Source organism: Dromiciops gliroides, chromosome 1 (assembly GCF_019393635.1).
Source record: "Dromiciops gliroides isolate mDroGli1 chromosome 1, mDroGli1.pri, whole genome shotgun sequence".
Classification (NCBI taxonomy): domain Eukaryota; kingdom Metazoa; phylum Chordata; class Mammalia; order Microbiotheria; family Microbiotheriidae; genus Dromiciops; species Dromiciops gliroides.
Genome location: NC_057861.1, coordinates 18,227,195 through 18,369,118, shown reverse-complemented (window position 1 = coordinate 18,369,118; position 141,924 = coordinate 18,227,195). Strand labels below are relative to the sequence as shown.

The following is a 141,924-nucleotide window of genomic DNA, read 5'->3' as shown; positions in this document are numbered from 1 at the left end:
TAAGGTTAGCTTTTGCTATGTAAATATTAACTCCATTTACTCTTTTTTTTTTTTTTTTATGAGGCAATTGGGGTCAAGTGACTTGCCCAGGGTCACACAGCTAGTAAGTGTTAAGTGTCTGAGGCCGGATCCGAACCCAGGTACTCCTGACTCCAGGGCCGGCGCTCTATCCACTGCGCCACCTAGCTGCCCCATTTACTCTTTAAACATCTTGTGTGCTGCTGCTGCTGCTACTACTAGTGGTAGTGTTGTTGGTGGTGGTAGTGGTGGTGGTGGTGGCAGCAGTGGCAGCAACAGCATTGGCAACAGCAAAAGTAGTTGTAGGAGTAGTAGTAGTAGTAGTAGTGGTGGTAGTAAGCATTTGCATAGTGTTAAAAGTTTGCTTTTTGCTTTACAGATATCTCATTTGATCCTCACAGCAACCCTGGGAGGTAGATGCTATTATTTTGCCCATTTTTTACAGTGATCCTGGGTGACACTAGTTGTTTTTACACATTGTTTCCCCCATTAAACTTTGAGCTCCCTGAGGGCAGAAACTGTCTTTTGCCTTTCTTTGTATCCCCATTGCCTGCAACGTAGTGTGTTAATTTACAAATCCTTTGTATCATTCTTACAGCATCCTAGGATTTCTCCTGGACAGTGTAGACTTAATAAATAAATAACCTGGCTGACTTATTTTTAGGAGAAGTGAATTCAAATCGTCCCTCTGACTCTGGTAGCTCTGTGACAATGGGCAACTGTGTTTTGAGACTGGTGCCTGGCCCCAGGCAAGTGTTAATATCTTTCCTATTTATAGGATTATAAACTTTTCTAAATTTTTTTTCATTAATTGTTCCTCCCCCCCTTTAATTCATTTATTCAACAAGTATTTATTATATCAGCATTGACCTTATGATCTAACTGGGGCGGGGGGAGCTAGGTGTGGCAGTGAATAGAGCACCGGACCTGGAGTCAGGAGGACCTGAGTTCAAATCCGGCCTCAGACACTTAACACTTACTAGCTGTGTGACCCTGGGCAAGTCACTTAACCCCAATTGCCTCACAAAACAAAACAAAAACAAAATGATCTAACTGGGGGTTTTATTGCTAGCTAATAAAAGCTTGTAAGTATGTAAAGTATATAAGTTAATCGTAAAAGGTTAACATTGATAGAAAAGGAGAAGGAGAAAGAGGAAAGTGGGAGGAGGAGGAGGAAGAGAAGGAGGGGGGGTATTTACATTTAGAACTGGAAGGGACATGGGACCTTAGACATCAATTTGTCCCATCCTCTTATTTTGCATTTTGAGGGGAAAAAAGGTTCAGAAAAGGCTTCTCCTTCTTTTCCTTTATCCCTTTTATGGGTTTTCCTTGCCACCCCCCTCTCCTCCCGGTGGAGTGCTTGAGCTTTGGTTCCGGAATCAGAAGACCTGGATTCAGATTTTGACTTTGCCCTTGATTGCTTGTGAAACGAGTTTCTTTCATACTCTGGAGCCCAGAGTCTTCTTCCGTCCTCATCTTCTTGGAGGAGGGGTTTGGAGTAGGTGAACTCCAAAGTCCTCTTCTGCTTGAAATCCTTCGATCCAGGAATATGCTGTTGACTGGATCGGACTCCTGGCAGATCGATTCCGCCTCCCTTGTTCTCGCCAGCAGGGGGCCTCGGCGGCCCACTAAGCGAACAGACTCAGACACTTTCCCCTCTGCAGATACGGTCCAGGCCAAAACTCGAAAGGGTCAGAGGCAACGATGCTTGCGGGGAAGTGTCGGCTTCTGAAGAGGAAGGAGGCTGCGGAATGAGGCCCTAGCCCCAGCTTTGACTACTTATCCTTCGGCAGGGGACCAGGGAGCTAAAAGCTCGCTGGGGAAAGGAGGAAGACTGATGACTTAATGAATTTGGAACAGGTAGAACCTGAGTTCGAATTCCGATTCTGCCATGACCTGTGTGACCGACCTTGGGCAAATCACTCTCTGGGGCTCAGTTTCCACATCTGTAAAAATGAGAGGTTGACCTTGATTATTCGCATGGTTCCTACTAGCTTTGCATCCCGGTGCTTGGCACATAGTAGGCCCTTAATAAATTCACTAACTAGCACCACTCATCCGGCTCTAGGAGCCTGAAAGCTTTACGCGGACAGATGCCAGAGGCTGAGATGACCTCGACTACTCCAGCCCACGATTCTCCCTGCCTGCCTCCTGGCCAGGGTTGAGGGGGCAAGGCGACCCGGGTGGGAGGATGCTCCGGGGTGGGAGGGTGCTTCAGGGCGTGCCGCCGGCGGCGGCGCAGCCTGCTCCCAGTGGTAATTAGCGGGCTCAGTCTCCCGGCTCAGCCAGCCGCTAATTACACGTCTCCTAATGAGGCCAGGCGGCTGTTTGCAATCACCCGGGCCCCCGCCGCGCGGAGCAGGAGGCCTCGGGGGAATGAGGCGTGGGGGTGGGGATCCGGCTCCAGCAGGGAAGGGGAAAGGAAGGGCAGCTCAGGCTGGGCAGCTCCAGCCCCTGACCCTCAGCTTCGGGCAGAGGGGAGAAGCCAGTATAACTCACGTCGTGGGGGAGGAGGGCACTGGCTAGAGGCGGAGCGGTCACACAGGGACCAAGGACTGGGGGGAGTGGAGTGTCACACTCTCCTAGACTGCAACCCCCTTTATAGGATGAAGTACACTTCCCTGGCTTCTCAAGTCCCTACTAAAATCTCACCTTCAACGGGAAGCCTTCCCGAACCCCTCTTCATTCCGGTGCCTTCCCTCCGCGTTGTTTCCTATTTATCCTCCATATAGCTTGCTTTGTATTTGCTGCAACGTTCTCTCCCATTGGATTGTAAACTCCTTGAGGGCAGGATCTCTCTCTCTCCTCTCTCTCTCTCTCTCTCTCTCTCTCTCTCTCTCTCTCTCTCTCTCTCTCTCTCTCCCTCTCTGTCTCTCCCTCTCTGTCTCTCCCTATCTCTCATCCCTGGCACATAGCAAACGCTTAATAAATGTCTACTGATTGATTATTTTATTTTTAAAAACCAAATTGTATAGGTATCTTTTATTTCACAATCATTTTCGGAGCAAAGATAAAGCTAAGTAAAACCTCGACTCTTCCCCCACTTCTTTTCCCAGCCAAGTCTCACTATTTGTTTTCCCAACCCAAGACTGATTGTTGGGGTTCCCTAGATAGAGGACAACTCCCTTTCCACGTTTTCTTTTCATTCACATGACTATAGGTGCCCCTACACCCTTATTTTTACCGAGGAGGAAATTGAAGCTCTGAGAGAGCAAGGTTTTTGTCCAGGGTCACCAAGTCTTCTGATTGTAAATCCAGGGCTCTGGACAATAAGCTCTTCTTGTCCTGCTTGTTCCTTCCTTTCCACAGGGTCCTCAGTGGACAATGTTATGGGCCTGGAATCAGGAAGACTCATTTTCATGGTTCAAATCCAGCCTCAGATACTTACTAGCTGTATGACCCCGGGCAAGTCACTTCACCCTGTTTGCCTCAGTTTCCTCATCTGTACAATGAGCTGGAGAAGGAAACAGCAAATCACTCCAGTATTTTTGCCATGAAAAGCCCAAAAGGATTGGATATGCAGAATAACAACAACCACTCCCCAGCTGGGGCCTGGTCCAAGGGTTCCTGGAGTCTGATATTCCCTAAGATCTCTTCTTGCATAAAAGGGGGGCGGAGAGTGTAGACTGCTCTCCAGTCCAGGTTTAACCACCTAGAGAAGGGGTGGGGATTTCAGAGCATCCAGTAAGTGGGGGAGAGTTGGGGCAGGGAAGAGGAAGAGAAGACTGGTCATCCCTCAGCTGGGCTGCCACTGCATGGGAACCTGGGGCCAGAGCCCAGAGGGGAAGACCAAGGGAGGAGTCCACCCTGCTGCCTGTCACAGAGTCCAGTTTTCACCAAATCGGGCCTTCAAGGTGTTTATCTGGGAGAACAGACAATCAGCCCTGTCAGGCATAACAGAAAACTAGCAACTAAAGAAAGGATGCTCACCTTGGAGGGCAACCAGGATGACCAAGGACCCTGAGACCCTGCAATAGGAAGATGGGTCGAAGGAACTTCAAAGGTTTAATCTGGAGAAGAGAAGACTGGTGGGGAGAGAGGGAGGTGTCATTACTAATTGTCTTTTCTTTCTTTTTGGTGAGGCAATTGGGGTTAAGTGACTTGCCCAGGGTCACACAGCCAGTAAATATCAAGTGTCTGAGGCCTGATTTGAACTCAGGTCCTCCTGACTCCAGGGCTGGTGCTCTATCCACTGCCACACCTAGCTGACCCCTAATGGTCTTTTCAATTGACAGCTAGAGGCTAGAGCTTGACTTGGACTCAGGAAGTCCTGAGTTCAAATCCTGCCTTAGACATTTTTTACTTGTGTGACCTTGCATTTAAGATCACTTAACCTTTATCTGTCTCAGTTTCCTCAATTGTAAAATGAGCAATAGTGCCTGCCTCATATGGTTGTAAAGCCAAGTATCAAAGGCAGAATTTGAACTCAGGTATTCCTGATTTTAGGCCTAGAACATGGCCAATGTGAGAATTTATTTTGCTTGACTACATATTTGTTATAAGGGTTCTTTCTTTGTTCGTATAGTTGGATTTTTATTTAATTTAAAAAATATTTTATTTTTACCAATTACGTGTAAAGACAATTTTTAACATTAACTTTTTAAAATTTTGAGTTCCCAAATTTTCTCCCTCCCTCATAACCCCTCTCCTTGAGATGGTAAGCAATTTGATATGGGTTATATATGTACAATCATGCAAAACATATTTCCATATTAGTCATACCGTGAAAGAAGACACAGACCAAAATTTAAAAAAAAACACAAAAAAAGTGAAAAATAGTATGCTTCAATCTGCATTCAAATTCCATCATTTTTCTCTCTCTGGAGGTGGATAGCATTTTCCATCATGAGTCCTTTGGGATTGCTGAAAACAGCTAAGTCATTCATAGTTGATCATTGCACAATGTTACTGTGTACAATGTTCTCCTGGTTCTGTTCACCTCATTTTGCATCAGTTCAGGTTTTTCTGAGAACCCCCTGTTTGTCATTTCTTATAGCGCAATAGTATTCCATGACAATCATATATCACAACTTGTTAAGCCATTCCCCAAATTGACAGGCATTCCCTGAATTTCCAATTTTTTGACACCACAAAAAGGGCTGCTATAAATATTTTTGTACATCTAGATTGTTCTCCCTCCCCTCACTCTTTAAAAAATATCTTTGGGTTACAGACCTAGTAATGGTATTGCTGGACCACAGTTTTAGGGCCCTTTGAGCAGAGTTCCAAATTGCCCCCCAGAATGGCTGGATCAGTTCACAACTCCAACAGCAGTGCACTAGTGTCCCAATTTTCCCATATACCCTCCAACATCTATATGTTTCTATAAGGCTTTTTTTCTTTAAAAAATAACTTCTGTACTTTGTACAAAACAACAGCAACAATAATAACGATAATTAATAATTAATACTAATTATAATAATAAGATGGACAGCTGTGAATGACTTATCTATTCTCAGCAATGCAGTGATCCAAGACAACTCTGAAAGACTTATAATGAAAAATGCTATCCATCCTCAGAGAAAGAACTGATTGTGTCTGAATACAGATTGAAGCATACTTTTTTAAACTTTATTTTTCTTGAGTTTATTTATCTATGTTTTCTTTCACAACATGATTAAAATGGAAATGTTTTGCGTGACTACACATGTATAACCTATATGGAATTGCTTGCCTTCTCAAGGGGTAGGGGATGGGGAGGGAGGAAGGAAAATAATTTGAAACTCAAAGTTTTAAAGACAAATGTTAAAAATTATTTTTACATGTAATTGGGGAAAATAAAATACTAAATAGATTCATATTGAAAAAAATAATTTCTAACATTTTTTGTTGTTGAATCATTTCAGTTGTGTCTGATTCTTTGTGACCCCATTGGGGTTTTCTTGACAAAAAGACTAGAGTGGTTGCCATTTCCTTCTACAGCTCATTTTACAAATGAGGAAACTGAGGCAAACAAGGTTAAGTGAATCACCCAGGATCACACAGCTAGTAAGTATCTGAGGCCAGATCTGAACCCAGGAAGATGAGTCTTCAGACTTCAGGCTGGGCACAGGCTGGTGCACTATGGCGCCACCTAGTCACCCAAACATTTACATAGCACTTACTTTGTTCCAGGCGCTGTCTTAAGTACTTTAGAATCATTATCTTATTTGATCCTCCCAAGAATCTTGAGAGGTAGGTGATATTATTATCCCCATTTTACTGATGAAACAGAGGCAAATATAGAAATAAATGCTATTTTTAAAAACCAATTCACTTTATTTTAATTTTTTTGGCAGGGCAATGAGGGTTAAGTGCCCAGGGTCACACAGCTAGTAAGTGTCAAGTGTCTGAGGCTGGATTTGAACTCAGGTCCTCCTGAATCCAGGGCCAGTGCTTTACACTGTGCCACCTAGCTGCCCCCTCATGTGTGTTTTTTAAACATCTGTACATTTCTTGTATACATCCCCTTCTCTCTTGAGCTATCGCCTTAGATACCTACTACAGGTCTTTATCACCTCTTGCCTAGCTATTGAAATAGCTTTCTAATTGGTCTCCCTGCATCCTCTCTCCCCATTGTCATTCTCCATTCAACTGCCAAGAGGGATTTTCCTATAGTACCTGGGGTCAGTTCACCTTCCCTACTCAAGAAACTCCAGTGGCTCCCTATTATCTCCAGGATCAAAAATAAAGTCCTCAGGGGGCGGCTAGGTGGCACAGTGGATAAAGCACCGGCCTTGGATTCAGGAGGACGTGAGTTCAGATCCGGCCTCAGACGCTTAACACTTAACTAGCTCTGTGACCCTGGGCAAGTCACTTAACCCTCATTGCCCTGCAAAAACAAAAAAACAAAAACAAAAAAATAAAGTCCTCCTTTTGGCATTTAAAGCCCTTCATAGCCTAGCTCCTTCCTACCTTTTCTGGCTCCAAACACTTTAGTCCCATCCACAAAATCTATCATCCAGCCTGCTTGTCGATCTCCACAGAGAATACACCACCTCCTGCCTCCTTGAGTTTGCTCTGGCTGTGTCTCATGTCAAAAACTCTCTTCCAGTTCACCTCTGACCTCTAGATTTCCTGGTATCCTTTAAGACTTGACTCACATTTCCCCTTCTGTCACAAAAGGTGGACAGGCAGCCCTCACACCACAGGGACTAGTCCTAGAACACCTCATACACCCCTAAATGAAAGATAATCTTAAAGAGGGAGAGAACGAGAAAATGTTTCTGCAGAAGGTTGGATTGAACTAAGCACCCTCAATTGCTTAGCTCAGTAGAGCTGAGTTGTGAAGGAATCCAGGGAAGTTAGCAGGCAGGGGGAGGAGGGAGAACATTCTAGACATTGGAGATAGTCAGTGCAAACACAGGGAAATAGAGAATGAGTGGTCTCTACGAGGAACAGCAAAAAGACCAGGGAAGCTGAATGAGGGGGGCAAACTGGAAGAAGATTGGAAAGGTAAGAAGGGACCAGGCTGTTTGTTTTTCAATTGTGTCTGATTCTTTGTGATCCCAAAGATACTGGAGAGGTTTGTGAAGCCAAACCAAGGAGGGATTTTACATTTTGTTCCTGTCTATTTCAGGGTGCCACTGGTATTCATTAAATAGGTGGGACAGTGACATGAGCTTTAGGGAAATCACTTTGTCTGCTGAATGGAGGATGGATTGAAGACAGCAGACAAGGAGACCCATTGGAAGACTGGTCCAATAGTCCAGGTCAGAGGAGATGAAAGCCTACACCCAGGGTGCTGGCTGTGTGAGTCTGGGAGATAGGATTTAAATACAGGTCCCCTATCAATAGAGAGCAGGATCTTTGGGAAAAGACCCACAGTGCCTCAGTTCTCTCACATGGAAAATGAGGAGCCCATTGCATCAGATCTCCTGTAATCCAGCAAACATTTTTAAGGGCTCACCTATGTTTGAGACATTGTTTAATCAATCACTGGGGATTCAAAGGCAAAAGAAAAAACTGTCTCTGGCCTCAAAAGAGCTTATATTGTACTGAGGGGGAAATCCTTCTAGCTCTAGGTGGGTAAGATGAGGATTTAAAAAATTTTGGGGGGGGGCAGGGCAATGAGGGTTAAATGACTTGCCCAGACAGCTAGTAAGTGTCAATTGTCAGAGGCCAAATTTGAACTCAGGTCCTCCTGAATCCAGAGCCAGTGCTTTATCCACTGCAGCGCCACCTAGCTTCCCCCAAGATGAGCATTGAATCAAAGAGTTGTGTGAAATATGGATCTAATCTAGTTCATGGGCTCCTTTTTCTAGAGCTAGGAGGGACTACAGAGGTTCTCTTGTCCAAGGAAACTGAGTTTTAGGGAGGTGAAATATCTAATGGAGGTAGTAAATGAAAGAGGGCCTGCATGAAAAAAGAATTCACTATATAAGGTAATGGCTGATTTGTGTGCTCAGTGATGAGTTTGTGGTTGTTCAGTCATTTCAGTCATGTCTGACTATGACCCCATTTAGGATTTTTTAAAAAATTTTTTTCTTTTTCTTTCATTTAGGATTTTCTTGGCAAAGATCTGGGAGTGGTTTGCCATTTCCTTCTCCAGCTTATTGTTTTGTTTTGTTTTGTTTTGTTTTGTTTTTGTGGGGTAATGACTTGCCCAAGATCATACAACTAGTGTCAAGTGTCTGAGTCTGGATTTGAACTCAGATCCTCCTGAATGCAGGGCCAGTGCTAGTTCACTTACTGGCTATCTGCTGTGTCTCCTAGCTGCCCCAGTGATGGGTACAGATCAGTAGAGAAAGCACTGTGTAGAGAGTCAGGGACTTAGAACCAGGAAGACATGGGTTCAAATTATGCCTCAGACTTTTATTACCTATATGAACCTAGGCAAATAATTTTATCTTCTGGGCCTCAGTTTCCTCCTTTGTAAAATGTAAACCATTAAAGTTGGGGATCAATGTAAGGTCTTTCTCACTTCCAAATCTGTGATTCTAGGATAGTGAGAGTCAAAGGCACTTAGAAGTAGAGAAGCCACCCAGAGCCAAGGAGGTCAGGGAATGTTTTTTAGACAGTTCAAAACATGTCTTGCGTCTTTCATTCTTTTTCTCCATTGCCATATTGTCAGGAGTCCAGGGATTGCAGCACCTCTAATCCTATAAACAAATTCCATGTAAAGCCCCAACAGAACATGCAAAAAAAAATCTGGTTAAAATTAAACCCTCCATCTGCCATTGCTAGGGGCTCTGAGAGTTTCCCCTTGGCCTCCAGCTCACTGAAGTGGAAACTGGCATCTCTGGATCTATGTGCCGGGGCCTCAGCAGAGGACAGTTGTCCTCTCAGCCCTCCCAGAATGCCACAGTCCACCCCTGCTGCCCCAATCCTGACCTTTTCCTCCACTGTTTTCTGCCTGGATCTCTGCTCCATTTGCTCCTAGCTCTTGGCTCCGTCTGTCACGTCTTTTCCAGATACAGAGATTACACAAACACACTTGCACAGCTTTCTTATACTGTTTTCTCCAGACTCCCTTACTATCCAAGTACAATCAGGCTGGGGGGTGGGGAGTGGAGGAGGGCCAGGCATACCCACCCTCGGGGCCTCTTCCTGTCCAGGCCACCCCAGTTTCCAGCTTGGGCTGTGCTTGCCTGTCTCTCCTCCTTCCCACTGCTCCCCCACTTGGGAGAAGGGACTGAAAAACTGAAAATAGCTGTCACTTTCCCATTGTGGCTCGAGGCCAGAAGCAGGAATAGAGTATGGGTGGGCTCAGCCAGAACACACTCAGGACACTGGGACATCCTCCCCCTCCCCTCCCCCATTCCCACTCCTGTGGGGGAGGGGCGAAAGGGAAACCAGAGCCATCTGCCTTCTTTGACCCAGCTCTCTCAAGGCAGGCCTGGACGTATGGAAATTGATGCCCCAGGCCTCCATCAAGTCACCAGGCTTCTTGGCTCAGGTTTTCCCCCTGGGCTGGGTCTAATTTCATTTCCAGTTGAACTTCATGGTATACTTGCGGGAGGGAGAGGAAACCCTCCACTACCTCCTTTCAAAAAAATCCATATTATTTTTCCTCCCCTCCCCCTTCATCCCCATCACTTCCACCTCCTCCTTCTCCCTCCCCTCCCCTCCCCCGTTTCTTCCATTCATTCTTCCAGCTGGAAGGCAAAGGTAAACAGCCTCTTAGGGGATCTCAGGAGCTGGACAGGATCTTAGAGGTCACGTGGTCCAAGCTGTCTCATTTTACAGACGATGAAACTGAGGCTCAAGGGAGCTTAAGAACAACCTGACTCAGCAGAGTTCCTGCTCTATCGGCTTTTGTGCCTGCAGAGAGGGACCCCTGGTTTTGAAGGAGTCTCACAGATGGAAGAGCCCTTTCACCAGAGGCTATGAGAGTTAGAGATGCCCCTAGACAAAGCAGCCACCCAGAAAGAACACAGGACCTGGGGTGGGGGGGGAGGTCAAGAGATCTGGTTTCTAGTCTTGGATCTGCTGCTACATGACCTTGGGCAAGTCTTTTCCTCTCTGAACCTCCGTCGCCCCATCCATAAAATGAGGGGTTCATACCACAAGACGGCTAGCTCTGAGGGGCAGCTAGGTGGCGCAGTGGATAAAGCACCGGCCCTGGATTCAGGAGTACCTGAGTTCAAATCCGGCCTCAGACACTTGACACATACTAGCTGTGTGACCCTGGGCAAGTCACTTAACCCCCATTGCCCAGCCCAAAAAAAAAAAAAGACGGCTAACTCTGACAGAATGTCCAAAGGTACCTTCCATTTCTGTCATCCTTTGTTCTAAGATTCCAGATCTGAAAACAAGTCCCTGTTCTAAGGTCTCTCCCGGCTCTGATATTCTGTGGATGTCCTGACGTTATTCTGTGTTCAGGTCTTTTCTATTTCTTCCTCTGGTTCATGATTTTTATTTTTTTGGCGGCAATCAGGGTTAAGTGACTTGCCCAACGACAAACAGCTAGTGTCTGAGGCTGAATCTGAACTCAGGTCCTTCTGACTCCTGGGATGGTGCTCTATTCACTAGCTGCCCTGCTTCTTGATCTTTTAAGATCCCAGCTCTAACATTCTATGATCAATGACTTCTTGCTGCCGTCTCTCGGACCCAGTTAATCTAGGGCCAGGGTGGATACCCCCTCCCCACTCTTCAGGAGCACCCTCAATTGATAAGCCTCAGGCCTTGTGCTAGGGTGCTGGGAATACAAAGTGAAACAATCTTAACTCTCAAGGAGCCCGAGTAAGTATTCTCCAATAGCCACAGAGAGCTGGGGAGGAGGTCGAGGGAGTCTGGGGGAGAGTCACCATAAGGTGGAAAGGGATTTACACCGAAATTCCAACCTGGGGCCCCACCTAGCCTGTCCCCTGGGGAAATGGTGCAGAGACAAGCTGCCAGGGCAGGCAGGGTAAGGGCTTCGTAGGGGTCCTTATATAAGAGAGAAGCAAAACGCTACTTTTAAATATCTGGCACAATGAGGACTGGGGTGGGGGTGCGTGGGGGACTTGGAAGGGTTGGAGGGAGATAGGAATTATGCAGAGCTGCTCCGTAGCAGTGCCCGAGCTGGCAGGTTACTGGAGCTAAGCTGACTGGGATAAACAGCTGGGACTGACTCAGACCGAGCCACTGAACAGCAATCGGGAGAGAGATCGCCGCTGGGGGAAGCTCTGAACCGCGCTTCCTAATCGGGCTGATTGGCCAAGGGGAGGGGGCGACACGCCTGTCACAAGCGCTTTGGCTGCGGCGCCCTCAAAAGCTGTCAGCTCCCCCCTCCCACCTCGCCTCTTCTCACATGCACAGACACATGCCTAGGACAGGAGGCACCTTCAGTGAACCATCTTCCATATCCTCAGAGCTTGAACGGTGTGGGTCTAGGTTCGAATCTCGACTCTCACGCTTACTACTTGCGTGACTTTGCGCAAGCTTCTTAATCTCTCTGGGCCTCGATTTCCTCAGTTGTAAAAGTTGTAAAAGGTGCTTTCTAAATTTATGATCCCATGCCCTCTCCCAGTGACTGTCAAGCCATACAATACTCCCCCTCCAAGCTATTCAGTCCAGCCGGAGAGTGTCATCCCCCACTCCCAATAACTCATAGTGAGACTGATCTGAACACGACTAAAGGAAAGGGTATTGGGTGGGGGTGGGGAAAGGGCTCCCAGTTTCCTTTCACAGGAGTCCAAAGAGGGCTTCACTGCAGATCTGCCCTCTATAGTAAGGGGAAACTGCCAAAGTCAAAGTAGGGCCCTACCTGCTGCCTCAATCAGGGTCCCTAGTGTTCGACACCTGCCAAATTTTAAGAGGAATGATTTAGGGCAGCAATCTCTTCTCTGATGGATCTCTCTCTCTCTCCCTCTCTCTCTCTCTCTCTCTCTCTCTCCCTCTCTTTTCTTCTTTCCTCTCTGTCCCTCTCTTTCTCTCCCCTTTCTCTTCTCTGTCTCATTCTCCCCCCTCTTTTCTTCTCTCTCCTTTTCTTTCTGTCTGTCTCTCTCCTCTCTGTCCCTCTATCTCCCCCTCTTTTCTCTGATCTGTCTGTCTCCCTCCCACTTTTCTTCTCTCTTCTCTGTCTCTTGTTCTCCCTCCTTTTTTCTTCTATCTCCCTCTTTCTTCTCTGATCTGTCTCTTTTCTCTGTCCCCTCCCTCTTTTCTTTTCTCCTCCATGTCTATCTCCCCCTCTCTCTTCTCTGTCTTTGTTTCCCTCTCTCCCTCTCTCCCACCCCTTCACTCTGACTCTCTCTCCCCACCCCAGCAAACACACTTTTTAGGAGCTCTCCTTTGACCCCTTTATCACATCTTTCTGTCCCTTTCTGTGGGGTGTCTTCAATTCTCTTTTCCTCTTTCCGTCACTGATTTCCCGTCTTTCTTGTCCCTCTTTGTCTCCCACTTTCTTTCTCTTATCTGTATGTCCCTGTCTTTCTCTGGATCTCTTCCCATCTCACTGTCTCTATGTGTCTCCTCTTTTTCTTTTTTCCGGCTCTGTCTCTTTTTATGTCCTCTCTCTCTCTTCCCTTTCTTCTACCTGTCTCGGTCACCTGTTCTCTTGTCCCTGTCTTTCTCCTGTATAGACGATTCCCTCTGTCCTTTTTCCTTCTTCTGCCCGTGTCTCTCGCAGTGTTTTCCTTTCCCTATGCTGAGTGTCTGTCTCTCTGCCACCGTGATCAGTCACTCCATCACTTTCCTGACGCCTCTTTGTCCCCCGCCAGAAGATGCAACCGCCCCCTCCTCTCCCTCGAATTTCCGGATGGTTCCCTCCCTCCTTCCCTTCCTCCCTCCTGAGTTGGCGTCTTTCCTGGGCAGCTCGGGAGCCAGCTCGTTCTCCTGGGCGGGCCCCTGCTGTTTCCCCGAGGCTGCCTCGGACCTCTCCGTGGGGAGCGTGCTCCGTTAATTTTCTGTTCCTTAACTCCCCAGTCTCCCACGGACCTTGCCTCCTACACCAGCCCCCACACTTGCTCCTGTCCTTCCCTCCTTCCTCTTCCCCAGGAAAAATCTGCCCCTGACCCCAACCCAGTAAGTGGCCTTTGCCCCCGGGCTTGCTTTAGGGGCAGAGTAGTCCGGCTTTGCGCCAGCCCGGAAGACTACTAGGGACAGTTCGCACTCTGAAGTTTTCAAAGGTTTGAGGGCAGGCGCCGGGTCCCCAGATACCAGAGGCCCCGCAGCGAAAGAGTTAAAGATCCCGGAGGGCTCCGCTGTCTTCTCCAGTCCTTCTGTTGCGTCACAATGCGTGGGGCTGACGTCACAGAGGCGGGGTGGGTATTTCCTCCCGCGTTCTATTTCCACTTTTGGCGTCTGGTTCTTTGGAGGTTGCCAGTGACGCCTTCAGACCTTGGCAGTTGTCAAAAATAACCAGGGAGTCGGGACACACTGAGCCAGGCTAGGGGCTGACTCCTAGGCGTCCTAGACTGCCTGCCCACTGAGGGGAGGCTGTGCGGTGGTGCAAAAGGCGGCAGTCAGGGCGACTGACTTTCAATCAAGACTCTGCGCCTCATTAGCTGTGTGACCTCGGGCAAGTCATCTAACATTTCGGGGCCTGTTTCATAGGATAATGGATCTGTAGTTGAAGAGTGGATCCCCATGATAGGCAATGAATCTGTGTTTGTTGATTGATCAAAGGGACCTTAGTAGTCCTTTATTTCACACGATGAAACAGACCCAGAGTCAAGTCAAGCCAACAAGCATTTGTTAAGCATTTTGGATGTGCCAGGCCTCACTGGGAAGGAAGGAAAGAAGAAAAGGCAAGGGAGGTAGGAAGGGAAAGAAGGGAAGGAGAGAAGTGACAAAAGGAGGGAAGAAGAAAGGAAAAGAAAGGAAGGGAGGAAGGAAGAGAGAAGAAGAGAAGAAAGGAGGGAGAGAAAAAAGGGAGGAAGGGAGAGGGGAGGGAGAAAGGGAAGAAGAAAGGAAAGAAGGATATAAGGGAAAGAGGGAGGAAGGAAGGGAGGGAGGAAAAATAGAAGGAAGAAGGAAAGCATTGTTTAATTACCTACTGTGTGCCAGGCACTGTGCTAAGCACTTTTATAAATATCTTCTTATTTGATGATACAAATTTTGGGATATAAAAATGGAAAAACAGTATCCAGAGCTTAAGGGGAGACAACATATAAACCACTGTGTACAAACAAGAAATATACAGGTTCCCCTGGGGGTCATTTCAGAGAGAAGACACTAGCATTAAAGGGGTGAGTGAAATGCTTCTTGTAGGTGAGATTTTAGCTGAGACTTGAAGAAAGCCAGTGAGTCATGAACTGGATACAGGGAGAACATTCCAAGTATGAGGGACACTCAGTGAAAACACTCAGAATTCTGAGAGGAAGTGTCCTTTGGGCAGAACAGCAAGGAGACCAGTTTATACTCTAGTATGTGGGAGTTAAGTGACTTACCCAAAGTCACACAGGGAGAAAGCAGCAGACACTGTATTTCCAAGGCTTTCATCTGTCAAACCAGGGGATCAGACTTTAGGGCTTCCAAGTTCTCCTTTCTATCTTGAAATCTATGATCCTTCTAACTTACCTTCTTGGGTCTAAAAATACTTAGGAATGAAGAAGGTTGTTGGGTTTTGTTTTTTTATCTGTATAATCTTCAGCAAGCCATTTCATTTTCCAGGGCCTCAGAATCCTTCATCAATGATGCAGATGGACTTGATAAACCTTTTAGCTATTCTTTTTTGTTTGTTTATTTGGTGGGGTAATGAGGGTTAAGTGACTTGCCCAAGGTCACACAGCTAATAAGTGTCAAGTATCTGAGGTCATATTTGAACTCAGGTCCTCCTGAATCCAGGGCTGGTGCTTTATCCACTGTAGCACCACCTAGTGGCCCCTTAGCTCTTCTTAAGATAGGGTCCCTCTTAGGGTCATTTAGGGAGAATACACTCCAAAATGGGTTGAGCTGGATGCCCTTTGAGGTCCTTTCCAGCTCTAACACTATGATCTCTGGAAATCTTCAAGAAGGAAATGATGTGCCCATCTGTCATGGGCCTTGGAGTATACTGGGTTTGGAGTGAGTGAAAAAAGCAATTTACTATGTGTTATCTCAATTGAGATGTGTGTAAAACCCTTTTAACTGCAGAGCAATATATGAATGCGAGCTATTAGCTTTCAGTTTACCAGGAACTGCTATCACTTGGAATACAGAGACAATCAAGGAAGACAGTCTGTGCCCTCAACCAGCTTACCTCTTTATTTGGGGGAGGTAAACAGGGTTGAATGACTTGTCCAGGGTCACACAGCTTGTGAGACCAGATTTGAACTCAAGTCTTCCTGACTCTAGGTCTGGTACTCTATCCACTGAGCCACCTAGCTGCCCCCATCTTACTTTTTTTTTTTTTTGGTGAGGCAATTGGGGTTAAGTGACTTGCCCAGGGTCACACAGCTAGTAAGTAGTAAGTGTCTGAGGCTGGATTTGAACTCAGGTACTCCTGAATCCAGGACCGGTGCTTTATCCACTGTGCCATCTAGCTGCCCCCCTTCCCCATCTTACTTTTAACAGGAGAAAACAACACATATGCAAGAATGGTGACCAAGGAGGGGTATTTTGGATTGGGGGATTCCAGGGATGCTGTGGACCCGCAGAATAATTGATAGACATGTTCTTTTCAGAAATAGCAGTGTAAATGTGATTACTGTTCTCAGAACATGGAAGTGGGTTCAAATCCCAGCTGTGTAAGTTTGCCCAGGTCACTTCCCTTCTCTGGGGTTCAATTTCTCCATCTGCAAAATGAAGAGGTTGTAAAGATCTCTATGGTGTCTAGAGTGACAGGTTCTTCTATAACCAGGTGTTGAAGTGCTTTGTAGGCAAGGCCACAAGATGGGTGGCCTCTGCAGCTTCCCATTCAGTCCTGATTCTCCCAATGGGCTGTTGACTAGTGGCAAGAATGCTGGCCTTAGAATGGGAAGATCTGAATTCTATAAATAAAAGTGGGAGCAAGAAGGCGGGAAGACCTGCTTCTGAGGACATGGAGATGAGATGGATAATAATAGCTTACATTTATATAATTCTTTACACACATTATCTCATTCAGTTGTTGTAGCGATCCCAAGAACTAAGCGAAGAAAGTCATGATATGCCCATTTTATAGAATGGGAAACTGAGGCCCAAGGGTGTGAAGTGACTTACCCAAAGTCTCACTCTGTTAGTGACAGAGCCAGGGCTAGAACCTGTCTATCTTCCAGGCTAGCGCTCTTTTTCTGTGACATTCTGCTGAGCCTGGAAGGGGGTTGGTTTTTTCTCCCTTCTCCTGACTGCCAATGGGGCCCATTCAGAGCACCCTTCCCTCCACCAGCATCGCCCCTCTCTCTCCCTTCTCTCCTCCCCCAGCTGCTCCTGGCTCCCTGGGCTCTGCTGGGAAAGGAGCAGGATTCCGGCTAAATATAAACCAGGCTGTTCCCGTTTCCAAATAGAACAAAGGAGCAGGGTGTTAAGTTGATTTTTATAAATAAAGAGAGAGGGAGTGAGAGAGAATATTTTTTCGAGATGTTTAATAAAATCGCCATGTGAGAGGCAGGAAAATCACTGGGCTGCAGTGGGAGGGGGTGGAGGAGTGAAGGAAGATAAGGGAGGAAGGAGGAGGAAGGAAGAGTTCTTCCCTGGGGCAGAAAACTTGAGGAATTCTGATATTGGGGGGGTGGGACAAGGCAGGAGGACCACCGACCTGGAGGAACTGGGAAGGGCCTGCGGTGGCATCTCTCTGGGAGCCAAGAGCTGAGAGGATGTTAGGCAGTGACCTCAGAGTACCTGGATCATCCTTATTTTCCAAACACCCCAAAACTCTTTATAAAAAGTGAAATAGGTGCGGATAATTCCTTCAGGGATTGCCCGCTTTCTTTTGCTTCTTGCTGTACCATTTGCCCCACGTGCCCCCTCCCCCCCATGACAATTTCCAAACTCTTTAGCTTGGTATTAAAAAACCTTCAGGCTCCAATCTCCCTTTCCACCTTTAAATAAATAAATGGAAGAGATTACTATGTGCTGAGTATTGTGCTGAGCTCTGAGAGTACAAATATAAGTAAGCAAGGCAGAGCTTGCCCTCAGGGAGGAAGCTTACAGTCTAATGGGGAGAGACGTGCGTGCTAACTATGTGCTAGGCACTGTGCTAAATTATGGGGTTGCAAAAAAGAGAAAAAAAAAGACTCAAACCAACTAAATCCACATAAAAATTCCCCCAAAACACAGGCCCTGCGGGTCTCAGTGAGCTTCCATCAGAGTGGAGAAGATAACACGTAAATAAGTACATATAAAATTTATACAGACTACAGGAAGGTAATCTGATCAGAGAAGGTATTAATAGTTATGTAACTAATTCCAGCCAAACACAGAAAGAGGATCTAGAAAGGGGCTTGGGGCTAGTGCTGGGCGTGAGGGGCACGGTTGGGAAATGCCTTGAAATGGAAGATGAAGCAAAAACTCCCCTAGGAGAACCCAGTGTTCCAAGGGCAGAGTCCAAGGTTAGAGAGGGCTGATTCCACCTGATTTTCCACAAACTCCAGCTTCATTATTATAAACTCACCCTTGGGCTTTTGTGCTTCTTTCTAGTTGTCTCCTGGAACTCATTCCCTTCCCATCTGTCTTACTGAAATCCTTTCTGACCTCAGGACCCACTTCCTGGGAGAAAGCTTTCCTGACTGTAAACTCCTAGACTTGGTATCTCCTCCAATGCCCAGCACACAGTAGGTGCCTAATAAATGCCCGTTGATTGTCAATTGATTAGTCCCTTAGCTAACTGTGACTTCATTGGTACAGCTTCCACTGACCTAGATTGCAACCTCTCCCTGTCTTATCGGATGATCTTGGAGGACTGCTTTGGCTGAAAAATTAATCCCCCTGTGGCCAGCCTGGTGGTGAGCCTCTCCAAATTTAGCTAAGCTGGTCCACGGATGAGTGACATATAGCCTTAAAAATAGGAGCCGATTCTTAACGCACGTCCGTTGAATTTTTCGGTGTTGAATGAGACTAAGAGGCAGTGTCGAGGGCCCTTGGGCAGGCTTGAGGGTCTGGGAGCGAGGGAGGCAGTGGCTGGGGCTATGGAAGTTGGAGGGCCCGTGGCTCTCCTGCTGACGACTCGACTCGTAGGGACACGGGGACAGAGCGCTTGGCTTCCAAGCAGCAGGGAGAGGTTGCTATTTATAACCATCCCCTCAGGTTCCCAGCAATTTTCCCAGCACCACCTGCTTGCTTGCTTCAGCTACCTGGGGCTAACTGGTGCCCCTCCCCAGGGCTTCATCATGGATCTTGGTGAAAGCTCCAGTCTGTCTTGGTTCTCTCTTCCTTTTTGCTGCCCTTTGCCCAAAACAAACAGTCTCCCTTTTTTCTGGTGTCTAAACCTGGGAGTGTCTGGTGCTGCCTCAGAATTTGGTAGGAATCTCATAGTCCCATCACTCTATGGGGACCTGCCTTGGACAAACTGCACTCTCCACCCATTCCTTTCCTCTCAGGGGTCCCTCATCTTGGGTCTGGCTCTTGGGCTGACAAGATTTCTGCTTCTATTAGGGTTCTGGCTGATCTTTTCCCAAGTGCCCAATATATTGTTATTTCCTTTTGATCTCCAAGAGGACTATTTCACTGGGGTGATGTCATGACTTGCACTGAATTGGATTTAAGTGAGGGAGGGCTGTACAAGGTCACCAACCTCACTCTCTCCTCCAGAGCCATCTGGGTTCAGTGGCAAGATATACTCTATCAGGATGACTGGAAATGGCCTCAGATGTTTAAGGCAATTGGGGTTAAGTGACTTGCCCAGGGTCACACAGCTAGTGTCTGAGGTGAGATTTGAACTCATGTCCTCCCACCTTCAGAGCCAGAGCTCTATCCACCCAATATGTAAAAATGTGACTGATGTGTGTGTATGTGTAAGTCTGTAGGTCTGTGTACTTTCTGTGTACCTCTCTAATACATCAGAGGTAAAGTGTGGTGGTTGAGAGACGGCTGACCTTGCATGAGGAAGACTGGAGTTCAAATCTTGCTTCTGACTCATGTAAACTGTGTGACCTCAGACAAATCCCTTAACATTCCAGGTTAATTCTCTAAGACTGTAAGATACAAGTAGAGGGAGTTTTCCACCTTTGGAATTCTAGTCAAGAAGTGATGGTGGGCCTGTACTGGGGCCTTATGAATAGATGGAAAGGGATGGATTCGAGAGATTCTGATTCCCCTCTCCCCCGCCCCAAGTGAAAGTGTTTTATCCTATCAAATAAAAAATCCTAAACTTTTAGCTGTGTGACCATGGGCAAGTCACTTAACCCTCATTGCCCTTTCCCCCCCCCAAAAAAATCCTAAACTTCATCCCCTGCACCCCCACATCTACTCAAAACCCAGTTTAGTTCAAATCAATTAAATTCAACAAATATTTATTAAGGAACTATTATATACCAGGAATATATTATGTATAGGGTTTGGGGAAATATAAAATATAAAAGCAAAAAAAATGAAACCCTCCTGGAGTTTACAGTCTACCAAGAGGTAAATAATATGTATACGGGTAAAGAAATGCAAAACAAGAAGAACAATGCACTTATTTTGGGGAGGGGAGCAATCACAACTAGGAGAATTAGGAAAGGGCTAGAGTTAGGGTGGAGTAAAGACTGCACTTGGGCTGAACCTTGAAGGGAGTCCAAAAGATGGAGGCAAGGAGAGAGACCATTCCAAGCCATTGGGGACAAAGACATGCAAGAGAGAGAGTAGAATGTCACATGTAACAACCAGCAAGAAGAACATTTTTTTTTTCCTGGAGCATAGTTATGGTGGAATCAACCTGAAGAGACAGCTTGGTGAGGAGCTTCCAGTGCCAAATGGGGATTTTTGTTTTATCCTAGACTCAATGGGGAGCCATTGAGACTTCATAGGTAGGGGAGTGCAGTGCTCAGATCTGTGCTTTGAGAATAATATCAGTTTGGCAATTGGAGGTTGTATTGAAGAGGAAGAGTCCGGAGGTAGGGAAAGTAGGAGGTAAGTAGAATTTGGATTATGGTGGTAGCCTAAGGATATAAAACTGGATAGTGAGGTAGATTAGAGTGCTGGGACCTGGAGTCAGGAAGATTCATCTTCCTTTTAAAAATTTTTTTATTTTTTGGTGGGCAATGAGGGTTAAGTGACTTGCCCAGGGTCACACAGCTAGTAAGTGTCAAGTGTCTGAGGTTGGATTTGAACTCAGGTACTCCTGAATCCAGGGCCGGTGCTCTATCCACTGTGCCACCTAGCTGCCCCCTCACATTCAAATTCTTCTCGAGCACTGCCTCTATCTCTTCTTTTTTTTTAATTTTAATTTTTTTTTTTGGTGAGGCAATTGGGGTTAAGTGACTTGCCCAAGGTCACACAGCTAGTACATGTTAAGTGTCTGAGGCCGGATTTGAACTCAGATACTCCTGAATCCAGGGCTGGTGCTTTATCCACTGCGCCACCTAACTGCCCCTCTATCTCTTCTTTATCCCATCATATTTTGCCTTGCATTATATTGAACTCGAGTAGTTACACAATGAAAGGACTGAGAACCGGAAGAGTGAGCATGTCAGACACTGCTGGCCCCCTCCCTTCAGAAGAATGGAAGCTTCATGAAGATCCAGATTATTAGAAACTCAACTCTAATACCAGCTCTTAGATCATGCTCAAAACTGATAGGAGGGGCAGCTAGGTGGCGCAGTGGATAGAGTACCGGCCCTGGAGTCAGGAGGACCTGAGTTCAAATCCGGCCTCAGACACTTAACACTTACTAGCTGTGTGACCCTGGGCAAGTCACTTAACCCCAACTGCCTCACTAAAAAAAAAAAAAATAAAAAAAAAACTGATAGGAAATGAGGTACTCAGAAGTCATTTAACTCCAACACAAGGAGACAGACTTTGCACTAACACAGCAAGGATATGCAAGAAGGATGTAGTCCCACCCATCTTTTCTAGATTCAGCCTTCTTCATTTCCGTATGGAAGCTCTTCTGGTCAGTGGGACAGGGTGATGTTACGGGGTGGGCTTCAGAAATCAAACGAGTCCAGAGTCCAACGAGCCGAGATTTCTCGTGGCTGGGAATTTTTACACCCGTAGATGACTAGAAAGCTGCTTCGGGGAAACCAAGGCCAGTCAGGTCCCAGGGGACAGCGTTGTCTTCTTTTTGGTAAAGTCTTGACATATTGTGGGTGGGAGGAAAGAAGATGTATCAGGGAAATTCTGGTCCTATCACAATATGTCAAGAAAAAACTCTTTGTATCCCTAGAATAGGAAATGAAGCCTAATTGCTTAAGAATGACATAGTAGTTTCCTAGGATCTGGGTTGGTATATCTTAGTGTTCATTCATTCATTCATTCATTCCTTCAATCATTCATTCATTCATTCACTTATTCACTCACTCCCTTACTCACTTCCTCATTCATTCAAACAAATACTATTGAGTGTCTACTAAATAATAATAAAAACGTCTATCTGTTGCTTTAAGGTTTTCAAAGCAATTCTCCTAAATCATATATTATTTGATCTTCACAACAACCCTCTGAGGTAGGTACTACAGGAACTTTAATCCCAGTTTTTATAGATAAAGAAACTGAGGGTTAAATGACTTCCTCGAGGGGGCAGAGCTATCAAGTATCTGGGTCAGGATTTCAAGAACAGTTTTATTGATGCCTTTTGTTCTCACATCACAAGTATTCATTTTTTTTTTCTATCTATATTCCTTCACTGAAGTGAACCTTCCCTTTAAGAAAAGGAAGCAGTTAAGCAAATCAATTAGCATCACTCTCCTGTGGCAGGATCTACAATTTTCTCCTCCACATTAATTTTCCTAATTTCCCTGTTGGGGCCAAGCTGGTTCATTATAATTCTACACCATTCAGTTCATTTCACTAGCCTGTGCATTTATATTATTGTAGTTCTGGTGTCAGTTGTTTTCAGGGTTCAGCTTCCTTCATTCTTTTTCAGTTAATATAAATCTTTCTATGTTTTTCTGTATTCCTTAGTCATCTTTTCAGTTTACTTAGTAATTTCTCAGTTGATGAGCAGCTAGGTGGTACAGTGGATAGAGTGCCAGACCTGGAGTCAGGAAAATCGGGGTTCAAATCTGGCCACAGACATTTACTACCTGTGTGACTCTGTGAAAGTCCCTTAACTCTGCTACAGTTTCCACATCTGTAAAATGAGCTAGAGAAAGAAATGGCAAACCACTCTAGTATCTCTGCCAAGAAACCATCCCCCCCAAAGGTCACTAAGAGTTATACATGACAAATGACTAAGCAACAACAAATTTTGTTTCTAGTTTTTTGTTGGAGTTTAACCCAGGACTTTCTAGCTCCATCATGGGAAGACCTTAGGCAAAATTCCCATCAGTGCTACCTAACCCACACTCAGAAATTTGATTGGGGGAGGGGGTGGGGAGGAACAGCAGATTTAAGGTACTCTATGGGTCCAAACTCCAAGATCTTTTATTTATGAGCCCCCACTACTGGGAGAAGAATGAGTTCTTATTTCTCTGTGCTGCTTTTCCTAATGATTAGGGACCAGGAAGGGGGGGTGGTGGCGCACAATCTTAGTTACCTGGTTGATTGGGCCATAGGAATGGCTCTGCTTCACCCTACTCAAGGACATCCATCTTCTACCCTGAATGCTGGTCAAACATAAAAGGATCTCATCTTCCAGGACCTTTGCCCTGCTGAGCCTCTTTGCTAGAGGCTCAGATTTCAGAAACATTTTCTATATTCCATTTCTATGAATCTTCAGAACTAAAGCCCAATATACTAGAGGCTTAGTTGAGCAGTTGATAAATCATCACTTGTGATACTGAGCTCTGAGAAGAAACTTACTGCATAATAGCCTGCCTTCAAAAGGAGAAGCCTAATGGGAGTTACAGGCTTACTGCTTGCTATCAATGCCTGGGAGGATTTTTTTTTTCACTGGAGTCAATCCCTGTCTGGAGATGGGTTTGTCATGGGACCCCATTCTTATTTGTAGATTCATAAAGTCCTAGAACTCAGAGGGACCTTAGAGATTACCCAGTCCAATTCTTTCATTTAACAGGTGAGGCAACATCTTACTATGCCATTTAATTAAATGTCTTTTGCTTTAAACTAATGTATCCTCTGATTGGTTTAGTAAAAGTACATAGTGGTGGGGGCTCATGAGCTATGGAAAATTACTTACCTTGAATGGCGGAACCAAGAATCCTGGTATAGGTATCTTTCCAAGATACTTCCTGGACTTTCTACCTCTTACCAGTTTCTGAGACATTGTGGCAGAGCGGTAAAAGCTCTAAGCTTAGAGTCAGGGGAGGCCTGGGTTCAAATCATGGCTCTGCTATTTGTTAACTTTGTGGGCTTGGAGAAGTTACTTAACTTTTTGGGTCTTAGTTTTCTTATCTGTAAAATGAAAGTCCCTTTTGATTATTCATACTATGATAAAAGGGAAGATTTTTATAGATGAGCAAACTGAGACCCAGAGAGGAGAAGACACTCTCTCAAGGTTACATAAAGGGTAAGTAATAGGGAGAGGGTGATCTGAGGAGCAATTTCGTGAGTAGCCGGAAAGCAAGCCTGGAAAGGAAGAAGGAATGGGACCTAGGGGATGTTTATTCGTGTTTCAGATATTCTGATTGCATGTAAACGAGGGTGTGGGGCCTTCTAAAATCCAGCTGGCAGGAATTCATTATGACACTAGCTGTGTGAAGAGAGGCAAGTCACGAAACACCTCTGAGCCTCAGTTTCTCTCATCTATAAAATGGGTATAATATTAGCAGCAAGAAGGTTGTTAGGAGGCCCAAATGAGAGCCTTTATGTCAAGCGCTTTATAAATGTCAGTTATTATTATTGCTCTGGATGTTTCAAAGTCAGTTTCCATCCTTTGTTAAGGAGTTCAGTCCCTGGCTCATGGTAATTAGCTTTTCCTTTCTGCTCATACCTGGGGCCTTCAGTATGCACATCAATGTCCCTGCAAATACCCTGGCCTCTAAATTCATCTGCCTTCTCTATTCCTGGGACAAGGGTGGCCACACTTTAGATCCAGCTGTCACATACAACTGGGCCACCCCTCTGACCTTAAACTCTGAATCTTTCCTCTCAGGTAATCATTTCCCGCCCTTCCATATCTCCTTCTGCCTCACTCCTAAACCTCTTCTTTGTCCCTGACATAACCTTCTAGTCCCTTTCTTCCTCTGTGTTATTCTGGTCTACAACCCTTACTTTGACCTCACTTCCCTCTCTTAAATTCTTCTTCTTCTTCTTCTTCTTCTTCTTCTTCTTCTTCTTCTTCTTCTTCTTCTCTTCCTCCTCCTCCTCCTTCTTCTCCTTCTCCTCCTCCTCCTCCTCCTCCTTCTTTTTTTCTGGGGCAATGAGTGCTAAATGACTTGCCTAGGGTCACACAAGTAGTAAGTGTCAAGTGTCTGAGGTCAGATTTGAAATCAGGTCCTTCTGAATCCAGGGCCGATGCTTTATCCACCTACCTCTCTTCTTATTCTCTAATTCATATCCTGATAATTCTCAGTCTCTTGTCATCCCCACTGTCTTCTTTCTTTGCTCCTACTCCTGAGCTGTTAAAAGCTGCTGTAAATTAGTTGGCTTCAGCTGATTGGATCTACTACAGATTTATTTTTTCTAATCTCAACTGGGCCCTCATAGCTGTAGGGCAATCCTTTTATTTTTTCCTGATTTACATTTTTTTTGGGGGGGGCAATGAGGGTTGAGTGACTTGCCTAGGCCCAGGATCACACAGCTAGTAGTGTCTGAGGTCAAATTTGAACTCAGGTCCTCCTGAATCCAGGGCTGGTGCTTTATCCACTACGCCACCTAGCTGCCCCCGTCCCTAGTTGCCCCCATCCCTGATTTACTTTCTCTGACTTTTTCAAACCTTCTCTCCCCATTTTCTGCCTAACTCATACGACCTTGCCTTCTGCTTTATTGAGAAATTTTAAGTCATCAATCATGACTTCCCCTCATCTCCTCTACTCAACACTTTAAAATCTCTCTCCACTTCTTATTCCCTCTTCCTTTTAATAGACTCTGAGGAAGAGGTAGCCCTCTGTTTGCCATGGTTAATCCCTCTCTCTCCCTGTGCCCTCGATTCTATCATCTCTTGTTTCTTCTCTGAAATTATAACTTGTTATTCCCTTTCTCTCATTTTTTGTTTGTTTGTTTGTTTTCGGGGCTTGGGGGTTTTTTTTGGGCGGGGCAATGAGGGTTAAGTGACTTGTCCAGGGTCACACAGCTAGTAAGTGTCAAGTGTCTAAGGTTGAATTTGAACTTAGGTCTTCTTGAGTCCAAAGACCAGTGCTTTATCCACTGTGCCACCTAGCTGCCCTCCTTGCTTTCATTTTTTTAAATCTTTCTCTATTTACTGACTCCTTCTTAGCCAGCTACCAGGTCAGCTATCCCCCAGTCTCAAAAACCATTCATTTGGTCCCTCTATTGTCTTAGGCTGCAATCCTATATCTCCCTTCTTTTTCATGGCCAAACTCCTAAAAAAGTCCCATACATTAATCACTTCCATTTCCTTATTACTTGTTAACTTCTCAACCCCCTACAATCTGGCTTCCCAACTAAAACAATTCTCTCAGAAGGGTCCCATGATCTCCTACCTATTCATCCCAATGCCCTTTTCTCAGACTTTAACCTTCTTTCTGCAGATTTTGATGATGTTGAACATCCTCCCCCCTCCCACTGTCTCTTGTTGTCCCTTGACTTCCATGATCCTTCTCTCTCTTGGTTCTACCTCTTTAATCACAATTCCTCAGTCTTCTCCTTTGCTGGTTCATTATACATTCTGCCTCATCAATGTGTGTATCCCCCAAGGCTCTAACCTTTACCTGCTTCTTTCTCTAAATTCTATTCCTCAGAGATCTCATCAGCTTTCTAATACATCCTTCACCTGACTGCCAAAATAACATTCTGATATGACTCTTAGAAATCTTTACCCATGGAGCAGCTAGGCAGTACTATGGAGAAAGCACCAGCCCTGGATTCAGAAGGACCTGAGTTTAAATCCGACCTCAGACACTTGACACTTACTAGCTGTGTGACCCTGGGCAAGTCACTTAACCCTCATTGCCCTGCAAAAAAAAAGAAAGAAAGAAAGAAGGAAGGAAGGAAGGAAGGAAGGAAGGAAGGAAGGAAGGAAGGAAGGAAGGAAGGGAAAAAAGAAATCTTTACCCAAAAGAAGCATTGCATATTTCCAACTTTAATTTTTTCTCTTCTGGGAGGCAGGCTATGATGGGACAAGAGAGCCACAGAGATCTTATTGTATGGCAACATTGGGGGAACTGGTTCTCTCCTCTTCTCTTCTTGCTTTTTCCCAGGATCCAAAATATATTGACAAGGTAGGATGAAGGATGGATTGAATTATAAGTAAATGTATTTTTGTCCTTGTTATGGTTTCTACTGAGTAATAAAAAACAACCAGGAGATCTTATTGAATAATAAACTCATGAAAACTCACTGTCAGCAGCTGTAATCCAAGTGGCTGGAGGGCAAGGCTGTTTCCCTTTTCTCTTTGCATCACAAGCACTGGGCACAATGTCTTGCACATAGTAGGTGAATTCTATTGAATAAGATGAAATGGAAAAGAGGTAAATGTAAAGTTTTTACATTGGGCTTCAAAAAATCCCCATCACCAGTACAAATATGAGGAAAGGCGTGACTAAAGAGTACTTTGTCTTGGGGGTTTTAATGGATTATACCCTCAATATAAGTCAGCGAGGTAGCTTGGTAAATAAAACAACTGATGCCATCCATCTTAGGCTGCATTAGGAGAGAGGCATGGCATGCAGAAATAGGGCATTGCTAGTCCTACTCTCTCTGTCCCACTCAGAACACATCTGGAATATTTGCTCAGTTCCTTTTCGGAAATACATAGATAAGCCCAAGACTGTCCAGATGGGGGGCAACCAGCATGGTAAAAGGTTTCATGCCCCATGAGGAATGGTTAGAGGTCCTGAGGGTATTTCGCCTAGAGAAGAGAAGACTCATGGGAGTCTTTGGGAGTGGGACATCATAGGTGCCTTCAAGTCTTTGATGGGCTGACATGAGGGAAAGGGATTAGCTTTTTTCTGCTTGAACCCATCGGACAGAACCAGGAGCAGTAAATGGGTGGGAGTCCTAAGGAGGCAAATCTGGGCTTGATGTCGTGAAGAACTTCCTAAATAGAGCTTGTTGAATAAAATACAAACACTTCTGCTTGGTATTCAAAGCCTTTTACAATCTGGTTCCAGCCTACCTTTCCAGGCTTCCATTACTGTCCTAGTCCTCTTCATTCCAATCCAGTGGTCCTACCTTCTATTTCTCTTGCATGATCTTCACTTTCCACCTCCCTCTTTGGACTGGCTGATCCCCTTTCCTTGCATGCTCTCCCTCTTCACCTGTACCTCTTAGAATACCTAGTGTCTGTCACAGCTCTGGAGTAAGGAAGCAAGTGTTTGTATGGTGTCTACTGTATGCCAGACACTGCTAAGTGCTTTATGAATATTATCTCATAGGTGTGATTATTATCTCCATTTTAAAGCTGAGGAAACTGGAACAGGACAGCCCTAAGTAACTTGCCCAAGGTCACAGAGCTAGTAAGTATCTGAATCAGGATTTGAACTCAGGTCTTCCTGACTCCAGGCCTGAGTTCTATCAGCTATGCTGCCTAGCTCATTCCAAAGGTCAGAGTGTGAGCTCCCAGAAGACTGTGACTATCTGCTCTAAGGCTCCTCCCAGCTTTAAGGCCCTTCCCAGCTCTGACAGCCTGTGCTCCAAGGCCCCTCCCAATTTTGACCTTCCCTGTTCTAATGCCCCTCCAGCTCTGACATCCCTTGTTCTAAGGCTCCTCCCAGCTCTGACATTCTTAGTTCTAGGGTCCCACCTTGTGATCTGGTTAGATCTCTACTCTGCCCAGTCCCCTTTCCCTTCCCCTGCCCATCAAAATCCTCTCCACATAAGACCCTGGAATTGGAGACAGGATGTCTGTGTCTTAAATCCCCAGACATGAACTTGCCCTCCAGTCCCACCCAGCCCATTTGTTAGGAGCCACACTAGTCCCCTCTCCTCTGGGCTCCCACCCCATCTATTGTCTGACCCCATTTGTGAAGCTCTTTCTCTTTCAGCGGCTGTGAGCCAGCTGGGCTCGCCCATCTGGGGTGAAACGCCAGGAAGTCTGACCAATCCCAACATAAGGTTTACAGAATCACAGGCCTTTTCAGAGTTGAGAGGGACCTCAAAGACAACCTAGTCCCTGACCAAGAATCCCCTCTCTGACATCCCTGACAAGTGGTCATCTGGTCTCTGCCTCAAGACCTCCAGGGAGGGAGAATCCACTAGCCACGATTCCATTTTTGGACAATTCTCCCTGCAAGAAATCACAATTGCAGCTGGAAGTACATTTTCCATGGAAACCAATGGGTTAAGAATCACTGCTATCATCATAACGAAAGCTAATAGGACAACTAATACTAATGGAATTTTAATTAAGTAACACAAAGTTAAAAATGAATGCTGTTTTCCTCTGAGCGTCCTTACAAGTTTGCTTGCTTTTGTGTAGAGTATCATTATCTCCTGTAATTATAAAAGCTTAGACAAAAAGTTCCAAACTTTTAAAAAATGAACTCACTGCAACAATAAAAATATATAATAATAAGAGTTAACATTTACATAGCACCTACTATGTGCCAAGAACTGTGCTAAGTGCTTTACAAATATCTCATTTGATCCTCACAAAAACACTGGGAAGTAGGTGCTGTTATTATCCCCATTTTATATATGAGGAAATCGAGGCAAGCAGAGTTTAAGTGACTTGCCCAGGGTCATGCAGTTAGTAAATGTCTAAGCTCAAATTTGAACTCTGGTCTTTCTGACTCCAGGGCCAGTTAGCAGCAGGATTGCAGGATTCAGAACTGGAAGGAATATTAGATATGATTTGCTTCAACACCTGCATTTTTAGAGAGGAAATTGAGTCCCAAAGTGCTTATGTGAATGGCTCCAGGTCACATACCTTGGGACTGATAAAAGCTGGGATTTGCTCTGATTCCAAATCTTAAGAGCTTCCCAGAGGGAAGATGTTTCCTGAAGATGAGGCTAGTAGATAGAGTGTGAGTTTCTTCCTTCCTTCCTTCCTTCCTTCCTTCCTTCCTTCCTTCCTTCCTTCCTTCCTTCCTTCCTTCCTTCCTTCCTTCCTTCCTTCCTTCCTTCCTTCCTTCCTCCCTCCCTTCTCTCTCTTTCTCTCTCTCTCTCTCTCTCTCTCTTTCTTTTTTTTGCAGGGCAATGAGGGTTAGGTGACTTGCCCAAGATCACACAGCTAGTAAGTGTCATGTGTCTGAGGCCAGATTTGAACTCAGGTCCTCCTGGATCCAGGGCTGGTGCTTTATCCTCTGTGCCACCTAGCTGCCCTGTGATTCCAAATCTACCCTTTATACTCTAACAAATTGACCCTCCCACCAGCGGGTTTTGGTCTTTGCTCATTTTCTAGACCAAGTGACCAAAAATCCCATGAATTAATTTTGGTTCCCTTGACTCAGGTCTCTTCCCAGGCCAGTCCCTCCTCTCTCTGTTCAGCTACAAAGGTGATCTTTCTAAAATGCAAGTTTGACTGTATCATTTCTCTACATGATAAATTCCAGTGGCTCCCTATTCCCTCCGGAATCAAATATAAAATCGCAATCTAAATTCACAACCTGATCCCCTCTTGTCTTTCTAGTTTTCTTACATTTTACTCCCCTCTGAGCTACATTGTGTGATTCAGCTACACCAGCGTCTTTATTATTCCTCAAAAATGAGGAACATTGAATTGTTTCCCACTTTAGGCCCCCTGAGGGCAGAGGCCATGTTTTGTATGTCCAGTGCTCAGCACAGAGTCCAGAACATTGTAAGCGCTTAATAATAAATGCTTGCTGCTTGCCTGATCTCAAGTTTACATCCTCCTGGAGATATAAAACATGGGTCAAGAAAGAAGCTTCAGTGCACAGTGTGTTAGGAAGAAAGTGTCCATTTTTTTTTTCCTTTTTTTTTTTTTTTTTAGTGAGGCAATTGGGGTTAAGTGACTTGCCCAGGGTCACACAGCTAGTAAGTGTCAAGTGTCTGAGATCAGACTTGAACTCAGGTACTCCTGACTCCAAGGCTGGTGCTCTATCCACTGCGCCACCTAGCTGCCCCGAAAGTGTCCATTTTGTAATCAGAAAGTCTGGGTTCAAATCCCAGCTCTGAAACATGCTAGTTATGCAATTCTAGACAAGTCTCTTGATCTCACCCAGTTTCAATTTCTTTCTCTGTAAAATAAAAATAGATGTTCTCTGAGGTCTCTTTCAGTTCTGAGTCTAATTGTGGCTAACAATTCACTTGTACTGTCTACACACACACACACACACACACACACACACACAGTCTTTTTTTTTTTTTGATGAGGCAGTTGGGGTTAAGTGACTTACTCAGGGTCACACAGCTAGTAAGTGACAAATGTCTGAGGCTGGATTTGAAATGTTTGAACTCAGGTCCTCCTGAATCCAGGGCTGGTGCTCTATCCACTGCGCTGTCTAGCTGCCCCAACACACATAGTCCTTTGAATGCAAGTAAGGGGAAAGCATTTTCTTTAATCTACAGATATGATTTTCCTGTCCTTGTCTACACTGCCTTCATTGTCCCCTCCATCATCCCTCTTCTACTGCCTGACCGTACTTGAGGTAGTTCTGGGCTGTAGAAGACAGAAACTTACTTTTTCAAGTATAAGATTTTCAGATGGAGGGAAGCTTAGACACTAGTCTTTGGGTCAAAAATTCCAAGTTCAGGGGGCAGCTAGGTGGTGCAGTGGATAGAGCACCGGCCCTGGACTCAGGAGGACCTGAGTTCAAAGCTGGCCTTAGACATTTACTAGCCATGTGACCCTGTGCAAGTCTCAACTCTGCCTCAGTTTCCTTATCTGTCAAATGAGCTGGAGAAGGAAATGGCAAACCACTCCAATACCTTTGCCAAGAAAAACCCAAATGGGGTCACAGAGAGTCAGACAGAAATGAACAACGACAAGAAGACAGAGATAATAAAATTCAGGCTATCCATCTCACAAAATCATTGTGAGGGAAAGAGCCTTGTAAACCTTGAAATTAACATGTTATAGAAATTGATTTTGTTGTCTTTTTCTTTTAATCCAGAGATACCCCAGCTTCAGGACTATAATTAAAAAAAAACAACATGAAAATAAAATAGGGCACCTTCCCAAATTAGTAAATACTTTGCTTTTTTTTTTTTAAATTCAGCAAATGCTTTCCTATGCAGATGTACTAGTTCCCAGGGGAAATCTAGTTTTCTGGCAATGCCACTTTTGATTTTAAGCACAGTTGATTTGGAGCATGGTGAGACAATTCAGTCATAATATAATCCAACCAACGTCAAGTGCTTACTGTGTGCAGTGCCCTACTTGTTGTCCTGGGTGGTAGATAGATCAAGAATTTACATAGTGCTTACCATATGCCATGCACTGTTCTAGGCACTTGGGGACACAAAGAAAATCATGCAAGATACTTCCTGTCCTCCGAGGTATGATGGTGGATAACAACAAAATTATAAGGGGGATCTGGAAAGGGGGAGGAGAGGAATACCCAGTACATGATGTGGAAATGGCTCAGAACTGGTGTGGAAGCAAGAGTTAGGGCCAGATAAGGCCAGAATTCATCTCTTAGAGCTGGAGGACCCAGTCAAGTCCAGGATGGCAGTGGAAGTATAGGGACATGGTGAAGAAGATGGCTGAGAAGAGCAAAGTTTAGCTATGCTATACTCTCTGTCCTCATGGAAATAATAGTCTAATAGCTGAACATATTTCTCATGTCATCATTGTGGACAAGATGGGGGAGGTGTGGGCAAAAGGGCAGCAAAGATTAGTGCATTTGTAACTGAGAGCTGATTGAATGATTGGAATAGGCCATGACAACTAGGAGAACCCTCAGGGATCTGTCCATAGTCTTGTTTTTGTTTTTGTTTTTGCAGGGCAATGAGGGTTAAGTGACTTGCCCAGGGTCATGCAGCTAGTTAAGTGTCAAGTGTCTGAGGCTGGATTTGAACTCAGATCCTCCTGAATTCAAGGTCAGTGCTTTATCCACTGCACCACCTAGCTGCCCCCTGTCCATAGTCTTGTAACATTGGCCGTTTGTCCTTTGTTTTCTTCTTCTTCTTCTTCTTCTTCTTTGGTAGGGCAAGGAGGGTTAAGTGACTTGCCCAGGGTCACACAGCTGCTAGTAAGTGTCAAGCATCTGAGGTCAGATTTGAACTCAGGTCCTCCTGAATCCAGGGCCAGTGCTTTATCCACTGCTCCACCTAGCTGCCCCCTGTCCTTTGTTTTCAATGAGGACCAGTGGCATCATGGAGTGACATCTTGACTTGTGTGTGGATTGGATTTAAGTGAGGCAGAGCTGCACAATGTCACCATCTTCACTCTCTCTTCCAGAGACATTGAAGTCCAGTGGCAGGACAGAAATCAAGATCACTGGTGATGGACAGGGATGCAGTAGATGAGCTTGGAATCTTCCATGTCTGACGAAGCTCTAAGTGCCCCACACCTCCTGCTTCAGCCACCTTCGTGGCTGTGGGATCAAATTGCTCTTTCTAGTCCATTCTCCTGTGGAGGTCTTCGCATGCTTGGGGTAGACATTCCCTTACCTCACCAATGGGTTTGAGGCCCTTCCATTATTCTCAGCCTGGTTTAGCCCTTCTGCCAAGATGGTTTTATCAGGGTGTGGCCCCTGCACATGCCATAGCTTCCTGGAGCCACAGGGGAGAGTTGGGTGACAGGTGGACAAGAAACGTGGATGAGCAACTCTTTTAGGGGGCTTGACAAATCCTTACACCAGAGGTGTTTTTCCTCCATGAACACCCCATTCACTCTGTAATGTTTAACACTTACCAGTCATATGCCTGGCAGAACCAATATCCTAAGACACACGAAAACTAGGCTTGTTCTTCCTTAAAAGGTATTAAAAATCATCTTTAAGACTTAATTGGGGGGTGCAGCTAGGTGGCGCAGTGGATAGAGTACTGGCCCTGGAGTCAGGAGTACCTGAGTTCAAATCCGGCCTCAGACACTTAACACTTACTAGCTGTGTGACCCTGGGCAAGTCACTTAACCCTAATTGCCTCACAAAAAAAAAGACTTAATTGGGGGGCAGCTAAGTGGTGCAGTGGATAAAGCATCGGCCTTGGATTCAGGAGGACCCAAGTTCAAATCCGACCTCGGACATTTGACATTTACTAGCTGTGTGACCCTGGGCATGTCACTTAACCCTCATTGCCCTGAAAAAAACCCCAAAAAACAAAAAACAAACAAGAACAACTGAACAACTAAGTCATTTTGATTGCTATAAGTACACAAACTAAAAATAAAGAACATATGAAGAAAGACTGATAAAGAAATATGTATAGAAAAAATTTACATATATGTGTATATATGTATATACAGACACATATATACCTATACCTATAATAGTAGCCATCTCTAGGGGAGGGGGGAAGAAAAAAAGGGAAAAAAGAAATTAACATGATAATTTTGTTGTATATTTGGAGGGAATAGCAAGTTGTACGTGATCTATTTGCAGTTGTATGTGCAATCATCTTTTTTATAGTACTGTGTCATGGAAATACTCCTTTTGTTCTGCAATTGAAAATAAAATAAATTTGTAACATCAAAGAAAAAAATCTTTGTCTCTCTTTGTGGAGTCTTTGAATGAAGGACTCCCCTGCAAGGATCTTTTCTACATATTCTGTGAAAATATATCAATACAAATGGGGATAAAGAATTTCGTTGCTATTCTGGGAACTCCTGAATAAGGAAATCCTCTTTAACAATGGAGGTCAGAGTTTAGGGGCAGTAGGTAGTGTAGTGGATAAAGCACCAGCCCTGGATTCAGGAGGACCTGAGTTCAAATCCAGCCTCAGACACTTGACACTTACTAGCTATGTGACCTTGGGCAAGTCACTTAACCCTCATTGCCCCACAAAAAAACAAAACAAAACAGTGGAGGTCAGTACCTTCTTGGCAACTTAGAGAGTTGCCTAAGGCATCGATAAGTTTATTGAATTGGTCAAGGTCACAGACCAGTTGTGTAAAAGGCATGACTTGAACCCAGGTCTCTCTGGCTTCAGGCTCAGCTTTCTATGCTTTATTGTAGGTTATTTCTTTATCAATAGAAATAAAATTTTTGAAAAAAGAACAGGTAACAAAAACAAAGCAAATTAGAGATTTGGCTCTTTTGCCTCCCCTCCACCTCCAATTCTTTCTTTCTTTTTTTTTTTTTGGTTTTGTTTTTGTTTTTAAGTGAGGCAATTGGGGTTAAGTGACTTGCCCAGGGTCACACAACTAGTAAGTGTTAAGTGTCTGAGGCCGGATTTGAACTCAGGTACTCCTGACTCCAGGGCCAGTACTCTATCCACTGTGGCACCTAGCCGCCCCCAACCTCCAATTCTTTCTAATGGGGAGATGCTAGTGATGGGGACAACTAGAAAGAAGAATGAAAATGTTTCTTATTTTGGAACTAACCATCTTAAAAGAGAGTGATAGCACATACTGATGGACTTTAGTGGAACATGGTCATTCAGTTGGAATACATCTAGGCCCCAATTAGAGTAAATAGTGAATCCCAAGAAGTAGTCTCAGAACCTGAAAGGTATAATTATATCAAATATGGTAATTGGTTCCAGGCCAGTGGAGATACTGTATATGGTGTGAATTTGAATAATGCAATCACTTCATGCTATTCATTCTTCCCACTAATTAGGAATAGTGGGAATAATTGGGAATTACAATTCCCACTATAGATGTTTTGTAAAGAGAGCTCCTTTGGAACACATAAACAACACAGACCTCTTGAGAAGAGTGAAAATATTCCAATTTTTCAGAGCAAAACATGTTGTTCTTTTCATCCTCACAGCTTAACCTATTTACAGTGAGTTGTTTAATTTTTATCAGCATCTCATAGATAGTGCATTATTACAGACAGACATGTTCATCTCAACTAAGTATTAAAAGCTTGCTTCTACCCTCAAGGCAGGAGCTACTGGTGAGGGTAGCTAGGGGGTATAGTAGATAAGAGTACCCCGGTCTGAAGTCAGGAAGACTCATTTTTCTGAGTCCAAATCCGACCTCAGACACTTAAAAGCTGTGTGAAGTCACTTCACCCTGTTTGCCTCAATTTCCTCATTTGTAAAAATGAGCTGGAGAAGGAAATGGCAAACTATTCCAGTATCTTTGTCAAGAAAACTCCAAATGGGGTCATGAAGAGTCTAAAATGACTCAACAACAAGAACAAAGATTTTACAGTATCTTGTATCATTTATGTCTGTACTGGGCTTTTAGTCAAAAGCAATATGTTGTCATAAGCCTAGACCCAAATATTCAATATAAGGGATGGAATTAACTGTTCCAAACTTTCTATACACATCTAATGGTAGAAAAATTTTCTAATTTAAGAAATCATTTCTAATTTTACTTCTACACCTGTACCTCAGGCTACTTTTAAAAAGGAGATTTCGGTAATGTGTGGGCCCCAGCAACAATATTTTCAATTCACAAGGAAGTTAGGACATTCCTAATTTATTGTATTTTCACAAATGATAATGAAAATAGCAGAGCCCTACATTCTAACAAGGATGCGAACATTAGTTTTCCAATAGACACTGTTCCCTGAGGGGATGCTTATGCAGAGCCTTAGCAACCAGAATTAGGCCTTTCCCATCATCTAGGGGCCCCTCCTCTCAGCTTTGTAATGTACCCAGGAAGATTCAGGTCATTAGATAAATACTTTGGGCTGGGGGATATAACATTTTCAGAAATGGAAAATAAATGAAATAAAGGAAAATTTTTTAAAAATAGAGTTCTTATTTCTTCTCGGTTCTGTGTCAGAGTTTCATTCTAGCCTCATTGCAGTAGAGATATAATTCTCTTACCTAAATATTAAGAAACATAGGTGAATCTGGTTTAAAGCAAATCCATCACATGAAAAGCTGGATTAAAAACAAGATAAATTAAATAATACTTTTTCTACTTTAGAGGGTCATTTATCTTTTTTAATAGTGTTCACCAAATAATTCTTTATATACCAGTGCTCTGGTTTTAATCTTCCAAAGCAATGATGACTACATTTTCCCATCAGGCTTTTAGGGGCATCCCTGAGGGATTAATAGTGTTTGATGTTATTGGCTCAAGCCCCCATAACAGCACAGTGTGTTCACACACACACACACACACACACACACACACACACTTAATTAATTACCAGTGACTAGTGCCCCGATTCCATGTAACCAATTAACACAAAATTGCTTTTACAAAGGGTAAAGATATAGCAAAGATACTGCAAAGATACAGTAATAAGGGAGATTACCAATATTTTACCCTAACACCTGGGGCACATCTCTACTATACCAGTTCAGTCCCTGGAGAGAGTAGACTCAGATTTAACAGAATTTCTACATGGCTTTTGCCCCACCAAATTCACTTCCAAATATGGTATAGCCATTGGACAGTTGAGTCTATATCATGGCTACTGCTTTTAGGTACCAAAGATTGTTCTTTGGGGTATCAATGCTGGACTGGCTGACCAATAAACCCAGCATGGGCTCAGCTACTATATCTGGTGGTTTGATCTCCTGATTATTTAAAGTTCACAAAGTCACTACCATTTTCAATTTCCTTCCCTTAAAATGGGGTGGGGGGGAATGCAGCAGCAAAGAATAGAGGCCCATCATATATAGGCTTTGGAATTAGTATGGGGGTACCTGAGACCTCTCCCCTTATAGCATTGTCTCTTCTCTAACTAGAAAGCATCTCAATAGCAAGGATGTCAGAGTAAAAGAATTGGTCCTGGGTGATTTTGAATGAACCCCAGTTCAGCTCCTTAATCAATCAATTCTACTCTCATAATTCTTGTTTCTCTTTTAAACCACTTGGGGACAGCCTGTTATGGTTCCATCTTTTCCTCATATTCCCCAGAGTCCTCTGTCTCATTATGTGTTGGATTGTTTCCCTTTGTTTCGTAGTATTTATTCATAGATACCTGAACTCATTTACTAGAACTAGATACCATGTTTCCTTCTGATGTTAATGTTTTCCCTGTTAATTTATCTGCTTATATTCAAGTTCTTTGAGTTTTTTTCTTCCTTGAGATCTTTGGTGATTTCTGGCTTATTTCCCCATTTTGCTCACTTTCTGACTCCTTCCCTTATGATGCTGGTTTCCCTGGAGGTAAGATCTGAAAGCATCCCAATCTCTTTTCATGCTGGGCAATTCATGGTTCACCAGCCCAAGTCTCTGCCCCAAGTGACTTTTGAGGAGGACAGAACTGGCCCCAGCTGGATTCTAGGCTGTTCCCCTCAGGCTTAATGGGGTACCTCCCCCCATAGTGTCTTGTCCTGTTCCCTCTATTCCTCAGTTCTCTAGTCTGACAGTTCAGAGCACTGCCACACTGGTGTCATTACAGCATAGTGTGATTTCTGTCATTTGAAGTTTGGCTCTCCAAAAATTAGGGAGGTACACCTCAATACCTACGGGTATTGAGCTCTATTTCAAAACCAGACACATGTCTTACTTCTCCCTATTCTTCTACTCTCCTGAAGAGATCTGCCCTGGAGAATTCTGCCTCAGCACTGACTGTCTTGGTCCCAGTAAACCTCTGTATCCTGGAGTCTAGATCTCCACAGCTCTGGAAAAAGGAAGGGGTGAGGGAACTGGAATGTGAGGTGGGGTTTTGTTGCAAACCCAAGGGTCAGGTCCTTAGGTCTTCTAGTGCAGTCTTGCTGCTAGTAGCACTGGAAGTGATGGGGGTGGGAGTGCTGAGTGAATCAAGTTCATATTGTTGTTGGTTTTTTTGTTTGTTTTTGGTGAGGCAATTGGGGTTAAGTGACTTGCCCAGAGTCACACAGCTAGTAAGTGTCAAGTGTCTCAGGCAGGATTTGAACTCAGGTCCTCCTGACTCCAGGGTCGGTGCTCTATCCACTGCATCATCTAGCTGCCCCCCATATTGTTGTTGTTTTTAACCTTCTTTTGAGTTCTGGGTGTCCTAGACCATGAGATAGCTGAAGTTGCTTTATTTCTGGTGCATAATTTCCATTTTGGAGAGGTTTGAGAGGTTGTCAGGGTCAGGCACAATATCAATGACCACATGACCCAGAGGTCTCCTTAGCCAATCTTTTCTTTACATGATTATTGGACTGGAACTACTTACCAAATATCTGTGCATGTTCCAAGGTTCACAAGAAGATTTCCTTGACTGAGCACATTGCATGTGTTATACTTAAAACACTGAACTCCCCTAGTGCATTTAGAATTTTGTTAAATTTGCCCCCCCCAAATTATTGACAGGGGGCGGCTAGGTGGCACAGTGGATAAAGCACCAACCCTGGATTCAGGAGGACCTGAGTTCAAATCCGGCCTCAGACACTTGACACTTACTAGATGTGTGACCCTGGGCAAGTCACTTAACCCCCATTGCCCCGCAAAAAACAAAACAAAACAAAAAAATGACTGACAGTCATCTTTTCATGAATATCTATTGCATTAAATGTAGTATACTTACATATTGTGGAAATCGGTCAATAAGCACTTATTAAGCAACTACTATATACCATGTACCATAAGTGATGGGGATATAAAGAGAAGCAAAAGACAGACTTCCCTCTCAAGGAGCTCACGGTCTGATTGATGGGGAGAGACAATATGCAAACAATTATGTACATACAAGGTAGATGTAAGATACCTTAGAGATAATCAACAGAGGGAAAGGACTAGATTCATGGGAATTAGGAAAGGCTTTTTGGGGAATATGGGATTTTAGCTGGAACTTAAAGGAAGCCAGGGAATCTAGGGGGTAGAAATGAGGAGGAAGATAGTTCCAGGCCTGGGGACAGCAAATAAAAATTCCCAGACTTGGGAGAGGGAGCATCTTGTCAGAGGAACAGAAAGGAGGTCAGTGTGACTGGATCACGGAGTATATGGGGTGCTAGAGGGCTGGAGGTGGAGAAGGAGTAATGTGTAAGGAGAATAAAAAAGTAGGAGGAGGGCAGCTAGGTGGTACAGTGGATAGAGCACCGGCCCTGGCGTCAGGAGGACCTGAGTTCAAATCTGGCCTCAGACACCTGACACTTACTAGCTGCGTGACCCTGGGCAAGTCACTTAACCCCAATTGCTTCACCAAAAAACAAAACAAAACAGAAAAAAGAGGTAGGAGGGGGCCAGGATGTAAAAGGCTTTGAATGCCAAGTAGATTTTATACTTGATCCTGGAGGTAACTTATTGAATGGGGGCAATATGGTCAGATCTAAGGAAATGGAAGGAAGGATGGACTGGAGTGGGGAGAAACTTCTGACAGGGAGACCCAGCAGCAAGTTTTGTCATTAGTCCAGAAGTGAGGAGATGAGAGTCTGTACCCATGTCAAGAGGAGAGAAGGAGGCATGTTAGACATTATAAAGGCTTAGCAACAGAGTACACATGGTGGTGGTGGGGGGGTAAGAGATAGTGAAGAGTCAAAGAAGACAAGTAGGATACAAACCTAGGGATCAGGGCGGGGCGGGGCGGTGCCTTTTGACAGTAATAGAAAAGTTTGGACGGAGGGAGAGTTTCAAGATGAGTTCAGTTTTGGACACATTGAGGTTGGGTATCTATAGGACATCCAGAGATGAGTTATCCAATAGGCAGTTGGAAATGGAGATTAGGAAAGAGGTTAAGGCTGGGTGAATCGATCTAAGAGTTATCAACACAGAGGTGATAGGTGAATCCATGGGAGCTGATGACATCACCTCCCAAAGTCATGGTCCTCTTTGAGAACAAAGGACAAACAACAACAACAACAAACAGCAACAGCAGCAGCAGGGGCATCCCTGGTTTGGAGTATAGTCTATGACCTTTGTGATCTTACAGGAATGAAATCATAGATCTATAGCTGTAAGGGATATTAGAGGTCCTAAAATCCAACTTCTTTATTTTACAGATGAGGAAACTGAGGCTGAGAGAGATGACATAACTTACCCAGGGTCACACAGCTAGTAAGTGGCTGAAGCAAGATTTGAACTCAGACCTTCCTAATGGGGAATTCAGTGCTCTGTCCACAGCTGTCTCATAATGATCATGAATTATTTGTAGTATCATTAATATTACCCCAATATCAATAATATATCAATAGAATTATTAATAGAATTAGTGATTATTAGGAGGTAGCTATGGTTTAGTAGTTAGAGCACTGAATTCCCTTCTCTAAACCTCAATTTCCTCATTTGTAATAAAATGACAGAGTTGGATTAAATGACCTTCTTCAGACCTAGAGTTCTCCTAAAGTGGACTGGACTGCCTCCAGAGGGAGTGAGCTCCCTCTTACTGATTGTCTTCAAGCAAAGATTGGATGTCTACTTGTCGGGTACACCAATTCTTTTTCAGTTATGGATTAGACTGCTTGGGGCTCTTGAGGTCCCTACTAACTTTAAAAATCAATGTAGGCGCAGGTAGGTGGTGCAGTGGATAGAGCACCGGCCCTGGATTCAGGAGTACCTGAGTTCAAATTCAGCCTCAGACACTTGACACTTACTAGCTGTGTGACCCTGGGCAAGTCACTTAACCCCCAATTGCCTCACACACACACACACACACACACACACACACACACACAAATCAATGCATCAGTGCATCTTATCTCCTGGATTAGATTGTAAGCCCCCTAGGTCAGCCCTTGTTCATTTTATTCATCTAAACATGAAAGAAATCCCCCATCTCCCTGGGCACAGTGCCTTGCCTAGGAAGAATATGTATTCTATACATGTTTGTGGAATCAAACTGTCAGTCAATCAGTCAACAAGCATTTTATTAAAGTGAGAAGTGGTAGCTACAGTGGAGAAAAAGACATAGGACGATGATGATGATGGTGGTGGCTGACACTGATATAGCTTTGCCAAGTACTTTACACATATTATCTCTACCTAACCGATGAGGAAACTGAGACACAGGAGGTTAACACTACAAGGACCAGGTATACCAACTGATGCATATGTGTGTGTATAAAATTTTACTTTGAAATAAATATTTTTATCCTATTATCTCTATTTTCTTTGCCTTATGGATAAAAAAAAGGGAAATGAGTCAAAAGACCACACAGCTCTGTCCTTTAAGGTATTCTTAAATTCTGGTTCTTCTTTAAGTGACTTGTCCATGTCACATTATAAATAATATTACAGCTTGATTTCATGTACCTTTAGGTAGGGCCGGATGTGCTGTGATTTTTTTTTCACGAATCACTAGCAAAGATACTGAATTAGAAATAGCACCAGCGTCAGTTGCCCAGGAGTGGCATTGCCATGAGGAATTGAATGGAATGTTGTGTGCAGCTCTTCTATTCCCTCGGTTAATGGGGTCCTCCTGGAGCAGACAGGGACAGGTCTCTGTTTGTGACTTGTCTCTGACACTGAACTGAGCAGATCAATTTGTTCCATTTGTTTCTTTCCTCTTTGAAAACAACCCTTTTGGATGTTACATAATCGCATCATCTTCGTGCCTCGCTGGTTTGTTCTGTCCTCCTGAGGAATCGGCAGATGGTGACAATGCAGAGACCTGGGCACACTCCTAACCTCGTGGTAACGGGAGACTCGCGGTGCTTGGATCTCTCTGGAGTGGGGTCGCCGGCTGCCATTTGGCTCTTGGGGATCGGTTTGCTCTTTAGTATTCTTCAGGCGCCACTCAGCTTCTGATCCTAAGATTAATCAGAGGCACAGGAGGCAGAGAAGCGAGGGGCTGACAGCGGAGTTGGGAGAACGTGGCTTTCCACGTTACTCCTTGCCATTTGAGCCTGAGTAACTCCCTAGGTCTTAGCCCGCATCTACTTCCTTGTTGCTGGGTTACACGCAGCCTTTTCAGGGCTGACTATATCGGAGATGTGTCAGTAGAACCATTTCTCTGACCAGTTCCCTTAATACCTCGTTCTCCACAAAGTGAGTCAGACACCTGCAGAATGACTGTCCCCTAGACAGCGCTGTAAATTTAACTGGGCTCCACCTTTGGGGCCGTGATGTCACTCTTGCGGGAGGACAGAAGCCGATTCCAAGAACTTGCTAATGATGAGTGAGCCTCCTAGCAGCAGAGCTTTGTCAAACAGAAATGCAGCCGAGACACACATTAAGCGTCCTACCTCGGATCTGAGGAATGGAAGCTCATAAATAAACAGTGCTCTGCTAATAATTATAGCTGGAGTTTATATAGAGTGCTTAATAATGCATTTGATCCTCCTAACAACCCTATGAGGCAGGTGCTATTATTATCCTCATTTACAGCTAGAAACAATACTAATGGCTAACATTTCTAGAGTGCTTACTATATGCCAGGCACTCTGCTAAGTGCTTTACCATAATTATCTCATTTGAGCCTTAGAACAACCCTGGCACTTACCTAAGGGCTGGGTTTATCCCCATTTTAAAGATGAGGAAAACTGAGGCAAACAGAGGTTAAATGGTTTGCCCAGCTAGGGAGTGTTTGAGGTAGGATCGGAACACAGATCTTCATCTCTGAGTCCTAGACTACAACCACCATGCCACCCAGCTGCCTCTAGGATGGAGTGCTAAGATTTGCCAGGAGTTCGGTAGTTGTAGAGCTTTGGACTAAGGGCTGTTGCAAATGCCCTATTACAAGTTCTCACTAATATTCCTACCTCCATTACTCAAGCAGGGAGAGCTTCATCTGCAGTACCCACTCAGCTTTTGACAGCACCGTACTCAGTAGGTCTGCTCAGTATAGGGCCGGGCATAGCTCCAACTGCCACAGATGTAACCGCCCTGCTCACAGACTGCATTGTTGGCTGACTCTAATTTTGGATGAAGTCTACAGTCAATTACACACAGAACCCTTTTGCCTATGGAAATCAGATGGCAGGGCTAGAGGGGTGAAGTACAGGCTTGGACGCTTGGTGCTCATTTGCGAATCCATAGGACAGTGCAGATCTGGCAGCATCAGAAATAATCTAAGGAAAAACACATCTCGCCTTTCAGCTCTGTTTATTATCATTTTACCAAATCAAAATAAAGGACAGGGATTCAGAACTTGGGGGTCTGTGAACTTGTCTTTTTTTTCTTTCCTATTTTGATTACTCTATTTTGATATAGTTGCTTTCCTGTGTAATGCTCTCTATTTTATGTGTTTAAAAGCATTATTCTAAGGAGTTCATAGACTTCATCAGATTGCCAAAGGGGTACATGGCAAAAAAAGTGTTAAGAACTCCTGAAAGAGGATATTCATCTATGAAAGTTAAGATTTTTGCTATTTTTAGTTCATCTGAACATTGTTGTTGGTTGTCCTTTGTTCTCAAAGAGGACTGTGACTTTGGGAAGGTGATGTCTTGACTTGTAACTGAATTGGATTTAAGTGAGGCAGGGCTGTGCAATGTCACCAGCCTCACTCCTCCGGAGCCATCTGGATCTAGTGGCAAGATATATATCAGGATGACTGGAGATGACCCCATGTACAGTGGAAGACCTTGGCCTTTTTAAGCTAAGGTCTTTCCCTATCCAAACATTAGGGGAGAGGAGGGAAGGCAAAGAACCTGGGTTAGAAGCCTGAGAGGCACAGCTTCTTCCCTTTTCTATGCTCCTTACCACCTTGCTGTGTGACCTTGGAAAGCTCACAAGCTCTCTGAACTGCCTCCGACCCATCTCTATAAAGAGAAAGTCAAGATGAAGATGACTTTCAATTCTAACAGTCTGTAAAATTTCAGTTGTCTTTCATCGAATGGAAATTGTTTATGAATGTGTGTATGGTGGTGGGTTTTGTTTTTTTTTGTTTCGTTGTATACCGCCCGTCTGAATGTGGGCATGTGTGGAGTTGGGAACATTAAAGAGGTGGGAGTTAGGTGGGTGCAAATGAAAGCAGAATTCTAGAAATTTTAGAATCTGTCAAGTTTTTGCTAAGGAAATCTAAATTTGTCCCTTTGGATACCATCCTGCCCAGCTGCTTGCACAAAGCCTGGAAGATGACCATTTTCCCCCTTTAATCACGACCTCAGGAAGCAGGAAAGACTTGATCCAGATTAAGAAAAGAGAGGAAGACTTTGAGGGAAGATAGTTGTGAGATAAGGAGAAAGAATCTCTAAATATCCAAGTATTCTGTCCTTGTAGGAAGAGGAAGCTACTGAGTTATACCTGATAGGACCCAAATGCTAGGAGACTGTGAACTTGGGCTGCTCTTTAAAGGTGGGGATTGTGCTGTTTTTTTTTTTCCTTCATATCCCCAACACTGAGCATAGCGTCTTTTAAATAACAGGAATCAGGAAGACCTGAGTTCAAATCCGGCCGGACTCAGATACTTACTAGTTGTATGACCCCAGGCAAGTCATTTCATCCTGTTTGCCTCGGTTTCCTCATCTGTAAAATGAGCTGGAGAAGGAAACTACTCCAATATCTTTTTTTTTTTTTTTAGTAAGGCATTTGGGGTTAAGTGACTTGCCCAGGGTCACACAGCTAGTAAGTATTAAGTGTCTGAGGTCGGATTTGAACCCAGGTGCTCCGGACTCCAGGGCCAGTGCTCTATCCACTTCGCCACCTAGCTGCCCCACTACTCCAATATCTTAACTGAGAAAACCCCAAATGGGGTCACAAAGAGTTGAATGTGACTGAAAAATACCTGAACAACAACAAATAATAAATGGTTGTTGAATCTGATTTGAGTTTCTTTTCTAGTAGTGGTGAGTGGTTAAGGGAATTCTCCTTAGAGTTAGGGAAGCTGGGGTTATGGGTTTGGAGACCAAGTATCTGAGTTCGAATCAGAGCTCTACTACTTACATCCTGTGTGACCTTCGACAGGTCACAATGCCTGTGGGCCTCTATTTCCTTAAAATAAGGGAGTTGCACTACATTTTTCCAGCTTTAAATCGGGGTTTTCACTAACCCATTCACATTCTTTGCTTTTTACTAAAAAGACTTTGTAAGCTTGCCAGCTATGGTCAGGGGATGAGACTCATATCTATGGAACTCAGCAAAACTAATGGGCCACATTGGGAATCAATCTATAATCTTAAACTCAATAGTACCCAATGTCAGATGAACCACTACTCTGAGATAATTATGTCCTTAATGGAATCCCAGTCATTGCATCTTTACTTGTCAGTATCAAGGCCCCATGTTTTGGAAATCATCTTTTCTCTATTTGCCCAGCACATTGTATTATTATTATTATTATTTTTGGTGGGACAATAAGGGTTAAGTGACTTGCCCAGGGTCACACAGCTAGTAAGTGTCAAGTGTCTGAGGCCAGATTTTGGCTGGTGTTTTATCCACTTTTCATCTAGCTGCACCCTCCCCCCCCCACCTCTTCTGCCCCAGCACATTGTATTTTAAAAGCTACAAAAGCCTCCTCAGGAAGGTCTTTGCAAAGGAGTCCCTCTCCAGTTCACCACCCACAGAAACATTCTCATCCTAACCTTTTGTGGGGCCCCAACACAGTTTCACTTTTTTTTTTTTTTAGTGAGGCAATTGGGGTTAAGTGACTTGCCCAGGGTCACACAGCTAGTAAGTGTTAAGTGTCTGAGGCCGCATTTGAACTCAGGTCCTCCTGACTCCAGGGTCAGTGCTCTATCCACTGCACCACCTAGCTGCCCCGCACAGTTTCACTTTTAGGAACACTAGGTGATAGATTTTCTTAAACCAGTCTGTCCTCTTAGAACAAAGTGAGGGGAGGAGAAATTAAGGTTAAAATCTGACCTGGGGAAAGGAGAACATGGCAAAGAGAAATAAACCAAACAAGAAAGACCAGAGAATGAATCCATAGATTTCATCAAAGAAATGATCAGCTCATTTTACATCCTGGGCTTTTCCAGGGATCTATGCTGATTAGGGAACAAGGCAAATGTTTGACCAGCAGCAAAGGGAAATTAGTGTTCAAATGAACTTAACAAGCTAGGTGGTGTTAGATAAAAGTAAGCATTTGAAAATTTTTGCCTTTAATTCTCTATCCCTCCTTCAAAAAAAAATCAGTTCTTTTGAAAATGAGAGAGAATGAAAGCCAAATACAATTTTACTCTTGGTAAACCTGGTAGTCTCAAAACAACACATGCCCCTTCATATGCCCATATGTGCCAGGCACACTTTCTAGGCTGCTAGTCTAGCTTGGCCCTCTGCTACTTCGTTGGAACTATTGTAATTGATGTGTCACATTGATAATGGCAGGACACTTTGCAATGACCTCATTTTCCTTAGTTATCCTTCTCTCTGTGCAGTTACTCCCCCATTTTGCAGATCAGGTTCCAGGAGTGGGGAGGTGTAGGCCAAGCAGCTAGACTCTCATTCATTAGTCCCAATGGGGCCAAATTGGTATTCTGATGTTCCCAAATGAAGTGACAAAATTCTTGCCTCTTTGCAGAAACTAAAGCAGCCCATTGTCCCTAGGGACGATGTCCAAGGTCATTTAGGGAGTTGGAGGAAGTAGGGATTAAAACACCCGATTGGGGCAGCTAGGTGTCACAGTGGATAGAGCACCAGCCCTGGAGTCAGGAGGACCTGAGTTCAAATCCGGCCTCAGACACTTAACACTTACTAGCTGTGTGACCCTGAGCAAGTCACTTAACCCCAAATGCCTCACTAAAAACAAAACAAAACAAAACAAAGCAAAAAAACACCCGATTAACCCATCCCAAACTCCCGAGGGACTTGACCAAGCTATTTTGTGTAGAATATACATTTGCTGCTAATCCTGACAGACTCCAATTATAATGGGAGCTGCTGCATCCAGGACACATGGATTAACTCCATCCCTCCCTTGGGGTGAATGGACTCTGTCCACCCTGCCTATTGGAACAAACATAACAACCAATGACCAGGGCAGCTGATCTACAGTCTGCTTCCCTCCTTTCTCTTGAGAGGGATTGAATTGCTATGACATGCAATTCAATCCCTTACAACAGAAGGGGATCGTGAGTTGTGGAACAATTTCCCACACCTCCCTGCTCATTTGGCCCTATAGGTAGCACGTTTCCTAGGTCAGTGTGCATTCAACTGAGCTGAATTCTTAGAATAAACTAGAATGTTACCTCTGGAAGGTTCCTTGTTGTTTGTCCTTCATTCTAGTAGAGCACCGAAACATAGGGAGGGAGGGTGATGTCATGACTTGCAGTGAATTGGATTTAAGTGAGGGAGGGTTGTGCAAAGTCACCAGCCTCACTCTCACCTCCAGAGCCATCTGGGTCCAGTGGCAAAATATATATCAAGAAGATTCCTTAGACAAAAAAATAAAAACAAAAACAAAAACCAACCAAACAAAAAAAGGTTCCTTAGACTTTTCCGATCAGCCCCCTTTATTTTGAATCGGAGGATATATGTGACCTTGGGCAAGTCATTTACCCTTTTGGGGCCTCGGTTTCCTTACTTGTGAAAGCTTATAGAAGTGAACCGATTTGCCCAAGGTCACACAGCAGAGGTAGAGCCGAGGGCCACCCACAAGGCTCCTGACTTTCCACTGACACCCTGCTAAGTCCCCGCACACAGGATCATATGATTGAGAGTTTGGAAATCATCTAATTAGTCCTATCCTTGCTTGAATTTTACAAGTGAAGATACAGACCCAGAGATGTCAAGGCACTGGCCGGAGGTCACAGAGGTGAAATTCAAATAATAGGTAGTAGAAGTGGAATTAGAATCCAGGTCTTCTGACTCCCAAATCTCAATACCTGCTAAGCTTGGGTCTAAAAGTTGGTGCGGACCCGTGACTCTTATAGACGGCTGCGTTTTCAGGCGGCTCTGAGGGTTCAGGTGCAGAGCGGAGACAAGGCAGGGAAGTGTGTGTGTGGGGGGGAGTGCCACAGATGTCCGCTGCCGGGGATGCGGCAGAGGAAGCCCTACCAGGGCCTTTCTCTGGCCCGAGTCAGGGTCCCTGACCCCCGCAGACTATCCCTCTTGGGCTGGCCTCGCGGGCAGTCGAAGAGCCCGCCCCACCTGCAGGGACAGCCCCAAGGCAGGTGCCCACCCCTCGGTGGGTGGGGCGGGGCCACCTGGGCGGGCGGGGGTGAGGGGCGGGGGCGGGGGGCCGAGGGGGAGCCGCCTCCGACCCCAGGCCCCTCCCTCCACCCCCTCCCCGGCCCCCCAGCCTCAGGCTGGGCTCGGCTAGCTGGGAGCCCGGGGCTCGGGGCGCAGAGGCTGCGCTGTCACATGGGCGGCGGCGGCGGTGGCGGCGGCGGCGGGGCCGCATTTAAGCGGCTGGGGGACTGCGCCCGCCTCCAGCGCGTCCTCTGGCTTGGCTCCCGCCGGGCGCCCCGGGCTCCGCCTGCGGGGGGTCCGCGCCGCGCCGCCCCCGCCCCCGCCGGGCCATGCGAGCGCCGGGACCGCCGCGATGAGCTCGTCCATTGCCAAGAGCGAGTCCAAAACGTCGCTGCTGAAGGCGGCGGCGGCGGGCGGGGGCAGCCGGGCTCCCCAGCGCTCGGTGGCGGCGGCGGGTGCGGAGCCCCGCCAGGGCCCGGTCCGGGAGCTGGGGCCGCACGGCCGCCGCCCCCTGCGCTCGCAGCCCGGCTGCCCCGGGACGCCGCCGCCGCCGCCGCCCGGGGACCCCAGCTCGCGGAGGCCCCTGTGCCGGCCGGGGCCGCGGGAGGACGGGGCTCGGGGGAGCTGGCGGCGCCCCCCGGCCCCGGGCTGCCGCGAGTCACCGCCGCTGCCGCCGCTGCAGCCCCTCGGGCGGGATGGGGAGGAACGGGGACTGTCCCCGGCGCTTGGCCTCCGGCAGCGCTCCCGGGAGTCCCTGCGGGCGTCCGGAGCCCGAGCCGGAGCCGCGGTGCCTGAGGCAGACCCGTTCCTCCACCAGCTGCGCCCCATGCTCAGTTCCGCCTTCGGCCAGGTAAGGGCCGCGCCCGGCACTCCGCCCTCAGCCCCGGGGGCAGCTTCTTCCCCCGCCCCCACCTCCTGCCCAGGGTCACCTGGCCGGCCGTCGCCAGCAACTCGCCGAGCGGGGGTCGGGGGGTCGGGCAGGCTGGGCATCTTGCGGGGCAGAGACGATGGCAACCGGCTAGCTCTGTCTCTGCGACTTCTGGGGAGAGTCGGGCGACCGGGAAACGCCAAAGAGCCTCTCTCTGGCCCCTTGACCACCCTCATCTCCCTTCCTGACCTGGGCTCGACGTCTGCCACTCTTTGGCCAGCTGTCCCCTCTCTTACTCATCGCGTTCGCTCGCCGTGCTTACTTCCCGCCCCTGACCCGCAGTTCCTCTCGTCCCTTTCTCTACCCTCGGCTACGTCCCTTCCCAGACAGATTCAGCACCATCTGCGCTGTCCACTGCTAGGCTGTGAGCTGGCACAAAGAACTCGACTCTCAGTGGAGTTGCCGCTCCTGTCCACTTCGTTTAAGGGCACCGATGCCCCTCAATTGGTACTGGGAGCCTTCAGTATGAGTGCCAGCCCTGGAAGCGGGACTCTGGGGCTCGGAGTATGCCCGGAAAAGCCGAGAGACGGGGGGCCCCCGCGGGAAAGGGGTCTGCGGTTGGAGCCTTTGTTGCTGGACTGTGGGGGACTTAGGTTCTGAGGCGCCGTCCTGGGCAGGGCGGAGTAAACTCAGCTGGAGGAAGGGGTTCCAGTCCTTCTGCCCTGCCCGCCCACCCCACGCTATCGTGACACGAGAGTTTGAATCAGCTTGGAAACTAAGTGTGTGTGTGTGTGGGGGGGGCAGGTCAAGGGAAAAGAGTCAAGGGCAAACAGCAACTTAGACCGAGTTAGAATTTGTCGTCGCAGTCTCAGATGGCAATGAGCACTGAAAGGCATGGATAGCCAGGCCAAATTCAGCTAGGGAGAGAGAAGGGAAGTGGGAAGTCTGCACGAGTACCCAGGAATGTGGGCTCTGAAGGGAGGTGGCAATAAGTGGGTACTATAGCGGTGAAGGGGGCTGTGGTGACACTTATAGGGTAACCTAAGGGGAAGCCAGAAGCCTAGGCTTGGAAACTGTCAAGAAATGATGGAGGGTCTGTATATAGTGAAGTATTGAATGAACTGCTGAGTTCTGCAGTCGGCATTTTGGACTTCCCATTGGGACTGCAGTTAGGTCAGTGGTTTTGAAGCGGCATGTGGCAACACTGAATCCAAACCGGGCTTGGAAAGGCCCTTGAGAGGTCGCCTCAATCATCCTCAAGTCTCTGATCAGGAGTACCAGTCAGAAAGGTTTCTTTCTTTTGAAAATGCACTTCCAGCATTAGCAGGGTGCAGTGGGGGACAAAAGATGAGAGTGAGGTGCCGGGGGAGAGATGAGCAACTCAACTAACTCCCCGCCCCCCCCCCCCAGCGATCCTTCAGCTTTCTTTTTAAAATGTTTATTGGGGTCTTTTTTTCAATCCTTTGAGTTTGATTCAGACAAAACTCTCACTGGTGCAGTAGTGAGATAGGATGCTGCTACAGTCAGGAGAAGGTTGCAATGCAGTCATCTGATAGCATCCTGCCTGGGAGTGTATTCACCGGAGCTTGAATAAACCGTATAGAGTGGTTTGAGAGTAGGCTTTGTCTTGAGAGTCCTAATGGCTTCATTTAAGCTAAACCAAATGGGTTAGTTTCAGCTTCCTAGGTTCAGGTTCTATGACATATGGGAGGACCGCTGGGACAGTGGGTTGTGTCGTGTTATTGCACAACACTTCTCCAAATGCTATGATGCAGCAGCTGATTATTGCAGAGGTCTGACATTAATGCAGTAACACATTTTCCCAGATTGCAGCAGTGGCCCATCACTTGGCTTGGTAGTGCAGTGGTGTGTTGATCTATTTTTTCAAGGAGTTCTTTGTGTCATATGGCTGCAAATGGCTCTCTGGGATGGTGATCTTGAGGTCAGGCTATGAAAGCTTGTGTGGTAATGGGATGGCTCCAGGGAGAACCATGCCGCAGTTAATTAACGTGTCAGTGTAAAGCAAGTTTGTAAGGGTGGGGGGGGCAGTTTGCAGGCTGTGATATCAGTGCATCTGGAAGTTAGGACCTCAGGGCCACAATGTGAGGATGTGTCTGACCAAGGATACAGAATCCCAGAACTCCCTTGTTGTTCAGTTCTCTGCTGGCCATAGTTGACACCATTGCTATCAGTGCTGGCCTGTTTATTGACATGGAATTCTACAGTGGCTGTTCAGAGAAGCTCAGCTGTGTGTTCATGGTCTGCTCTCTGCGTTCTTAGCCTGTAAATGAACAGATTAATTCAGCCCAGTACCCTCACAACCTTTCTGAAATGCCACTAAGGTCACTGGAATCAGTGAAGCAAGAGCGTCCCATCAAATATTTAATACCTCCCTCTGGGAGCCTCTCTGGCTAACGGGGCTGTGGGCTTTGTCTTCAAAGTCCAGTTAATTTGGGGTTTACACCCTGGGGAGAATGCAAAGACTCTTTTTTATAGAAAGAAAAATTGTTTGTTTGTGCCAGACTCTCTTGACCCCTGTCATAAGGGGAGCATTTATTCTTTCCTAACCTCTATTTGTGCTGGCAGTCTCTCAGTCTCCATGGATGGATCAGGGGCCCAGCAAAGTCTGATTTAGATAAAATTGTGCCTTGGTGAATAAAGTAACGAAAAATGCACTATCAAATCTAACTCTATGGATTCTGGTTGGGAGGTGGGATGCTGATGGAGGCTTTTAACTTCAACCCCTCCCTTTTACCTCTTCATGAGTACAGAGCCAGGGGTTGAAATGAAGGGCTGACAATGAAAATACTTTGGGAAAGTGAAATCATGCCAGGGTTGGTGCCTAGTCAAGGGCCAGTTCAGGGTACCTCTGGAGAGGTGACTTGATGTGGTAGAAAGAGCACTGACCTTCAAGTCTAGAAGATCTGGGCTTCCCATCCGGGCACAGGCATTAAATTATGATATATATGATATCGCTTTATTATTGTTGTTAATAATAACGATAGTAATAGCTAGCCCTTTGGGTTTCAATGTGCTTACAAATATTATTTCATTTTATCCTCACAACAACCCTGGGCCATAGGTGCTATTATTATATCCGTATTACAGGTGAGGAAGACTGAAGCTGAAAGAAAGTGACTTGCTCAGAGTCACACAGCTAGGAAGTGTTTTAATCTAGATTTGAACTCAGGTCTTCCTGATACAGCTAGCTATCTCTTTACATTTGTAGGTCTCAATTTACCCATCTGTAAAATGAAAATATAGTGTGGTATAGTAGATACAGAATTGACCTTGCTCGAGAGTGGGGCATGAGTCAGATTAAAACGTAACTGGGGGGGCAGCCAGGTGGCGCAGTGGATAGAGCACCAGCCTGGAGTCAGGAGTACCTGAGTTCAAATCCGGCCTCAGACACTTGACACTTACTAGCTGTGTGACCCTCGGCAAGTCACTTAACCCCAATTGCCTCACTAAAAAAAAAAAAATGTAACTGTGGAAATATCTAAAACAAATAAAAATATGTTAACTATGAATAATCCCATGAGGGGGAGGCTGGGGAAAGACCATGATATCAGTGTATCATTGTGTTAAGATCCCAGGGCCAAGATGTGAGGATGTGGCCCTGGAAGGATGCAGAATCAGGGAGCTCCCTACCCCATTGAGATCATTGCTCTCTCTCTATGCCTACCCTCTAATGGGGAACAGAGCACTGGGCTTGGAGTCAAGAAGACCCTGGTTCAAATCTCACTTCAGACCCAGGGACCCTAGGCCAGTCCCCTTCCCTAACTGTAAAAGGCACTTGAAGTTGATGGTCTTCTGAGGTTCCTTCCAGCTCTTAATCTATGGCTCTGTGAAAACTTGCCCTCCTTGGAGAATTGAGGTGCTAATTACTCTATGATACACATCCCACTGCAGCACAGAAACAAACACCTTCACTTCGATAATCCTTGTAAACAATGACCCATAATGGGTAGAAGAATCTACGTAGCTCCTTCTGTATTACTGCTACATCTCCCCTAGCCTTCCTTGGGAATGAGGCAGAGGCAGCTGTGGGATGCAGTGGATAGTGCTCTGAGGCTGGAGTTAGAAAGGCACTGAGTTCAAATGCTGTCTCAGATACTCAGTAACTGGGCAAGTTGATAACTCACCTTCAGTTTACTCAGCTGTATGTTGGGAAAATAACAGCACCCATCTCACAGGGTGTTGTGAGGATCAAATGAGATGATATTTGTAAAGCACTTATTAGCTTAGAGCCTGGTACATAGCAAACACTTATTCCCTTCTTCCTCCCACTACCTCCAATGGGGCTGGTTTTACATTCAGGCTCTAGAGATAGTGGCTAGGGTGGATCAGGGGAAGGCCAATCTCCTTCCTAATCAGTAGTGGGTTTATCCTTCTAATCTCTCTGATCCAATTATTCATTTCTAATGTTCCTTACATTTAATGGCTACTTATTGTCACAGCTGGCCAGGAAGGATGACCCTTCCCCCTCAGCTAAAAATCTATCCTTTCCCTTAACTATTTGAAGTAAATTGAATTACATTTTATTCAATACACACAGTGCACAGAATGCTGGATCTGGAGTAAGAAAGGACTGAGTTCAAATCCTGCCTCAGATATTTATTAGTTGTGTAATCTGGAGGCTTAGTTTCCTCATCGGTAAAATTAGAGAGTTGCGGGGGGGGGGGGGGCAGCTAGGTGGCGCAGTGGATAAAGCATCGGCCCTGGATTCAGGAGTACCTGAGTTCAAATCCGGCCTCAGACACTTGACACTTACTAGATGTGTGACCCTGGCCAAGTCACTTAACCCTCATTGCCCCGCAAAAAAAAAAAAAAATAGAGAGTTGCACCAGGTGACCCCAAGGTCTTTTCAAGCTCTAACTCTAGGATTCTGTGGTGTGAGTACCATCAGCATAATAGACTAGGAGACTCAGCTTTAGGCTTAGCTCTGTTACCTTGGGCACATGATCTACTTCTTTTTTCTTCATCTGTAAAATAAGAAAGAACATGAGATGAGGGTCCCCTTCAGTTCTATAATTTGTAATTCTCCTCTTGCCTTATAAAGCCACCTTTCACACTCTCTCTCATCATTTCTTTTTTTTTTTGGAGGGGGTGAGGCAATTGGGGTTAAGTGACTTGCCCAGGGTCACACAGCTAGTAAGTGTTAAGTATCTGAGGCCGGATTTGAACTCAGGTACTCCTGACTCCAGGGCCGGTGCTCTCCCTCTCTCTCTCTCTCTCTCTCTCTCTCTCACACACACACACACACACACAGACACACACACACACACACACACACACACACACACACACACAGAGTAATTCTGGGGAGCACGAGGTCACCTGGGTCTCTTTCTCCCCTTCATTACTCCTTTATGGAGGAGGCTTGGCTGTTCTGTAGGGTTTCTTCTGCAGGGCAGCCTCCAAAGTGCACGACTGGCCATTTTGTGCTTGAGTCAGTTGGCACTGGGCCCCTCTTTTCCCCAAGGACAGAGGTACTTCCCCCAAGGTCAGTGAATGGGTGTCTGCCTCAGGTCTGGCCTCCAGGGGGCAGGAGCTACTGCAGTGTGGCTGGTCTGGGAGGGCCAAAGAGGATTCTGATGATTGTAACCGAGGTGAGCCGTGGGCCCTGAGGAGGAGGACAGCATGCTCACACTGGAACAGCCTTGTGGGATGAGGGCAGAGCTTGGGAACTGAAAAGCTGCTGAACGCAGGCAGCATGTTTACTCTCAGGCAGGCTGCCAGAGTCTAGTCACCTTTTCCCCTCTACAAAATACACCTTAGGGTTTAAGCAAAACAAAACAATTTAATGAAAACACTACAATTCTCAGGACCCTCAGCCCCCTTTTTTGGGTCTGTGATTTTAGGGCAGCTAGGTGGCGCCATAGTGCATAGAGCACTGGGACTGGAGATAGACATCTTTCTGAGTTCAAATGTGGTCTCAGACACTAGCTGTGAGACCCTGGGCAAGTCACTTCGTCCTGTTTGCCTCAGTTTCCTCATCTGTCCAGTGAGCTGGAGAAAGAAATGCCAAACCACTCTAGTATCTTTGCCAAGAAAACCCTACTGAGATCACAGAGTCAGACAGGACTGAAGAAAAAAAAAGAGTGATGTGATTTAAGCATCATAGAAAACTTCTTGTGGGAAAACCCTCTCTTCCACTGGAGACCTCACTACCTGGTCTGCAGTTTATAGTGTTAGAGTTACCTGGGCCGCTAAGGGCTTAAGTGATGTACCCAGAGTCATAGAACCACGTGCAATCTGCCTTGGGTTTGTTTGTTTGTTTGTTTGTTTGTTTTTTAGAATTTTTTTTTTTAGGCAATTGGGGTTAAGTGACTTGCCCAGGGTCACACAGCTAGTAAGTGTCAAGTGTCTGAGGCTGGATTTGAACTCAGGTCCTCCTGAATCCAGGGCCAGTGCTCTATCCACTGCGCCTCCTAACTGTCCCCAGAAATTACTTATATTTTACTTTTTTGCTTTGGGTTTGAACCCAGCTTTTCCTGACTTATAGGATGACTTTCCACTCACTCTGCCAAGCTGTCTCTGCTCAAGGAATTTAAGTGATTTGTCTAAAATCATACTGCTAGTAAGTGGCAGAGTCAGGATTTGAACCTAGACCCTCAGAGTCCAAATCCGTTTTCTGAAATTCCCTTGCAGATGTCTAAGGGGACTGTGCAGCTTAAGTATTTTTTTGTTTCACGGGACACCATAGTTCAAGAATTTACCTTTCATAAGTGCTTCCCTAGGTTGACCCTCAGTCAACAGGCACAGTCTGTCAACGGGAGGTGGAATCTGTCCCAGCGTTTGTTCTACTGGCATAGCCTTCAAGAGCTTGAACTGGCAGTCAGAAGATCTGAGTTCAAATCCTGACCCTGCCTCTTACTGGCTGAGTGACCTTGGGAAAATCATTTAATCTCTTTGGACCTTACCTTCCTCCTCAGTAAAATGAAGAAGTTGAGCTATATCAGAACTTCTTAAACTTTTTTTTATTTGAAAACCCCTTTTGCCCGAGAAATTTTTACATGACCCTGGTATATAGGTATATAAAATAGGTACACCCAACCTTTTACTGTTGCCAGATTTTTGTGACTCCCAACTTCAGTTATCCCATATGGGATCATGACCCACAGTTTAAGAAGCTGGGAACTAAATTGACTTCCAGTTCTGTGATGTCTCTGGACCTCAGTTTCCTCATTTGTAAAGTGAAGGGGTTGAACAAGATGGCTTCTGAGGTCCTTTTCAGTGATAGCTCTGGGAGTTTATGATTTCCCTGGGCTTCAGTTTCCCCCTCTGTAAAATGAGAGGGTCAGACTCAGTGGCCTCTGAAATCACATCCAGTACTAACTTTAAAGTATGAACTTGGAACCACTTCCTCCCTACCTCAATGACAAGGTAAGACGGATCTTGGATTCGCTGCCGTAAGTACAAAGAGTTGAACCTAAGATCTCTTTCTCTAACTTTGTGAATGGCCATGTCTCTAGTCTCATTGATAATAATTATTAAGCACTTCCTGAGTTCAAAGCCTTATGCTAGTTTAGACTGAATAAAGCACAGAATGTACAATTTGGCAATAGACAAAGTGTCAATCAATAGACACTTATTAAGGGCCTACTATGTGTCGATCAATAGACACTTATTAAGCGCCTACTATGTGCCAGGCACTGGATTTGGGATTGAGGCCCTGTTTTCAGATTTTTGGCTCTGTTCCATGCCACCTGTGAGACCTTGGGCAAGTCTCTTCCGTAACTATAATAATAACTAGCATCTCATTGTCTCGTTAAATTTGCAGAGCAGTTTACAATAGGTGAGCTTCTGACGGAGCAAAATGAACCAAGGCTGGTGTTGTCATAGGTGAAATGATGGGGCCTCCAGGATCCTTTCCGTCCTAAATCCTGTAAAAGCTTCAACTCAGGGGACCTTCAGTTCCTCCCCGGCCTGCCTTTCCTGCCAGGTGTTTCTTCCCTGCTTGGTTCCCTCATCCAGTCTGAGGGAGTGGTGGAGAGGAAATACAAAGAAGCTGTCTGTGTGGTCCTCTCAGCTCTCCTCTCATCCTTGGGACTTTCAACCACTAGGGAAGCTTTCCTCTCTCATCGAGGGCCTTTCAGTTTCTAATTCAGCCAGGCTCCTCCTTTTTCTGTTCGGGCAACCTAGCGCCTCCCCCCTCTCAGGGGATGGCTGAGACATCAGAGCTCAGTCACTCTCTTGATTAATGTCTCTGCTGTGACAGGGACAGAGCTGCCTCTTCACTGCCCACTCAGCTGCCAGTGGATTCTGGAGAGGCAGTAGGGGTGGGGGTGGGGGCATCGCCCTTCCTGGACCAGTTTCCGGGGTGGCAGGGCCTCTGAGAAATCACAGCGGGCATCTCACTCACTGCCTCGCAGCTCCTGCTCTTAGCTGATGACAGTTGGTCCCTACCCTCCAGGGCCTTTGGGGCTCCAGGGCCAAGGACATCAGAGGCTTGCTTGCCTCCCCTTCCTGGCCCTCTGGGACAGCAGGTAGAATTCCAACCAATCCCATTCATCTTGAGGTGCTAAGTCCTTGGAGAACTGCTTAGAAACAGCTTAGAAAACCTACCATGAAACATTATGGCCTCTAGTGCATGGGAGCTGGGATCCAGAGAAGCTGGAAGTTTTCCTACAACCTTTAGGCTTTCTTGCTAAGGCAGGCAGATGATTTACTCATCTAACCTCGACCTGGCTCTGTGGCATTATGGGACCTAACATTGCTTTGGAATCAGCCAAAGGGTTGACTCGACTGCTTGAAACAAAACCTGAGAGGATTGGGGCTAGGTAGCTTACCAACCCAAACCCCCATCTCCATCAAAGCTAGACCTGAGCAGTCTAATATGAAGAGTAAGTGGGCTCCAGCAGCAGTCAACTCCTCAGGATTCCCAGGAAGATTCTTGGATGGTAGTGGACCCAGCTTCAGCCTCTTTGCCTGCAACAATCACCCTGAAACACCCCTGTGTTCTCCTTGGTTGCCACTGGGACCCATGGATAATTTGGCTTTACTTTCTGGCTATATAGTATGAACAAAAGCCAAACCAAAGGAATGTGATTAAGAGGGAAGGAAGAAAACTGGACTTGGAGACACACGACCTGAGATCTACCATGAAGAGGTCACTGGGAAGAGTCACCAGCCTTTGCCTCTAATGAGCTCACAGCTCATTGCAGGGCTCCTAATCTTCTTCTGTGTGCATGGATGCTTGTGTTGTTGTGCGTGCATGTACAAGCTCAGAAACTGGGTGATATGTTGGCTTTGGGGGCAGTAGGGACCTAAACTAGCCAGATTCCCGAGGCTCCCAGTAGCACTGCTGTCCTAATTCCCATCTGCAGCTGCCATTCCACATCCCCACCACAGAGACAATCTCCCTGCAGATTGGTGGGGGGGAGAGGGGGAGAGGGGGAGAGGGGGAGGGGACGGGATGCAGCATTAATCTGATGTATATTATCCATCCACCTTCTCCAGCTTTTGCTGCTCTCACTCAGTGATTTTTTTTTTCAGCTCACCCCTCCCTCCTCCCTTTCGATCACATCAAGAAAGTGTACAGAAAGTAAAACACAAAAACCCCAAAAAACCCCAGCCTTCAGAAAAGCACAAATCAGAGAGCAGGAACAGGGGGAGAGAGGAGGAGGGGGACAGAGAGGGGGAGAGAGAGAGAGAGAGAGAGAGAGAGAGAGAGAGAGAGAGAGAGAGAGAGAGAGAGAGAAGGGGAGAGAGAGAAGGGGGAGAGGGAGAAGGGGAGAGACAGAGACAAAGGAAGAGGAAAAAAGATAAGGAGAGGGAGAGAGAGAAAAGGGGAGTGACAGGGAGAGATAGAAACAAAGAGGAAGAGGGAAAAGGAGATAAAGAGGAGAGAGAAAAAGGGGGGAAGAGAGGAGAGAAAGAAGATGCAAGGATAGAAGAGAGAAAGGAGAAAGACAAGAAAGACAGGGAAACAGGGAGACAAAGAGAGGAAGAGACAGAGAGACAAAGGGAGAGAAGAAAGGAGAAGATAACGGGTAGAAGAGAAAAGGGAAAGAGACAGAGACAAAGAAAAGGAGAGAAAGGGAGAGAAAAAGAGAGATAGAGAAGAGGAGGGGATAGGGGAAGAGAGAAAGAAAGGAGAAAATACAGGGATAAAGAGAGAAAAGAGTAGGGAGAGAGACAAAGAGAGGAAAGAGAGAGACAAAGAGTGAGAGAGAAAAGGGGGAGGGAGGGAGGGGAGAGAGAGAGAGAGAGAGAGAGAGAGAGAGAGAGAGAGAGAGAGAGAGAGAGAGAGAGAGAGAGAGAGAGGATTTTGAGAAGAGAAGGGAGAAGGAGCAGGCGCAGGAGACTACCTAAGTGAGCCCCTGTGGGAAGAGGCTTGGCCAAGTCGGAGCAGGAGGCTGGGAGGGCTGGCTGTGACCACTTGGTCCCCCGCCACCCCAAAGAATCTCCTTCATGGATTCTGGTACCTCTAGCAGTCCCTTGTGATCAAGTGTCCTGGGGAGGCAGTCTCAGCATATTATGGGCAACTGTGTGAAGTCTCCACTGAGAAACCTCTCCAGAAAGGTAGGTGTAGAGTTGAGGAGACCCAGGGGGTACCACAGCTGGCCACATCAGAGGCTAAGGAGAGATGGAATGTGGAGGGAGGAGGGTCTTAGCCCCTGTTCTCCTCCCCCCCCCCAAACTTCCTTTGGAAGCCTTTTTGTCTCTTAGTGTATGCTCAGCCACAGAACTTAAGCCTCAGAAGAGAGTGTGTTTGTGTTCATGATTCTGTGCATGTAGACACATAGGAGGGAACTGGCTGCTAGGGTCTAAACACACCTCCTTGTTTGGGTTTCTGGATAATATCTTTGTACGTGCATGTTCTAGCCGGCAGATGTCAAAACCTGCTTTGGCATGGGTGCGCATGCTGCGGGGATGAGAGGGTCTGTACATATTTTTCCTGGCCTCCCTTGTTGTGTTTTGAAACACCCGATCGCTCCATAGGTGTTGTGTTGAGTAAGGGAATTGTTTTTTTCTTCGGTGTAAACCCTTCTCTCAAGCACACAGGTAGAGTGGAGGAGGCAGTGCTGGGTTTGGAGAGAACCTAGGTTCAAACGTGTGATGTTTAAAAAGTTCTCAAGGCATCATTTCTGGGTAATTAATCATTTTATTAATAATGCTGCCATTTTGGACAAAGGCGCCTCCTCTTTCTCGGGCCTCAGTATCTTAATCTGCAAAATGATGGGGCTGAACTCGCTGATCCCTAAGGGTCCCTTCCAGACCCATAGCCATGAGCTGGGTGGGTCATCTCAGCATGGCGGGTCTATAGGTCTTGGGTCTCGGCTTTTCCCCTTTTGGTTCTATTCCCATTCTTGAAAAGAGTGAGGTTGGAAGTAACTTACACGGCCACCTAAAGCAGCTGGATGTGGACAACGAACCTTAGCCATGGGCTCAAGCCAGGCCTGGAGCTCTCAAGTAATCAGGCTCTGAGCCAAGTCCTTCTGAGGCTAGGCCAGGGCCCATACAGTCCGGTGGACTCAAAGGAACTCAGGATTTAGAGCCCCAGGTCCTCAGTTTGAATCTTTGCTTCTTACTGCCTCTGTGATCTTGGGCAAGTCACTTCCCCTCTGTGGTCCTCAGTTTCCCCATCTGTAAAGACAAGGGACTAGACTAGGCGGTCTCTGAGTACCCTTCCAACTCTAAATCCCACGATCCCCATACAGACACAGTACCTATGTTCTTTTTTTTTTTTTTTTGCAGGCAATGGGGGTTAAGTGACTTGCCCAGGGTCACACAGCTAGTAAGTGTCAAGTGTCTGAGGCCGGATTTGAACTCAGGTACTCCTGAATCCAGGGCCGGTGCTTTAACCACTGCGCCATCTAGCTGCCCCAGTAGCTATGTTCTTTAAAGGTAGAAGGGAAATCAATTTCTGGAAATTGGTTCAGTTTAGATGTTCTAGGGAAGTTCAGTCTAACAAGAAATCACATCCTTTAGTAAAGCAAATAACCATGGCCAAATTGTTTTGTGTGCAAATCTGAGGTTTTCATTTCCTGGGCTCATTTAAAGGGGCATGCCCCCTCCCCCTATATTTCCTGCCCTCTCCCTTTTCGTCTTACCACAATTGGTTTGATGGGCTCTTTTTTTTTCAGGCTTATATTTGCAAGTATCTCTGTCCCTGGTGTTCCTTATTTAGCTAAGCAGCTCACATCAAACCCCTCTTAATCTTCCCTCTTCCTCTGGCTCCCTTGGCGGACTGATTGTTTTCCTTAAGCCCTCCTTCCCTCCCCCTCCTCGCTCCTCAGCCTGTCATCATCTTGGTGCTAGGAATCAGAAGCTGTGTCCTAGCCCATGGAAGAGCCGGCCCCTCGCCCCAGGCTCACAGTCAGTCTGATTTGAAATGAAATCAAACACAGCAGGGCAGAATCATTCTGGGCCCTGAATGAGAAATCAGAACCTGTCGTGGTTCTACCCTCCCCTGCCTGCTCCACTCCATCTTCCCTTTTTTCAGCTCTGGAGAAGGGGGAGAGTGGGCAGAAGATGAAAGGAGAAGTCTCATCGGATCATAGACTTAGGGTTGGAAGATACTTTAGAGGCCTCCAGCCCCACCTCATCATTCTGTAGATGAGGAAACTGAGGCAGACAGCAGTTAAGTGACATGTCCAGAATCCCACGGCTCATAAGTATCTGAGGCAGGATTTGAATTCTGGTCTTCTTGACTTCAAACCTTGTGCCCTATTTACTGTACCTCCCAATGGGAAGAGATGGAAGTAGGATGGGAAGTAACCTCAGGGCAACCCAGAAAAGTTTCCATAATATGGCTTGTACCTACTGAGATGTAGAAGAGGGCAAATAAAGCACCCCAAAGTGTTTTGGGGGGAAATACTACTTCTGGAAGAAGTTTATCTCAGCTGAATCTTAGCTCTGCTGTCAGTCGTTCAACGAGCTTTTTATTAAGTGTGTACCAGGCACTATGCTAAGTGCTGGGGAATATGAAGAGAGTCAAAAGTCCTTGTTCTCATAGCACTCCTAATCTAATGGGGAGACAACAGGTAAACAACTATGGGCAAACAAGATACAGACTGGATAGGCTTCCTGAGGGAAGACACTGCTCCTTACTATCTCTGTGACCTCGGGCATTGAGCCTCAGTTTTCTCCTCTGTGTAAAAGGAGGGCTTTGGTCTCCCTGGCCTTCCACGGTGTCTTCCATCTTTAGAGATCTTTGAATTGCCCAAGGAGGGAGCACAAAGGAGCAGGGTGGGTGCAGGGCTGAGGACCAAGAGCAGTAGTCTCGTTGAAGTTGAGAAATTGAGTGTTACTGATATTCCATAGCATTGGGCCAGAAGGTCACTTCCTGGGAAGGGAGGAATAATACTTTCTCATTGCTAGTCCATGACAGAGCCTGTTTTACTGCCAGAGACAGAGAGAGAGTCTGTGGGAAACTGTGGCTCTCTGGGGTGGAGAACTCGTCCTGGGTGAGGGGCTGGGCTGGGCTGATCCGGCTCTGTTAGATGTCAATTTTGGCCCGTGGGTTTGCATTCCAGCCCGGCTGCTTTGGACAAATCATGTTCTCACTCTGCCCCTCAGTTTTTTCATATGTAAAGAGGGGGTTGGATTCAATGATGTCTTAGGGTTCATTCCATTTTAGAGTTCGGGAGCATGACTATGGACGTTAGCCATTTGGACCCACTGTCCATTATTCCTTAGGTCAAAATGTCTCCTCCCCTCTGCTGTGAGAACCTTGCTTATCTCTGTATTGATCAAGGAATAGGGCACCCCTCCCCTCCAGGTCTTGAAAGTAGATACACATAGGTCAAAGGTGAAGAGAGTGCTGCTTTCCAGGACCTGACCTCTTTAGCTTAGATTCAGGGGCTTCTCTGTCCAGCAGAGTGAGTCTCCAGATGTCCTCCTCCCGGTCTGGATCGCTTTTGATCCAGGCTCACGGAAATTTAAACCAAGAGATAATTCAGTATAAGAGAAATAAGCATGAATTTGAAGTCAGAAGACTTCAGTTTACATTGTGAGCCTCATGTGATTATAGCCAGGGAAGTTACTCCTGAAAGTTACTTCTCGTCCTGTTTTCCCACAGTTTCCTCATCTACAAAAATATCTATGATCTTAGAAGCCAAGAAGCCTTAGGGATGATCCCTACAATCAGCTTTGGGAGATCTCTCACCCCTCACCTCTCTAATACTTTGGCTGATATTTGTCTGGCGGGGTGGGGCTGGAATTACAGGGGGGATGAAGGTCAAGTATAAATGAATTTATTAGATGCCTGCTTTGTGCCAAGAGGCAAAAACAGCTCCTGCTTTCAAGGACTGCTCCCCACCTCCACCCCTATCCCCTTCTGTCTTTAGTTGCTGAACTCACTGGAGTGTGTGTGTGTGTGTGTGTGTGTGTGTGTGTGTGTGTGTGTGTGTGTAAGAGAGAGAAAGAGCGAGAAAGGGAGAGGAAAGGAGGGAGGGAGGGGGAGAGAGAGAGAGCACTCAAGCTTCTGACTCTTTTGGGACTTCCCTTGGGAAATCAGCTTCATGCCTTTCCCTTTGACCTGGGTACACTTGCCAAATAGAGCTTCTGGTTGTTAGCAATGACTATACTTACTGCCCCTTACTCTAGTCACCTAACCTGATCGGTAACCCGGTCAGAATCCCTTCCTCTATGAGACTGTCAGGGCCAGGGATTAAGAGAGAAAACTCTAGAGATAGAAGGGATCCCCCCAAGGCTATCTGGTCCAAAGTCGTTATTTTACACTGGAGGAAATTGAGGCCAGAGAAGTCATGTGACTTGCCCAAAGTCCTATAAGTTAGTAATTGCTGGAAGTAGGATTAAAATATTAGAGACTTGGGGGCAGCTAGGTGGCGCAGTGGATAAAGCACTGGCCCTGGATTCAGGAGGACCTGAGTTCAAATTTGACCTCAGACACTTGACACTTACTAGCTGTGTGACCCTGGGCAAGTCACTTAACCTTCATTGCCCTGCAAAAAAAGACAAATATGAGAGACTTCTTACTTCAGTATCAATGATCTTTCATTCTACTGGGATGCCTCTTATAGTTTCTCTTTCCCCTCTCCCCTCCCATGTAAATGCATAGATACATATATGTATGTATAGATAGATATGCACATATACATACATACAGAGAGAAAGACTGATAGATGCAGAGGAACAGACAGGGACAGAGACTGGGAGGAAGGGAGATAGGGAGAAACAGAATCAGAAAGGAAGAGACAGAGAGAAGGGGAGAAAAGGGAATGTGACGGGGAGGAGGAGAGAAAAAAAGAAAGAAAAAGAATCCGTGTTTCAGAGTCAACTATTTTTTCTCAGCATTTTTTTGGCATGTTGTGAAAGCTATGGATCTCTTCTTAGAATAATATTTTTTTTGTTTTGTTTTGTTTTTTAGTGAGGCAATTGAGGTCAAGTGACTTGCCCAGGGTCACACAGCTAGTAAGTGTTAAGTGTCTGAGGTCAGATCTGAACCCAGGTACTCCTGACTCCAGGGCTGGTGCTCTATCCACTGCGCCACCTAGCTGCCCTGGGAATAATGTTTTAAACTACATTAAATTGACTGCATGGGATTATAAAGGAAATCAGTTATACTGAAATGTAGTTATCAAAATTTTTTAAAGCATAATTTTACAGACCCCCCCTTTAAAACGTAATTTTCAAGAACCCCCTGAGATAGATAATAAGTAAAGCGTTTATTAAGCACTTACTGTCTACCAGGCATTGTGGTAAGGGTGGAGGGAAAGAAGGACATCCCCTGCCTTGAGATAGCATCACTCATTCTTAGGAAGTATTTGGAGGATCGAGCCTGGGGACCTCTTTGGTCTCATGATGCTGGAGTTTAGGGTGGAGAGTATTTTGGGGAAGAATCATCTCATTCCCTAGCTGTGGGAGCTGAGCTGCACCATGACTCAGTTGGGGGCAGTATCTTCTTAGCCTGGTTCGGGGCCACAGAGCCAGAAGCGCTAGCTGCAGGGAGAGCAGGGTGGGCTCTGTTTGAAAGTGTACCTCGGGGCAATAAGATGAGGACACATCCTCAGTACCTGAATTAGCCTGATTAAGGCCACCAGCAGAAGATTTCACGTGGGGTGTGGAAGTCAGCTTCCAGCCTCTCCCATCTGACTTCTGGGAGGATGCTCAGCATTCTGGGGACGGCTGGAACGTGGTGTTTAGAAGTTGTTGCACTAAGGGGGAAGGCCCAGTGGGCAGTTCTGACTTTTTATAGCTGCATGGGAATGATAGGAGAGAAGGAGTCATCCCGGGCCCCGGAGCACAGCTATATACGGCAAGGGCAAGCTCTGTTGCCAGCTGGAAGTTCCAACCTCACAGGCCCTTGAGGCCTGGCTCTGAGCAAGGAGGAAGCCAGCAAGAGTGGGAGGGCTGGGCCAACGGAAGATCCGGAAAGCAGGGCAGGAAGGGTCTGAGTCCATTTGTGGCAGCTTTCTTAGGCCCCAGGTTGTATGAGGATCATGGGGGGGGGCTTGCCAAGTGGGACTAGGCTACCTTTGATCAAGGGGTTAAGGGGGTAGGGAGCCAAGCTTCTCAACTTTGGAGGGTATTCTCCAGACCCAGGTACTGTGCTGTTGAGATTACAGGAAAGATATTGCTTGACCTCTTGGCTGAAAAAATACAGCCTAGCTTGTTGAACAGAGTACTGGCCTTGGAGCCAGGAAGACCTGGATTCAGGTCCTGCCTCTGACCCATACTGGCTGTGTAACCCTGGGCAAATCTCCGAACCTCTCATTGCCCCCGAGCAGTTCTAAGATGAGAAGGTACCAGCATGCATGGAGAGGTGTTTCCTCCCCTGGGAGCTCCTTATACCAATGAAATCACGAGTACAGTCCTTATCCTCTTCCCTCAATGAAAGGTTGCCATTGTCTGTCCATGGACACGTAGTGCATGTGTGTATATATGTATGTGTACATGAACATACATGTATATATGCCTATACATTTATGTACATGTATGCATATATATGCACATGTAGACATACATATGTCTATGTGTGTATATAGTCTTGAAGCCAAAAAGACCTGGGTTCAAGTCTTGCATTTCATACATGCATATGTGGACCCGGACAACGCATCTAACCTCAGTGTTCTAGGCAACTCTCTAAGATGAGAAATGACAGAGAAGCTGCCAACATGCACTGGTAGAGGAAGCTTCCTTTCCTTGGAGTTCCTTATACCAATAAAATCATAGATCCGGTTACTATGCTCACCCCTCAGGGCTTGCAACAGAATCACTCCTCTCTGTCTGTACATGCACATGGATGTGTGCGTTGTACCTCTGTGTGTGTGTGTGTGTGTGTGTGTATGGATTTTCTCTAGGTGTACCTGGCTTTATCTTGGGCAGGGGTTGGAAGCTTTCTTCTCCCCTTGGGCTCGGTGCAAGTCCCCTTGAAAGCTGCCCCTGTGAGTCCTGGGCACTAGGACCAAGCTGCTTTGCCCTGCCTGTACAAGGCCTGCTCATCCTCCGAGTCTGCGGGCCTTCCAGCCCTTCCTGGAGGAGAGAGCCTCTCTCCCTATTGGAGCTACCTAGGGAAGGACTCCCATGAGCCAGGGAGGTAATTTCCTCTCTTGTGTCATTTGCTTGGTGCTGGCTGAAGATCCATCAGGAGGAGAAGACATGCTATACAGCCGTTCAGACGAGTGAGGAAGGGCTGGTGGCTGCCGAGTTCCCTGGGCCTCTTATGATGCTAGCTCAGAATTGTGCGGTCATGCACAACCTGCTGGGCCCTGCTTGTATCTTCCTGCGCAAGGGTTTCGCCGAAAACAGGCAGCCTGTACGTAAGTTATCCTGGTGGTGGGGCGAGGTCACGCCTGGCCAACACCCAGGGCTCCAGAGGAAAAAGGGGGGAGCCCTAAGCCCCACAGGCACACACCAGCTCCATACACACAGCTGTGCCTCAAATCCATTTGGCAAAGTTACCTAGCCACCTCACCCCCTTCCATCCTCATGGTACACCTGAATCACGCCCTCCTACATAGCTGCACAGACTGCTGGGCAATGGAGACCCTTGTTCAGTGCACAACTCCCTGGCAAAGACATTTGACCGCAGGTCTCCAGTGTGTATTTGGGTAAAGGAGAAATGACTCTCCAATATTTACTGGCTGGGTGAATTTTGGCAAGACTATCCATCCATCCATCCATCCATCCATCCATCCATCCATCCATCCATCCATCCATCCATCCATCCATTTATCCATCCTTCCATCCATCCATCCATCCAACCACCCATCCTTCCATCCATCCTTCCATCCATCCATCCATCCATCCATCCATCCATCCATCCATCCATCCATCCATCCATCTACCCATCCTTCCATCCATCCACCCATCCTTCCATCCATCCATCCATCCATCCATCCATCCATCCATCCATCCATCCATCCATCCATCCATCCATCCATCCTTCCATCCATCCATCCATCCATCCATCCATCCATCCATCCATCCATCCATCCAACCACCCATCCTTCCATCCATCCATCCATCCATCCATCCATCCATCCATCCATCCATCCATCCATCCATCCATCCATCCTTCCATCCATCCTTCCATCCTTCCATCCATCCATCCATCCATCCTTCCATCCTTCCATCCATCCATCCATCCATCCTTCCATCCATCCTTCCATCCATCCATCCATCCATCCATCCATCCATCCATCCTTCCATCCATCCTTCCATCCATCCATCCATCCATCCATCCATCCATCCATCCATCCATCCATCCATCCATCCATCCATCCATCCATCCATCCATCCATCCACTTATCCATCCTTCCATCCTTCCATCCATCCACAAATATTCAGTAAGCACCCAGTGCTGTAACTCCTGGAGATGATATCTGCTTACAAATCTCCACTGATTATTTGGGTAAATAGGAAGGGACTTCCCAACATCAACTAACTGGGTGACCTTGGGCAAGTCAGTCAGTCAACAAATGTTATACTGGCTCTATTCCAGCATTAATCCCTAATTCTGAGGCTACTCGGCAGCACTGAGTCTGGAGTCAGGAAGACCTGAGTTTAAATCCAGCCTCAGTCACTAGCTGTGTGACCATGGGCAAGTCACTTAATTTCTGTTTGCCTCATTTTCCTTAATTATGAAATAGGAATAACAACACCTACCTTATGGGGTTGTTGTGAGAATCTAATGAGGTAATATTTGTAAATCACTTAGCACAGTGCCTGGCACATAGTAGGTGCTTAATAAATGCTTATTCTATTCCTCCACTCTGGGAATTCCCTATGCCTATTAAATTATGGATCTAGTCCACATCCCTATTCATATACATATTGTCTCCCCAGTAGAATATAAATTCTCTGAAAAGAGGGATAGTTTTATTTTGTCTTTGGATCTCCAGTACTTAACAGAGTAGAGGGCTGCTAGGTGGCACTGAGCCTGGAGTCAGGAAGACCTGAGTTTAAATCCAGCCTCATACACTAGCTGTGTGACCTTAGGCAAGTCACTTAACTGCTGTTTGCCTCACTCTCCTTAATTGCCCGGTCACACAGCTACTTTGTGTCAGAGGTTGGATTTGAACTCATGTCTTCCTGGTGCTGTGGTCACAAAAACATTGAACCTGTCTCATCCCTAAAGGAGCTTACATTCTGTGGAGGGAGAAATCTAAGCCTTAGTTTCCCTATCTGTAAAACAGGTTTAATAACACTCTTGCTAACTACCTTAAAGCATGAGTTAGTATTAGCAGCTACCTCACGGGGTTGTTATGAGACAAGTGCTTTTGTAAACTTTAAAGAGAAATGGGTTACCGGGGCAGCTAGGTGGCGCAGTGGATAGAGCACTGGCCCTGGAGTCAGGAGTACCTGGGTTCAAATCCGGCCTCAGACACTTAACACTTACTAGCTGTGTGACCCTGGGCAAGTCACTTAACCCCAATTGCCTCACTAAAAAAAACAAAAACAAAGAGAAATGGGTTACTATAATTATTTGCACAGTTTCCATGCAACCCTTCCCCTTTCCCCCTTCCCTGCCTCCCCATGTGGGAATACCTTATATTTATGTACATGGCTAGTCTCACTCCAAGAGCAGCCCATGGACTCATCTCCATCTTTAAACTTCAAAGTACAGTAGGAGATCAAAGGACTGGGATCAATGCCCAGCTGGTTCAGCTTCTGCCCGGTGCATGCTGTTGGAAGGGTATACTGTTTCCTTGGTCCAGATGCCCTGGGGAAACCTGAGAAGGAAGGAACACATGGACACTGTGGCTAGCACCCTCCTGTTCCTCTCCAAGTGAGATAATATTGGTGATGCGCTTAGCACAGTGGCACTTAGTAGGTGCTTAATGATGCTTGTTCCTTTATTCCATTTCCCTGTGTATCCAGTTATGTGCAGTGGTAGCTCCTTCTAGCACTTGAGGCCAGGGGAATGTGTATGTGTGGGGGAAGAAGTTGAACTTTGAGTACATAATCACTGTGTCCTAATGTTATATACACAAGCTTTCCCTCCCTACCACAGCCTCTTATTAGTGAAGAAGAGATGGCCATAATCAACAAGTACCTACTATGTGCCAAGCACAAAGAGAGGCAAAAGACAGTCCCTGATGTCAAGGAGCTCATTTTGCAAATGAAGGAACTAATTTTGTACATGATGGGGCGGGGGAGGAAGAGAAGGAATAAGCAATTATTAAGCACCTACTATGTGCCAAGTACAAAGAAAGGCAAAAGACAGTCCCTGGTCTCAAGAAGCTCATAGCCTATTGATGGGGGGGGGCAGAGAAGGAATAAGCAATTACTAAGCACCTACTATGTGCCAAACATAAAGAAAGGCAAAAAACAATCCCTGAAATCAAGGCATTCACAACCTATTGATAGAGGGAAGAGAAGGAATAAGCAATTATTAAGCACCTACTATGTTCTAGGCACTGTGCTAAGTGACTGAAGATAAAATCACTCATTGGATCCTTATCTGATCAAATGGGGTGGGGGTGAGGGAGACAACATGCAACCTACTATGTGCAAAGAAGCTCTACATGGTATAAATTTAAGCTAATTTACAGAGGGAAGTCACTGGCATTAAGGGGCATGAAGAAAGGGAAAAATACAATCCTGTTCCCAGGGAGCTTATATTCTGCTGGGGGAGCTGACATGTACATGGGCCTGGACTGGTCATGGCATTGGTCTAGAGCTCTCCCAACAGAGGAAATTCTCTTTCCCAATGCAAGTCAGCTCCCCCTCTGCAGCTTAGGGTCTTGGAAAGTTGCTATTCAGAAACACTCCTTGCTCTCTGAAACTCCAGATTGAACCAAGATGAAAGCAACATCTCCCTCCAGACCTGCCTGCTACCAGACAGATGCAAGTACTCAAAGCAAAGTCCATATCAATTACCTCTCACCTAAATGGAAACCCAAGGTGTCCATCATACTCATTAGTGAACATCATGACATGGGCTGGTTATTTTCAGCTGGCCCACCAAGCGTGAGCATGTGTGCACCATCAGAATGCCCCTCATGTCTTCATCCGCTTGTGGGCAGTTTGGGGTCCATGATTCTTACAGGGACAGAAATCCCATTGCAGATATGGCTCAGCATTTCCTCTTATGGATCACCTCCAGGGCCCCACACTAGGCATCTGTGCCTCCTATGCTGGGCTGAATGGGCAGCCTTGCCCTGGCTGGGTTGTGGCTATGCCCACCTCACCTGTATTCCAGTTGGTCCCCTCGAAAATCTATGTGCATAGCCCTGTGGATTGTAAAGGGCTCAGAGAATGTTCTTCCTGATAAAATGCTCATTACACATGCATGAATACCCTACATGGAGCGCCCCAGAATAGACATTCTTTACCCCCCTCCCCCTCCCCATTATGCTTATACCTGCATGTTATGGAAACCTGGGCTCTATCCCAAGGGTATGGGTTTTTAATGCTACGCCCCACCCCACCACTCCATCCCCAAGCCCAGAGTATTGATGTCTTCTCTCTGTTCTATCCCCATCCAGTTGGTGGTACCACTGGTCCAGGGTTGGGCGAGAGGGATCTTACCTAATATTATCGTATCTCTGCCCCACAGTTTCCTGGTGTCTTTTGCAGTGGGGATTCCTCTGCTGAATCTGTTGCCACCATCCCATATTTTTCACAACTCCCTGGGTGGTCAGGTGGGGAGGAGTCCTGCCTTTCAAGGCATCAGGACTGGAGACAGGTGGCCATTTGCCCTTGATGACATCCTAAATAGGAGGATGGGGCAGGTGGAGATGGAGGCTAGAAGGAAGATGGGGTCTCTGAAGAAGAGAGCAAGAGAAAAGGGATTTGGCTCTCCAAGCTTCCTGGCCATGGATGGCACTGCCCCCAGGCTATGGTGCATTTCCTCAGTCCCTGAGCTTGTCCATGCCTCTGCCTCCTTCCTCTAGTCCCCTGTCACCTATCACCATCCCATCACCCTTTTGACTTCCCATTCTCCTCTTTTCTTTCCTCCTGCCACCCTTCCCATTCCTTCTTGCTCTTCTCTCTCCTAATTTTGGGCTCTTTCCTCTTTATAGGAGTCAGCATGCTATAGTGGAAAGAGATCTAGGTGTGGACTCAGAAGACCTGGGTTTGAATCCCAGTTTACCACTACCTGTGTGACCTTGGACAAGTCACAGCCTCTCTGGATCTCAGTTCCCTCATTTGCAAAATGAGGAAGTTGGGCTAGAAGCCCTCTAAGGTCCTTTTCAACTATCTAAGACTATGATCCTATATGAGCTCTCTGGACTGCAGTTTCTTCTTCTGTAAGATGAGGGGATTAGACTCACTGGCTCCTGAGGTTCCTTCTTATTCCAGATCTCTTGTCCTGTGTCATCTCTCTCCTTTCTCCTGGGGAGGAGCTACTCTTCTTTCTCTGAGTTGTGACTCTTCTCCCCATCCTGTTTCCCTTGCAGGTGCTTTGCCTCTGGATGCTCTCTGTTCCCTGCAAACCCGTGGAGCTCCACCTCCCAGTATCTGGGATAGGAGGGTCACAGCAGTCCCCATGCCTACCTGTTTGGGCAGGAGGCCCTGGGGCAGAGCTGGGAGTGGTGGTGGAGGTCTTGTGCATCAGCCCTCCAGAGGAAGGCTGGGAAATGCGCCCTCGGCTCTTGGGTGATTCAGAGAAGGAAATCACATGGGAGGGTTTGGGGGTCTCGGAAATTCCCCTTCTCCGACTTCTCTCTCTTCTCCTCTTCACCATGATCCTGGGGCTCTTCGGGCCCAGGAAGCCGAGAGACTCTAGCATCCTTGTTGTGGGCTCTTCTAGGCCACTGGCAACTGCTAACAGGGAGTGTTCTCTTGTTGCAGGACAGAGAGCTTCGACCAGAGGAGATTGAAGGTAAAACTTGGCCCCTTGGGTGAAAACTGCTGCCAGGTCCTCCAGGATTGCCTGGGTGGGGACACTGGTGGGGAGAGGCAGAGATGCTCCCGGCCTCCTGAGCACAGTGCCTTGCACATAGTAGGCGCTTAATCAATATTTGTCTAATGAATGAATGAATGTTAATGGGTGGATGGATGAATGAGCAAAAGACATTGAAATCTGGTACTTGATATGGAACAAATGTCTATGGATGACTGGACAGCTCCAGGGCCAGGCTCTGTTAGCCTCAGAGGGGCTAGAGGGGAGGGATTTCAGGGTGGGAGAACTGTCCAAGATGGCATTGAATACTTTTCTTAATCCAGGGCATAGCCTAATTAACAGGATAAGGAGGAAAGGGTCTGAGCTCTTGGGCTGTTCTTGATTCCCAGAAGTTGTTTCTCCAGTCATTGATGGCCAGGGTGACTAGCAGTATCCCTCTTGGCTTCCCTTTCCTAGAACTAAGAGAAGCCTTCAAAGAATTTGACAAAGACAAGGACGGCTACATTAACTGCAGGGACCTGGGCAACTGTATGAGAACAATGGGCTACATGCCTACAGAGATGGAACTGATCGAACTCTCTCAGCAAATCAATATGAACTGTGAGTCCCCTCTCAAACAGCCCTTCCAATTTTTCCTTTGTCACCCCCTTCCCCTCATTAGTTCCATCCATGTCTTTCAATTTCTACCTCCTTGCCTGTCTTCTTCAATCTACCCAGGTATACTATATATATATATATAATCTGTTGCCATATATATATAATATATATATATATATTTGGGGGGGGTTTGAGGCAATTGGAGTTAAGTGACTTGCCCAGGGCCACACAGCTAGTAAGTGTCAAGGGTCTGAGGCCAGATTTGAACTCAGGTCCTCCTGAATCCAGGGCCGGTGCTCTATCTACTGCACCACCTAGCTGCCCCCCAGGTATACTATATTGAACCAGCCATCCATGCACCCAAACCATCCATCCACCCAACTATGCATCCATCCATCTACCCAACCATCCATCCACCCAACTATGCACCCATCCATCCACCCAAACCATCCATCCACCCAACTATGCATCCATCCATCTACCCAACCATCCATCCACCCAACTATGCACCCATCCATCCACCCAAACCATCCATCCACCCAACTATGCATCCATCCATCTACCCAACCATCCATGCTTCCTTCCATTCACTCAACTATCCATCCAACCATGCATCCATTCACCCATCTATCAATCCATCTAAATCTGTCAGATCTATTGTCTTGACTCATCTCTCTGTCATGAACCAGAGACAGTCTCTCATTTATTTTGCAGCTCTAGGTCAAAGGATAATCTGTTGTGAGTATGGGAGTACTAGGTTGGCTATGCCCAGGAGTGAAGCAGAGCTGTGTGGGGATGACTGTCTTTCATTCCAATCTTTACCTCTCTTCCCAGTGGGAGGCCATGTGGATTTTGATGACTTTGTAGAGTTGATGGGGCCAAAACTTCTAGCAGAAACAGCAGATATGATTGGGGTAAAGGAACTTCGAGATGCCTTCCGAGAGGTGAGTAATGCCCAATCAGTTTATTAGTCTAGTGCTTATTAGGCACCTACTGTATGCCTGGTACTGTGCTGGGTGATAAGATAAAAAGACAAGAAATAGAATAGTTTTTGTTCTCAAGGGATTTAAATTCTACTGGAGAGACACAGCTTCTAATATTCCATAACTCAATCAAAAACCACTTATTAAGTCTACTATGTGCAGCACTGTGATGGGGATAAAAAGATAAAAAAAGGTAGAACTGTTCTTACCTTCAAGGAGGTTACATTTAATTGGGGAGACACAACTTCTGCCCAAATAATCAACTAATCACTTAATAAACATTAAGTGCTTTGCTGGGTATACAAAGACCAAGCAAATAGAATTGTTCTTGCCCTCAAGGAGCTTACATTCATTCAACTGGGGAGACACAACTTCTGCCCAAATAACCAATTGATCAATCAATCAACTAACACTTATCAAGCATCTACTATGTGCTAGGTATTGTTTTGGGTACTGGGTATGCAAAGACAGGAAAAAATAGGACTATTCTTGCCTTCAAGGAGCTTGCATTTGTGGATAGAGCACCAGCCTGGAGTCAGGAGGATCTGAGTTCAAATCTGGCCTCAGACCCTTGACACTTACTAACTGTGTGACCCTAGGCAAGTCACTTAAACCCAATTGCCTCACAAAAAAAAAAAAACACAACCCAACAAACCCAAATAAACCAAAAAACCAATTAGCTTGCATTCAACTAGGGAGACATAATTTCTGCCCAAATAATCAACTAATCAATCAACAAAATTATTAAGTGCCTACTATGTGCTAGGCATTGTGCTAGTTGATGGCATACAAGAGCAAAAACTAATTAATTAGTTAATTAATTAATTGAATGAATAAAGAAAACAATCCCTACTCACAAAGAGCTTACATTCTAGGTGGCTAAGGGCATCTCTAGGCACCAGAACCCCAGGATAGATCAACAAAAACTTTGATGCTCTTTCCCAGTCCATCAGGATAGATATAAGCCAAAATTCTAGAGAATGAAAAGGACAGCCGGATATAGAGAGGAAAGGGAAGATTAGTAAGCCTACAAAGACAGAGCTTGGGGAAGCCTCGCTGGTCCTTTTGATGTGTGAGTATTTCTTCCTCTCCCCTTGCCCATTCTTCAGTTTGACACCAATGGTGACGGAGAGATCAGCACCAATGAGCTCCGGGAGGCCATGAGGAAGCTACTGGGCCATCAAGTGGGTCACCGAGACATAGAGGAAATCATCCGGGATGTGGATCTGAATGGGGACGGGCGTGTAGATTTTGAAGGTAGGCACATGTTCCGCTGTGGTGGTGGGGCTTCCCTGTGACACTGGGAGGGAGGGGAGAGGGAGACAGTAATTCGTTGGTGGAGCTCCTACTTGAACAATAACTTGAGTTTCTGAGGCTTCTTAAGGTTTTCAGAGCTCTTTCCTCATGGCTGCCATGTGAGGAGGTAGTGCAGACATCATCAGACCCATTTTATAGATGAGGCATGGGAAATGAAATCCCTTGTCTGAGATTACACTGGAGAATGTATCAGAGATGGGATATGCAAGGCACAGCATTAGGAGCAGTCTGGCTCTCTGTGACCCCATTTGGGGTTTTCTTGGCAGAAATACTGGAGTGGTTTGCCATTTCCTTCTCCAGCCCTTTTTTTTTTTAATGAGGCAATTGGAGTTAAGTGACTTGCCCAGGGTCACACAGCTAGTAAGTGTTAAGTGTCTGAGACTGGCTTTGAACTCAGGTCCTCCTGAATCCAGGGCCAGTGCTCTATCCACTGCGCCACCTAGCTGCCCCGTCTCCAGCCCATTTTACAGATGAGGAAACTGAGGCAAACAGGGTGAAGTGACTTGCCCAGGGTCACCCAGATAGTAAGTGTCTAAGGTCAGATTCAAACTCAGGTCTTCCTGAATCTAGGGCGGGTGCTTTATCCACTGCGCCACCTAGCTGCCCCCTGCTTTGCAGATATTAAAGCACCATATAAATTCTAGCTATTATTGTTGTTATCATGAAGCTCTTTACATATATTATCTCATTTTGTTCTCACAACAATCCTGCAAGGTAGGTGCTAATATTATACCCACTTTTACAATTGAGAAAACTGAGGCAGACAGTGGTTAAGTGCCCAGTCATCCAGCTAGTAAGTGTCTGAGGCTAGATTTGAACTTGGATCTTCCTGATTTTAAGCCCAATACTCTATTAGCCCCAAAGTATCTAAGTCTGTCAGACTATAGGTAACTCAACATTTCCCTGCAAGCTTTTGTTCCCAAATTCATATTGTGTTTTAGTCCAAACCACTTAGGGCTTGGAGGGAAGGGTGTAGCCCAGCCACAAGGAGAGGTGAGGACAGCTAAGGGACCACTCACCCTTCCATCCTCCATCTTTTCTCCCTCCTCAGAATTTGTACGGATGATGTCCCGCTGAGGGTCGAGGGGCCTTCAAGGGCTGAGAAGATGGCAGAGGGAGAAAGACAAGAGCACCTCCCCCCACCGTGCCCATGTACGGGACGTCCAGACTGAGCCTGTCCAAGCTCACGAGAGGTGCCCCATCCCGGAGCCCCCCACCCTTCTGCACTGTGAAAGACTCACAATCTCCTGCAACTGGAAGCGGCAGTGCCCATGGATGAGGTGGCAGTGCCAAGGCGGGCAGAAGCCACGCAGGACCTCAGGAGCCACTCACCCGTTGTTGCTCATGGTAGTTGGGCAAGGGATGTCCTGCCAGCAGATTTCCCCCCCCCCACCCGCTCCACGTGGCATGTCTGAACCTGGGCCTAAGCCTTCCATATCCTCTCCCCATCTTCCTTGCCCGACCTTAACTCCCCTTGGCCCTATCACCAATAAATATTTCGGAGACAAGGCAGTGGAGGCGTACCCCCCTGGTGTGTATGGGGGTAGGCGGGTAGGGCTGCTCCCTCTCTGGATATGCCCTGGCAGGATGCCTAATATCCCTGTGCTGTTCTCCATCATGATGCATGGGCACATGTATGTATGGAGAGCCGGTGGGCCCTGTAATCATGGTAGGCTGTGATAGTGGATATGCCCAAAAAGACAGGGGGGTGGTGGGGAGGCTGCAGGTCCACTCAGGAGCCACAGTCATGGGTTTGGGATGGCAGCCCAAGAGTAACCTGCAGCATCTGAGTTTCCATCAGAAGCCCTGAACTGACTGGAACCTAAGAAGAGATGTGGACCCCACCACTGACGCGGAACTTTCTAGGGTCTAAAAACAGGGCTTTTTGCCTCCTCTTTTTCTCCCCTCTCCAGGGCCACTTACAGGCAGAGGTAATCCTCGTGTTTCTGGTGTCCCAGTGGGTAGTGGACTCTGAGTAAGATCTTTGCTTGAATAATCCAATTCCAAGGTTAAGTCCTTGGCTTCCGGCCATCCTGGGCTGGTATCCAGGGGGCGGTCCCAGCTTCAGCTTTCCCAGAGGCAGCTGAACCCAACCTGCTCTAGAAGACCTCTCCCCTAGGTCCCTGAGTTCACACGGGCCAGGGAAAGTGGTGATCCCCCTTCCCAGAAGCCCAAGGTCTCAGAATTGCGAGGGGGCTAGCTCGTCCAAGCCTAGTCTGAACTAGGAATCCTTTTCTAACCTCCCTGGTTATCCAGCTTCTGCTGGGGGAGAGAGGGACAGAGAGACAGAGAAACAGAGATACACAGAGACAGAAAGACAGACGAAGAGAGATATAAAGAGACAGATAAAGACAGAGGGAGAGAGACAGCATTGAGGGAGAGAAACATCAGTGAGGGAGAGACAGAGAACAGAGGCAGAGAAAGGAAAATGAAAGCTAAAAAAAGAAAGCCCATCCTTTGCCTAGGTGTTAGGAATTTTCTTAACTGGAGACAAAGTAATTGAGACTCAACTAAGAATTTTTCATCCAAAACGAACTCCTGGGGGCAGCTAGGTGGCGCAGTAGATAGATAACCGGCCCTGGAGTCAGGAGGACCTGAGTTCAAATCCGGCCTCAGACACTTAACACTTACTAGCTGTGTGACCCTGGGCAACTCACTTAACCCCAATTGCCTCACTTCAAAACAAAACAAAACAAAACGAACTCCTTAAAGTTAAAGATGAGGGGACCAAATGGACCTTAAGGGTCCCTCTATTTCCCTATATGCTCAAAACAAGATAATTATTGTCATAGTGTTACAAGGAGCTCTCTGCCCTTGGGTCCACACAGCCTGGGACATTCTGTAGTAAGGAAATCTTTGGTGGCCTAGAGCCGAGTGGCACTATGGGATGGCGTTGTAGGACAAGTGCTATGCACCACCCAATCCTCAACGCCACCTGCTTCTAGAGGTGGTGGCTGTTTGTAACCCCCAAGAAAGTCCTTCCACTGCTCAGCCAGACTGTCACTTGGGCCACCTATGTCAGAAAACTGGAATTTGGGTGACCCTCTAGGCTCAGAGCAGTTGAAGAAACTTCCCTCCTAGGTAGGTAGAACCTGAGCCCAGGTTTTGGATGGGACTTTCTGCACTGCCTCAACGAAAAGCCCAGTTTTTTTCTCCCTACTCCCAATAAACCTTGTTTTTCACTTAGATTAACCAAACTGGGAGGACAGGAAGAGATGGGGCTTGGTTTTTTTTGTTTGTTTGTTTGTTTCTTTTTGGAGATGGGGCTTGTTGATGGCTATAGTGGAATTTACTCCTCGGTCATCTCCAAACCACATCCCGGCCACAACTTCAGTCCAGACTTCGTCCCCATCTCCTCCCCACCAGAAACTCGGACTCTGCCCCTGAAACCACCATGGGCTCTGATAGGTGAGCCATCACCAGGTTCAGGCTATTCAGGCTCCCCTGCGATCCCCAAACCCCCCTCTGCATGCACTTCTCACCCACCTTCCAGCTCTCCTTGGGGAGCACTTCCCCATTGCAATGCCTTCCCCCGATAGAGTATGGGCGGCTAAAGGACAGAGACAGTTCCTGCCTTTCTTTGTACCCTAGCGTTTAGCATGGTGACTGGCACGTAGTATTTAATAAATAATCTCTCTCTGCATCTGCGTCTCTCAGTCTCTTCTGCCTCTGCTTCTATCTGCCTCTATCTGTCTCAGCATCTCCGGCGGTTTCTCTCTGTCTCGGTCTGCCTGTCCATCTCTTTCTCCCTCCCCCCACCCACCTCCTGCCCCCGTCATAACTGGCAAGATAATCACAGTTTAAACATGGTTTAAACTAGGGCTCAGGGGTTATTAAAAGGGATTGACTGTAATCTGTACAAATCAGAGAAGTACCACAGTTCGTTTCGATCATGGAAGTCCATAGGTCTTCCCTACCATGGCTTATCTTGCCAAGTACCCATTTATTGATGGCTGCAGTAAAGTGACTTTTATTATTATAAAAGTTATTGTAATATTATATATTATTAGAATGTGACTTTTATTATTATAAAATTAACAGGGGGCAGCTAGGTGGCTCAGAGGATAAAGCACTGACCCTGTATTCAGGAGGACCTGAGTTCAAATGGGGCCTCAGACACTAGCCACTTACTAGCTGTGTGACCCTGGGCAAGTCACTTAATCCTCATTGACCTGCCCCCCCCCAAAAAAAATTAACAAGTGCTTCAGTCAGTCAGCCAGTCCACCAGGATTTAGTAAGCACCTACTATGTACCAGGCATTGTGCTAAGTCCGGGAGAAACAAGAATGGTTAAAAAAAAGAACCCCTGCTTTTCAGAAACCCACAGACTCATAGGAGAGCCAGAATATATAATGCAGCTATTGCTGGGAGAAACACACATTGGTTCAGATCAGAGAAGGTGTAAATGACTGGGAGCAGCGCCTTTCTTAAAAGCAAGTTTTCATTCATGCATCCAAAATGCCTATTTTGGATGAAAAGCACTGTGCTGGATTCCATGTAGGGGACAATGTTCTATAAATCCCAACTCTGGCCTTTGAGGGTCTGAGGAAAAGTACGGTAGAATGCTGATCAGGCAGTGAGAACATCTGAGTTCTAGGCTGTCGATCACCAAACCAACAAGCATTTATCAAGTGGTTCTGACGTGCCTGGCATTGGAGACAGAAAGACAAAAATGAAACATTCTCTGCATTTAAGGTGACCCAAAAGAAATAGGGAGCTACTGGAGACTGGGAGAGAGAGAAGAAGCACCATCTGGCTTGTGCTTTTAGGCACTAAAAGCATCCCTTTGGCAGCTATATGACATCCACCCCCAAGCCTCCTGCTAGTGGGGAGGTGATCCTTGGCTCTTTAAGGCTTTGCAGCAAAGGATATGCTATGCTGGAAAGGCTTTGAGTAAAGTCTTATAAGCAAACTGTCTGATTTCTGAAGACTTGCTTAGATATCTATGTAGTCTCATCACCATTAGTCTTGGTGATGAATTCTTTGGCCACAGCAATCCATGAACCAAAGAATACAGTCCTGTGTGGCTCCTTATGCAACTGAAATAATGTGAAAAGGGTCAAAGGATGCTAAGAATCGATCGCTTTTAGAGCATCTATAAATCTTGCTTTAGTTTTTAATTCATTAGATAGGAGGGGGCAGCTAGGTGGTGCAGTTGATAAAGCACCAGCCCTGGATTCAGGAGGACCTGAGTTCAAATGCAACCTCAGACACTTGACACTTACTAGCTGTTTGACCCTGGGCAAGTCACTTAACCCCAATTGCCTTACCAAAAAAGAAAAAAATAGATAGGAGGCAGTATAACACAGAGGAGAGAGGGGTGGTTCTGGAGTCCAGGGCTTAGACTCAAATTCTACTTCTGCCATTTAGTACCTTTGTGACCTTGGATAAGTCATTTAATTCCTTTGGACTTCAGTTTCCTCATTTGGAAAATGAGGGAGTTGAGTCAAATGATCTTTAAAGTCCCTCCCAGTTCTATAGCTATGATCCTAAATCAGTTAACCTTCCTGAGCCTCATTTTCCTCATTTATAAAACCAAGGAGTTGGAGTAGGGGGCCCTGAGGGTCTTTCCCATTTTCATTCTGTGATTCTATATGAAATCTTTTGTTCAAGCACTAACAAGTGGACCTGCTACCAGAAGACCCAAACTGGAACTGTTTTGTCATTCTCGATATGAACCAAACCAGGAGACAAAAGGAAGTTGTAGCTGAGTGGTTCAGCACTTTGCCTCCTTGGAGAGGAAGAGCCGGTTTTATTGTTCACCCAAAGGCAACAACAAAAAATATAACTGGCTATTTGCTCTTCTCTGTTGCATTGTTTGGCATACAGTAAGTACTTGACAAATACTCTTATTCAATCATTCACACTCACTTTAAGTATTTTCAAAAAGAACCCACTGAAAAGAATTACAGTTTTGTACCAACTGGCTTCACATCCCATCCAGCAGTCTACTTGGGTGCCATCTTGATGCTGAGCGCTGCATCTCTCTTTCTGCATCTTGCTTTCAGAACCATAATCAAATCACTGCCATCCTTGCTTCTGGAAAGAGCTTGACAATGGACTGCTCTACTAAATTCAAATCAATAAGCATTTATGAAATTATTTTTTTTGTTTTTGTTTGGGCAGAGCAATGAGGGTTAAGTGACTTACCCAGGGTCACACAGCTAGTAAGTGTCAAAATAAGCATTTATTAAGCACTTATTGTGTGCCAGGCACTGTGCTAAGTACTGGAAATACAAAAAAGACAAAAGACAAGTCCTGCCCTCAAGGAGCTCAGGGTCTAATGGGGGAGACGATATATATATATATAAAACCCAACATAGGGGCAGCTAGGTGGCGCAGTGGATAGAGCACCAGCCCTGGATTCAGGAGTACCTGAGTTCAGATCCGGCCTCAGACACTTGACACTTTCTAGCTGTGTGACCCTGGGCAAGTCACTTAACCCCCATTGCCCTGCAAAAAAACAAAAAACAAAAAAACCAACATAAAACCAAACCTATGTACAAACTATACACACACACACACACACACACACACACACACACACACACACACACACACACACACACAGAGGATAAATTAAAGATAATCATCAGAGGAGAGCCACAAAGACTAAGGAGAATGGGAAGGGTTTTCTGTAAAAGATGAGATTTTAGCTTAGATTTGAAGGAAGTTTGGGAAGCCAGGATATAGTGATGAGAAGGGAAGGTTCCAGGCAGGGGGACAGCTGGTGAAAATGCCTGGAGTTGGGAGATAAAATATCATGTGCAATCCACTCACCAATCCTGCAACTTCATCACCCCCTGGCCATCATTGTCCTTTATGTGTTATCTCCTTCCATGTGAATAGAAGTCCTTCAAAGGCAGGGACTGCTCCTTTTTTTTTTTTTATTTGTCGTTTCCCCCCCACCCCCTTAGCACAGTGGCTCACACAAAGTAAAGGTTTATTCATTCTCCAACTTCTTTTTTTTTTTGTGAGGTAATTGGGGTTAAGTGACTTGCCCAGGGTCACACAGCTAGTAAGTGTTAAGTGTCTGAGACCGGATTTGAACTCAGGTACTCCTGACTCCAGGGCTGGTGCTCTATCCACTGCACCACCTAGCTGCCCCTATTCTTCAACTTCTATTCCAGAGGATGAAGATGTAAAGAATTTTATGAGATCATAAAGATTTATCATTTCATGTATCGCCCCTTCCTTCCAGTCTACATGCCATTTTGTCCTTTGTTTTCTTACTACTCTTTTTTTTTTTTTTCGGGGCAATGGGGGTTAAGTGACTTGCCCAGGGTCACACAGCTAGTAAGTGGCAAGTGTCTGAGGCCGGATTTGAACTCAGGTCCTCCTGAATTCAGGGCTGGTGCTTTATCCACTGTGCCACCTAGCTGCCCCAGTCCTTTGTTTTCAAAGAGGACCAAAGACCCCATGGAATGATGCCTTGACTTGCAAGTGAATTGGATTTAAATGAGGCAGAATGAAGAGAGAGCCTCACTCTCTTTTCCAGAGTCACCAAAGTCCAGGGACAGGACAAAAGTCAGGATGACTGCCGATGGCCTGGGATACAGTGCATGACCTTGGCATCTTCCATATCTAACCAAGCTCTCAGTGCTCCACAGCGACTGTTGGAACAAATTGTTCTCATCCACCCAGTTGACCCAGGGAAGTCTTCACATGCTTGAGATAGATGCCCTGCTAATTCACTGACCTTGTTTAAGGCCTGTAGCTTGTCCTCAGCATGCCTTAGCCCATCTTCCCAGATAGTTTTACCAGGGTGCAGCTGCTATAATGCTATAGCTTCTTGGAGTGAGAATTGAGTGCCAGGTAGACACCAAAGGTGGATGAGCAATCATGAAAATGGTTTAGCAAGATTTTTTTTGTTTGTTTGTTTAGTATTTGTTGACTTAAAAAAATTATAAAATGGAAAATAAAAATAAAAAAGGCAAAAAAGAGAATTCTCTGAAGAATTCCATATAATAGGGGCAGCTAGGTGGCACAATGGATAGAGCACCAGCCCTGGAGTCAGGAGGACCTGAGTTCAAATGCAGCCTTAGACACTTAACACTTACTAGCTGTGTGACCCTGGGCAAGTCACTTAACCCTCATTGCCTCATCAAAAACAAAACAAAACAAAACAAAACAAAACACTCCGTATACCAGATTAACTCAACATATACATTGATACTCAGTGGTTTCAATACAAAGGTGAGTATAGGTAAGGATGGTGAAAAATATATTGGAAAATATGGTTCAGGACTCAAGGACTACACACAAACCTTATGCCTTAATATCACAGATACTTTGTCTAGAAAAAGAATTGGAAGATGTTAGGGAAAACATCCAATAACATAGCAAAAAAAAGAAATTAGTTCTATTTTAATAGGTAGGAAAGTATTCAATTGGGGTAGTCATTTATGAATCAACTATCTGTGTCTAATCATAGCATTAACTTGTTAGAGCATAGAGATAAATCAATAAGCAAGGAAAAGAAATAATAATGAGAAAATAAATGCCACAGGTATAAAAAACCTCAACAATTTAGGGGCAGCTAGGTGGCTCAGTAGATAAAGCACCAGTCCTGGATTCAGGAGTACCTGAGTTCAAATCCAGCCTCAGACACTTGACACTTACTAGTTGTGTGACCCTGGACAAGTGACTTAACCCTCATTGCCCCCCCCCAAAAAATAAAAAAAACCAATTTAACCAATTTGGTCAATCAACTAATAGCATGTCCTTAATAGTGGACCCTATTCAGTGCCAGGCACTGTTCTGGGTGATAGGAAATAGGAAGAAATAAAACAATCCCTTCCCTCAAAGAGTTTACATTTTATTATGGAACTATATACATATAGAAGTCCACACAAAAGAAGTTATGAAGTAACTTTGCTAATAGGAGGACAAGACATTTGTGCCTGGGGAAAAAAGAAGGGGCTTCATTAGAAAGTGGAGCTTGAGTGAGCTTTGAAAGAAAGTGGGAGGGGCAGCTAGGTGGCACAGAGGATATAGCACCGGCCCTAGATTCAGGAGGACCTGGGTTCAAATCCTGCCTCAGACACTTAACACTTACTAGCTGTGTGATCCTGGGTAAGTCACTTGACCCCAATTGCCCAGCAAAAAAAAAAGAAAGAAAGAAAGTGGGGATTCTTTCTTCATGTCCTTTATAGTTAATCTGGGTATTTGTCATTTGGGAGTCTAGGAAGTAGAAGTGAGCAGGGAGTACACACCACACATTGGGAGCATCCTGTACAATGGAAGGAGATGGAAGATAGAGTGTCCCATTAGAGGAATGGCAAGGATGCCGGTTTGGCAGGTCCTTAGATTGTGAAGAAGAAAGCTGCTTTTGGCTGGAAAGGCAGGTTGGAGAAAGGTTGCGAAGGGTTTGAAATGCAAAATATAGACATTTGTATTTGATTCCGGAGGTGATCATAGAATATTACTGAGCAAGAGAGTGACGTGGTCAGGCCTGTGCTTTAAGAAAGTCACTGGGTACAGGGGAAGGACTGGAGTCAGGGAGACCAATTTGGAGGCTACTGCAATAATCTAGGCAAGAGGTGATGAAGGCCTGGACTGGGTGGTAGATGTTTGAGTAGAAAGAAGGGAATAATAATAATAATAATAATAATAATAATAATAATAATAACAACAACTAGCATTTATATAGAACTTTAAGATTTACAAAGCACTCTACAAATATTACCTCTTTGTATCCTCATCAAAACCCTGGGAGGGAGGTGCTATTAGTATGACCGTTTTCCAGATGAGGAAACTGAGGTACACAAAGATTAAGTGATTTGACCAGTCACATAGCTAGTATGTATCTGAGGCTGGATTTGAACTTGGGTCTTCCTGACTCCAGATTCAGTGCTCTATCCACTGTGCCTCCTAGTGACAGATGTGACAGATGTTACAGAGGTAAAATCAGTAAAGCTTGGCAATTAATTGGACATGTGGCATGAGAGAGAATCAGAATTCAAGATTCAATTGGGAATCTGGGTGACTGAAAGAATGGGAGGAATGTCTCAACAGTAATTAACAAGAGGGGTGGGGTTGTGTGTTCTATTTTGGAAATGCTTATAGGATGTCTGGTTTGAAATGCCCCATATACAACTGGTGATGTAGGACTAAAGCTAGATAAGCAGTTCTGTTAGTCATCTACATGGAGATGATAATAAAACTCATGGGAGCTAATAAGGTCACCAAGAAAAAGTGCAGAGAGAAGAAATGGTGACCCAGGACAGAGCCTTGGGGCATGTCCACTCATGGGTGTTTTATTGATAGCCCCAAATGGGAAATAGATGGAGAAAAGCCCATGCACACTGACTAGAACTGTTTTATACTGAAGTGTAATTGATGTATATCAATTGCCAAAAAGAGGTGAGCAAAGGTAGGCATCTGAATCTTAGTCAGAAAACACCTGATGGGGGCAGTTAGGTGGCACAGTGAATAAAGCACCGGCCCTGGATTCAGGAGGACCTGAGTTCAAATCTGGCCTCAGACACTTGACACTTACTAGCTGTGCTGTGTGACCCTGGGCAAGTCACTTAACCCTCATTGCCCCGCAAAAAAAAAAAAAGAAAAGAAAAGAAAAGAAAAAAAAAGACAGAAAACACCCAATCTCTTTGCCGAGTGGAGAGATGGAAGTCAAAGGCCACACTGGCTTAGGCTATAGATTCATTGGTAGAATCCCATGTAGAAAGATGGCTGTAGCAAAGTCCTCTAACAAATGAGCAAGAAGCAGAGAAAGAGAGCTTGGTGAGAGAGCCAACTAAGCAAAGTCATCCCAATGGCATTTAAGAGATGAAACTGAAGGGAGGACGACCAACAGATGAAAAATGAAAAAGATATGCAAAGAGCCTAATGATTAACTTTTTTTGTCATCAAGAACAGCAGGACTACAGGATCCTAGATGGACTTCTAGAGCAGAGGTTCTCAATAGGGATCCATAGACCCTAAGGGGTAAATTTTAGGGGGTCCCTGAGCTTGGATTGAAAAGAAAATGACATCTTCATTTCAATATAATTGGTTTCCTTCATGATCCCTATGTATTTTATTTTATTATTTCTTTTTTTGCAGGGAAATGAGGGTTAAGTGACTTGCCCAGGGTCACACAGCTATTAAGTGTCAAGTGTCTGAGGCCAAATTTGAACTCAGGTCCTCCTGAATCCAGGGCCGGTGCTTTGTCCACTGCGCCACCTAGCTTCCCCTCCCCGCCATATATTTTATTTTATGCATTTAAGGCATGATTCTGAGAAGGGATCCCAAGGCTTCACCAGACTGCTCATGGTCCATGACACAAACAGGGTTAAGAACTGAGGAAATAAGGGTGAGTGACCCTGGGCAAGTCACTTAACCCCAATTGCCTCACAAAAACCCCCCCAAAAACCCAAACCAACCCAATTAGGGCTGATGTCACTAGATTAGGCCAAGTATACACGAAAAGGAGCTCCAAGATGGAGGCAATACAAGCTTGAGCTCTCAGGATTCCATTCAAAAGGTATCTTAAGGATAGGAAAATACCCATGGCCCTCTATTACCAATAAAAGTGATTGAGGAAACATTAATAACTACAGACCCATATTCCTATTTTTGAGCATTATAAATTTTTATAAGAACAATCAGCACAAACATCAGGAATATTATTTATTAGGGTTTTAAAAAGCAATCACATCTGGGGCAGCTAGGTGGCGCAGTGGATAGAGCACTGACCCTGGAGTCAGGAGGACCCGAGTTCAAATCTGACCTCAGACGCTTAACACACACTTACTAGCTGTGTGACCCTGGGCAAGTAACTTAACCCCAATTGCCTCACTTAAAAAAAAAAAAAAGCAATCACATCTTCTCAGGCTCCCCTGTCCCTGGGGCCCCTTCTCTCCCTCTGATCTGTGGAAGGTAGACAGTGGACAGCTACTCCAAGCCCCTTCCCCCATTTAAGAAGGACACCCAGGGCAGCCACCTCATTATTTCCCACCAAACTGCCCTCATCTGGACTTCATCATGCACTCAAGCTGGAGACTCTCCCCCTCCCTCCTCTTTTTGGCTTCCTTTTATGGGCTGTCTCCCCCTAATAGGTTATAGGCTCTTTGAGGGTAGGTAAGGTCTTTTACTTTTCTTTGTATCCCCAGTGCTTAGGGCAATGTTTGGTCTATAGTGGGTGCTTAATACATGTTTATTGACTGGCTGACTGTCTGAATTGACAGGCCGCCTTCCACAGTAGACACAGCAGTAAACATCTTTACCTTCCTACAACTGACTGAAAGGTATGGACAAACATGAGAGCCCACTACGATTATTGTCTGTTGACTTAAAGAGCATACGATTGAGTAGAACAAAATGATATCTTAAATTTCTTCCCCTAACAAGCTGTCTCCCATTCAAATGTCAAAACGATGCAGGATTCTTTGGAAAACATCAATAGAGATAGTTTTATTCAATGACTTTCTGCTCATTAATGCCCAAAGAGGCATCGATGGGGGAGATGAATGCTTGCTGAAGGTGTTTACCTCTGACACAGAGGAGATCGAACACCCAGAGAGATGGTGGCTTCCATGGGCCCTTTCAGCTCTAAATCTATGATCCCATGACGTCAAAGGAGCATTCTCCAGTGGAGAGGAAGAGGCCCCTGTGTGTAGATAACATTATGTGAATTAATTACATCAAGCCCCAGGACTGGCAAGAGCTTCTTTAAAAAGATCAAAGATGGGCCGCTAGGTGGCACAGTGGATAAGGCACCGGCCCTGGATTCAGGAGGACCTGAGTTCAAATTTTACCTCAGACACTTGATACTAGCTGTGTGACCCTGGGCAAGTCACTTAACCCTCATTGCCCCTCCCCCCCCAATCAAAGATGTAGAACTGGAAGGAACCACAGAGCCAATCCGATCCAACCCTCCTGTTTTACAGAGGAAGAAACTAAGGCCCAATGGGGTTAGGTGATTTGCCTAAGGTAGTACAGCTAATACTCATCAGAGGTGGGATTTGAACCCAGGTCCTCTGACTCTGGAATCCAACCCAATAAACATTTTTGTTTTTGTTTTTTGGTGAGGCAATTGGGGTTAAGTGACTTGCCCAGGGTCACACAGCTAGTAAGTGTCAAGTGTCTGAGGTCAGATTTGACCTCAGGTCCTCCTGACTCCAGGGCCGGTGCTCTATCCACTGTGCCACCTAGCTGCCCCCAATAAACGTTTATTAAGTGTCTACAATGGGCCAAGCACGGTGCTAAGTGCTGGGGATGCCATTTTTTTTTAACTTTATTTTTTGTGGGGCAATGAGGGTTAAGTGACTTTCCCAGGGTCACACAGCTAGTGTCAAGTGTCTGGATCTGGATTCGAACTCAGGTCTTCCTGAATCCAAGGCCGGTGCTTTATCCACTGCACCACCTAGTTGCCCCCCCGGGGATGCCATTAATAAAAAGAAAGACAGTCTCTGCTCTCAGGGAACTTTACAATCTAAAGAATTGTACTCTTTCCTCTGAACCATGCTGCTTCTATACATAATTACTCAAAAGAGTTTCACCTAACCATCCACAAGGTACTTTTTCAGTAGATGAAGAATGCCCTTTGTACAAATTATGACCTGTATTTGGATGGACAACCAATCTAGCTCATCCATCTGTATATACCTAGGACAGCTAGGTGGTCCAGTGGATAGCGTGTCAAACCTGGAGTCAGTTTAAATCCAGCCTTAGACACTTACTAGCTGTGTGACCCTGGGCAAGTCACTTCACCCTATTTACCTCAGTTTCTTCCTCTGTAAAATGGAGACACACCAGAAAAGGAAATGGCAAACTGCTCCCAGTATCTCCGCCAAGAAAACCCCAAATGGGGTCATGAAGAGTTGGAAACGACTAAAAACAACTGAACAACGAAACTATATATGTGTGAAATGGCATATAATGGTATATATATGCCATTTTCATAGACACAATCTCACATTATAGAAATCAGAAGCTAGCTATGCTACTGTTATTAGAGCACCCAGGATAGAGAGCTGAAGGCACGAGAATGCTGCCCTCTAGTGACTGACCAGAGCACTGTCAACCCAGACAATTCTGCAAACTCTTTCTGTTCCCGATGTTTCCATACTCATTTTCCTGACTCCAGACCTGGTGCTCCATCCACTGCACCATCTTGACATTGAGTGCTTAAAACCAGAAGGGACCTCACAGGTCTTCTAGTCCAGGGGTTTTTAACCCAGGGTCTGTAGACTTGTTTTTAAAATATGTGCACATTTGGATAACTGTATTTCAATATAATCTGTTTCATTTGTAATCTAGGTATTTTTTGTTTGTTTATTTTGGAGGTTATTAAATGATTTGCCCAGGGTGACACAGCTAATGAGTGTTTGAGGCTGCATTTGAACTCAGATCCCTTGGATTTCAGGCTGACACTCTATCTACTGTGCCACCTAACTGCCCCTAACCTAGGTATTTTATTTTATGCAGTGAAAACCAGAACTCTTGAGAAGGGGTTGTAGACTCCACCAGAATGTTAATGGGGGCATGACACGAAAAAGTGAAGAACTCTTTGTTTTATCTAATCTCTTTATTCTACAGAGGAAGAAATTGAGAGCTTGATAGATGAGTTAATTTACCCAAGGTTTCACAGGTAGTAAGAAGCAAAGCAGGAATTCAAAACCAAAGCCTTGGGGCAGCTAGGTGGTACAGTGGATAGAGCTCTGGCCCTGGAGTCAGGAGTACCTGAGTTCAAATCTGGCCTCAAACACTTGACACTTACAAGCTGTGTGACCCTGGGCAAGTCACTTAACCCCAATTACCTCACCAAAACCAAAACAAAACAGCAAAAAACCCCAAAGCCTCTTACTCTAAATCCAATACTTTGGACTGTAGGCTCCATGCTTTACTTTTTACTTTCCTCATATAACCTAACAGCTAGGGGATACAGTCTCTAGAGTATCAGATTTAGAGTCAGGAAGACCTGAGTTCAGATCTTGCTCAGACACTAACCACCAGTCTCATTCTGGGAAAGTTGATTATCCTTTCTCAGCCTCAGTTTCCTCATCTGAAAAATGGGAAAAACCAAAACACCTACCTCGCAGGGTTGTTGTGAGGATCAAATGAGGTGATGTTTTTAAAGTCCTAGATAAATGCTAGCTGCTACTATTGTTATTCAGCTAGCTGGTGTCATAGTGCACAGAGCATCAGGCCTGGACTAAGGAAGACTCATCTTCTTGAGTTCAAATCTGGCCTCAGACACTTACTAGTCATGTGACCCTGGGCAAGACACTTCACCCTGTTTGCCTCAGTGTCCTCATCTGTAAATGAGCTGGAGAAGGCAATGGCAAAGGACTTCAGCATCTTTGTCAAGAAAATCTAACAAGGGGTCATGAAGAGTCACACATGATTGAAATGACTAAACAACAATAAAAATTATTATTAATTATTTCAGCGCCAGTTCCCTTTCCACTCTATGATTCAAATCCAATTCAGTTTAACCCACATTTCTTAAGCACCTGTTACATCCAAGGCCCTGGTATTACAGATAAAAATGAAACCATTTTTCAAGTTACTTAACGTTCTCTCAGGAGGCGATGCAACATTTTGTCCACAAGTAAATAAATATGAGATATATACAATATTGGGAGGTAGTGCCTGTCCTGTGCTTCAGAGAAAGCCAGGGTGGTAAGGGAGACTATTCCAGACATGATAAAGCACCTGTAGAAAATCAAGGAAGCTGGAGACAAAGGGATGCTGATGGGGAAGAGGTAGCCGACTTGTTTGAATGGAATAGAGAATGTGAGAAAGGATTTAACCACACTGGAAAGGCAAGTGGGAAAGCCAGCTGGTAGACATCTTTAAATGCAAGTCTGAGGAGTGTTTTCTGTTTAGGAGCAATAGGGAGCCACTGATGATTTTTGAGTTGGGGCACTGTCATAGTCAGATTTATGTTTTAAGAATATCAGGGGGCAGCTAGGTGGCGCAGTGGATAGAGCACCAGCCCTGGAGTCAGGAGTACCTGAGTTCAAATCAGACCTCAGACACTTAACACTTACTAGCTGTGTGACCCTGGGCAAGTCACTTAACCCCAATTGCCTCGCAAAAAAAAAGAAAGAAAGAAAGAAAAAAAAAAGAATTATACCCTGGCCCTTTCTGTCTCTGGAAGTTGCCGCCTGAGGTCACCACCTCCTGCGGTCGCCCTTGCCGCTGCCATATTGGCCCATCTGCAGTGGATGGTCCTCCAGAACTGCTCCAGCTTCCTTATCAAGTGCACCGAGCCTAACAACCTCAAGGCCAGAAACTCCTTCCACTACAATGGGCTGATCCACTGGAAGACAGTGGGCATCAAGCTGGCCACCAACAGCAAGGGCATCGTGGTGGTGCTGAAGCAACGGGCAGGTCAGAGGAAGCCTGATGCTTCCTATGTGAGGACCAATCATCAACAAAAATGCTCAGGTCACACTCAACAGCGTCTGGAACATCATCAGCAAGAACAAATCCCGGAAAGATCTCCGCATGGCTACTCTGCACGGGGCCAGTGCCATCCTGCAGAGCCAGAAGCCAGTGGTAGTGAAGAAGAAGCAAACCCGCCCACCCAAGAGCACTTAGGGTGCCAGACCTGCCTTTGGCTAATAAAGTCAAACTGCTCAAAAAAAAAATAATTACACCCTCTTGCATACAAATCCAATTAGAATAAAATAATAGTTTATTGAGGTGCTAGGGAAAGGAAACCAAGAGAGAAATCCTTGGACTTCTTCTCATGGGGAGAAGGCATAGCACAGAGTGTGGCTCTCTGAGATACCAATCTCCTAGAGCAGGAGACAGACAGATAGTTTTATAGAGGACTGATGGGGATGATCATCTGACTGTGGAAAGTTCTCTTATTGGGTGGTAAGTTGGAAGTAGTTTGGTGAGGGGCGGTTGTTCTGTCTCCTCACGCCACTTTGGCAAAGTTATCTCCTCAAGGAGTGGGGGAGGCTGGAATGAAGGGAGGTGGTCCTGGAGTTATCTTAGTGGTAAGGGCCAAATTTAGTATGGGGAGAGTTAATTGGGTGGCTCGAGTAATATTGGGTTCAGAAAATAATGAGAGACCTCTAGGTCCAGAGTTTCTTCTTCTCCAATTCACAATTAATTCCTTACAGAATCTGGATCAGGTGCCACTTATCTCTGTAGGTGTGTCGTCCTTTGGTTTAGCTTCTCAAGGAGAAGGTTCCTTGATTTCCCCCAGAAAACCTCTGAGGCAGCCCAGGTCCATAACAAAACCAACCTATGAGGGACAGGAAAGAGACTTTCAGAAGTGACCATGTGGAGATTCAGGAGAAGTTGCCCCAATGAATGACAAGAAGGAACCCCTAAGTGCTGGTGTAAGCTGTGCTTTCTACCACTCCCCTACTCATGCAGAGCTCTTGTCCTATTGCCAGCCTGCCTTCTTGTCCGTATAACACCCTCTGGACCAGGTGTCTGATACATGCAGGTGACCAAGATTAGTGGAACTGGTGGGTTGATCGATATTCCAGGAAGGAGACATATAACCCAGGAAGGCAAAAAATTAAAAGAAACGCCCCACACGTACTGAAATATTCATAACTGTGGGTTTTGTAGTAGCAAAGAATTGGAAACAAAAGAGATCAATAAAGGATATATTAAGTGCTTACTATGTACCAAGGACATAAAGAAAGCTAGGTGGATCAGTGGATTCAGTGCTGGAAAATCTGAGTCCAAATCCAGACTAAGACATGGCACGTACTAGTTGTGTGACCTTGGGCAAGTCACTTAACCTCTGTTTGGCTTAATCCACTGGAGAAGGAAATGGTAAACCATTCTAGTATCTTATTGTGAGAAAAGTAATTATTAATAATGGATTTCTTGGGGGCAGCTAGTAGCACAGTGGATAAAGCACCAGCCCTGGATTCAGGAGGACCTGAGTTCAAATTCAACCTCAGGCGCTTGACACTAGCTGTGTGACCCTGGGCAAGTCACTTAGCCCTCATTGCCCTGCAAAAATAAATGAATGAATGAATGAGCAAATAAACAAACAAATGAATGAATAAATAAACAAACAAACAAATAAATAAATACAATTATGGATTTCTTGGGGAGCCAGAGATCAGCTTCTCAGTGTTTTCTTCCCACCTCCCTCCAGAAAATCCTATTCTCCTTAATAGGGACAAACCCAAGAGAACAAAATAAATGAAGATAGACTCTTGTCTAGCTCAGTGAAGGACTGTTGGGATCAAAGCACATCTGGATAATGAACTTTGCCTTACATTTTTCTCTCTGACATCATCTGTAAAGTTCATTTTAATGTAGACCACCTTCAAGTCATGTCAACCAATGGAACTGAATGATGCTAACCAATTAGCTTTGATCAATGTATAGTCACTCTCTATCCAACGAGAATAAAACCCTTGGCCATGCCAGAAGTGATCTCTTGGCTGGATGCTTGGCTCTCTTTCCCTTGGCGAGAGCTCTGGGCTCTCCGGCTTGTGGGTCTTCTGAACTCTCTTAGGCTTCCTTGAGACCACATGCATGGGGGTTGGGGAGCTTTTCTCTTGCTCTCACTAACAGCCATGTTGAAACTCTCTTCCTGCTTTCTCCACCACATGGTCAATTCTTTGCTGGTATATAATATTAATAAAGTAATAATATGCTTAACCCAAACTGATTTCTATAGCAAAATCAATTATTTTTTTAAATGCAGTTTTAGTTAATTTATAAAGCACAGTTGCAAACAGCTCCAGTATCTTTGTCAAGAAAATCCCATGGACAAGTACAGTCCACAAGGTCATGAAGAGTTGGACATGACTGAATGACTGAACAATAAATGTGCTGAGCACCATGTCGAGTGCTTGGGATAAAAATGTGAGAAAAGGATGAGGCAGCTAGGTGGCACAGGGGATAAGGCACTGGCCCTGGATTCAGGAGGACCTGAGTTCAAGGAGTTCAAGTTCAGGAGGACCTGCACTTTCTGTTTTTGTTTCTGTTTTTTTCTACTGAAAAGAATCATCTTTGGACTGGAGAAAGCAGAACAAACAGCTAAGAGGCAGTTGGTGTTAAAGATAAGAGGGAAATAAAAGAGCAACAGACTTAAGTCACTAGGCTTAGATGAATTTCATCATCCTAGGGTACAAGGTGAATTGGCAGGTGTGGTTGTTGATCCTGGGCAATGGGAGAGGGACCACATAAAGGACATGTGTTGTCATGATTTTTTTAAGAGAAAAAGGAGTCTGGAAACTATATGTCATTGAGTTTGACTTTGATTCTCTACAAAATTCTAGAATGTTTCATGGATGTCTAGAAAAGGAAGCAGAGATTCCCAAAGGGGCATTCTAGTTCCATCAAGAACATGGCAGCTAGGTAGCACAATAGATAGAACACAGGGCCTGATAAGATTCATCTTCCTGAGTGCAAATCTGGCTTCAGACACTTAGAAGCTGTGTGACTTTAGGCAAATCACTTAACCCCGTTTGCCTCAGTTTCCTTCTCTATAAAATGAACTGGAGGGGCAGCTAGGTGGTTCAGTGGATAAAGCACTGGCCCTGGATTCAGGAGTATCTGAGTTCAAATCCAGCCTCAGACACTTGTCACTTACTAGCTGTGTGACCCTGGGCAAGTCACTTAACCCTCATAGCCCTGCAAAAAATAAAAATAAAAATAAAATAAAATGAACTGGAGAAGGAAATGGCAAGCCATTTCAGTATCTTTGCCAAGAAAATCCCAAAGGGGGTCAAGGAGGGTTGTCATGACTTAAAGGAACTGAACAACAACACTACCAGATAGAGAGGTGGGGGACCAGAGGAGCAGATTGGGATAGGCATTTTTGGATATGGCCAATGTGTGGGTTTGTTTTGCTTAACTATCTTTATTTGTTACAAGGGAGGTTTTTTTTTTGGGGGGGGAGCAGAGGATTTGGGAGGAAGATGGAGAGAAATCATACTGTCTCATAAATCATGCCTAATTCAAGGTGTCTGCCCACTTTTGACCCCTCCCCAATTTATCAGTGTTCTCTTAAACTCTCTTAGTTAGAACTGAACACAGTAGCCCAGATGTGGCCTAAACCAAGCAGGGTTCTATACACCAAGATTCCCAATACAACCTAATATGCAGATAAGAGGGAAACGGATAAAAGAAGAACTAAACGAGGGTGGTTGTAGCATCTTTACAAGATGCACTGAAAAAGAACAAGAGACACAAACAAGACAGCTTTGAACGAACATGTTGAATTTATAATATTCTTAAAAAAGAAAGTGCTGTGTAACAGAGATTTGGGGTTTCATGCATAATTCTCTTTTTCTGTTCTGTTTATACGTTTGATGATGTTTGTCAACTACAGAATAGCAAGGACATTTTTAAAAGTAATAAGAATAGGGGCAGCTAGATGGCACAGTGGTAAAGCACCAGCCCTGGATTCAGGAGTACCTGAGTTCAAATCTGGCCTCAGACACTTGATACTTACTAGCTGTGTGACCCTGGGCAAGTCACTTAACCCTCATTGCCCTGCAAAAAAAAAAGAAAAGTAAAATAAAAAGTAATAAGAATAAAGGGATTTTAATCCCTACTCATATATTTAATAGGGATAAAACCTCACTCTTGCATTCCAAAAATTAGCTTCATAAGAACCAGATAGAGTAAAGCCCTGACATCTGAAGCCTTTAGGCCAGATGGCTTTACTCTTGACAAACATCTAAGGGTTTTAGTGTGTTTGTAAGTTCACTGTCTGTTGATATTGGGGTTGGGCAGCCAGCTAAACTAATGTGATAAAAGGCTGGATTAAGGGGGGCATAAGTAGTTAGGTGGCTAGAGCACTGGGTTTGGAATCAGGAAGACTCATCTTCCTGAGTTCAAATCTAGCCTCAGATACTTAATAGCTGTGTGACCCTGGGCAAGTCAATTCACCCTGTTTGCCTCAGTTTCCTCATCTGTAAAATGAGCTGGAGGAGGAAATAGCAAACCACTCCAGTATCTTTGCCAAGGAAGCCCTAAATGGGATTCTGAAGAGTCAGACACAAGTAAAAGGATCACACAACAAGAATAGGTCCCTACCCTATTCAGACCACATCTGGAGTACTGTATTCAGTTCTAACTGAGATAATTTAAGAAGATATTGATAAGTTGGTGAGGGTCCAAAGGTGGGCAAACAGGGGTGGAAGACCTTGAGAATGCCTTGAGTTTAAAAGATTACCTTAGAGAGGCCAGGACAGTTCCAAGGTGGGAGTCCAAGATTCCTTTGGTGAAGAGGTGGGGGTGATTTTTGGATTGTGAGTGGCATGGTTGGGAGCTGCTGAGCAAGGAGCTTGCAAGAGTTACATCATTGCCTTTCTTGGGGAACCAGCTCTCTGAAGGATATTTAATAAGCATTTAGTATCGATTCCAATGGGTGCAGTGCTGGTCAGACTTCAGGCTTATACCAATGGAATCATAAATCCAGTCTGTCATCATTGTCTTCTCCTCCCCCCCTCCCCCTCCCCCTCCCCCTCCCCCTCATTCCTTTACTCCCCCTCCTCTTCCTCCTTTTCCTTCTTCCCCTCCTCCTTGGCCTTCTTCTTCTTCTTCTTCTCCTCTTTTGTTTTCTTCTCCTTTGTCTTCTTCTTCACCACCTTCTCCTTCTTTACCTTCTTCTCTTCCTTCTCCTTTTCTCCCTTCTCCTCCTCTCTCCTCTGCCTTCTTCTCCTTCCTCTTTCTTCTTCTCCTTTCTCTTTCCTCTTCCTTCCTACATTCCTAACTGAGCTGTGGAAAAACTTATCTTACCCCTCAGATGCCATCCTGATTGATCTGTCATGTTTTAACCTGGATCTGTTTGGTTCATCCCTCCCCCGGGTGCTCAGCAGTTTTCTCTGACTTTTACTAAATGCCAGCCTGGAAAAAGAGGCCCTGGATAATTCTCCATGGGGCTCCCTATTTATAATCCAAACCTGTCATTATCAATGACCATCTCATAGCTGTCTCCTGGGTGTGCAAAGGGTACTGTTCCAAGGTCCCCCCTGCACCTAAGAGTAGCTGCCGTCTTGTTTGTGTTGGCCTTGAAACTGAGGAGAGTCCAGTTCAGTGGAGGAGACAGGTGGGGACTGATGGCCCTGCCTGGGGGATCTATATCCCCTATGTTCTCAAAGGGTAGACATTCTTTATTTTGTTTTGTTTTGTTTTTTTTGCAGGCAATGGGGGTTGAGTGACTTGCCCAGGGTCACACAGCTAGTAAGTGTCAAGTGTCTGAGGCTGGATTTGAACTCAGGTACTCCTGAATCCAGGGCCGGTGCTTTAACCACTGTGCCATCTAGCTGCCCGGTAGACATTCTTTGGAGGGAGGTGGAGACTAAAGAGAACCAATGAGTAGTGAGTGTAGTGGAGCCCTGAGAACAAAGACATGTGTTTATAGAGCAATAGACCCCCAGATCAATCTCTAATCTAGAAGTTTATCAGGCTCAATCTCTTCTGAGTCTATGGCTTTGTACCCCTCCATTCTTCCCCCAAAAGTGACAAGACTGAGGGAAGGGGGTTGGTTTTTTTGTGGTAACTCAACCAGATAGAAATCATAGTATAGGTGAGGAGGAGCACTAGCCTTGGAATCAGATAGCTCTGGGTTCAAATCCTGCTCTGACACTTCTTAGTTACGTAAGTAGGGGCAAGTCACAACCTCTCTGAGCCTCAATTTCTCTACCTACAAAATGAGGATAGTACCTACTAAAGTATAGAGTAATACTTACACAATAAGAGTTAATGGGGGGGCAGCTAGGTGGCGCAATGGTTAGAGCACCGGCCCTGGAGTCAGGAGTACCTGAGTTCAAATCCGGCCTCAGATTCTTAACACTTACTAGCTGTGTGACCCTAGGCAAGTCACTTAACCCCAATTGCCACACTAAAAAAAAAAAAAAGAGTTAATGGGGGCATCTTAGGTGGCTCAGTGGATTCAGGCCCTGGATTCAGGAGGACCTGAGTTCAAATCCGGCCTCAGACACTTGACACTTACCAGTTGTGTGACCTTGGGCAAATCACTTAACCCTCATTGCCTCGCCCCCTCATTTATCATTTAAAGCATCATATCACATCTCTTATTTGGAGGCAGAGCCACAAAATGGAGAGAATGGTGACTCTGGAGTCTGGGTTCTGGTCTCTTCTTTGACACTGGCCTGTGTGACCTTGGGTAACTCACTGGAACTCTCTGGGCTTCATTTTCTTCCTCTGTAAACAGAGGGGTGTATGAGTGTTCAGGGAGGACTAGCACCTCTAGTGTGAGGGCTGCTGAGCCCTTTTCAGGGCCACTTGTCTACATTTGGTGTCCACCTGTCACCTAACTCTTACCTGAGGCTCCAAGAAGCTATATCGTGTGAGGTGCTGCCACACTCAAGTAAACTGTGTCAGTAGACAGGCTACACCAGGTTGAGGGTAACCAACAGGCCTCAAACCCATTGGTGAGTTAGAAAGCAGTAAGACCTGAGTTCAAATTGGCCTTCACTTCACCCTGTCTAACCCAAGCATATGAAGACCTCCAGTAGAATGGGCAGATGAGAACAATTTGTTCTAACAGCCGTGAAGGCAGCTGAAACAGGTGCTGTGAAGTGCTCAGAACTTGGCTAGACATCAAAGATACCAACATCATCTACCGAATCCTAGGTCATCACCAGCCATCTTGACTTTTGTCTTGACACTAGACTCCAGTGACCCTGGAAGCAAGAGTGAGGTCGCAGGCTTTGTGCAACTCCAATCTGTGCTTGAGTTAAAAGACATCGGGGCAGCTAGGTGGCCCAGTGGATAAAGCATACAGGCAGCCCAGGCCGCTGAAGCAGCAGTGGGATCTGGACCTCCCTGACAGCCATTTAAGGACCACACCGTTCACCTCCTATCACGAGGAAGAGGCTGGAAAAGGTGCCCGGAAAGTTGTCTGTTTTGCCCAACCCTGTCCTGCTTGCAGAGGCAGATGGGGATCCTACCTTGTGCTTGTGGCGATCTAAGGTCCCCATCCTTTAGCAACTGTGGGTTGGACTCTATAGCCACTGTGATCCAACTCAAGATACATGATGACTCAGTGTGATTCTGTGATATAGATCAAATTATCTATAGCAGCACTTTTTGTGGTGGCAACAATAACAACAACAAAACAGGAAAAAAGTGGGTACTCCGAGATTCGGAGGCAGTTTAACAAATCTTCAGGATATGAAGGCCAAAGATCTCTCTCACTATGTGCCAAGCACTGTGCGGGTCCAGAGAATCCAAAGATAAAGATGAAACGGTGCTTGCCCTCAAAGGACTTACTTTTTTTTTTAAGGGGGAACAAAATATTTCACAGAGAAACAAAATTTATCTAGATAGATACACATAGGCCCTGGATTCTGGAGAACCTGAGTTCAAATCTGGCCTCAGATACTTGACACTTACTAGCTGTGTGACCCTAGGCAAGTCACTTAACCCTCATTACCCTGGGGGGGGGGGAAGACTTGTTAAACAAATCAATATATGTGTGGGAAGATATATCTGTGATCATGCACACAGTTGTTTCAAAAACAAATGAATTATTCACTTGACACTTAATAGCTGTGTGACCCTGGGCAAGTCACTTAACCCTCATTGCCCCTCAAAAAAGGGAATATATAGATAGATACACATATACGTAAAATATGCATGTTGTGCAAGACATCCATATACACACAGTGAATTGATTTGCGGCTAGAAAGCTCCAATAAGTCCGGGGAGGGACGTGTGGAATCAGGAATGGTCTTGTGGGGGGCCCCTGAACTGAGCTTTGAAGAGAGGTAGACATCTGAGGCTGAAAAGTGAAAGTAAGCTTTCTAAGGGGAGGAGGAGAGGGGGTGGTTGGGGAGGGGGCAGGACAACATACCTTTGCCCTTTGGGCTGAAACTTGATGTGGGAGAATGGGAGTAAATGTGAAATCCAGAAATCTAGAAAAATAAGTGGAGTCAGATGGCAAAGGGCTTTAGAAGCCAAGCTGAGGAGTTGGGTGTTTTATCTTACCGGCAGTAGGGAGACAAGGCAGATTTGGAGCAGAGGAGTGACTTGGGAGAACTTGTGGAGGAAGCAGACTGTGCGTTTGGATGAAACTTCTCCCTTTCCCAGAAAAAAACAACCTCAGAGGTCAAAGAAGAGCTAGGAGTTGTGTAAATAGAGCTAGAACTCTGGCTAGTAGGGACAGGATGAGCCTTTCTGATTTCTATCTAGGAGACCTCCACTATCAGAGATTTCCTGCCAGGATATCTGATAAGATTAACTACGTCCCCCTCAAACAACCTTGATCTTTGTCAACTCGGGAGACCCCCCACCCTCAAGGTTACCAATTCTTATCCAAATCACCTGATATCCGGTCCTTATCCCTCAGTCTTCCAAATCAAGAAAGTGGATGAGCAACCTCACCCTCCCACCTCCTTTGGCTCGAGGTGATGTTGCCCTAAGGTTATCCACTTGGGTCTAAAACCCTATAGACAAAACTGCCCGGGTGCATTATTTACTTTCCACTGGCAATCGCCCACCAGCTGATGCTAATTAAAGCTTTTACCTCCTAGCCTTACTTCTTTATTTATTGACCTCCAGTCGAAGGGACCAAGGTGGGAGGGAGGAGCCTCAGGCCTCTGGGTGTCCAACAAGAGCCACTTATGTGTCATTTTATTTTATTTTTTAAAATTTATTTTAGTGAGGCAATTGAGGTTAAGTGACTTGCCCAGGGTCACACAGCTAGTAAGTGTTAAGTGTCTGGGGCCGGATTTGAACTTAGGTACTCCTGACTCCAGGGCCAGTGCTCTATCCACTGTGCCAACTAGCTGCCCCTTATTTTTTTTTTCAGGAATATGCATTATATGAACTGTTCAGGAATATGAAGTAGCATCTGGTTGGAGAAAAGAGAGGGGAGAGGCTGGAGGCACGGAGACCACTTTAGAGAATATTCAGATATGAGATGGTAAGGACCTGAACTGAGGTGTATGATGGACATGAAGTTGACCAGACTTGGCCACTGAGTGACTAGAAGGAGACAGAGGGCAGAGCCCCCAAGGAAGACTCCAAGACTGTGAGCCTGGACGACAGCAAGGACGATGGTGCCCTCAGTAGGAACAAGGAAATTTGGAAGATGGGGTGGGTTTCAGTGGGAGGCTGAGTTCCTTTTTGGATTGAAAAGTCCTGGCTGACCTTCTCTATTCTAAGGGCCCTTCCTGCTCTGACGACCAAGCATCTGATGGCTTTTCCAGCTCTGACATTCTGTAGTTTATGACTCTGAAAAGGTTCCCGAGGCAGCTGGCAGGCGAGCAGGCTGGGCTGGGGAGCAAGCAAGGGAGGGAGGGAAGGGGGAGGGGAGGAGCCAGATTGGAAACTTCAAGGGCAGGTCAGGGAAGGAGGGAAGAAAACCAGCTTGGGGAGAAGGGAAGAGCCCTTTTCTGAGGTACCCGGCCCCGCCCCCACCCCCTGAGAGAGAGAGGAATATGATGACTCCCGATCCTCTCAAATGTTCTGGGAGTATTTCCCATATTTTACAAAAGAGGGAACTGAGTCTCAGAAGGGGTGACTAGTCAAAGATCACATAAAATGAATAACTGCTAACTAAGCATACTATCTAAGCAGTGGGAACAGAAGAACAAAAGCACAGACAGTTCTTGCCCTCCAGGATCTTACACTCTAATAGGGGAAACACACACACACACTCATCTATAGATACACATGGAGCTATATCTATAAACAAAGAGTGCATTTTTGTAGACATACACAGGGTATGTATCTATGTTTCTTATTCTCCCTTCCCCCCCTCCCCTCTCCCCCTTCTTCCCCCTCTTCCCCTTCCCTTCTCCCCTCTTCCCTCCTCTCTCCTCTCTCTCTCTCATCTATAGATACACATGGGGATATCTATCTACCTATCTATCTCTATCTATAGATATATATAAATACAGAGTGCATGTGTGTAGACATATAAAGGGTATCTATAAGTCTCTTATTCTCCTTCCTTCCCTCCCGCTCTCCTTTCTTTCCCTGTTTCTCTCTCCCTCCTCTCTGTCCCTTTCTCTGTCTCCTCTCTAGATACACATGGGGATATATATGTATACATATATATGAATATATATATATAGCTATAAATACAGAGTACATGTGTGTAGACATACACAGGGTATGTATCTATAAGTCTCTTATTATCCTTCCTTCCCTCTCTCCTCTTTCTTTCCCTCTGTTTCTCTCTCCCTTTCTCTCTCTCTCTCTCTCTCTCTCTCTCTCTCTCTCTCTCTCTCTCTCTCTCTCTCCAGGGTGTTCTACAAGTCTTAGTAGAGTTACAAGCTATTAAAATCACTTAATGGGATCAGTGACACCTTTAGCTAGGGGATTTCCTTTTATCCACTTGGGTCTGTGGTTTAGCAGCTAAATCCTAAGGAGTTGCCTAAGGCACACGGGAAGAGATTTACCTCAGGAGGGGTTACAAGAGATAGTGAGTGTCGGAGTTGGCATTCATACCTGGTTTTTCCTAACCCCAAACCCAACACTAGCCTCTAAGCCAGGTGTTGTTGCTCAGTTGTGTCTGTCTCTTTATGACCCCATGGGCCATACTGTTCATGGGGTTTTCTTGGCAAAGACATGGAGTAATTTGCCATTTCGTTCTCCAGTGGATTAACACAAAGGTTAAATGACTTGTCCAGGGTCACACAGCTAGTAAGTGTCTGAGGCCAGATTTGAATTCAGGTCTTCCTGACTCCAGGCCCAGTGCTCTATTCATTGAGCCATCTAGCTGCCCCTACTAAGACAGGTAGGCTCATATAAACCATAAAATAGCATAAAAATGTAAGGTTATTGTTATTCCAGTGCATTTTGAGGGTTAAGGATGATTGGTGGGAGGTGGTATGATCGAGGTGAGAAATGCCTGGAATATTGTTGAAGTATATGACTAGAATTAGATAGGGCCATAGGGGCAGAGGGAAGCAATGGAGACTGGAATTTGGGGTCAGAGTACTGGGTTTGAATTCCAAATCCTTCCTTTTGCTGTAGGACCTTGAATAAATAACTCAGCCTCAGTTTTCACATCTGTAAAATAAAGGCGGTTCCTTCTAGCTCTAAACCTCCAGCTTGGGGCTCCTACAGCATCCTACCATAAAGTGGGAAGGGCCCATAGAATGACAGAACCTTCAGAACCCAGCCTGTCTAGAGCTGGTTCTATTGGCCAGTTCCAAGCTGTTTTGGCCTCCCTGTGTAGGTTGATTCTGAGCTACTCCCTCTCTTTTACTCTCTTTCTGCAGCCAAACGGAACAACTTGCTACTCCCCATTCAGGGCATTCCAACTCTGGAACTCAGGCCTTTACAAAGAACATTTTCCCCTTCTCCCCTCTGCTTCTATTGGCTGAAGCCTCCTAGCTCCCTTCAAAGCAAGGCTCGTTAAAAAAAATATTTTTGGATACCTATTTCAATAAAATTGGCCTCCTTTGTAATCCTATGAATTTTGTCAGCCAGTCAACTACCATTTATTAAGTGCCTACTGCATGCCAGACACCGTGCAAAGTGTTGGGTATACAAAGAAAGGTTAAAAAACAAGAAAACCTCAGTAGTTTTAAAAAACATCATCCCGAGAGAGGGTGCGTGGGCTTCACTAGACTTCCGGAGGAGTCTAGGACACAGACAAGGTTAGGAAACTGCTTGAAGGCTTAGTTCAAAAGCCAGCTCCTTCTGTAGACCTTTCCTGATCCCTTCCAAAGCTAGTGACCCACCCCTTCAAAAGAATCACTTTGCACTTATTTTGGATATTCTTGTGTTTCCTGATCTGTGAACATTGTATTCCTTAGGGATGGTCTTTCTCGTAAGGAGGCTTAAACCATTGAACTCTGGGTCAGGAAAACCTGAATTCTATTTTTGCTTCAGCCGATTACTAGCTTCATGACCCTAGGCAAGTCACTTCACCACAGTTTCCTCATCTTGCAAAATGTGGATAATAATAGCTTCTTCCTCACTGGGACGTTGTGAGAGTGAGTGAGAGATAAGTGTGTGTAAAGTGCTTTGCAAACCATTTATGTTGCTGAGTCACATCTGATCTTCATGACCCCATATGGGGCTTTCTTAGCAAAACCACTGGAGTGGTTTGCCATTTCCTTCTCCAGCTCATTTTACACATAAGGAAACTGAGGAAAGCAGGGTAAAGTGACTTACTTATTCAGGGTCACCCCGCTAGTGTCTGAGGGTCAGTTTTTTTTTTTTTAAATAGACTGAGATTCAACTCTTGTCAATCCAATATCTTGTATATAGTTCTTGTTTTGTCGGGGCAATGGGGGTTAAGTGACTTGCCCAGGGTCACACAGCTAGTACGTGTCAAGTGTCTGAGGCTGGATTTGAACTCAGGTCCTCCTGAATCCAGGGCTAGTGCTCTATCCACTGTGCCACCTAGCTTCCCCCTGAGGGTCAAATTTGAACTCGAGTCTTCATGACTCCAGGCCCAGCACTGAATCCACTGAGCCACCAGGCTGCTACCAAACCATATATGTAGATGTTAATTATTATTATGTGCATCCTTAGAGGCTAGTACAGTCTGGTGCTTAGTAACCACTTGGATTCTTAATGACTGATTGAAAGGGTTAGAGATCAGACTGTCAGGTAGAGAATGTGGAATGTCACAGTCGAGTGCTTATTAGAGCTGGGAGGTTATCTAGAACAAAGCTTCTTAAACTGTGGGTTTCCTAACTGAATGTGGGGGGTCTCGAAAAATCTGGCAACAGGAAAAGGTTATGTATATGTATACCTAACTATATACCCGGTCCCGTAAAAATTTCTCGAGTGGAAAAAGTTTCAGAAGCCCCGATCTACAACGGGGAACGTCAGGGTTGAGGGTGGGAATCCTCTCCAATCTCGCGTTGGCACAGTTGTGTGTTTTCTCACGAAATGGACTAGGGCTTGGTACATTTTTTCCCCTCCGTCACCCGGCGCATAAGCCTGGCACACAGTGGGTCTTCCTTTGGCTGAGTCCGGGCAGGGCGTGCACCCTTCCCTTGGCCCAGAGAGGTGAAGCCACTCGCCCAAGGTCACACGAGCCCAGGGCGGCAGCGCTCCCAAGACTTCAGTCCCATCATCTGCCTCCCTGGGCGCAGGAGAGGCGGGGGGAGGGGCGAGATCGGCTCAGGAAGGCGCCCGGGAGGCTCCGGTGGTACAAGAGCCTTCTAGTCCCAGGAGCCTCCTTCGGGGAAACTGACTCCGCTCTGCCCCGCCCCTCGGGAGGAAGGAGGGGGTCGCGCGGGGAGGCGGAACCTGTTGCCAGGGCAACGCGGCGGCGGGGCCTCCTCTCTCTCCCTCCTCCGCCCAGCCACGCGTTTCCGCCGCGCTGGACCTCTCTGATTGGGCGGCTGTCAGACGGTACCAATCGACGCTCCCGCCCTCGTGGGGACCGGATGTTCCGAATGCACGCGTACCCGCCCCCTTTCATTCATTCCCGCCACCAGCGCTTAATCGGCTCCCACTACGCGTTGAGCCGTGGGCGGGGACTGGGAACCTTGGCTCCCCCCGCCCCCAGCCGGGGGTCTGGCCTTCTGGGGGCAAGGGGAAAGATGCCACCCTGAGGTAGTTTCCCCCAGGAGAGGAACGGTGGCCTGCTTGGCCATGCCGGGAAATTCCCGCGCCGGCCGAGAGGCTGACGTCCCCGGAGGTGGGAGGCCTCGAGCTCATTCGTCGGCACATCCGGGGTGGGGGTAATGGAAGAGGGGATGGCAACCGGAAGTGCTGGCGACGTGTCCGCGTGCCCCCCCCCTCCCCGGTCGCTCGGCCCTCCCTCCCCGCTTCTTCCATTGGGTGGCGGGTTACCCTCCGAGGGCTCCCCGGCCGCCACTTCCGCATCCCCTCCCCAACCGCTCCAACCGAACTCCCTCCCCGCGCCTTCCCCCTCGCGCCTCGCGGTTGGGCTGGCGCCCGGAGCCGGCCACGCCCCCTGCCCGCGCCGCGGCCAATGGGGTGGCGGCGCCCGGCGGGGGCCGTGGGTAATTAATGAGCGTCGGGTGCTGATTGGCTGCCGGTGGCGGCCGGGGCCGGGTTCGGTTGTGCCCGAGGTGGAGGTAGGAGACTGAGACCGAGACGGAGGCGGCGGCGGCGGCGGTGGCAGTGCCGAGCGGGGGAGCGAACGAGGGAGCGAGCGAGCGCGACATGTTCCCGGCGGCCGCGGTCCTGGCGGCGGGCGGAGCCGGGCGCTGCTGAGGAGCCGAGCCCCTTGCGGCGGGAGGAGCCGGGCCGGGGCCGCCCGCGATGCTGCTGGGCGCCGGGGCCGGGGCGGGGGCGGCGCTGCTGCTACCGCCGCCGCCGTCGCCGCTGCCGCTGCTGCTGCCGCTGCTGACAACGGCACTGCCCCCGCTGCCCCTGCTGCCCCTGCTCCTGCTGGGCCTCGGCGGCGCCGTCCCCGGGGCGGCCGCGGTCGCGGGGCTCGGGCTGCCCGAGAGCGTCATCTGGGCCATCAACGCGGGCGGAGAGGCGCATGTGGACGTGCACGGGATCCACTTCCGCAAGGACCCTCTGGAGGGCCGGGTGGGCCGAGGTGAGGCTGCCGGCCGGGCCGCGCCGGCCCATGCCACGTGCGCCCCGCCCCCGGGCCCGAGCCCCGGCCTCAGTTTCCCCGGCCGTAGAGGGGGCGGCTCTCAGCAGGTGGTCTTTAAGGTTCCCTCCGGGCTACCCCTTCTGTCCCCTAAACAGCTGTGTAATCTGGGGCCACCGGCCTCAGTTTCTCCATCTGTGAGAGGAGGGGGCTGCAGCAGGTGGGCCTTAGGGTCCCTTCTGTCCCTTCCCTGTGTGACATTGGCCGAGTAACCTGGGCCCCTCCGGCTTTAAGGTCCAGGATCCCCGAGTCCCCTTCCCCTTTGGAGGCCAGGGCAGAGCAGTCCCCCACGACGTCCGGGGTGGGTGTGGGGACGTGCTCAGGCTTGGAGGGGAAGCTCGCCTGGCTCGTGCCCCCACCCCTTGGTGCTGTGAGGCCAGCGCTGGGGTCCTCGGCAAACAAGCTAGAGCTCGGGGTCCTTCCCCAAGGCCCCCCCCCCCCCCCCCCCCCCCCCCCGCCACTTCATTTTACCGTTGGAAGAAACTGAGGCGGGGAAAGGAGAGACCCGCATATGGTCGCACTCGGCGGTAAAAATGCAGACGCCCTGCCTCGGGGGCAGGGGCCGGCGGTGGGGCTCCCAGGGTAGGGCTGTGGTTGCAGCCTGTTTCCGGCCCCTAATAACCAACTAACTGGGGTGCCCTCTCACCGCTCCGATCTAGGCCTCGGGGCGTGGGCGTGGGCTAGGGGAGGGTGCCGGGCTCCGCCAAAGGGGTCCGGGTGGGACCCTCTCCCACCCCGTCCCGGCCTCCTGCGAGGTGCTCACACTTGGCTGCTGAGTTCTGGGGCCTCTCGCTGAGTTGAGGAAGTTGTGTGATTAAATGCAGAATAAAATGTGAGCGGACCTGAGCCTGGATGGCAGCCGCTCGTGGGGCCGGGGACCCAGGAACCGGCTCCCCAGGGCTTCGCGTGGGGCTCTGCTGCTGCTTTCTGTGGGGTTGGAAAAGCCTGAGCAAGAAAGCGAGAGGGATTTGTTGTGTGCTGATGGGGACTGGCAGGAGGCCTCGCCAGAGAGCTAAAAGAGCCCCTCTTCCATGTCTCCCAGACCCCGGCTCCCTGTGGGCCCGCGGCCAAGTTAATCGGGGCGTCTGGTATGCGTTTTAGGCCACCGAGTCAGCGGACACTTCTCTACCTGTCAGGGTGGCCGCAGGCAGGGCCCTTTGGAAAGTTTGGCCTGGTGTTTGCTTTCCTTGTGGCGGACTTGTCCCAGCAGCCTCTGGTTCCCCTGGTCCATACGGGCAAGCCCAACGCTGAAGTGGTCTCCCAGGACAAGCCCGCAGCCCTGCCTCTTGGGTCCACCTTTGTTCCCCGCCTTGGAGGAATCGAGAAGCCATTTGTAGACTTTGTCTTCCGAGATAACTGCTGGATGAGGCCCCCTCGTAGATTGCATAGCTCTTTTCACTAGCAGATGTTGAAGCTTGACTGGCTTAGTTCATTCAGCCTAGAGAAACTAAAGCCTGGGCCATTAATGGAAAAGCTAATTGGCTGGGACCACACAGAACCGGGCCCCCCAGGTGTCCCTGTAGTGGCTGCTACTGGCTACCCTGGCAGAGAGATTCTGCCTCTTAGTTGGCAGGTGCTCTACCAGCTGGCTTTTTATTAAAGCCGGTAGCAGATGCACTTGGACTGGTCGACCCCCTGGACTCAATCCCAAGGCGGGAATCTGGAGTCTCAGCCCTCGGCTTTGGGGGACCAGAATTGCTAATGGAAGAGGAAGCCTGGCACTGAGTGATTGGCTCACGCTGGAAGTCTCTTACAGGAAGTTGGTTATTGTGGATGCCATTAGACAAGGCCTGCAGAGGTCCTTATCTACTGAATTGCCACTCCAGACTTTGGTCCCACCATGGCAACTCCTGGCTGTGGGTCCGCCCCTTTTGGCTGCTTTCCCAGCCTCCATAAACCCTAGAGTCTTCGTGGGGAGGAGGAGAGCCACATTCCTTAACCTGTGTCTTCGGAGAAAGCATCTAGCTACTGGATCAGGAAAACTGTTTTTAATCTTTTCTTGGTCACAGGGTTTGGAGTGGACTCCTGGGGGGAGAGGGTCTGGTCCCTTTCTTTCCTGAGGCCTTAGAAGCCTAAACCCCTAGACCAGAGGATTGTTTACTTTTTGTTCCTTTTCTCCCTCTCCCTCCCCACCTTCTTCCTCCCCCTCCCAAATGTGTTGGCAGCCCTTGGAAGTAGAGGGAAGTGCCAGGTGTTGAGAGAGTTAGTGTGCTGAAGCAGAAAGAAGAATCGGCCAGGGTGCAGGAGATCTGGGTTTTCTCTAACCCTGGGCAAGTCCAGAACTCCTCCTTTACCTTCAGTCTACTCTGGGTGAATCTTTTATGTATCTCTCCTCTAGTCCTCGAGACTGTAGCTTCTTTAAACTGTGGGTTGTGACCCCATATAGGGTCGAGTAACTGAATGTGGGGGGTGAAAAATTTGGCAACAGTAAAAGGTTATGTTTACCAATTTTATATACCTCTATACCCTGGATTGCTTAAAAATTTCTTGGACATGGGGGTGCAGTGGATAGAGCACCGACCCTGGATTCAGGAGGACCTGAGTTCAAATCTAGCCTCAGACACTTGACAATTACTAGCTGTGTGACCCTGGGCAAGTCACTTAACCCTCATTGCCCCGAAAAAAATTCTTGGACAGAAAGGAGTCTAGTAGGAAAAGATTGAGAAACTCTGCTCTAGACTATGAGCTTCTTGAGGGCAGGGGCTCGGTTTGCCTCAGCATAGTAGGTGCTTCATGAATGGCTTGTCGTTGATTGATGAGCTTCCCCATCTGTGAATTTTTTTTTGGTCATTTAGTCATCTCTGACTCTCTGTGACCCCATCTGGGGTTTCCTTGGCAGAGATCCTGGAGTGGTTTGCCACTTCCTTCTGCAGTTTATTTTACAGATGAGGAAACTGAGGCAAGCAGGGGGCATTGACTTGCCCAGGGTCACACAGCTCAGAAGTATTGGAGGCTTGATTTTAATTTAGGTTGTCCTGACCCTAGGTTTGGTACTCTATGCACCTAGTTGCCCTGTCAGGAAAACTAGCAAAACAAAGCCTTTGCCTTAGCTCTGATCACTTGAAAGAAGCTATCTGTGAAAGCTTTTCAGAGACCCTTGCTCACGCCTCCCTCACATTGTGGCACAAGCTGTTGTCACTTATTTCTCATTTGATAGCATTTCTGCCCCCCTCCAAAGAAAATAGGGGCTTCCCTTTTTTAGCACCTTCAGTTTTGCAAAGGGCTCTGGCCCCAACAACCTTATGGGGTAGATTCTGCAGCTGTTATTGTGCCCATTTTAGAGATGAGGAAATAGATTCAGCTTTTGCCCATGATCACAGGCCTAGTAATTGTCAGGAGTGAAAATCAAATTTTGCCAGGCTGCCTCACTCTTCTCTCTGCAATGGAGTTTCTTTTTGCTATAGTCCGAGCAGCATTTGGCTTCCAAGGAACTAGCAGGATTTTATTAATTTTCTACTGTACCAGTAAAATATGAGCTCTCCTCTACCACTTAACACTGGATCTTGCAAGTGTACATATTTAATGAATATTTCATTGAGTTCTTCCTCATAGAGGGATCTGCATCCCCCTGATGCTCCAAGCAGAAGTGTTTTTAGTGGTGACAGTGGCTGACTAGGCCCCAAACACCATTGCTCTGGAAATTGCCCCATCATTTGCCCCCTCCTCCATATACCCCAGCATCCATATACCCCAGCAGCCCTACCCGACATGGACTGATTCTGCAGTGTTTACCTTGGGATCCTGACCCAGGGCTCCTCAGAGCTGTGAGCTCTGTTTAGGAAAGTGTAGGGGGCCTGCTCCTAATTAGCAGTGTGACCCCAGACAAGGCCCTTCCCCTTTCTGAGCCTCCATTTCATATAATATTAGAAATGTCCATCTTTTTCAGTGGTGGGTCACATTACCGACTATAACTACTAATTGATCTGAGCCCTCCGTTACCAGCTGGTAACAGCAGGTAGATGGTTAGGCCTTCCCAAGCTACTGGTTTGTGTGTACTAGCCAAGTTAATAAAAGAACCTTTATTAAATCTCAGGCCAACCAGCCAGCACGCTGGAAGTCCAAATTCTGCACTTCTGTGAAGTTTACTAAGAATTCCCTTCTCTCTGTTCCACCCCTCCAATCCGAAAGAGAGACAAACATAGCTCTTCTTTGCCTGGTGACCTTTTAACTTGAACTGCAGTAACGTGTGCCAGATGCCCATGGAGATGACTGCTCCTTGGCAGCCTGGCCTGTATAAGATCATTAGCCTCTTGGGTCAGTCAGCAAGCAGTCATGAAGTCCCCTCTATGTGGCAGGCATCGTGCTAAGAACTGCAGCTACAAAGAAAGGCCAAAGGAGACCCTGCCCCCAAGCTCTTGGTCTAATGTGGGTAACATGCAGAAAACTAGGTACCAACAAGCTATAGATGGAATAAATGGGGGTAGTCCTGGAAGGGTGATACTAAGATGGGGAACCCTTGGCCCAGCTGGCCAGGGGATATCCATCAGCTGGAGGGGAGGAGGGGAGAGGAGGAGGAGGAAGGAACTGGCACTATTCTCTGATTTGCTTAAGCATATTTGTTACTGAGTCTTTTTTTGGACTGGCTTGTTACTGAACTTTTCCCTGTAGCTCTACCTGAAGCAAAATCTGGGGCTGTCTCCATGTGAACCCTCAGGATGCCTTTGACCTCTCTCTGTGCTGGGCATTTTGTGATTGTCCCTGCTGGAGGTCCCCTGACAAAGAGCTTTGGTTCTCACTGGCTCCAAACCTTCAGAAAGGTTCTCTAACGATGTCACTTTAGAAGCTTCCTTCGGTATAGATAGAAGGATGCGAAGAGTCTAATGGAAGCTTGTTCTCTGGTGGAGAAAGGGGGGGCGGTCTTTAGAGCCCCAGAAAGAGGTTTAAAGAATCTGAATTTGAATTCCAGCCGTCCCACTTACCAGCTGAGTGAAGCTGGACAGGTCACGTCACCAGCTTGCACCCCAGTTTCTGCCTCCGTAAAATGAAATCGTAGCAGGATTGTGGTCCCCGCTGGGCCTGATGGCTTTTGGCCTTTTGGTGCTTGAGGTCATGATGCCCTGTGCTGGTCTACAGAGCACATACTTTCTGTAAGGATCATTCCCTAAGTCCTAAGGGGAGGAGAGAGACTTAAATAAAAGAACCCAAACCAGTGGCCCGAGGAGCACACGATCTTGTTGAGGAATCCTGGGAGACACAGACCAGTGGAGAGCAGTCAGTCCTCCAGACCCCCTCCCTTTCCCTTTAGCTCTTAAGGGGTAAATTATGCCGACATCAGCAGTCTGCTGACCACACCATTCACTGTACTTAAGTGAAATCTCTTCGGTGAATGTGGGGTAAGAAAAAAATAGCTCTTCCTGCTGTATCTATCTGGGCTTTGTACAAATTAAACTTTACATGTGGCCAATCCCCTGAGAAAGTCGCTTGGGGTTTTTTTGGTGGCGAAATATTCTAAAAGGCAATTCCAGGCTTGGGTTTGGGGGTGGGTGGGGGTGTGTCTAAGTCTGACTTGGTTTGCCATGCAGCTTTGCCACAGATTACATTTCTTTTTCCACCCTTAATATGAAAAAGATCACCACCGACCAATCTTTTTCTGTACATGCTAATAAATGAGAGCTGGCTAAAGCTCTGAGCTTGAGGGGCTATTAAGGGAGGGAGCTGCAGCGATGGCTGTGGACAGTTGGCAGCATCTTGGCTTCTTCAGGCTTCGTGCATCAGGGCACGGCTGCTTTTCTTCCCCCTCTGATCTTTTCGGGAAAGCTGGCTGCCCCATCAGACTCTCAGTCTGGGAGTCTTCACTTCTTTGTGGAGGTGGTTTTGGTTTTGGTTCATTAGAATGGGGGGGGGGGGCGGAGTAGGTAAAATTTACCGAATTGCCTGAGTGCGCTAAACTTCCTGTGGCTGGTGCTTTGGGCGGGGAAGGCAGGAACTGAGAGCAGTGACATGCCCTAATCTCTTGACAACTTCCATTCTTCCCCCACTTGGCTTTTCTGACTCCCTCTTGGGCAGGGGCAGGGGTGGGCGTGGGGGCTAGAAGGAAAGTCCCAACGAACTGTGTACCTTGAAGCATCTGAATCCTGCTTGTTGTGTTTCCCGTGGAAGCCTTTGAAAGCAGACACAAAATTTTAGGCCACATGGGGTGGAGGTGCCTGTCAAGGAAGCCAGTGCTAAGTCAGGAGTTTGGGTCATTTGAGGGAGGAAGAACGTGTAGGGCTACAGGGTATGGAGGTGCTCAGCACTGCTGCAGGGATTGAGAAGGTCCCGTCCTCGAGTGTGGCTTGTGCGAGGCTGTATGCCTGGGCATGGGGACTAGAACAGGTTTACAGACAAGTCCATAGGCAGTGATTGGGGTGCAGTAACACCCAGTCACCAGGAAAGGCCTAGAGGAGATGGCACTGGATCTTGGAAGAATGGTTGACATTTTGGCGTCTGGATTTGATGAGTAGATACAGATGAGTCTCCCAAACTAAATGTGGGGTGGGAAGGAGCCATCTTTGAAATGGGACAGATCCCCTCTTTGGTCGATGAAGCCATTTGTGTGGCTTGTTTTCTCTGTTGCTAACTGACCGTCTCCATGTTTGGCCTAGGCAATGCCCAGGCCATAGTGGGTGGTGAGGTGTTGATCTGGAAGCACTTTATCAATTGAAGCATCCTTAGCTCAAGGCCTGTATGTGCTGAATTAAAAAGTGTAGTGAGGTCTTTGGCCACTCTTAGAGACTTTCATAAAAAGGTAGCAATTACAACCAATTCTTGGGGCCCTAACTCAAGTTTACCCACATTGGAACCTTTTAATGAAAACTGAGTAAGCCATGTTGAGAAGACTCATGTTTTCTCTGTCTTGTGACAGTGCTGGCTGACTCTCCCAACCTGTTTGTTTTAGACTAGACTTTTTTGGATGCTAAAGGACATTCTCTCGGTTCAGTCGTCTTTTGTCTGTGTGCTCTAGAATTCCCCGCTGTCTCCCTTGTTTTGCAAGGTTTCTCTGAAGCTGGCCCTCCCAGAGAGATGGGCAGCTGCAGGCAGGGTAGTGCCCTCTTTTAATAATGACTTGTGTTTGTTCAGAAACCACTGTTTGTTGGCCTGAAGCTATGGGAAGAGGTGCTTTTGTGGGCCTTCATGGAATGCGTTCATTTTTCCCAAGCGCTGGTGTAGCTGTAGGGCTTGGTGGGGTAGATAGATGGTATCAGGTTTCTGGAATTGTATGTTTTCTCTGAGGCCTGAGAACAGGTAGCAGCTTCCTTGGTTCCAGTCTGAACCAGGTGCAGCTGGGGTGACCATCCCTTTCACTGCCACAATCATGAGGCTCCCTTGGTACCTGGCCCAGTTCTGGCCCTGGGCTTCTCTAAAAGTCTTTTGTATTTGGTCCTGGTCTGATGTGACCCTGGTCCTGTGCTTTCTTCTCAGCCTCTGACTATGGGATGAAACTTCCCATCCTTCGTGCCAATCCTGAAGACCAGATCCTCTATCAGACCGAGCGCTACAACGAGGAGACCTTTGGCTATGAGGTGCCCATCAAGGAGGAAGGGGATTATGTGCTTGTGTTGAAGTTTGCCGAGGTTTATTTTGCACAATCCCAGCAGAAGGTGAGGTGGAGCCAGGCTTCTGAGTCATCCTTCCCCCTGGCCTGTGGGTCATGGGGCATTGGGTCAAAAGGGGAAACAGAAGAATGTGGAAGAAGTGGGTCACTGTCATTCCTTCCCCCACCCAAGATGTGTTTCTGGGGCACTGTCATGCTGCCTTCATGGGGGCAGGTCCTGAAGAGGCCTGCTGGGTGGGGCTTCCTCTGTCTCGGAGGTAGATTTGCCTCTGGTGGGATCACCTGTCAGGGGTAGGGGGGTGTTTGTTGATAGGACTTTCCTGAATTTCCCTGGCTCAAGGGCTCAAGCCATCCGGAAGAGGTTCGTCTCTTTACTGTGCTGGTTTTGTGGCTGAAGCTGTGTCTGCCTCTCTAAGCTGCAGGCTTCTGGGACTGGGGCTTCCACGAGACAGTGGTTCTGACCTTTAATTCTCATGCCCAGTGTGCCCTGCCTCTGTGCAGGCTGCCCCCATGCCTGAGAGGGACTTATACCCCATTAATTTCTGCCTTCGAGGACTTGTAGCTTCCCCCAAACTCAGCTGGGTGCTCCCTTTCCTGGGGAGCCGTCCTTCATCTTCCCAGCTGGCAGTGCTCCCTTTCTCCTCCAGTCATCTAGTATTTACATATCTGGATTTGCATTGGTTCATACTAGTAGAGTATTAAGATCCTTGAGGGCAAGGGTTCTTTTAAAAACCATTTTGGTTTTACCTCCTAGACACCTGAGCTGCGGGGCAGCTAGGTGGCGCAGTGGATAAAGCACTGGCCCTGGATTCAGGAGGACCTGGGTTCAAGTCCAGCCTCAGACACTTGACACTTACTAGCTGTGTGACCCTGGGCAGGTCACTTAACCCTCATTGCCCTGCAAAAAAAACCCAAAAAACCCAAACCCAAACCAAACACCTGGGTTGTGCCTTGTCCTAGTTGGGAAGCTGACCGGTGCTCACTGAATTGAATTTTCCCTTTCTGCCCCTGAAGGTGTTTGATGTCCGCTTAAATGGTCATGTGGTTGTGAAGGACCTGGACATCTTTGACCGAGTGGGTCACAGCACAGCTCATGATGAAATTATCCCCATTAGCATCAAGAAGGGAAAGCTGAGTGTGCAGGGGGAAGTGTCCACCTTCACTGGGAAGCTCCACATCGAGTTTGTCAAGGTAACTAAGCCCTTCTAGAGTCTGGCCAGGGGGGTGGCTGCTGGGGGATGCCTTGTTCCTGTGTGGGCTTGACCGGTGTTTTCCTATCTTGTAGGGTTACTATGACAATCCCAAAGTCTGTGCACTATATATCATGGCTGGGACCATAGATGGTGAGTCATATTCTTAGCATTTCATGGTATTGTGGGCCTGGGTACCAGCACTTGGTGATTGCTGGGGGCCTTTCACTTGGCAAAATTCAGGGAACCAGGACCTTAACTCCTCGCTGGGATCCTAGACTTGGAGCTGGTAGAGACTTTGTAGCTGAGGAGAGCAAGCTCCCTCCTAGAGAGTAGAGAGTCTCGGTGGCTGATTCCCAAGGTGCCGCTTCTCCGTTATCTCATGCTGCCTTCCTCGAGCCTCGGCCAGGGGCCCATCCTCCTGAATCAAGGCAGTGGTAAAGGATGGGCTGGGCCCGGCATCCTGCATCTTCTGTCCTTTAGCTGCTTGGCCTCCTAAGTGGAAGGCAAAGTATTTCCTTCCCTTACTCTGTGTTAAGCTCATTGTCAGATCCCAGAAAACCTACTCTTGGGAAAAACCATAGTGCTTCCTTCCTGACTATCTCAGACACAGCCGTCTTCCTTTGCTGGTCTCCCCAGGGCCCGAGGTACCAGCACATAAAAGGGCCCCGACTGGGACAGTATCACGCACCATGACGCTTCCCCATTTATTAGCCTTTCCTAGGGACGGCAGAGTGGGCGGCTGGTTAGATGGCTGAAGCCCTTCAGACTGCTACCAACCTGCATCTGTCAGAACCCTGGGTTAAACAGAAGTTGCTGACATGGCTTAGCCTACCCGGGAGGGAAGGGCCTGGCACCTGTTGAACCTTCTCAGTGTCCTTGGCATCTGGCCGTGGGCATATTTTTCCCTCTTGGGTCTCTGAGGTTATCACAGCTGCCAGTTTCCCAGGCTGCCTTCACAGAGGAGCTTGTGTCTTGGTGTTTGGCACTGGTCAATCACTCCACCGCCCCCCACCCCCCGCCCCTTACCCCACTCCACTTCAATACACAATCCAACTTGTTTCTATCTTAAATGTCAATAGTGAGGTGCCGCAGAGGACAGAAAAGAATCTTGAGTGTTCCCTAAAGTCCTGGCATGGCTGTACGGCATGGTCTAAGAGGATGAGTCAAATTTCTTGCTGGGGAAAAGGTCAAGCTAATGTCTATAAGGAGTTGTGTAAACATTGAACCTGTAAGGAAAGATGGCAGTGGCCCAGCTGTTTGTTAAAGCCATCCTCTGAGGGGCCCGAGCGATCCACGTGGGATAAAGGCCTTTGGATCCAGACCTGGTCTTAGACCCGGCTCCTCCTCGTTCCTGAGGATTGGGGCAAGCTTGCCTGGGCCTCAGTTTCCTCATGTGTAAAATGAGGAGATGGGTCTAGGTGATCTTTAAAGGACACTTGCAAGTGAAAAGGGATTTGGGACCAGGGGAGGCAGGAAGGGGAAACTGAGAGCTCTGAGGATCATGCACCAGTCCTGGTGCCTGCCCAGGCTCCGGGCGTTCTCGGGTAGAAGTGAGCCTGGGAGCAGTGAGGAAGGAAGGAGGATATTGGAGCCTTGTGTAAGGGATGTTCCCTCTGCCAGCCCCTTCCCTGGCTTGGGACGGGCAGGAACCAGCAAAGATTTCTATACTTGGGGCGTCCTTTAGTGGGGCCAGCCAACTTGACAGAATCCTGCTCTTGCCGCTCACAGGAGGGCAAATCCATAAGGGAGCTGGGCCTCCTGGCGCCCCGGGTCCCAGTTGGTGCTGGGGGTGGGTGACGTTCTTTATTTCGAGTACTAGTCACCTTCTCTCTGTCCTCAGAGGTGCCAAAGCTGCAGCCTCACCCGGGCCTGGAGAAGAAGGAGGAGGAGGAAGAGGAGGAGGAGTACGAGGAAGGCTCCAATGCCAAGAGGCAGTCCAATAAGAACCGGGTCCAGTCGGGCCCCCGAACTCCCAACCCCTACGCCTCGGACAACAGCAGCCTCATGTTCCCCATCTTGGTGGCCTTCGGCGTCTTCATTCCCACCCTCTTCTGCCTCTGCCGGCTGTGAGGACCCAGGGCCGTCCTGGGGGGGAGGGAGAAGGACGAGACCGAACGTGCTTGGCTTGGGTTTCTTCACGTTTTTCACAATTTATTAACAACCAACGTTTTTAAAGAGGCAGAAGGAGGAGAGAGTGCACTAGCCCAGCCCAGTCGGGGCCTCGTTTCACTCCCCTCGCTTTCTTCATGGCTGGCATCCAGTGGCTGCCTTCCTCTCCAGGGTACTTGGGGTGAAATCGGACCCTTCTAAGGAGCTAGAGGCTGATCCCTGGGGACTCCAATCTGGGTCCCTTGGGAAAGGGCTTGGGCCCAGAGCACAAAATACTGTTCCCTTTTAAGATGGAATATTAGGAGAACCAGGAATAGGACATGGATTACCCGAGGGGCCGTCGCCGGCAATGAGGTGTGGGCCAAAGGAGGTTCGACATAGGATCGGCGGAGGGGAGGGCTGGTCTTGGCCTAACTTTGTGTGTAGAAGGGAGGGGCAGAGAGTCTGACGGAGGCCTGGTGGGCTGGTCTCCAGATGAAAGTTCTGTCTTAAAAAGTGTGAACCACAAGGTGGGACTCCTTGGCCAGTGAGAGGAGCTGGTCTGGGCAGCCACAGAGCAGCCGCTTTATTTACCTCCTGTCCCAAAACTGCCTTTTTGGCTTTTGTCACCACAAAATACATTTTGCTTTTAGTGCCTGGCGGGGACTTGATTTGCTTTCCCCCCCACCCCCCACCCCCTTTATGCTACTCACTTGAAATTTCTTTCCCTCTCAACCTCTTTGGTGGGTGATCTCTTCAGGGAGATGGGAGCCTGGGGACCCCTCCTCTGGTACTCATTGGAGTGGCCACACACAGGACTTGACTTGTCTGACAGCCCATCTGGACTTGGAATTGAAAATCGGTTTGTGTTGTCCAGTAAAATGAGCAATGAGAGGGAGACCGTGGCCCTGCTCGGTGACTCCCACTTGGGTCCAGCCAGGCCTCCCTGGTTTGGGAATCCTTCCCAGGAGCAGCGAGCCCCTGGGGCTCCCTGTGGGTTCTCCTTCCTAGATGACCAGGGCTATTTGGCACTCAATGCCTGCTGCAGAGGTGTGTGTCATGTGGTTCTGTACCCAAGGGTCATGGCTGTTCAACCAGTTACTTCCTGCTCATTGACCTAGAATTGCCCCCAAGACACTTAACTGCCTGGTTGCACCTTTTGATGTGGCCCAGGCCTTCGCCGCAGTCACTGGGGCTCTTCTCATCTGCCCCCTGCCCTGCCCTGCCCTGCCTGACAGCAATAATTTGGCCATCCTAGGGGGCAGGGGCTGGGAGCATTCCAATCACGGGAGTCCTGGCAGCCGCGTCTTCCTTCCCGTGCAGTGTTGGGATCTCTGGGAAATGAAATACCTTTGTTGGATTTCCCCACTGACAAGTGGAGATGGCTTGAGGCAGGGCTCGGGTGGGCTTGGGGAGGGTGGGGGAGAGCCTGTGGGATCCGTCCTCGGCAGCTTGGCTTCTTCAGGGTTTTTGTTCTCTCTTTAGAGCTGAAGTTTGTGACCAGGTCTGGCCCTTGATGCCCAGTTACCTGGTTAGCCTCCAGAGCTAAGATGATCTCTAGTGCCAGTGATGGCACTTGGGCAGTGGGACTGAGAATGGTCAGAGGCTCCAGGGAGCTCATCTTCTAGCAGACCTTTGGCTCTGGGCACTCAAACGGCCCTTGAAAGCTCTCCAGGGGAGGACCGGACCTCATCTGCCCTGAGTTAGCAGCTGTGCCCTCTCGGTCAGAGCCACCAGCAACTTTGGGATGTTTCTAATCAGGGAGAGAAGATGTGGAGAGTGGGCCTGTGGGCTTGCATTTGGCCTTGTTTTGTTCATGGATCAGCAAGATTTTCTTCCCTGCCCTTTTTTGCAGTGACCAAGAGTTTTAGCTAGAAATCCTGGGTCCTGTGACCATTTTATAACGGTACAACCCCCCCCCCCCAGGTTTCCTCCGGTCTTGGTTCCCAGACTGGCCCTTTCTCCTGGAACTAGGCAGGAGGAAATTTTTCTTTCTAGTTGTGCTCAGAGGAAGAAACACCTTTCCATGATCTAACAAGTCTGAAGGGGAAGGAAGGGAACAGGAAACAATGTGGGTGGGGATGGGGGGGGGAATCCCCTTGGGCCTAACCCGGTGCACAGGCGGGAGTTCCCCCCTTTGCCCAGGCCTGGCTATAGCCTTCCCCTTCTCCAAAGCCTGCTCTACCCTAACAAATAGAGGTACCTGATGTTTTTGCTTAGGGGATGGGGGCTCTTGGTTATTATTATTATTGTTATTATTTTGTATTGTCTATATTGGAAATGACTCTGTTAAGCGATTGCCTCCTGCCATTGCCACCTTACACTCTGGGCTGGTCCAGGAGCGGCCTGAAGTCATCCAACCCCTGGGTCCCCACCGCTTCTGCTCCCATGCCTTGGCTCACCTGAGGCAGGAGAACTGCCAGACGGCGTATGGTGCTTGGCAGAGGTGAGGGTGCTCACTCACATCGCTTGTGTGGGAGGGGTGGCATGGGGCATGGATGGATGGATGGATGGATGGATGAACGGACAGATGGACAGGCAGGTGGTCCTGTGTGGGAGGGAGGGAGGGCAGGAGGAAGAGGGCTCAGATTTTGCTCTGGGTTTCAGGCAAGGCTAAAACTGTGGCCCTGTACTAGAGGAACGGGTTGGGCAGATGTTTCCTTGAGCCAAAGGCAGGGCAGCTCTGGTCAAAAAACAGAAACAAAACCTCCTTTTTCCCATGGTCCTAATGTCAAGGAGAAGAGCTGCACTGTGGGGGTCCCGATTTGACATTCTGGCATCTCTGCTTGGTTTTTTCCTAAATTGCCATTGGCCGGCGTCACTGGGATTGGTGTTGAATGTCCATAATCAGTAAATGCCCCTCACTTCCAGAGTCTCCCATCTTGTTCTCGTCTCCATCACTCACCCAAGGGACCTGGGGGCTTGGCTTTGGCACCTGCGTTACCTCGTGCACCCCGCTCCCTTCTGGGCGGCGCCTGGGAGCACTTGTTAGATCTTTGAAGTGTTGTTTTTTCTGTTTCCGGTTGATTTCCAAGCTTTTTGGAGAAGCTTCTGTTTTAAGGAATTTCTCCTCTCCTCCTCCCTCCATGCAGTTCCTTCATTGTCTGGGAAGTCGTGGTGTCTCCAGAACCTCAGCCAAACTTCAGACGCATTGGCAGTGCTCGTGATTGTCCAGCCAGCTCTTACATATGTTTGCTTCCAAACCTATTCACCTTGGGGAGTCCAGGGAAGGAATAGAGCAGGTTTTCTGTCCTCCTTCGGGAAGAGGCAGAGTCGGTCCCGGGGGCCTGGGAGGGCCCCAGTCAGCACAGTGCCTTTTTACTCTTTTCTCTCAAACTGTCTCTCTCTCTGACCTTTGTTTGGTTTTGTTTTTAAACCTGTTGTGAGCCTTGGTAGATGCTCTCTCTCTAGATTCAGGTCTGGGCCAGGGGCTGTCCCTTCCTGCATGCCCCTACCGCACCCTATTCCCCTGCAATAAAAAAGGTTTGTTTGTCAAAGAGATGTCCAGTTGAGTCGTGGTGCCTCGGTGCCTGCATGGTGTAAGTAGCAATGCTGCCATCCCTTCAGTTTTCCTTTGCCAAGATCCAGAGGGATTCAGGAAGGAAAACTTGAAAGTGAAAAAAATATCCCTATTTCTTCGGTGAAGATCCAATAGGAGCAGCCTCCCCCCTCTCTGTGAAGGGGAGGTGAGGCCCTGTTGGCCCCCTGAGGCCACGTCCTGACCTGGGACAGGTTGGAATATGAAAAATGGAGACGGTTCCATCCTCCTGTGGAAGGATGTGAATAAGGACCAGGACATCCCGAGAAAAAGGCCAAGAAGCCTGATGCTCCAAGCCTTGCTAAAAGAGAGGTCATTTCTCCTTCCCTGTCAGCCCGGGGTGGGCATCTCCCCTTCTCTGGGACAGGAGGCCTTGACCAGTTCTCTTTTGTAATGGGCTAACAGCAGCTGAAAAGGTTTCTCAGTGGGATAGGGGGTGTGGTTCCCCCCTCCCCCCATGACTTGGCCACCTTCCCATGGTCTGTCAGGTCGAGTGGCCATGCTGGATTGGAGCTAGGGAACCCAAGGGCAGTGGAGGTGGCAGAATCACAGCAGGGATGGATTTCACTGGTGGCAGAGGTGACATAGCGGGGGGGGGGGTTTGTCCTCAGGGGTCCCTCCCCTCCCAAGCATCTTGTGTGAGAGGGATGCATCCTTACTAGACACCACCACTTGGAACCAAGGGTGGCTTCTCTCTTGGGGTTTCCAGCTCCAATGCCTCCCTTCTAGGAAGGACAGGCTTCTCCATCAGCAGCAGGGTGGGCTGGGGAGACCATGCATGGACCTAGTCCGGATTGCCTGGCAGGGGTCTGTGGTCCCAAGGCAGAATTGGTGTTAAGGGAGCCTTGGGTCTTTCCTCCTTCCCATTCCTTATTTTTCCCTGGTGTGCTTGTGGTCTGGGGAATGAAAAGAGATTTGACCCCGGATCAGCTTCTCTGTCTTAGGCCTGGGGCTTTTGTCACTCTTGCCTCCTGTTTGTCCTGAAGCCCGCCGGGAGTGGCTTTCTCCCAGCTTGAGCTAAGGGCCTGTTTGGGAAATGGAGCTGTGACTCATTGGAGCTGGCCCCGGGCAGTTCTGGGCACAAAAGTCCCCAAAGAAGTGGCAAGGTTTCAGCGGGCACCCCCCCCCCCCCGCCTCCATCACATCTGGGTTTGCAGCCCCTGACTGGGGCATTGGTAGCGAACAGCACAATGGGATGGGATGGAATGGGAAGGAGGGTTGCAAACCTTGGGTGGATTGGGTGGGGGGTGGGGGGGAAGGGTTCTTTTCCTTTTGAGTTGTTTCCATCTGTCCTTCTTTCCTTCCCCTGCCCCCAAATCAGGATATTTTTCACTGTCCATTGCTTTGTGTTTTAATAAACAATTTGCAGTGATACTTTGTGTCGGGATTGAATTTGGGCCTGGCCAGGGATGGGGGCAGGGAGTCTCAGGGGCTGCCCTAGTTAGCTGCTTTAGGTTGGCCGATCAGGCTTTGGTCTTGGAGGACCCTGGATGTTTGGAATGGGCTGGGGAATCTTCGTCTAGCTGTCTCTCAAATTTTTCTTCCCAGGATGTTTGAAGAAATATTCTGTAATACTCTGCCTGGCAGTTTTAACCAGCAGTGTGTTCAAGGAGAATAAAGAATTATATTGTCACCAGTGCCTATCCTTGCTTTTTAATATATGTAGATTTGAGAGCCCTACCTGAGGTCTAGGGGTGGCAGATATTAGCCCCATTTTCCACATGCAGAGATTGAAACTCAAGTCACATGGGCACAATTATGCCAAGTCAGCCCCAGATGTGAAGTCGGGTCTCTTAACCTATAGCTCTTCTTGTATCACACAGGTGGAATCTCCAGTGAACTTTGGGCCTCTGGGAGGCTGTGGGGTGGTGTGGAAGCAGTTTGCAGTCTGGGCTTGGTGGGGGGAGGGTCTGGGCCGGGGGCCTCTGTATCCCTGGTCCGGGGGAACTGCTTAGGTTTTTCAAAGTTAAGTGAGCCTCTCTGGCAGGAGGTTTTGTGGGTAGAATTAAGATGTGGGGATTAGACTAGATGGCTCTTCCTCTTTAAATTCTATACTCCTGGGAAATCTCTAACTTCTCCAGCTAACTCCTTTGGTCTGCTTCTGATGGACCAGCAGTCCTGGACTCGCCTTTCTAAGTCTTAAACCGGGCTCTGTTTGTTTATTGCCTTGCTGGGCCTGGCTTTGGCAGTGGCTTCTGAAAAACCATAGTTTTTTTCTGTGTAACTTGGATGCTTGAAGGGGTCAAGGTATTTTTAGGGAAGCCAGGCCGAGGCTCCCCTTAGTTATGTGTGTGGTGCTTCCTCTAACTCTCCTTGGCCCCAGGGATCGGGGAGAGGAAGAAGATGCCCGGGGAAGAGCTTTCTCAGCTCTGGGAATTGTTGCCTGCCCCCGGATCAGATGGGACTGAAACCAGGGCCGCAGAAAAGGAACATTTTGCAGGCCTGTTCAGGCCTTAATGGCCTGCCTAGGGCTGGGCCCATACCACACCAGGCTACGCGGAGTTCCTAACCTTGCTGCAGAGGAAATTGGGCTCCCGGTTTGGGTAGGGCTGCTTATCTCGAGTGGGGACAGTCTGAAAAGATGAATTACCTCACCCCACTTGGGTTGCAGTGAAGGAAGCTGGCCTTTGCAGTCCCAGGTCTCTGGGGACAATGTCGGGGAACAAGGCACTGGGGGAAAAAGTATGGGGGAAAGCAGTGTGAATTTCATGGCAAATGACCGAGGTTCGAATCCCAACTCTTTCGTGTGGCCTGTGCTAAGTCACTTCCCTTTTCTGGGCCTTCATTTCCTGTCTGTAAAATGAGGGGGTGGGTCCAAAAGCCAGCTAGCCAAAGAAGAAACAGGCCAGGCAAGGATTTGGCCAAGGTCCTAGATTTGGAATTTGAACCCTGTTCCATTGATTTGAAAGCCAGGACAGGAAGGGGCTGGGTTTTCACATGCTTATGACTCGGCTCCTCTCTTGTTCCGTGCCAGCCAGAGGTCATGAGAACCAGCATCAAGTTGCTGGGGCCTCGATTTTTATTTTGGGCTTTTTGTGAAGTCACTAAAAAAGTTTCCAAACTGCCTTGTCTCCTCTCTGCCCTGCTCAAGGCTTGGGCTAGGCAGCCCCCTCCTGATTCCACACAAGGGTAGCTGTTGCTTCCTCAGGGCTGGTATTCGGACAGTCTGTTTCCTGTTCACATCAACCCAGGCCTTTCCCCCTCAATGCCCCTGTTTTCAAGGCACGAAGATGCAAGACTTGAGCCCACCCTTTCATTAGCCCTAGTGACCAAGACCCCCTGAAGGGGAGTGCTGAGGGAGGTCAGACTCTACTTACATAGGGTCCTTATGTTTCTAAAAAGGAGGGCTGCTTTCTCTGGCTTCAAGTCTCAGCCGAGATCTACCTTTGCCAGGCCTCCCTAGTTGCGTGGCCTTCCCTCACAGATAACAATCCCCATTTTATCTTGTCTTATCTTGTTTGTCCATAGTTGTTTGCACATCTCCCCCTATTAGACTCTGAGCTTCTTGAGGGCAGGGGCTATATTTTGCCTTTCTTTGAACCCCACCACTCAGCACAGTGTCTGGTACATGGTAGTTAGGCACTTAAGTGCTTGTTGACTGCTTTGGTTGGTGCTGGTGTTGACCCTGGTGTTGGAGGAACAATCAGCCCTCCGGCCAAGGCCTTTCCAAGGAAGCGGAGCTGGCCAATTACAACAGGGCTGCTTTGGCAGTCATGTGAAGGAAGAAACTGCTGGTGTGATGGGCTGGCAGGGCAAAAAACCCAAAAAGCAAAACAAACCCAACGGGCCCATCCTTGAGCTCTACCCATTATAAGCCATGTTTGCCTCCCCAGATAGGAAGACTGGACTCCGTCACTGTTCTTCCTTCTGTGCAGAAAGATCACAGAACCTAATAGCCTATGTTTGTACAGTGGTAGTGGTGGCTGGTGAAATCAGCGGTATCCCCGAAATTTGGATAGGTGAAATGCTTGCCCGGTTCATCACACCCGTGCTAAAGGTTGGGGACAGAAAGAAAGGCCTCTGCCTGTGCTACTCACCAATAGACAACACGCACATAAACAAGTCTGCAAGAGAGACACAGGGTGGCTGGAGGCTAAGCTGACTGGGAGGGGGCGGGGAGCCAGCAGCTGCCGAGGTACCAGGACCAGACCTTGGACAGGTTAACAGCCGAGTGACGTACTGAGCTGGGATTCTGAGTGTTCTTAGGCCTAGCCTTCATTCCACCTCACCATCATTTCTCTTCTGTTAAGAGCCAGATGAGACCTTAGAAATAATTTAGTCCAAGAAGGTCGGCCTGGCAGAATGCCTGGCAAAGTGGTTTAGCGTGGGTAAATTGGGGAGGGGGAGGGGAGTATCTTCTAAAATTAAGGACTGAGGGGCCCCCTTGGCTTTTGGGTCTCTTAGGGTGATACTAGGCCTGGGGATTACGAGTTATAAATTGCCTCTCATGTTAGGTACACTGTTAGGCACTGCAGGTGGGGCATGGGGGGCGTATTTTTAAAGGGCTGTCCAGCAGGGCCAACCAACATCCGTGTACCAATAATTGACATAGGGGCAGCTAGGTGGTGCAGTGGATAGAGCACCGGCCCTGGAATCAGGAGGACCTGAGTTCAAATCTGGCCTCAGACACTTGACACTTATTAGCTGTGTGATCTTGGGCAAGTCACTTAACCCTCATTGCCCCAACAAAAATAAAAATCATAATAATTGACATAAAGGGGAACTCATAGTCCAGGTCATGAGGTCTCCTTAAACTCAATGTTGAATCATGGGACCCTCCATTCAGCCCTAGAAGGGATCTTTGAGTCCATCTAATCCAGCCAATTCCTTTTTTTTTCCTGAGGAAATTGGGGTTAAGTGACTTGCCCAGGGTCACACAGCTAGTAAGTGTTAAGTGTCTGAGGCCAGATTTGAACTCAGGTCCTCCTGAATCCAAGGCTGGTGCTCTATCCACTGCGCCACCTAGTTGCCCCGGGATTGGGATTCTTCTACAATCTCCAGGCCAGGCTGCAGTTGCTGCCAGAGCCCAGATGCCCAGCCCCACTGGATCATAATTATGTTGATGGGGAAGGGAAGAGAATAACCATTTATAGAGCACCTACTGTGTGCCAAGCACTGTGCTAAGCACTTTACTAATATGATCTCATTTCATCCTCACAATAGCCCTGGGAGGGAGGGGCTGTTGTTATCCTCAATACCCCCCCCATTTTTTTTTTTTACAGATGGGGAAACTAAGGTTTAGCACCTTGCCCAGAGTCACAAAGCTAGTAGTGTCTGAGGTCCCATTTGAACTCTGATCTTTATCCATTGTGCCTCCTATCTTAGTAGAAGGAGCGCAGGGCTTGGGAGGCAAAGAGACTTGAGTTCAAATTGAACTTCAGATATGAGTTGTGACTCTGGGCCAGTCACTTTAACCTCTGTCTGCCTCAGTTTCCTCAACTGTAAAAAATAACAGCACCTACCTGGAAGGATCAAGAGATATTTTTTCAAAACGCTTATCAGCACAGTGTCCGACACATCTTGGCATCAACGCTCACTGCTCCCCCCTTCCCTTAATAAACGCTCTTTTGCTGGTCGGCTGTTTAAGCTTTCAAAGTCTGCAAAGTACCGCCGTACATGATGTCATCACGATCACCTCGAGCCAGGTAGCCCCCTTTTACACCCCCCCTTTTACAGATGGGGAAAGTGAGGCTCAGAGACTTGCGCGTGGCTCCTCAAACGGCTAAGATGGGTCAGGGACCCCAGGGGTCTGTGCCCCGAGAGTTGCTTCCCGGTGCCTGAGGTCCAGAGCCCCACCCCCGGCCGGGGGCGGGGCCCGAGGCGCGGGGCCTGTCCAATGAGCGGAGGAGGGGGAGCCGCCGGTTTCTGAAGCTCAAGATCAAGCCTTGGCCGTGGCCTTGGCCCTCCAGCCAAGCGCGCGCCGGGGTCTGGACCAGGGGGCACGCGGGCGGGCGGAGTGGATCTCCTTGGTTCCTCTGGCCCCGCCCCCATATAAACCCCGCCCCGAACCAGGCTCCACCCCCAGATCGGCCCCGCCCCCTGGCGCTCTCCATAGTTACGGCGCTGTGGGGGCGGCGGCGGCGCGGCGGCCATCTTGGCGGCGGAGCGATGAGCGGTTCGAACCCGAAGGCGGCGGCGGCGGCGGCTGCAGCGGGGCCGGGGCCCGGGGCCCTGGGGGGGACCAAGGACGAGAAGAAGAAGCCAGGGGGCGGCGTCCTGAACCGGCTCAAGGCCCGGCGCCAGCCGCCGTCCGCCGCCCACCACCATTCCGCGGACGGCGGCGGCAGCGGCTCCGGGAGGCCCGAGGCCAGGCGGGTCCCGCCGGTCACGGAGCAGGAGCTGCTGGCGCTGGAGACCATCCGGCCCGAGCACGTCCTGCGCCTCAGCCGCGTCACGGAGAGTGAGTGCACCGCCCCCCCCCCCGGGGAGAGCGGCGGCTCCGACGCCGCCCCCCCCCCCCCCGACGGGGCCGGCCCGCACGGCCGCCCCTCCCCCCACCCAACGGACCGGCGCGGAGGCCGCCCCTCTCACCCCCCCCCCCGCCCCCGCGCGGGATCCTGCTCCTCCCCCCTCCATCCCGGTCCGGTCCCGACGGCCGCTTCTCCCCCCCCCCCTCCGGGACCGGTCGAGCCTGCCGCCCCCCACCTTAATCCTTGACCCCCTCCTGCACACCCTCTCCCTGCTTCTCTCCATCCCCTCTTCCCCCTCCTCTCCTGCTTCTCCCCTCCCCCCGCGCCCCCTTCCCCCCTCTACCCGCTCCCTCTTTCCGCTTCTTTTCTCGCCCCCTCTTCTCCACCTCCTCCCTCGGTCGGGGCATTAAAAGAACCTCGGACCTGCATCCACAGTCTTGACATTTTCTTGCTGTGTGACCCGAGGGGCCTCGTGCGATGACCTCCCGGTGTCAGTTTCCTCATCTACATCTGCTCATGGACCGTTGGTTGAGGATCCCCTCCTTCCCCAGGTGCCAAGGAGTCACCTGTCCCCCCCCCACTCTCCCCACTTTGCCTCTTTGACTCCCTCTGCCCTTCCACCCAAAAGGCCCGTCCACTTGGTCTGCGTCCACCCGGCTTGCCTGGGAGCCCAGTTCTTCCTTCAGCTTCGACTTTATTCATCAGGTGGCGCTGGGGCTGGGGATAGAACAGGGGGAGCCTCGGCCTTGCCCCTTTAGGAATTTGTAATAATCTGGGCATTCCCTTCTTTCCATTATCCTGGATTCTACCCAGTGACTCTTGGGCTTTCTGTGGTTTGGGGAATGGAGTCAAGGCCTGGGAGCGGCTGTCCATTAGCCGTCGTCCCCCGTGTCCCCCGATGGTTGCCTGGGAAGCTAGGCCTGCTGGGCTAGCTCCAAAGGATGGAGGGGGCGGTCTTGGAGACTTGCAGAGTACCCTTGGCCTGCCGAGTGACCCTTATAGAAAGGTGGCCCCAGTCCTGGAATGAAGCTGGTGTGACCGGGGGCTTTTTAAACAGCCTTTTAGACACTTTTGGGACCAGGGATTCCTTTTTGCTTGTAGCAAAGCTGTGGACGTATTAATTATAGTTTCCCTTTTTAGCTTCCTTTATAACTAGGTGGAATGATTTCCTTCGTTATTCTTGCCCATTTTCCACCAGGACTTGGAGCCATAGCCCTACAGTGAAAACTGACAGTCTGGACAAACCCCCTTCATTTTGCAAATGAAGAGAGTCTTCAGGAGGTGCCAAAGTTCCTGGATTCTCTAGTTGGGGTTTTTTTTTCCCCCCAGGATGGAAGAAGGGGAGGGGGGCGTGCATCTCTTGCTTTGAGGTGCTGGCTGGGCACTGGGTTAGTTGAGTGGGGTGCTCATCCTCTTGGGTAATCCCTTCTTGGAGGCTACAGACTTGTTGGGCCCACGCTCTGGGTCGTGAGAACACTGTTACCTTTGGACTCCTGTGGTCTTGTTCTTAGCATCATTGCAAGGCCACTCCTAGACCTGTGGAGCGCTTTCCTTGTCTCTAGTGGGGTACAAAGGAGATTATGAGCTCACTGACACACACCACGTAACACACATGAAATGTTGGAGGAAGTACCAGGACAAGTTGCCCAGGCGACTAGCATAGGCTGTGTTTGTTGTGGAGGTTCTCAGTAGGGTCAGGGAAGACCTCTCCTTGACCATATCTGCTCAATACTCCTCTTATTTCTGGGCCATTCTATAAAAATGCCTTTACTTTCAAAAGAGGAAGTATTGCACCAGTCTAGAAAGTCAGCACAGACAGACTTTTAAAAGGTGCATGGATTTTGTAAAAATGCCACTGGCTGGCTCAGGGCATTCAAATTGAAGCTTCTATTTGGACAAAAGACTTTGTGAGAAGCCTGCATTCCCGCGTGAGCTTTACAATAGGACATTTTAATCTGCCCTCCAGATTTTTTGGTCCTCGGTCCTCGGTCCTGGGTTGCCACTTTTCTTACACATTTGCAGTTATGCATTTTGTACATGAAGATGGGAATAAAAGGAAAAAAAAGAAAGTGAAAAGTAGCCTGCTTCAGTCTGTCTTCAAGATCAGCTCTTTCTTTGGAGATGGATAGTGTGCTTCATTAGTGCTTTGGGATTGTCTTGGATCATTGTATTGCTGAGAATAGTTAAGTCATTCACAGTTCATCAAACAGTATTGCTGGGGGCAGCTAGGTGACACAGTGGATAGAGCACCGGCCCTGGATTTAGGAGGACCTGAGTTCAAATCCAGCCTCAGACACAACACTTATTAGCTGTGTGACCCTGGGCAAGTCACTTAACCCCAATTGCCTCACTAAAAAAAACCAAAAAACAATATTGCTGTCTCTGTGCACAACATTCTCCTGGTTCTTCTCATTTACTATACATCAGTTCATACAAGTCTTCCCAGGCCTTTCTGAAGTCATCCTGCTTATCATTTCTTAGAGCACAATAGTATTACATTCATATACCACAGTTTGTTCAGCCATTCCCCAGTTGATGGACATTCCTTTGGTTTCCAGCTCCTAGCACCACAAAAGCTGCCTTGAATATAGCAGGTCCATTTCCCTCTTTTGGATGGCTTTGGGATACAGATCTAGCAGCCACTTTTATTTCCGATGACATTTGACATTAGTCTTAGAGGCTGAATCAGAGCTGCATGAGGCTGTGTTGTAGTGGGAGCACTGGGTTGTTCGTTGCAAACCCAGATCTGAATTCTTGCTCAGCTGTTGAAGCCCCTGTGTGACCTCTGGCAAGTCACTTGACCTTTAACCTAGGGTTTCAGTGGTTTTAATTTCCTCCTCTGTAAAATAAGGGGGTTGGATCCCGTGGCTTCTAATCCTATGAAAAACCCACTTTGTAGCCTATGAATGGGGGGTGGGTGTTTTGGGGGGGTTGACAAACCTGGAAATTCTCCTTTTCAGATTATCTTTGCAAACCCGAGGACAACATCTACAGTATTGATTTTACCCGATTCAAAATTCGTGATCTGGAAACCGGGACAGTGCTCTTTGAGATTGCCAAGCCTTCTGCTTCAGGTAGGCTGCCCTGTCCTTGTGGGGGGCAGGTGCTTCCCAGTTCTTTGGGGCCAGGTTTGGCCGTAGGGCCACGAATGCTGGTAGAGTCTGCTGCTAAAGCCTCCTGTGCAGTTCCTTCAATGTCTGGTGTCCCTCGCCAGGCCCCCAGGGTCACGTAGTCTCTGAAACCAGGATGTCCGCTGCTCCTTAGAGGGACATCTCTGGAAAGGTTCACAATAGAAGGCCCTTCTATTCCCTTGCCTTCCTTTGCTTTTCTCTCTTCCCCCTCAAATGTTTTCAGGGTTTCTTTTTCCCCCCAGGAATCCAAGCTTATATCCCAACTCTCCAGTTTCCCAGTGAAGCCACAGGAAGCTCCTGGAATCCTCTCAGGGTCCCCCTGAGTTCTTCAGTTCTTCAGTTCTATCCCAGAATGGGAACTCCCAGGCTTCTGGACACAGCCTGGCTACCCCTCTTCAGAGTGTGACTGGGTTATGGCATTTGGAACATTTAGCAGGAGGTTTCATGGTCCTGTTAGAAGAACATCACAAGATACCTCCAACCTGGGGGCTTGTCAGGGCACTTCTTCATTTGGGTTGGTCCTCACTGGGATCCTGTGAGGTTGGGTCAGACTGCCCAGTAGCCTCATGTTTTTCACTGAGGCGTATGTAATCTGATAAATACCAGGATGTGTGGGTGCCTCCTTAAAGCTCTGTTCCATCTCTTGTGTCAGCCTGGGCCTGGAGGAACACTTCCTAGGAGTGCCTCCATGCCCTATTCAGTCCTCAATCTCTTACTTTTATCTCTGGCTTCTTGCCGGACTGGTGCCTGTCCAGGACCTGATCCCTTGGTTCACCATTACTCCCTGATGATGGCCTGACACCATCAATGGGGTTTCCACTTGTGCCTCTGGCTGGCAGGTGACGGATTACCAGTGGAGGGCAGCCTGTGGCCAAGGAACAAAATGACTCACCTGAGAGTCAAGCCCCTGACCTCAGCTGCACTGGTATTGTCTCCCATTGAGCTAACTCACCCCAGACACTAGAGCCAGCTCTTACCTCCACCTACCACTTTGTCTCCTTTTCCCCTTGTCTCTTTCTGCTGTCTCAGACCAAGAAGAGGAGGAGGAGGAGGAAAGTGGAGAAGTAGATACCAGTGCGGGACGTTTTGTTCGATATCAGTTCACGCCCGCATTTCTCCGACTTCGAACAGTTGGGGCTACGTGAGTAATGGGTCCCTGATTGGGAGACATTGTGCTGATATAGAGAGAACTCCCAAAACCATGCTGTGCTCCGTGTCCCGCTCCGTGCTGTCCTAGGGCAGGGCTGGGGGAGGGAAGGGGCCCTAAGTGAGAAGAGGTGGTGCTTACAGAGGTTTCTCTTTCAGGGTGGAGTTCACCGTAGGGGACAAGCCAGTGTCCAACTTCCGAATGATCGAACGGCACTATTTTCGGGAGCGTTTGCTGAAAAACTTTGACTTTGATTTTGGCTTCTGCATCCCCAGTAGTAGGAACACCTGTGAACATATCTATGAGTTTCCTCAGCTCTCCGAGGACGTCAGTATGTATTTCCTTCCTTCCTTCGTTCCTTCCTTCCTGTAAGTCCAAGGCCTTCATTTTACACGTAAGGAAAGCCAGGCACAGAGTGAAGTCACTTGCTTGTACTAAGCCCCAGTGGACACGTCCTTTCCTGCTTGCCATCCTCCCCCCACACCCCTTTGTCCCCTAATGCACGTTTTCTCATCCCCACCTTTCCCAGGCTCGGCTTCCATAGAGTCTTTATTGACCTACCTCTGTGGCCCCTGCCAGGCTCTCCTCCTTTATTCCAGGAGCACCCGGTTTGGTCTCTCGCTTGGTGGCCTTCTCTTCTACATTGTGTTCCCCACATCTGTGCGTGTGCTGGGCTCCTTGGAGGGCAGGACTCTGGTGCGTTGGTCTTGGTCTCCCAGCACTTGACCCACAATGCCTTGCACCTGTTCTTGTTCAGTCATGTCCATCTTTGTGACCCTGTGGACCAGACTGTCCATGGGGTTTTCTTGGCCAGATTCAGAGTGGTTGAGTGACTTGCCCAAGCTCACCCAGCATGACTCCCTGCCTAGTGCTATCCACTGAGACCTCAGCCTACCTCTGCCTCGTGCCTAGTAGGTGCTTACTCCATGTTGGCTGGATTAGATTGAATTGCCTTGGGCCACATAGCAGGTCCCTTGTCCTAAGGGTCTTCCTTCTCCATTGGGTCTGTTCCTAATTCTTGGCCTGGTTTATGTCACTGGGTTTTGGTGGAATAGTAGGGGTTAAGCACAGAGGTTCCCTTGGCTGCTGCCACATTTGCAGAGTGCCTGTTTCTGTCTGACGCTGCTCATGAGCAGCTCTGACAGGGTCTCCCCTGGACCTTCTGCTGGGCCTCCAGCCTGCTCCTCTCCCCTTGTGGGGCCTCAGCTCCACCCTCAGAGCTCTAGGCATAGATGAAGCCCTTGGCCTGGGGGGGGGGGGCGGGTTGCAGCTGTGGTCCTGGAGGTTGCTGGGAGTGTGCCAGAGCCTCATGCTGGGCCCTGCACTGGGAAAGTGACCAAGGTCAGATGATGCCGTTTCTGCCTTTGGGGAGCTTCTGGTGTGGACGCCACTGGTAATCATGTTGTCCAACAATACCTGAGCATAGTAGAGAGATACGAAACAAAGTGCCCTGGGTGGCTTCCGGGAGGAGGTGGCATCTGAGTCAGAGTTCAGCAGCCAAATAAGAGGAGAAGGGAGGAGAGTTCAGGCAGAGGAAGGCCATAGGCACAATGTGTGCAGTGTGAACTGGGGCACGGCCTGGCCCGGGCTCTTCAGCCCCTGCTCCTGGGCAGACCAGAGCTTTCTCTGCATACTTGGTCCTTAGCAGCTATAAAGTCCCCATCAGCTTTCTGGCAGGTGTCTGGCCCTAATGTAGTCTTGAGGTGACAGGAGCCGTGCCAGGTTTGAGTCACAGGTGTCTGACCCATGTCTCCTTTGCCTCTGGGACACATCATGAATGTTGATGTCAGGGTCTGCCTTAGGCATCAAGGGCCAAGCCAGGTCCTGTCTTCCAAGTGCTGAGCCATGGCAGAGTGTGCAGTGGCCTCGGGGAAGCTGGCATCCACTGGAAAAGTCATGCCAGAGAGCTGGGCTGGATCTCGTTGTGAAAGGGCCTCAGGTCCAAACAATGAAGTATGTTTTATATCTGGAAAGCAATAGGCAAGCTACTGATTCCTCCTGAGCATGGGAGTGACTGGTCACACCACTGCAGTGGGAATATCCCTGGGCGGCTGTGTGGAGAGCAGGTAGGAGGCAAGTGAGGCGAGGAGGCCCGCGGGGAGTGGCCCTGGGCTGCTACAGCTGCTACTAGTAGCTAACGTTTACGTAGAGCTTTAAAGGTTGCATCTCACTTTACATCTGTTATCCCCTTGGATCTACACAAATCCTCCATGGGTGTTGGTGTTATCCCTATTTTAGAGATGAGGAAACTGAGGCTGAAAATGAATGACTTCTCTGGGGTCGCAGCTTCTCAGTGTCTGAGATAGGATTTAAACTCGGAAAACCGGACTCACTTCACATGTGCTTGTAGGAGTTTGACTAACTAGAAGCCTCAGGCCAGGGCCACCCACAGGCTACATATAGTCATGAGGATCCCCCATTACACAGCATCCCTGCAGCACTAGTCACCTTCGTCCTCATGGAGAGAGGAAAGTGGGGGGTCGGGTGCAAGAGATGTTTGGAGGTGACTGATTGATGTCTGGGGCGAGGGAGGATGGCAAATCGAAGGCTCTTATGCTGCCCAGTGACTGGGAGGATCCCAGCGCCCTTGGCAGAAATCAGGAAGGTAGGAGAAGGTGGTTTTAGGTGAAAAGATAATGAGCCTCAGTCTTCTGTAAAATGGGTTAGTGATATTCTATACTTGTGAGAAGCAATTGAGAGTATGCAGGGGAGGCCCCATGAGGCCTTGAAAGGCGTTTAAGTGTCGGTAAAATGAAATAGCTCTCTGTCCTCAGTGGATTCTAAGAATTTTAATCTGATGGGTTTCATCTTTTAAAAATTAGCCCAAATGACAGCATCTCTCTGTGTGGCTCTCAGAAGACATTAAACATTAACTTGATGGTCAGAGGTGGTGACTGTTAATTTTCCTACTCCTCTGGTCTGAGAAAGGGGCTTGTCAGCAGCCTGGCTGTTGGGCTTCAAGCTGAACAAAAATGCACCGCAGAAGGAGGAGGCTGGAGAAGGCTTTGACCTCTGTCCTCCCCTGCTTTATACCCCTGGGAGCTTTGGCTACCCAGGGTGCCAGCAAAGAGTTTCAGATTGGACTAAGGGTGCAAGGCAAGGGCCCTGCCAAGCAAAAGCGGGCTCCTGAGGTCGGGCCTCAAGGTGCATGTTGGAATCCAGGGCCTTGGGTCAGCTGAGAACAGGAGAGGATTGTGAGAGGAAGTGGGAGGCACTGAACAGGGCAGAGGAGGGGCTCCCCATGGGGCTAGGGATGTGCACTGTGGGAGGCGAGTGTGCCCCTGAAAAGAACACCAGGCCATAGAAGAGCTGGGTTCACACCTGCTGCTTGCTTGCTCCTTGTCCTGAGCCGAGTTTGCCTCTCCTAAATTTGATTCTTATGCTACCCACCTCATAGGGCTTCTGTGAGTGCTCTGTAGGCCTTTAGTGCAGTGTTGCTGAGACTTCCTGCCATTATCTAACTCATGGATGGTGGTTTGTAAGTTGGGTGAGATGCTGCCCTTCAGGCAGTAAACATTTATTAGGTGCCAGGCACTGTGCTAAGCTGGGGGGGGGGATAAAAAAAGAGGCACAAGACAGTTCCTGGACCCCTTCCCCTGGGCTGGGCGTGCTGTCCCCCTGCCCTGGCTGGGCCGTCAGAAGGAGACTGAATGAGTGAGTGAGTGAGGAGGTGAATGAATGGATGGATGGATGGATGGATGGATGGATGGATGGATGGATGGATGGATGGATGGATGGATACTTGAACGCTTGCAGTGGCCCATGGCCTTCTCTCACGTTTCTGCCCCCTCCCCTTGGTTCGCAGTTCGCCTCATGGTGGAGCACCCTTATGAAACTCGCTCAGACAGCTTCTACTTTGTGGACAACAAGCTGATCATGCACAACAAGGCTGACTACGCTTACAATGGGGGGCAGTAGCTGCAGGAAGGATGGCGCGGTGCTGCTCCAGGTGTGCGGAGGGGACCAGGCCACAACGACTATGACCACAGCCCGCAGCCCGGCGGAGCAGCACAGGGCCGGCCACTTCCTCTCCGCCTCGGGAAACGCTGGGCAGGGCTGCTCTGTCCTTCCCCATGCTTCTTTTCCTCCCTTTCTTCTCGCTGTCCCTTAGACCTCAAAGGTACTCTTGTTGAATAACGGGTTAGGTAAGGCCTCTTTAAGCCAGTTAAAGAAGAAAGTTTATTTCCACTTGGTTTTAGCTGTGTCCACTTGTTTGTGCTTTTCAGCTGAGCCCTCTCCTAGAGAACTGCATTCAATGGGAGGCCTCTGGGGGGCTTCTGAGACAGTTAGCGGCGTCCCATTGCTGTGGAAGCCTTCAGCTTGGGCCTTGGCCTCCGTTATTCCTCCTCTCACGGTCTCAGTGCTTTGACCGGCATGGTCTTCTCTGACTGAACTTGCCCTCATCCCAGCCCAAGGGAGCTTGGGGAGAGGGGAACAGGAGGGCTGGGTAAGGCAGGGCTTTGGCCTGGGAGTGGGGGGTCATGAGACCAGATACAAGAGTTAATTTCTGGGAGGAGCCTGGCTTTCTGTTTGGTTCTCAGGACCCTCGGTCAGGCTTGGCATCTGCCCCTCGAGTCAGACTGAGGGCTCAGCCTCTCCACAGGGAAATTCCCAGGCAGGCCTTCTCTCTTCATCCTGGCAGTGCCTTCCTGTCCTCATTTTGGGGGAGCTTTAAAACCCGTGGCCAATTTGGCGTCTGCCGCCTTATGTGCTCATTTCATCTCATTAGATAGAAGGTGTGAATTTTAGTTTACTCTGAGGCTGGAGCAGCCTATTGCTACCCAGTCCATTACCCCACTCTATTCTTTTGAACAATTGTGAACTTCTCAAAGAGTTTTAAACTTTAATAATGGTGTTTCCAGTTTATTTGATCTGAGGCTAGACTGAAAATAGTATTAATCCAGGTTCCCAGAATCCGCTGTGGTCATCAAGTGTGCTGTGCTTAATGTGGCCTGGAGCAGTAGAGAAGGAAAGAGAGGACACTGACTGTCCATGTGGCGTGACCTCTGAACTTAAGAAACTTCTCCACTTGATTTTCCACTGAGGTTTCTGGAAACGTCCCTAGCTGTCAGACCAAAGCTAAAGTTGTGGCCCTTGTAACTACTGGACGAGAGAGAGATTTGGGGGGAGGCTGGGACAGGTTGTAGCAGCCACTCAGAGATGGCAGTAACAGACCTCGCACATCTCCCTGGTACCTCATTGATCGGTTCCTCTCTTTAGCTGCAAACAGTTGGCTGGTAGTGTTTGGGTAGTTTTATGGTGCTCGACCAAAACATCGCGGACATCCTCACAAGCAGGTTGTCGCTGCTGGTCACCATTAGCGCTAGTCTAAAGCTTCTGGTGGGAGTCTCCAGAGGGGCCACCAGTGAAAGGCCTGAGAGAGCCACCAAGATTGGGGCAAAGCAGTGCCCCTGATACGGGCGAGAGGGCGCTCCTGGAAAGGCAGGGCTGCTGGTTTGCCAGAGCCCCTCTGCTCTTTGGCTGGTTACCAGGATGGCTCCTCAAGCCTGGGTGATGGGAATGGGTCAAGACTGTCTTTCCCGGGGCTGCCTGTGCCCATGCCCTGTGCCTTGACAACATTCCCTGTCCCAAAGGCTCCTTTGGCTGGAGGTGGGGCTCAAGAGCTGAGTGAGGGAAGGGGCCATCTACCTGATGACAGCTGAGCAGAAATCCTGGTGCCTTACCTGTGGCTTTGCCCCAGTACTGCTGGGGAAGCATTCTTGCTGTGGTTTCCTCTCCTTTTTCTCATGGGCAGATGCTACTTCTGCCTTATGACCTTTGGTTTTCCATTTTAACTCTGCTGATGGGCTGGTCTCTTCTCCCCGCAGCGGTGTGCCCACTCGGGTGGTCTTTGGGAGCTATGCACATCACCACTCGTACCACTCACTGTCCTTCAGCCGTATAGTGTGTCCCTGGGTCTCTGTGCTCCGTTGAACTTGCCTGGGGGGACAGGCTGGGTTTTGTCTTAGTCACTGATCTATCCATGTGTAGTGTTCACTTTCCCTGGGAACAGGAGGCCGGAGAGGACAGTTGTTTGAGGCTGTGACTTTGCTTTGTCTGGTACTCTGCCCTGTCCCCCTGTAACCTCTGCTGGACTTCCTTGAGACTCTGGCAACCAAGAGTCCAGTCTTCAGCCTGAAAGTGAAATAGAAAGTCATGCCCCATTGATAAGGAGCCAGTGTTGTTGGTGTCCGTTTTCTGGCTTGTGTCCTTAGGTTGTCAAGAAATGCTAGCAGACTTGGGCACTGTGAGAGCCGACACGAGGGTCAGTTTAGAATCGGAGTCTGCGGCTGGGGTGAGATGAGATGAGGACATCTCAATTCCCTGTTAAGTAGCAGAGCCAGGTGCCAAGTTCCTATGGTTTCCAGACTAGCACTTGGCCCTCTAGGTGGTAAGAATGTAAAAGCAGAGACCTGTCAGGGGGGGCCCGTCCCCCGGAGGGCTAGTTCCTGAGACACATGACATCCTGGGAGACGTGCTGGGACCACTTGGTCATGTGGACTCTGTCATCTGTGTCCCTCGCTGTCCTTTCCCTCCTGTCCATTGTATTTCACCTTAGAGCATTACAGCAGCCAGTCCTTTCCTACAGAGCCTCGGGGCTAAGATACCCTTCTCCAAAGAAGATCCTCATTTGTTAAGAGAAACATCTTAAAGGGTAAGTAGAGAACAGATGAAGATAGATTTGGGCCAAAGGTGGGAGACTTACCCTCAACTCATAGCTTGAAGCTAGTGACCTTTTGGAAATAGTGCAGGGATATGTGCCTCCTGAGAGACACAGTCTCTCTGCCTTTGTTATCGGATGACAGACAGTGTTGGTGTTTTGGGACTTCTCAAGCAACCGCTGCTTGAGTCTTCATAAAGGGGGAAGAGGTGGGTGGCACATCTGTTAAGTGTTCACTGCAGGGCATCTGAATGGACAGTTTTTACTCGATGAAGAATACGTACAAGAGATGTTCCTTTTCGATACCCTGGCTGTGACTGGCTCCCTGGGGAGGTAGGTCACCCAGGAGCCTCATAGGTAATGTCCTCCTCTCTCTGGGGGTCAGCTGGCCCAGGCATTGGGACAGGGTGCTCAGAAGGCCAGAGCCCACATGTGCTCTCGCACTGGGCACCAATGTTCCCAAGTGCAGAAATTACCTCCTGGGAGTGTGAGCGCAGTGACCTGAGGCACTCCGTCGCTGCCGTCTCTGTGTTAATTCATTTCTTTGTACAAGAAGAATCTGGTGGTTGATGAATTTTCCCTCTTGTTCTACAAAGGATCATGTAAAGTCATTGAAGTTGTAAAATTCTATTTTTTCCATGTAAATCTATTTTCACAGAATGTAAGAAGCATCAGTGACCTGTTCTGTACCTCTCCCTTTCTTCCCTGCTCTCTCCGAGACCTTTCTTCCATTGTAATGTCTCTGTGTCCAAAGTGAACAGGGTGACTTATTTGTATAAAATGTTATTTTGTCACAATCGATAGGAATAAAAGGACATTTTCACAGTATGTGTCAGGAGGAGTTTCTCACTTTCCTGTGACCTCTTGGTTAAGGGGCTGAGGCATGATCTTTTCACCAGTGGTGATCTAACAGTTCATCAATGAGGATGGTTTGCTGTGTGGCTTTATTTGTGTTCATGTTTCTGGGAAGAGGCTTTTGGGGAAAGCTGTTGTTCAAATGAACATAGTGACGATCAGATTCTGCACGACTCTCAACTCTTCTTTATTCACTATGGGAGAAGCCATCTTTGGAAGCTACCTCACCGCTCTACCCTTGCTCCATGATTGAGGGGGAAACACCAGTCTTGTGGCAAGAGGATCCGGGTTTCAGTCCTGACTGCTGCCCTCTGGGCAGGCGGCTTAACATCCTCCAGCTTCAGCACTCATTTCAGCCCTACCTGGTCAGACCACATCAGCATCAGGCCCAGGGTTTTGTGCCATATCTCAAGGGAGAACATTGACTACTGCCCTGAGGGTCAATGGGACCATGAGTGTACTTGGAGACCCTGCCGTATAGAGATCCCTTCCAGGAAGGAGGAGTCTTGGAGAAGAGAAGACTTGGGGGCAGAGAGAAGGGGAGGGTGGACCTGAGGGAAGTGCCTGAAAATGTCTGCGTGGTAAGTTTTGGCTCAGCCCAAGGGAAAACTTGCTCACGGTCCCGCCCTTGGAGATGACTGCCTGTGGAAGCAGAAGCCATCCTGTTCAGGGCCTGGCAGGATTGGAGGACAGCTGAGATGGCTTTCAGTTTTGAGATTCTGTGGAATAAATAACATCCCCTGGTATCGTGAGGCCCTACCCAGGGGGTAACCTGGAGAAGTCCCTTCTGTTGGACCCATGCCTCAAGCCTAGGATTCACATCTTGAAGCTTTGGTCACGGGCTTTCTGCTACTGTATCACTTCTACCTCTGCACACTTACCCAGATTCCAGCCTCAGAGCTTTGAGTTAAAGCACTGGAGGTTATCACTCCGGTTACAAACACCCAGTGGTCATTCAGGCAATGTGTTGGCAAACTTGGCAACCCGAGACTCACAGCTCTGAATGCCACCAAGTAGGCCAAGCTTTGGTAAGGCCTGGATAGTGTGTCTAGCACTTGGGTGCCCACTTCTCCCTGGCTGCTCAGAGTCCCACCTCACCCTGTCTGCCCCGGCTCCACTGTCATCCTTCCCCTCACCAAGTCCTTATTCCACATGTTCACTGGAGGGAAGATGAATTTAAGATGCACACGCATGTTACAGAATGGGGGAGTTTTGTGAAGGACCTCAGAAGCTTCTGATCCAGCCCATCCCTGTAACGTCTTTGATAAGGGATCACTTTTATTTAAATAAATCCAGGAAGGGAAAACCCACTGGGGGCTTCCCATTCTGTTTTGAGGCAGCTTGAATTGTGCAGAAATTGGCTAGATGTGAATTTGCCTCTATCTTTCACCCATTGCCCCCAGTTATACCATCTTTGGTTGCTAGGACTTGGCACTGAGTGTACAAAGAAAAAGAAATACAGGCCCTGCCCCCCAAAAGTTTGATATATTGTGAGAAACTATATATATGTGTGTGTGTATACACATACATATGTATACATACACACATACACATGTAGATAGATGCGTTTGGAGATCTCCATACATATGCACATACATATATATGGATCTGTATGTAGGTAGTAAATACACAATTTGGGGGAGGGGTTGGGAACATTAGTGCCTGGGTACATCTGTAGAGGCCAGCCTGAGCTGTGTTGAAGTAAGCCAGGGATTCCAAGAGACAGAAGTGGGGAAGAAGAGCATTCTGGGCATGAGGGACCACAGGAGATGGGCTGTGTACTGATTCAGTGTCCATCCGGTTTGGCTAAATTTGAGGTGTATGAGGTAGAAGAATGAGAAATTAGTCTCAAAATGTTGGAATCAGATTTTCAAGGGGAAATGTCAGGGAAGAGTCAGTTCTTCTCTAGGGATGATAGGAACCATTAAAGCAGATAAAGGATGTGGTTGTACCTGTGATTTAGAAAATGTCAACTTGGGAACTCTGAAGGATGAATTGAAGAGGGGAAGATGAGAGGCAAGGGGACCAATGAGGAGACTTGCAATAGTCCAAGTGAGAGGAAATGAGGCCCTGAGTTAGGGTGTGAGCCTCAAGGAGACATGTTAAAGATGATGTTGAGACAGACAAGACTTGGCAACTCCTTGGATTTGGGGGATGAGTAAGGGTACACAGGTGACAGGGATTTTTGAATCTGGGTGTGCTTAAGAGCATTTAGAAAGTGAGGTAAAGGAATTTTATTTTACTCCAGGGCCAGGGGGAGAAGATAAGTTCTGTTCTGGACATGTTGAATTTGAGATGTCTCCAGGGAATACAGGTGGAAACACACCTTTAATGGAGCTTGAGAGGTGGTAGGGTTGGAGGTCAAAAGACTTAAAAGGCTGGTAGTGTAGATTTGGGAAGCATCTAAGAAGTTAGTTGAAACAAAAAAAATTTTTAAGTAACGGGATGGTTTACTTTAAACCCACATAAATCATCAGCTTTTGTATATATCACCAACAAAACTGTGCAAGAAGTGATAAATACTTCATTTAAAACAACTCTGGGGGCAGC

General features: G+C 47.5%; 5 protein-coding genes across 5 annotated transcripts; all 5 read left to right on the top strand.

Annotated features, from left to right (window-relative positions):
• Positions 1–48,466: 48,466 nt before the first annotated feature.
• On the top strand, positions 48,467–78,993 carry LOC122755448 (calcium-binding protein 1-like). Its single transcript, XM_044003921.1, is given in 7 exon segments — positions 48,467–48,628; positions 48,630–49,166; positions 72,402–72,432; positions 72,910–73,053; positions 73,885–73,994; positions 75,143–75,290; positions 76,402–78,993. Coding segments are annotated over 7 exon segments (1,137 nt in total). The 5' UTR covers positions 48,467–48,487; the 3' UTR covers positions 76,428–78,993.
• LOC122755457 (calcium-binding protein 1-like) lies at positions 59,450–67,333 on the top strand. Its single transcript, XM_044003933.1, has 2 exons — positions 59,450–59,714; positions 66,739–67,333. The coding sequence occupies exons 1-2, from the start codon at positions 59,670–59,672 to the stop codon at positions 67,063–67,065; spliced, it is 372 nt and encodes a 123-aa protein (XP_043859868.1). The 5' UTR covers positions 59,450–59,669; the 3' UTR covers positions 67,066–67,333.
• Positions 78,611–91,900, top strand: LOC122744436 (60S ribosomal protein L28-like). Its single transcript, XM_043989928.1, is given in 5 exon segments — positions 78,611–78,758; positions 87,409–87,430; positions 87,538–87,597; positions 91,458–91,728; positions 91,730–91,900. Coding segments are annotated over 5 exon segments (672 nt in total).
• A 14,425-nt stretch (positions 91,901–106,325) lies between these two features.
• On the top strand, positions 106,326–121,129 carry MLEC (malectin). The gene is made up of 5 exons (XM_043981326.1): positions 106,326–106,760; positions 114,219–114,397; positions 115,366–115,542; positions 115,637–115,694; positions 117,385–121,129. The coding sequence occupies exons 1-5, from the start codon at positions 106,475–106,477 to the stop codon at positions 117,612–117,614; spliced, it is 930 nt and encodes a 309-aa protein (XP_043837261.1). The 5' UTR covers positions 106,326–106,474; the 3' UTR covers positions 117,615–121,129.
• A 6,129-nt stretch (positions 121,130–127,258) lies between these two features.
• UNC119B (unc-119 lipid binding chaperone B) lies at positions 127,259–139,844 on the top strand. Its single transcript, XM_043973465.1, has 5 exons — positions 127,259–127,570; positions 130,541–130,654; positions 131,741–131,852; positions 132,017–132,189; positions 135,664–139,844. Exons 1-5 carry the CDS (start codon positions 127,279–127,281, stop codon positions 135,774–135,776), a joined length of 804 nt encoding a protein of 267 aa, XP_043829400.1. The 5' UTR covers positions 127,259–127,278; the 3' UTR covers positions 135,777–139,844.
• Positions 139,845–141,924: the final 2,080 nt, after the last annotated feature.

Excerpts from the sequence above, each read along its gene's own strand:
- MLEC (XM_043981326.1), top strand. The coding sequence starts at position 106,475 with ATGCTGCTGGGCGCCGGGGCCGGGGCGGGGGCGGCGCTGCTGCTACCG. Across the intron at positions 106,761-114,218 it reads GGAGGGCCGGGTGGGCCGAG|CCTCTGACTATGGGATGAAA; the intron begins GTGAGGCTGCCG and ends CTTTCTTCTCAG. Across the intron at positions 115,543-115,636 it reads TCCACATCGAGTTTGTCAAG|GGTTACTATGACAATCCCAA; the intron begins GTAACTAAGCCC and ends CCTATCTTGTAG.
- UNC119B (XM_043973465.1), top strand. The coding sequence starts at position 127,279 with ATGAGCGGTTCGAACCCGAAGGCGGCGGCGGCGGCGGCTGCAGCGGGG. Across the intron at positions 130,655-131,740 it reads TGCCAAGCCTTCTGCTTCAG|ACCAAGAAGAGGAGGAGGAG; the intron begins GTAGGCTGCCCT and ends CTGCTGTCTCAG. Across the intron at positions 131,853-132,016 it reads CTTCGAACAGTTGGGGCTAC|GGTGGAGTTCACCGTAGGGG; the intron begins GTGAGTAATGGG and ends TTTCTCTTTCAG.
- LOC122755457 (XM_044003933.1), top strand. The coding sequence starts at position 59,670 with ATGGGCAACTGTGTGAAGTCTCCACTGAGAAACCTCTCCAGAAAG. Across the intron at positions 59,715-66,738 it reads TGAGAAACCTCTCCAGAAAG|ATCCATCAGGAGGAGAAGAC; the intron begins GTAGGTGTAGAG and ends TGCTGGCTGAAG.